The 142869-nt window shown below is 50.7% G+C and overlaps 2 protein-coding genes across 2 annotated transcripts in view; both read right to left on the bottom strand.

The window, feature by feature from the left end:
* The window catches only part of NCS1 (neuronal calcium sensor 1), a 49609-nt gene extending 2324 nt beyond the window's left edge, over positions 1 to 47285 (bottom strand). Inside the window, exons 1-7 of the mRNA XM_045883343.3 lie at positions 47131 to 47285; positions 23028 to 23052; positions 12643 to 12781; positions 11331 to 11409; positions 10034 to 10122; positions 9616 to 9693; positions 7127 to 7244 (exon numbers count right to left, since the gene is read on the bottom strand). Of these exons, the coding sequence (XP_045739299.1) occupies positions 7146 to 7244; positions 9616 to 9693; positions 10034 to 10122; positions 11331 to 11409; positions 12643 to 12781; positions 23028 to 23052; positions 47131 to 47194 (573 nt within the window). The 5' untranslated portion in view covers positions 47195 to 47285 and the 3' untranslated portion in view covers positions 7127 to 7145. The remainder of the gene's footprint in view (positions 1 to 7126; positions 7245 to 9615; positions 9694 to 10033; positions 10123 to 11330; positions 11410 to 12642; positions 12782 to 23027; positions 23053 to 47130) is intronic.
* An 18833-nt stretch (positions 47286 to 66118) lies between these two features.
* On the bottom strand, positions 66119 to 142627 carry GPR107 (G protein-coupled receptor 107). The gene is made up of 18 exons (XM_045883342.2): positions 142273 to 142627; positions 116978 to 117100; positions 116606 to 116656; positions 116277 to 116353; positions 115166 to 115305; positions 113489 to 113526; positions 111744 to 111800; positions 107213 to 107323; positions 106755 to 106888; positions 101772 to 101847; positions 100154 to 100227; positions 99645 to 99762; positions 96564 to 96694; positions 94108 to 94151; positions 79922 to 79971; positions 78423 to 78506; positions 77514 to 77632; positions 66119 to 71194 (listed from the first exon to the last, which is right to left on the bottom strand). The coding sequence occupies exons 1-18, from the start codon at positions 142411 to 142413 to the stop codon at positions 71098 to 71100; spliced, it is 1665 nt and encodes a 554-aa protein (XP_045739298.1). The 5' UTR covers positions 142414 to 142627; the 3' UTR covers positions 66119 to 71097.
* Positions 142628 to 142869: the final 242 nt, after the last annotated feature.

The raw sequence follows: 142869 nt of genomic DNA, 5'->3' as shown, positions 1-142869 counted from the left end.
AAATAAAATCTTAAAAAAAAAAAGAAAGAAAGAAAGAAGGGGTTTGCCTCAGTAAAATCATCTATAATAGCAAAATAAAAAGGGAGGGAGCAACTCAGTGTCCACTAACAGGGAGCTGGTTGGATACACAGGATGCAGCCAGAGCATCACGTGATGGGCAACCACTGAGTTGGCATGGCATGGCCAACAGGCTCAACGGGACGAGTCATCAGGGAAGAGCAAAGAAAAACCACACTAAGACACCACTTCACACCCACTAGGGTGGCTCTCCTCAGAACACAGGGAAACAAGTGTTGGTGGGCGTGTGGCGAGCCCGGGACCCCCAACTCTTGCTGGCGTAGGTAAAATGGTGCAGCTGCGTGGAAAACTGTCTGGTGGTTCCTCAAAAAGTTAAACACAGAGTTACCACAGGATCCAGCACTCCCACTCCTAGGGATACACCCCAAAGAACTGAAAATCGGGACTCGAAGCCACGGACACCCACGTTCATGGCAGCACTGTTCACAGTTGTCAAAAGGTGGAAACCCAGATGTCCACCAATGGATGAGTGGATGAACAAAATGTGCTCTGTCCATACAGCGGAGCACGACTCAGCCGTAAGAAGGAACGAAGTCCTGACAAGCGCTACAACGTGGATGGACCTGGGAAACACTGCGCTGAGTGAAAGGACCCAGACAAAAAAGGCCACAGATTTCACTTCTACGAAATGTCCCAGATAGGCAAATCCACAGAGGCAGAAGGCAGGCTGGGGCTGCTGGGGGCTTAGTTGCAGGGGGGATGGGGAGAAACTGTGTAGTGGATTTGGCATTTGATTTTGGAGGGATACAGATGTTTTGAAACTAGACAGAGGTGGTGGTTGCACATCGTTGCGAATGTACAAAATGCCACTGAATTGTTCACTTGAAAATGGTTCATTGGAACCCACCCTTCCCCTTTGGGACGGGGCGCCCTGCTGGCTCAGTCACTAGAAGCTTGCGACTCTTGATCTCAGGGTCATGAGTTCAAGCCCCATGATGGGTGTAGAGCCTCCTTAAAATAAATAAATACTTAAAAAAAATTTTTTAAAAACAAAGTGATTGATTTTATGTTAGGTGAATTTCGCCTTGATATATTTTGGAAAAAAGGCATGGAGGACCGTCCTGTCTGTTGGCGTCTGCGCCATCCACAGATCCTTCCCATAACCTGCTCCGCTTAAATCCCATGTCCCTGCTCCCCCAACTGCACAGGCGAAGGTGTCGGATCCAAAAGAGGCCATTTCCCAGATCTGTGTGAGATGACCTGAAAGCATCATCTGGGTCAGTCAGAAGCTACGTGGCGGTGGCCCTGGAGGAGTAGGAAGGCCCCACGGGACCAGAGTTTGGGTGGCCGCTGCAGTGCAGGTGGGGGGAAGAGTCACCCAGGGAGAGGACTGTGTCCTCTCAGCCTTCCGTCCCCATGCCAACCCTGGGGCGCTTGGCTGAGTTTCTCATCACATGCTTTGCCTTCTGTGGCAATCTGTGAACGCTTACGATCCGCAGTGTCGTGGTGAAAACCGCAAACATGATGAAACTCACCAAATGCATTTAAATCCATAAATTCATGATTATATGTTTAAAAAAAAAAGCTGTTGGTCACCTCAAAAGGATATTAGAATCCAACTCATTTTGAAAACTGAAACGGAGGAAGAATTGAGTATCTATCCTGCCTTTCCAATTAAAAACTAGGTTTTAGAGTAACAAAATAGTTGACGAGGGGAAAGTTCCCTGTGTAGAAGCAACCGAGCCACAAACAAAGAAGGACAGACAGCTTTAGAACGTCACCTACAGAATGAATGAATGAAGCAGTCATCACCACCCGACCTCATGAGCTACCTGGTGGACACAGGCAGCCCCACTTAGGAGGTGTTCTCGACGAGGTGGACCAAACCGAGTGCTGGGCAAGCCTGTAGATCTAACTGCCCATTTCCCGGAAGTACAGGGAACCAAAGAACATGTGAGAACTACCACAGGGGCGCAATCCACAAACCGCAGATGGAGGAGACTCTACAGAACGTGTTTCTCAACAAACAGCAAGCCAAAAAGGGAAGGGGAAACAGATTAAAATAAACTTGAGAGACCTATCAACCAATTGCAATAGGTGGAATTTATTCAGATTTTGATTCCAATAAACAAAAACCCCTGAGGTAATAGGAAATGGGAGTACCAGCTGCAGGGTGGGGGGTATTAAGGCATCAGTACTGATTTTTCTACTATTATGGATTTTGTAAAAGATTGTTATCTTTTAGGAATACATTTTGAAATATTTATGTATGAAATGATAGAATGTCTTGAATTTGCTTCAAATTAACCCACTCCGAAGGTGCATATGGAGGGTACAGACAGTACAAGATTGGCAGCGAATTGGTGATTCTGAAGGAGGATGGTCAGTAATGGGATTACACCATTCCTTCCACCACTGCTTGTGAATACGAAGTTTTTTTTAAAAACCCACTTCAAGATTTCCAACAGCCTAAGTGTCCCATAGCACAGGACTGGGTAAATTATGGCCCAACTATACAACAGAATACCATGCAGCTATTAAAAACGATGGTGTCGAACCACATTTTTACTGATGTAGAAAATAGGCAGGATCTCAGTTCCTGGGTGGCTCAGTGGATTATGTAACAGTAACTTATCGAACAATTAGGATACATCAGGAATCTGAGAAGGCAAATCAATCACAAAAATGATGGAACACAAGTTGGATCTAATTACTATCCAGTAGGTTCTAGGACAAGCCTGAGAACAGGAAGAGGGCAATTTTGGGGACGAGCTATAGAAAGGTTGTCTGAAAAGCTCGTCATGGAAATAAAGTAACATCTTCTTGGCCGCCATGTTGCTGGTGAGGCTCAGATGGGTGTCTCCATACATGGTGTTAAGGAAAGTCTGTGCAGCCACAGCATGATGTGAACTTTGTGCCAAGTTGGGTAAAACACGTTAAAAATCTTTTTTCTTGGGGTGCCTGGGTGGCTCAGTCAGTTAAGCAACTGACTCTTGATTTTGGTGTAGCTCCTGATCTCGGGGTCATGAAATCGAGCCCTGCATTGGGCTCCACACTGGGCGTGGAGCCTGCTTGAGATTCTCTCTCTCCCTCTCCCTCTGCCCCTCCCCACAGCTCGTGTGTGCTCTTTCTCTTTCTCTACAAACAAACAAACAAACAAAAAACCTCTTCTCCTAGTGTTGAGTCTCCAAAAGAAAACATAAATGTTTCCTATAAGTTGATCATAAAAAAAAAAACAAAACAACAGCCAACAACATATGGTTATGAACTCATTGTTGCTGAGGAAATACAAACACATGTGTGTTCACAGAAAACCGTAAGGCAGAAACAATTAGGGTGATTGAAAAATAATCACACACCATAAAGAAATTAGTGACACTGCGTGAGTTTTTCTGGGAGGCGGATATATCAAGAAGCTATGTTTGTACCACTTTTTCCACAGCCTGCGGGAGACAAAGCAGCATGTCACAAGAGGCCACTGGTGGTAATTCACAAAAGAAGCCTCTGGGAAATGAGACAATGGATCATAATACGCACCATGGGACCCAGAGCCACATGCCGAGTGCTTCTAAGATCAGAGAAATAACTATGATGGTTTCTTTAGAAACTGTTTTGATTATATACCCCCATGTGACCCAGTTATTTTTGTGAGTGTTCGATTCTTTTTGAATCACCCTGGACCCAAAATGCTCACAGTGGTTATATCTGGGTTATACATGAAGGTTTTTAAAAATAAACTTCTTGTGTTCTGTTTCAACATACTGTCTAAGGTCTCTTCAATGGAAAAGGATTTCTTGTGTAAAATCATCAACAGCAGCAGCCTCACAGAAACTTAAGAATAGCATAAGCCCCCAAAATAAAGTATCAGCAAATCAAATCTGATGATACATAAAAACACTAACACACAATGGTGAAAGTAGAGTTTATTCTAAGAGTGCAAGGGAGGCTTAGCATTCAAAAACCAATCAGCGTTATTCATCAGGTTAACACCCAAAAGGGAGAAAAGTCATATAAGCATCCTGGTAGACGCAGAAAATTTTTTTTATAAAACTCAACACTCTTCGTGATTTTCTAAAAAAACAACTCCTGGGGGCACCTGGGTGGCTCAGTCGTTAAGCATCTGCCTTTGGCTCAGGTCATGATCCCAGGGTCCTGGGATGGGATGGGCCCCGCACTGGGCTCTCTGCTGGGCGGGAGGTCTGCTTCTCCCTCTCCCACTCGCCCTGCTTGTGTTCCCTCTCTTGCTGTCTCTCTCTCTGTGTCAAATAAATAAATAAATCTTAAAAAAAAAAAAAACTCCTAGGAGGGGCCCCTGGATGGCTCAGTTGGAAGAGCTTGGGACTCTTGATCTCGGGGTTGTGAGTATGAGCCCCACGTTGGGTGTAGCAATTACTTAAAATAAATAAACATAAATAAAAAACAACTCCTGGTGAACTAGAAAAGGAAATTTCTTTTTTTTTTCTTTAAAGATTTTATTTATTTATTTGAGAGAGAAAGAATGAGAGACAGAGAGCATGAGAAGGAGGAAGGTCAGAGGGAGAAGCAGACTCCCTGCTGAGCAGGGAGCCCAATGCGGGACTCGATCCCGGGACTCCAGGATCATGACCTGAGCCGAAGGCAGTCGCTCAACCAACTGAGCCACCCAGGTGCCCTAGAAAAGGAAATTTCTAAATCTGATAAAACCTATCAACAGAAGACCTATACCAGACATTCTAATGATAATTATTGAGTTAATTATAACTTAACTAATCTAATAGTGAATTATTATTATTATTTTTTTAAAGATTTTATTTATTTGACAGAGAGAGACACAGTGAGAGAGGAAACACAAGCAGGGGGAGTGGGAGAGGGAGAAGCAGGCTTCCCTGCGGAGCAGGGAGCCCGATGTGGGGCTCGCTCCCAGGACCCTGGGATCATGACTTGAGCCAAAGGCAGACGCTTAACGACTGAGCCACCCAGGCGCCCCTGAATTATTCTTTTTTTTAAAAAGATTTTATTTATTTATCTATCAGAGAGAGAGAAAGAACACAAGCAGGGAGAGGGAGAAGCAGACTCCCTGCCAAGCAAGGAGCCTTATGCAGGACCCGATCCCAAGACACTGGGATCATGACCTTGGCCGAAAGCAGACGCTCAACGCGTTGAGCCACCCAGGCTTCCCACTAATAGTGAATTATTGAAAGCTGTCCCCCAAGACCAAGAGTGAGACAAAAATGCTCACCATCGCTACTCCTAAGTGACACTGCACTGGAGGGCCCAGCCAGTGCAAGGAAGCAGGACAAAGAAACAGATGGCTGAAGGACAGGAGAGGAAGAAATAAAGCATAGACAGTCCCAAAGAATTGAAGGTAGATTCTTAGATTTGATAAGTGACGTTAGTAGGACCATTAGATATATCATCAATAAACAAAAACCAACTGAATTTCTAGAAACCAGAAATAAACGGGAAATACAATTTAAAAAAAACAAACCTGAATATCCAGGAATAAATCTATCATAAGATGTAAAAGACTTTTTAGCTGAAATCAATAAAATGTCCTAGAGGAAAAATTTGAAAGACCTAAATGAATGGATATACCATTTTCATGGATTGGAACACTCCACACAACAAAGATGCCAATTCTCCCCCAAAATGAACTGTAGATTCAACTCAATCCCAATCAAAATCTCAATGTGTGCGTGTGTGTATAGAAATGGATACATTCATTCTAAAATCTATATATAAATGCACATAGCCTAACGTAGCCAAGGCACTCCTGAAAAAAAAGTGATGAGGTGTCACTTCCAAGATTAAGTTATGAGAAGATGGACGCCTGCATCTCGGGTTCTCACTCTCCCTCCCTCCTAGGAAGCTCCCCCTGACGGAAGCCAGCAGCCCTGTGCAAAAGTCCCCACAGTGAGAACCGAGGCTGCCGATTCAAATGAGCGAGCTTGGAAGTGGGTGCTCCCCCACCAAACCTTCAGATGACACCACGGCCCTGGCCAGCAGCTGAGGGTTATCCAGGTTACCTGAGGCTGAGGAGTTTCCTAGAACTTGAGACTTTCCATGCAAAATCTGGGACAGTCCTGGGCAAACAGGGATGGCTGGTCACCTTGCTGACAGCTTGACTACATCCTCATGAGAGACCTCAAGCCAAAGGCCCCCAGCTAAGCTGTGCCCAAATTCCTGATGTCTGTTCTTTTCAGCGGCAGTTTTGAGGTAACCTAGCATTCAGCAATAGATAACTATGACGGCACTTCCCAAAAGGATGACGTACATATGACCAGCTACCCGACGTCCGTGCTCACCGGAGAAAGGTAAATTAAAATTATACCCTGTCACGACACACCCACCAAAATGTGTAAAATGTAAAAGACAGAGAGCATCCAGTGTTGGCCGGGCTGTAGAGCAAATGGAACTCTGAGGCAGTGCTGGTGGGGTCTAAAATTGGGGGGGAGCCACATGGGAAGACTCGAGTAGCCTCTAGTGAACCCGAACACACACATATCCTGGGTCCCACAATCTTCCTCAGATACACACCAAGGGAACGCATCATCCGTCCACCAGAAGGCACGTTCAAGAATGACCTCGGCGGGGGCAACACCCCCATTCCTCGCACACAACACGGAGGACAGAACAGAGAGGAGGCAGAAAGAAGAGGTAGGGGAGAATCAGGAAGAAAAAGGGAGGCAGTCCTCTCCCGGCCACAGAGGCCTCTCCTGGCTCTATGGCTCAGCACTTCCAGCAAACCCGACTGGAGGAAATGAGAAACCATATCTGAGCTACTGAACAAGGGAGCCAGAGGGCTCACTCAGGGCTTCCACGGGCCACACCCAGAGGGCGTGCACAGCCCTTGCTCTCCCCGTCCCCCGACAACTATGCTTTTCAAAGCGTTTCCAATCCAGGGAAACTTCTATTTAAGCAAACTCTCGGGCCGAATCTGGGCATATAAAAATGACAAAAGGAGAAAGGCTGTAGCTGATTTGAAGCCTATCTCCAGGCCCTCCTACCAGCTCGGCTCCAGCTGGGCAGACCCCAAGGACTGCCAGGAGACCCAGCGAATCCTAGGTGCCCTGTGACTGGCTTTTCCCCCCCGCCCCCAACCCCAAGCCCCAGGTTCCCCTCCACTCACCCCGGCTCTGGGCCCTGGACTATACCAGCCCGTCATAGAGGGACAGCGCCTGCACAATGGAGGGGTCTGCCTTCGATCCTTCCTGGAACTCCTGCAGGGTCAGCTTCCCGTCGGCGTTCTGCAAGCAGAGAGAGGCGGCTGAAGGTGGGGGGACAATAAGCCTCCTAGGATAGGGGCCTCTGGCCTGGACCCTGGACACCTGCTCCCCAAGCCCATCCCAGGACTGGCCCGGAGAGAGCTTCCAAATTTAGGTCAGGAAGAAGGCAGCGCACCTTGCTAGGTAGGAGGAGTCAGGCGTCAAGAGAGACCCAGGCACTTCCTGGCAAGGTGACCTTGGGTACGTGACCCTGGACCCCTAACTCCATACTTATCATTATCACTGCAATGAATTCCCATAAATGGTGGTTAATCCCCAAGGGCTGAGAGCGCACTGCATTTCTCTGGGGTCACTCTTGCAAGGGCATTTAAACCACTCCAGGAGCAGCCTACACCAGACGCCAGGAGACCCAGTGGAGCTCAAGAAAAAGGGCTTGAGTGGGTCTCTCGGGGTAGTGGTGATGTGGGCCAGAATCCCTGCCTCTGGAGCATCTCTCAGGGAAACCCGTGAGAGCCAAAAAAAAAGGCCCAGAGAGATGGCTCACTGCGGGCCCTGAAGATGCTACACATCTCACACTTGCTCTCAGGGGCTCCTCACGGCCGCCCTAAGAAGAGGCACTGCTCTTATCCCCATTTTGCTGGTAAGGAAACTGAGGCTTGGTCACCTCCCTAGGGCCCCATGGCTAGTCACTGGGGAAGGTAGAATTTACACCAGTCTGGGTGGGTGGTGGGCTCTGTTTCCCTAAATAAGGGATGTATGAGTCGGGGAGATTGAAGGAGCGTGTGGCCTTGGCATTAAACAGCATCGAACCGCCCCGTGACAAAGTCAGTATCCCTCGCTCCACACGCTGTGGATGCATCTTTTGATCAACGCCAAGAGACCAGCGCAGTCTGAACCTAGAGGTCTTCCCTGCCTCTCTGACATGTGCTGATCTCAGGCTCTAAGCTTTCAGGGCAAGCACCTGGATCCAACAAGGACATACTAATAAGCCCACTGTCAGGAGCGCCTGGGTGGCTCAGCCAGTTAAGTGTCTGCCTTTGGCTCAGGTCATGATCCCAGGGTCCTGCTCAGCGGGGAGCCTGCTTCTCCCTCTCCCTCTCCCCCTGCTTGTGCTCTCACTCATTCTCTGTCAAATAAATAAAATCTTAAAAAAAAAAAAAATAAGGCCACTGTCACTGTAATTTGTGTTCTTTGATTTAAGGCAAGTGATACTGGGCTGCCCTACCATCACTATATCAAATTTCCAATAAATACAAACTTATTTCACTTTAAAAAAAAAGGTTGATATAAACAAGGATTTCTTAACCTGGGATCTGTGGCTAGAATGCAGCAGGTCTGTAAACTTAGATGGGAAAAAAACGAGGTCTTTCTATTTGCTAACTTCTAACTGAAATTTAGCTTTTCTATCTACAATGATGGTAGGTGACAATGCCCAAGAGAACCAGCTGCACCTGGGACCTGTGTCAACCGTGGGGGTCATAGGCAATGACGTGCGGGCATCACGTACGCTTGTCACTGCTTTGAAACTGCGGGGTGGTGACACCCACCACTACACCTCTTTATTTAATGCATTCATAAAGAAGCTCACAGAATGCTCTATCACGAATTCTTTTTAAAAAATATTTTGATGTCTGTATTCCAAAATCATTAGCTTCCTTTTTGATCCTATGGATTTGATTTGATGCACTGAAAACCGTTATTCTGAGAAGCCCAGAGACTTCTCCAGTACGTCAAAGGGGTCCAGGTCAAGAAGTAAAAACGGTTAAGAATTTAGCTGGGGAGGGGCGCCTGGGTCGCTCAGATGGTTAAGTGTCTGCCTTCAGCTCAGGTCATGATCCCAGGGTCCGGGGACTGAGCCCCACATTGGGCTCCTGGCTCGGCAGGGAGCCTGCTTCTCCCTCTCCCTCTGCCTCTCCCCCGGCTCATGCTGTTTTGTTTTTTTTTTTTAAAGATTTTATTTATTTATTTGACAGAGAGACACAGTGAGAGAGGGAACACAAGCAGGGAGAGTGGGAGAGGGAGAAGCAGGCCTCCTGCGGAGCAGGGAGTCCGATGCGGGGCTCGATCCCAGGACCCCGGGACCATGACCTGAGCCAAAGGCAGACGCTTAATGACTGAGCCACCCAGGCGCCCCTGCTCTCTCTCTCTCTGTATCTCTGTGTCTCAAATGAATGAATAAATAAAATCTTAAAAAAAAAAAAAAAAGAATTTAGCTGGGGAAAGAAGAAGTGTTGGCTAAACTTAAAGCTCTGGACATTTGATAGGGATGGCTGCTGACCTGCACTGAACATCTATGCATCTCGGAGGGTCTGCGCAGCCCACCCACTGGGGCCCAGGGCCTGGCCCCCACGCCTCACCTCCCTGGTCAAGTACCAGCCTCACCCGGGCTCACCTTGTCCATCATGGCGAAGATGCGGTCCACCCTCTTCTCCGGGGTGTTTTCCTCCTCAGGGAGCTCCACGGTGTTCCCCTGCCAGAGAAAGACAAGGTGGGCGCTAGGCTCCTGGCACTCCGGCTTTGGGGTCCTGGCCAAAAGCGTGCCCCCCAGATCTGGGCGGGTTCCAGATGCGGACTGCTCTTCCTCCCACTCCCCACCCCACCCCGGCCCTCTCTGCCTCCTGCTCTGGGACACTCTGTCCCCACAGCCGCTGCCCACCTCGCAGATGTGCAGTGACCACCCCTCCCCTGGCCAACTCTCAGCCCGGGCGGGAGAGCGGCTACGCGAGCGGGCTCCCTCGGGGCCGACCAGGCCCTGTCCCCAAACGTGACGCCCCCCCTGCCTCTCCTACCCCATAGGGCCCAGGCCTCACCACCATCTGGTAAATGGCGTCCACAATGTCCAGCATCTCGTTCCTGGTGATGTAGCCGTCGTTATCCAGATCGTAGAGCTTGAAGGCCCCTGTGATCAAGCAGTGGGGCGGAGTCAGCCCCAGCGCAGGGCAGGGTCCGGCAGGCTCTGCCATGCCCCTCCGACCCCCCCCCCAACATGCGGGGGAGCCCCATTACTCATCCACAGAGGATTCACATCAGGACAAACAGGGATGGACAGAGAGACAGACACACACACACAGAGTGCATTTCAAGTGGGGTTTAAAAAAAAGAAACTAAAAGCAAAAAGAAGGGGTCTCTGAGTCTGTAGAGCAGGGGCTGGGGTTGAGTCGGGGGGGGGGAGGGAGGGCAGGAGGAACCCCTAATGGCCTCCCTCCCCCCACCCCCGCCCTCCCCAGTCTCCGCCTCCTCTCCACCCACTCCTCTCCCACAATCACGGAGCTTCCTGCTATGGTCAACTAAGAAAATAAAATAATATGCCCGGGATGGGGGTGGGGGGGTAGCTTTTACATAAACAAAATCCTTCTTTATTACAAAAAAAAAAGAAAGAAAGAAAGAAAGAAAAAGAAAAAGAAAAAGAAACCGCACTGTTTTCTTGTTGCCAATGCAATGCAACGTAAAGGCCCAAGAGAGCAGTGAATTCTGGTTCAACTGCTTCCACCCTCTCTCCAGACGTCCTTTTGCCCCTGCCTACTCCGCCCTAGGGCCTCGCACATGCTGTTCCCGCCTCCCGCAGGGCCAGCTCCTGACCCTTCACAGAGCCAGTTGCCCTCCTGTCTGCTCACCCACCCTTCCCGCCTCGGCTGCAGTTTTATGGGATTTTTCAAAATCCTGTCCCCGTGCTAGACTGACAGCCATGACAGCGGGCACCTGCCTATCTGATTCTCCCGCGGCTTCCCAGCCTCCGGGCCAGGGCGCACTGTGGCCGTGTCCCTTGGATATCTGCTGAGTGAACGAGTAAGTGCATGGATGAGACCAGACATCAAAACAGCGGCCTCCCAAGAGGTGCAGGCAGCACTGGAACCGAGTCTTAGAATGCAAGGCTACAGTACCCAAGGCCCACGTCTACACCCGTTGACCGCCCCATCTGTCCACCCTGCCTCGGTAAGCCATGTTCCTCCTACACGGCCACCCCCAGGGAAGCTCCTGTGACCTGGAAAGGCCGGACATCTGGGTCATCTCTCAGCCCTGGACCCACAACCTGGCCCGGTTATCTGGGCTCCCTCCAGCCTGGGCCCAGCCAGAGGCTGCCTGACAGAACCCAGGGACAGGACTTACACCGAAGCTTCTCATCCAGGGTTCCCCTTGAGGTCACCGACAGCGCCTGGATGAACTCAGAGAACTCGATCCGCCCGTCCTGACAGGAGAGAGGGGCAGGGTGGCCTCAGTCAGTACCGGGTCTCTGGTCAGGCTGGGCCTTGGGTGCGTGATGGGTGGCGGCAGGCACCAGATGCCCATGGCTGATGCACGGACAGCCAAGTGGAGAGGGTGGGAGAGAGGGGACAAGGGACAGAGTGGGGGGTAGGATTACAGATGGGTCAGGCCAGGCAGGGGGGACAGAAGAAGGAGTGAGGCTAAAGGCAGAGCCCAACTCCACATCTGGTGGGAGAAAGAGCCAGAAGTTACCACCAACACACACACACCCTCTCTGGGCAAGGGCCTCCTGGAGATCCCCTTTCCCCTTGGCCTAGAACTACAGGCTTCCAGGCTTTTGAGGGCAGGGCTCTAGACTGTTTAATCCCACCTGTCCATTTTGTAAATAGGGAAACTGAGGCCTGGAGAGGGCAGAGCTCTTCCCAGGGCTAGGCAGTGTGACTGTCAGCCTGAGGACACTTGGGGAGAAAGCCAGAGCGTGACAGCACAGAAACATTCCAAGCGCCCAACAGTACAGAGCGTGAAAACAAGTTACAGTAAATCCACCGTGAACATGAGGAAGCCTGGAAAAATGCAGGCATGGGACAGAGTGCTAAGGACTGTGGGCCCCCTGACAGTGGATCTGCCAACTGTCAGCACGGCCATCCCCAGGAGGGGACACACGCAACAACACAGATGAGCCTTGAAAACATGATGCTCCGTGAAAGGAGCCAGGCATAAAAGATCCCATATTGTATGCTGCTCAGAGCCTCAGTTTCCCCATCTGCAAAATGGGAGTATTAAAAGGCCATACCCCACAGGTAGTTGGTTGTAAAGCCTCACTCAAAATAATCCACGTAAAAAGCTTAGCACACAGTAAATGTTCAGTAAGGTCAGTGATGATTCTAAATCCGGGTTATTGTGCCTGCAGGCATTTGCATTCTGTGCTTGTAAGAGAAAGGGCAAGGTATACAAACGTGCGCATGCCTGTATGTACAAACATACGTACGCATACACGTCTCTGTGCAGCACGTGTAAGTGCATGAATTGCATATGTGTACGCACGTTTGTGTGCGGACGCAGGCACGCATTTGTATGCATCAGTGTATGTGCATGTGTGTGTTCCTTCTCCAGAAGGGAAGGCCGGCAGGAGAGCGTGGGTGCGGAGATGCCGCGGGCGCCTGCGGGAGGGAGGGGACTCTGGGCCGGGCGCGGGCCCTGCCAACCCCCAGCTCACCTTGTTTTCGTCAAAGACGTTGAAAACAAACGTAGCGAACTTGGTAGGATCTCCAAATGGGAAGAACTGCTTATAGATTTTCTGGAAGCCTGCAGCATCCAGCTGCCCGCTGGGGCAGTCCTTGATGAAGCCTTTGTACCTGGAGGCGCAGACCCGGCGAGAGAGGGTAAAGGAGGCGCCGAAATCACCCACCTACCCGCAGCTCCTGCCCAGCGCCCCGGGAGGCTGTGAATCCTGGTTCAAAGAAACGGTGCCCCAGAGCGCCTGGGTGGCTCAGTTGGGTAAGCGACTGCCTTCGGCTCAGGTCATGATCCTGGAGTCCCGGGATCGAGTCCCGCATCGGGCTCCCTGCTCGGCAGGGAGTCTGCTTCTCCCTCTGACCCTCCTCCCTCTCATGCTGTCTCTCATTCTCTCTGTCTCAAATAAATAAATAAAATCTTTAAAAAAAAAAAAAAGATGGTGCCCCATGGGGGTGGTGGGCTGGACGTCCTAGCGGGGGCTCATCCCAGCTCTGTCTCTGGCTAGCTGGGTGGCCTGGGATAGGTGACTGGATCTCTCTGAGCCTCATCCATCCAAGGAGGAATAAGAGACGCCATGAGAATGAACACTGTGCATAGAACACTTGGCCCCCCAGCTCTGCCCCCCACACAGCAGGGCTACAACAAAACTCACACGAACCAGCTCCCCAAAGTGGCGCTCTTACACCAGGCACTCCCGCCTCCCCCACTTTCTCCACTGAGCCCTTCCTGGCACCACAGAGTGGGCAGAGCCACCATATGGGGCCGGCAGCTGGCTCCTCCCACATGCCTGCACCCTACAATATGCACACCCCCCTCCCCCACCTCTGTTCCCAGGGATCTGCACTGACGGACACGGGAGCCGGGCAGCGAGCTCAAAGGGCACCCTGGTTTGTTCCGATTGGACTTGTCCACCCGGTATTCCCAGTGCCCAGCACAGGATCCTGCAGATGCCCGCTGATGGCGACATGGCTTTATACTCCACATCCCAGCTTTGCCCCTTGCTGACTGTGCAACCTTGGGCAAGTGCCTTCCCCTCTCTGAGTCTCAATCCCCTCATTCATAAAAGGGGACAGCTCTCATAGCGATCTTGTCGGGATCAGATGAGATGATGAGGTAACACTTACCCCAGGCCTGGGCATAAAAAATCATCAACAGCATGATCTTTAGTATTATGAACTCAGATGAGCTGTTGTAAAGTAATTCATGAGTTGGCTCTTGTGTGTAGCTTAGCAACCCAGCTGGAGGAGGGGGATTCCCAGCATAGAGGGAAGCTAGCGAGGGATCAGCCATTGTCTGCTCCCAGCTCCTAGCTCTCGGGGCCCCTCGCTGCAAACCCATTCTCCTGGAGCGCCCACGGCAGCTGGTGAGCAAGTCTACAGTGAAGCCCATTTGAAGGATGAGGAAATTGAGGCTCAGGAGGGGTACTTGCTCGTCCTCGCAACCCAGACCAGAGCTGAGGCGGGGGTCGAAGGCAAACACTGAAGAGCCCAGGTGCTCAGAGACACGGGGTCGCCAAGACTCACCTGCCCCGTTGTTCTGTTCTAATGGAGACCCTCGTGTCCAGGGAGGGGATTCCGGGCACCCCATCTTGGCCCTAGGAGGTGGCACCATGGCCGGGACCCATTCAAAGAGGGGGCATGTGGAGAAGAGGTCCAGGGAGGCCAGCTCCCTGCTCAGTAACCAGATGGCTGCCCCATCTCACCCTCCGCCTGGACCTTCCCGGGCACAGAGCTCAGCCTTCATGGCTGCTCCTCGTGAGTCACCCCTACCCTGCGAGGTGGATTCAGTGATGCTGGGGTTCAGAGATGAGGCAAGAGGTCGGGTGCGCTTCCCAACACTGGTACCAGGAAGGGACCCAGCCCAGTGCAGGTCCCTCTAAATTCTCCTTCCCAGCGGAGCGCTCTGAGCTCCAAACTTCATACCTAGTCAGGACACACAGCCAGGGAGAAGGAGCGTTGCAGGGACAAGACCTGGTCCATGGCCCCAGGCTCCCTGGTCAAGACAGGTCCCTGGGCAGGAGGAGGGGACAAGCCTGGTGCCAGGACTTGATGGTCCACGTGGGGACAGGCTCTGCTGTCCCCAGATCACTCTGGATGCCAGGGTGGAGGCCTCCCCCAGAGCTTCTCATTTCCCCACAATGGATGTATGTTACCTAAGTGATCTGCAGAGACTGTTAAAAACAATAAAGAGAAGACAAAAGCCTCTTCGGAGGGTCCCTGCGGGTGGCTCTCAGGGGGCGGCTCTTGGAGGGGAAGGCAGCTCGCTCAGCAGCAGGAGTCCTCAGCTCGGAGAGCAGCTGCCTGGGCCCACGGTGGGGGCCCTGCGGTAACTGGGGGCTGGCAGGGCGCAGGGAGGCCAGCCTCAGTGGGGAGCCTTCGGTGGGGGGCCTTTCCGGTTACCCCTGCAGAGACTGTCCCGGTAGGGCTCGGGAAGCCCACCCCCAGGAGGCAATACCAATTAGAGGCTGCACCAGCCCCATGGCCCAGCCTCCTCTTGCCAGGCACTTCCATAATTCACACCCAACCACACCTTCTAGAACTTGCCATACGATCTCCAGCCTCCAGGTCTTGGTAGCTGCAGGTCCCTCTGCCTGCAAAACATACATCTTCCTTCTCTTCATTGGGCTAATTCACTCACCCACCACTACCAGTCCCAGCTTAGCTGTCACTTCTTCCACGAACGCTGGCCAGGCCCCCCAGAGCCTCACAGGCTCCTCTGCTCCCTCACCCCTCGGAAGACCCCAGCACGCCGTATCCCATTTGTCTCCAGGCTGTGTCCCCGTCCGACCGTAACCTCCCTGACACTGCAGTGCCCCATGCCCGGCACAGGCCCTGGTGTACAATGTGGGCTCAGTAAATGCCTGTCCAGGGAGGTGGATGGATGGATGGACGGATCAGCATACAAACTGCCAGATGGGGACAGACGGAGTGGGGGCCCAGGCATCCAGTGTCTTCTTCCTGAGCCCCGAGGACCCTGGCCAGAACCTGAGAGCTTCCTTCAGATGGCTAGAGACCCACTGATGGCCCCCCACTGCTCTGTGACAGGGAACTGAGGGCCCAGAGAGGGTGAGAGGCTGGCTCAAGGTCACACAGCAAGCTAGCAGCAGGATCAGGGCTCAGACCTGGGTCTCCTGCCTCCTGGGTTCCCACGTCACCCGCCTCTCCTTCAGCCAGGCAGAAACACGGCTGCATAAACACATGGTGAGGCCGTGCTCCCCAAACGCTGCGCCACCCCGCTGTTCATTATCAGAAGGTGGGGGCACCCTGCCTCGCCGGAGCAGAGATGGGGAGCTGTCCCAGACACCCCGGTTACCCCAGAGCCCTAACTCACCCTGTGAGTTGTCACAGCTCTGAGGCCGGGACTTGACGAAACAGCCCAGTCCTGAGGCTGGCTGAGCCGGGACACCCCGCGCCAGGTACACGCCCCCTCCCCGCTGCCGGCACCCGGTGGGGGGCTGCTGCCTCATAAGGAAGTTCACATCCAGGACTCCTGTCCGCAGGATGACGGAGTGACTCCATCCGCCACCCAGGGCCCGGGCCTCAGGTTCCAACAGGCCCGGGTCCGTCCCGCTCTCCTTCAGACGCACAGCCACCAGGAAAGCTGCTCCAGGAGCCCAGGCCCTGCGTGCCAAGCCTGGCCCCGTCCTGTCTCGCTGGGACAGAGACCCTGAGGGGCCCCTTCCCTGCAATGCCCCTCAGTTTCCCTGCTGGTAAAATAAGTGACTCAGACCAGCTCCGGGAGTCGGGTTTCCCCACCCCAGCACCTCTGACATTTGGGGTTGGATGATTCTCAGTGGGAGAGGGGCCTGTCTCGCGTCCCTGGCCTCCATCTGCTAGATGTTTGTGGCACCTGCCCTCACGTTAGGACAACAAAAAGGGTCTCCAGACAGGGCCAAATATCCCCTGGGAGCGGAACCACTCCAGCTGAGAACCGCTGAACTAGATGGCCTCTGGGAACCCCATGAGCTTGAGGGGGTCTACCACAAGTATTTTCTTCTGTGTAACAACTACCCCTGGGGGCTACTGAGGACCAGGCAAATGGCTATGTTCTCTCCAGGCACAATTTCACCCCATGGTCCCACTGAGCCCAGGAGACAAGGACGATTATGCCCGTTTTACAGGTGTGGAAACTGAGGCTGGGGAAGGTTACGTCTTGCCCTGGCTCAGGGCCTTCACTCAGCACGCCTTCTGTTCAGCCTGCTCTTCCCCTCCCTACCCTGCTGACTCCCACCCACGCTTTCATTCTCGGCTTTGGTGTCTCCCTTAGAGAAGTCCCCCTTGGCCCCTGCAGACCAAATCACTCTCTGGGACAAACACTTCCAGCAAGTCAGGCATCATGCGTAGTGGAAAGGAGGTGGAAGGATCTTTTTCTTTTATTTATTATTACTAGCTCCGTGCACTGAGCATGCACGAAGTCTGTAATATAAAAAAGTTTAATTTTTTTTTAGAGTTTAAAGGACTGAAAAGGAAGGGCTCAGCCTTCCCCGTCAGACCTGGCTCGATCCCAGCACCATCCTTGACCTGTGTGTGACCCTGGGCAGGTGACTCCCCCTTTCCGGGCCTCAGTTTCCTGATCCGTGAGGTGGAGACCAACACAGCACCTGCCTTCCAGGCCCTGGGTGAGCTTCAACAAATGGCAGCAATATGGCAGATCGCAAAAGATGTCCTGGACATCTGCCGGACGCCAAGCTCCTGCCCCCGACCTCTCCCAGACAGCAGAGCCCGAGATGCCACAGACCCCCTGCCCCGGGCACCCTGTCCTGCCACCTGCCCCACGGAGGAGGTTCCAGTACACCAAGGCCCCTGAAGCCCCCGCCCCGTCCAATCACTCAGCCTTTATGGAGGCCACCTCCATACGCAGCCTTAATGGTTAGGGTAGTATTTTATGTTATGTGTATTTTACCACATTAAAAAAAAAGGAATTAAAATCATTACAGAGGGACGCCTGGGTGGCTCAGTCGGTTAAGGGTCTGCCTTCAGCTCAGGTCATGATCCCAGGGTCCTGGGACGGAGCCCCGCATCAGGCTCCCTGCTCAGCGGGGAGTCTGCTTTTCCCTCTCTCTCTGCTGCTCCCCCTGCTTGTGCTCTCTCTCTCTCTCTCACTGACAAATAAACAAAATCTTTAAAAAAAAAATCATTACAGAATGTTCTAGATCAGGCATGAAAATATCAAACACAGATATAGTTTGGTGTAACGCAGCATGTGATATAGAATACAAATCCTAGATAATAAAAGTTGTTTATATCCACATAAATCAACAAACCATGAAGGCAACCAACCCTTACCCACTAAAAAATGAGCTACTTTTAAAAGATGGTTGCAGAAAACAAAACTTTTGAAAAAACAAACCAAACTACAATCACGACTCCACCTAGATTTGCCTTTTCTTTTATAAACCGTCCTTAGTTACTAGGACTCGTGGAAGCTATTTTTTGATTTTAAGTCATCTTTTTATTGAGGTGAGAAGACGACATTTTATCAAATCGATTATCTCTGTACCTGTCGCTAGTCTTGAAATCTTGTTCGAGAACAGGGGTCTTAGCTCTTGGGCAGCCAGAGGTGGCTCTGGGAATCGGACACAAAGCTATGGCACCGACTCTGGGAAATGGGCCCAGTGTCTACGCACACAGCAAGTACACTCCCTGGCCCCGTGAGCATGGGTGTTCGACAGCGTTTGCTGCGTTTGGGAGCCAGCTCTTCGAGACAGGGTGGGGATGAGAAGAGAAAGTCGCAGACCTGACAAGTGCATTCTTACACTTCTTTGAAAAGGAAAGGGGCGAAGAAACCTGTCATTTCATAAAGCAGGGAAGGCTGAATGCCACTTACAGAAGGGGCTTCCCCACTGGGCCAGCCTGGGCCATGCCTGTGTCCCCTCCCCCAGGGGACTCCAGGCACCTGTCTCCCTCAGAGTCGGCTGCCCCCAGCCCCCCGCACTGGCCTGGCCCATAGCAGGTGCTCAGGAAAGACTTACTGAGCAGACAAATGAATGATCAAGTGAATGAATGAACGAATCCTCGCTATGACACGGGGGGGTCCAACTCCAGCTCAGCTTCTCGTTCTCAGAGGACCCCGAGCAAGGCCCAAAGGCCCCAGCCTGCTAAGACTTGCTGGGGATTCAGTGCTCTCAGTTCCCAGGGATCTCTGCCCTGTGGGAGCCAGTCTGAGGCCAGGCTGCAGCTCCCTGCACGCCCCTCTCCCGCCAGGCCCAGGGTAAAGCGAGGTAGCGAGGCCTTCTGCAGCAGGAAGGGTACGGAATAGACGGATAAACGAGAGCGCTTCTCCCCGACCTGCCATCAGGCCCAGTGCGGCCCCAGCTGCCTCCGTGTACACCCGACGGATTCTTCTCCCATTATCTTTGCAAACAACCCCCTCCCGTAAACACAACCCATGAGGAGGATGCCTCTTCCTTCCTGCCCTCCCCGCCAGCCCCCATGGTCTTCAGCTTTGGGGGGCTGCCCAGGCAAGAGCCAGCAGGATGGAGCTCCCACAGCCTGGGCCACGGAGGTGGAGGGAGCTGGACCCCGACTCCAAACACACACACACACACACACACACACACACACACGCACACAGCACTGGGCCACCTGGGCAAGTGTCTCCATCCCTCTGAGCTTCAGTTTTTTCAGAAAATTTGGAAAATAGAGGGGAGCCTGGGTGGCTCAGTCAGTTAAGCGGCTGCCTTCGGCTCAGGTCATGATCCCGGGGTCCTGGGATCGAGCCCTGCATTGGGATCCCTGCTCAGCAGAGAGCCTGCTTCTCCCTCTCCCTCTGCCTGTCACTCCCCCTGTTTGTGTGCGCTCTCTCTCTCTCTCTCCGTGTCAGATAAATAAACAAAATCTTTAAAAAAAAAAGAAAAAGAAAATTTGGGAAATAGAAACTGTAAGAGAGAAAGGCACCAGGACCCATAATGCTGCTACCCAACACACGCCTCTGGCCATTCCTTCCCAGCTCCCAGGCCCTCTGCCTGTGTTCATTGGGACCCGGGGTGGGTGCGGGGGTGGGGGGGCATTATCTGTGCCCTGCTGTCTGCCCTCTGAGTGATGGCAATTTCACAATCATCTGCAAGGGCCTGGGACCTGCTGCAGTTTCTTAGCCCTCACTGCGGTTCCTGACCTTCCAAGAGTGACAAACCGGGCTCAGCATGGGAACGAAGATGGTCAAGAGCAAGGCGCAGGGACCCAGGCTGGCTGTGGACCCCGACACTGGCCTCACCTCTCAGCCTCCAGTCCCCTTCCTGCAAATACAGACAACAGCATGGCAGCGTGGGGCTGGGAGCCCCCAAGATGACCCCGAGGGGCACCCAGCGGGAGCCCGGTGCAGACTGAGCCCTGATGACGCTGGCCTGGGCACCCCATTGCAGCAGCCTGGCCTGGGCTCTCCCGAGGACCTGCGCCCGACCAGCACCGAGGCCCGAGTGCTGCTCCCGGCTCTGCCTCTGCTCCCTGGATGGCCCACGACCCATCACAGAATCATGTAAGAGCCCTGGGCCTTGGGTTCAGCCAGTGGAACGTAGGACTCTTAATCTCGAGGTTGTGAGTTCGAGCCCCACCTTGGGTGTAGAGATGACTTAAAAATAAAATCTTAAAAAAAAAAAAAAAAAGCCCTGGGCCTTGGTTCCCCTGCTGCATCGTGGCTACTGAAAGTCAGCACAAAACAAGGGGATCCTAGAGCATGCTGGAGAAACAGGGACTGGGTGGTGAGGACAGGCCTCTCGGAAGAGAGGACACTGGGTGCAGATGCCAAGATCTGGGTGCAGAGGGAACAGCAAGGACAGGGGTTCTGAGGTAGGAATGAGCTTGGTGTGGGTGAGGGACAGCAAGTAGGGGGATGCCCAGCAAGGCTGAGGGAGAAGGTGAGGGGAGAGATCCTGGGAAGCCCAAGTTTTCCCAGGGAGGCGTCGTTCCCAGCTGTTGGGTGCCCTGAGAGCTGTTGAGGACGTGAAGGGGCTGGCTGGGAGCTGTGGTGGCAAAGGGTCCTCTGAGAAGGGCCCAGGGCACTTGGGATGCAACTGCTCATCCTACCCGTTTCCTGTGCAAAAGACAGAGGGGACGGTGGGCTACCTACAGTCCCAGTGAACCAGTGAGGCTCGGGTCAATCGAGGGATAACAGATGGGCTCCTTTTGTGGGCCAGCAACAAGGGCACTGGGCGCCCTGAGCACTGGAGGAAACTGATCCAGAGTGCGATCATCTGTGATCCATTACCAGTGTCTGCTGTGGGCGCCGGCGGGGAAAGTGGTGGCATGAGTGGCCCTGTTTAACCATCCCCAGTCTAGCTTCACCCTACAGGATGTAGCCATTCTAGAACACCATAGTGAGGTTGGTCGTGGGCTGACCCAGGAGGGCCAGAGGAAGGCACTGAGTCAACCATCTCCTAGGCTTGAAGGCACCACCAAAATGAACCAGAGGACATGTACTTGAGGCTCACAGAACTTTCTGGCAAAGAAAGATCAGTTCTTGTCTTTATAAGCTCTTCAGAGACAGTCACCCTACAGCAAGCACTGGGTGTCACAAGGCCTAGGGCCCCAGCTCTGTCATGGGAGCCTCCACGAATGCTCTCCACAGGTCAGCCTCTTCGGCCTTCCTGCTGTTCCTCAAACCCTCAAACACGCCAAGTCTATTCTCACTGCACCTTCACGCTCACTCTTCCCTGTGCCTGGAACTCTCCTCCACGGCCGAGTCCTTGTCCAGGTCGTAGCTGAAATACCAGCTTGGCAAATGAACCAAAGGCACTCCACCTGTCTGGGCCTCGGCTTCCCCACTGTCATAACGAGAAGGGGACCGTGACTCTCAGGACTGCCACATGGGTTGTACTGATGACGATATCAGGATTATTGTTAAAACCACCAACGAAGAGAGGGCTACTAGGCTCTGCTCCAGATGCTTTATGTGAATACATCACTTGTTCTTTAAAATAGTCCTATAATATTTAACTATTATTACCCTCATTTTCCAGATGGGAAAACCAAGGCACTGACAAGTCCAGCAACTTGCTCAAGGTTGCTCACGCAGGACGTGGGGTGTGGGTACCCAAGCCCAGCGCCCTGGTTCCAGAGCCTGCCTGAACGCTCTGCCCTGCCCTGCCTTCTCTGGGGGAAGCACAGGTGTAAGCAGGGCAGGGCCCGGGGACTCAAGGGCCCGGTCTAGGAAATGCCAAGATGGGACACTCCTCTGGGTGACAGTGAGGAGGAACTGAATGAGGACACGTCTGAGAGCTCGCAGGGTACACAGCAGCGCTGGGGAAGCATCTGCCATCTCTCCAGGACAGACTGCACCTTCTGCCCTGCCCGGCAGGGCTCACCATGTGGGCAGCTCCCACCCTCTGCCGCCTGGACTCAGGGACCTGGAGTTGTACGGACTGGCCCCTAGGGGAGCCTGGCCTGGAGTCTCACGGTGTGGGTCCTTGCAGGCCCACCACGGCTGGCTGTGACGGGGGGCACATCTCCAGGCCTCAGTTTCTTCTGAACGGCGCACAGAAGACCACTGGACATGGCTGTCATCTCTTGGACACCGTGCTACGACCTTCACAGGGAATGTCTTCCCAGTGAGTCATCATTCCCACCATACACATGGGGAAACTGAGGCTCAGAGAATCACTTGAGGCCTCGTCAGGATTCTAGAGTCCATTTCTAAACCACCAAACTTTCCTGGAAGTTATCCAGGCTTGCCTCCTCCCCTCCCTAACCCCCCAACCTCAGGTCTACCTTAGCGTGAGCCTCCCCTGTCAGCACTACATTCTGCCACATTCCACAGGTGACCAGGTGACAGACAATATGCCACTCCCGTCTCCCCCAGCCCAGGCAGGCATCACTAATCCGTTACAGCCCTCGTTAATCCCTCACTGCTATACTTTCCCTTTGCTCCATGACATACAGCCTCAGAACCCTTCTTAACACGGCACTCTGGACAGCCTCTACAGACTGAACGGAACCGGCATCCGAGAGAAAACCTATTTGCCATCCTTGGTCCAGTCTCACCGATCACTTTATAGAAGAGGGCGCTGAACCCCAGAAATGGGAAGAGACTTCTCAAGGCCACCAGTGACTTAGTGACAAAGCCAGGCCTGGGACCCAGTCTCCTGACTCGTTCCTGGTCCAAACCCCTCTCTTTGGTGAGCAGGGCCCGGTGGTCCTTAGAGATGACACACAAGCCAAGGAGTCCCCAACACCCCCTCTCCACTCCAGTTCAACTGGCTCTACATCAGCCCCTTGTGGACAAAAAAATCTAAATGAAGGCTGCCTCGGACAGGTTGGTAGAGGAGCCAAGCTCAGAAGCCCCTCCCCGTGCCCCTGTCCTGGGCAGCTGGACTGCTGTCCCATCAGCCCAAAGCCTCCCCGCCAACAGTTTCGGGGAAAAACAGCTACTCACCACTGCTGAACTTCCTTCTCGGTAACTGCAAGAGAAAACAGAAGAAGACTTTTAGCTCTGGGAGGTGTCTTAGGGGATGGGCAGACCCCGGGGAGCCTCCTTCCTGCCCTCCCCAGCCCGCCCCCAAGGCCTGCCCGCCCCTGTCCCCCAAATGAACAATCGCGGTCAGGAGCTCCGTGTCCAGCCTACCCCGGCAGGGGACAGCACTGGCCTATCCCTCCTGAGGCCCATTGTGCTTCTAGAAGGACTGACAAGAACAGCCCCTTACACACGGGGTTGGCTCTCCCTGCTGTCCTGGGGGGCGGGGGGGCCGGAAGGAACATCACACCCAGGCCAGTGTTTGAGATATGCTGCGCCCCATCTCTCATTCCCGGGACAGCACCATCAGAGAAGGCACTCGGCTGCCCTGCCTGCGTGTGGCGGGCCAGGACAGAAAGGCTGAGCAGTACCCCGGGGCCCTGGCAGCCCCCAGCCCCCTCCGCTCCTCAGCCTGCCCCTCCAGCCCCCCACGGCAGTCATTTCCAGGTTTTTTACAGGCAAGAAGAGAACAGAGCCGAAAACCAAAACCTGGGACAAGCCACAGAACGTGGTCGAACATCCAGCCAAGCCAAAAGAGTCATTCTTTATTGAACCATGAAACAAACAAAAAAATCTTTTTTTTTTTTTTTCTGAAAAGTACTAAATTGGCTCAGATTGGAACCAAACCAGGGCTGTCTCTACCATCACCGAGTGAGAACATGTAACCACCTCCCGGGCCACACTTACTCTCTGTGGGGGTGACTTCGGGAGGTGCCTCCAGCAACCCATGCCTCAGTTTCCCCATTTGTAAAGCAGGAATAATAGGACCTGCCCCATGAGCTATGCTGGGAATTCTTTTTTTTTTTTTTTTAAAGATTTTTTTTTTTTTTTTTTTGAGAGAGAGGATGAGAGGAAAGAGAGAGCACATGAGGGGGGGGGGGTCAGAGGGAGAAGCAGACTCCCCGCCAAGCAGGGAGCCCGATGCGGGACTCGATCCCGGGACTCCAGGATCATGACCTGAGCCGAAGGCAGTCGCTTAACCAACTGAGCCACCCAGGCGCCCCTGTGCTGGGAATTCTATCCGAACAGGTGTGAAATGGGTGTGAAAGCTCCTGAGTCCCTGGCAGGGCCCCGGCCCGCCTACGTGCTCCATGCCCACTTGTGGAAGGAATGAATGAAGGTACAAATGAATGGACGGACAGGAAGGTCGGTGCCAGGTGGAGGTCAGCTGAGTAAAGGAACTGCAGCCTCCTCCCAGGGAAGTGGGAAGGGAGGCCCAAGGGGGTGTCCCTGAACTGCTGTGCCCAACTGGACTCGAGGAGGCCACTTTTCCAAAACCCGCTCAAAGGAAGCTTGTAACAGCTCCCGGACACCAAGTGCCCACCGGCTCCGTGCCAGGGTGGGCCTCTGTGTTTGACGCAGCCGCCCTGACAACAGCTCCGAGGGAACACAGTGTTACTCTGCCCTGGCTCCAAATGGGGAAACTGAGGCATGAAGGGGCCAGGACGTGAAGTGAGAGGGTGAGGCTCTAAACTTTGTGTGTGGCTCAGCCATCTGATCCACAGGCTGTAACCTGGTGGTCAGACCCCTGGGGCAGGCTGGAGGCCCACCGCCAGGTTCCTCCTCCCACAAGCCCAAATCCCAGGCAGAGGAAGAGGCCAGTCCCCCAATAGGCAGCTGATAAACAGAGGGCATGGCGACAGTGGGAGGTGCCGGCTACCTGGATCGGCCAGACCTAGAGTAAAGAATGCAATTTTCCAAGAGTTTTGGCAGATGATAGAAGGTGGGAAGGGGGTCAGGTGTGGGGGTGGAGAGGGAAAGTGACCTTGGTCTGACCCAGGCTGAGCTGCCCTGGACTCGCCACCCACGCCTGGCAGTGAAGGGCAGCAGGGGCAGGGGATGATGCTCAAAGCCCGAACCTGGAGAGACACAGGAGACCCATCACAGCATAGGCAGGAGCTTGCGGCGAACCTACTCCGGAGCCAGACTAGGCTGCCTGGATTCAAACCCAACTCCACAGCTTACTAGCTGTGTGTCCTCGGGTAAAGTACTTCCTCTCTCTGAGCCTCAGTTCCCTCATTTGTAAAACGGGTTCTTGTGAAAACTACAATGGCTTGATGCTCTTTCCTGCGTAAGAATCCCACAGGTAGGGGCGCCTGGGTGGCTCAGTCGTTAAGCGTCTGCCTCTGGCTCAGGTCATGATCCCAGGGTCCTGGGAGAGAACCCCACATCATCGGGGCTCCCTGCTCAGCAGGGAGCCTGCTTCTCCCTCTTCCTCTGCCCTTCCCCCCTACTCTAGCTCTCTCTCTCAAATGAATAAATAAAATCTTAAAAAAAAAAAAAAAAGAATCCCGCAGGTGGGTGGTAGTCCCGTTTTCCCAATTAGATTGAGGTTCAGACGAGTCCACTTGCTTATAGTCAGCCAAGGTCACCTTGCCAGGAAATGGCAGGGCCAGGACTGCCTGCAGAGCCCAGGATGGATGCCCAGTTGGGTGCCTCCCCCACCCTGAGAGTCAGAGGAAGATCTGCATGACCTTGTGTGACCTCGGCATCACATGACAGGAACGGCAGGAGCTGGGAGGTAAAGAGTTTGGGTGGCAGATCCACTGCTGTCCTCTGGCCTCACAGGGCCAGAGAAGGCTCCCCTGGAATCCCCTAGCTCAGAAATTCCCCCCAAGTCCCCAGGATGGAACAGCTAGCTACATGAGGGCAGGGGACATAGTTGGCTGCCCCTCCCCCATTGGAATGGTCCCTAGCATGAACACTGGTTGATCAGCAGGCAGCTAAGCCCCAGGGGCAGTGAGCTGGGGTGGGGGGCGATGGGCCCTTCTGATGCTTTAAGGAGCTAATTAACCTTTAGGAAACAGATGAAGCCATCAGGTGTCCCTGGTACCATGCCAGGGCCAGCAGGTCATCACTGCCTCACTGCCTGGAGCCATGGAGGGTCCTGAGTGGGGTGGGCATCAGGCAGCCCTCCGGGGACCCAGCCACCTACCCGAAGCCCCTCCACCAGCGTCAGGAACCTGAAGGTGACCAGTGTGAACCTGACTGTCCAGGTGAGGCAGCTGAGCCAGAGACCTGAGAAAGGGACCCAAGGCCACGGCCAGAAGGAGGCAGGCAGGAGGTCATTGCCAAGGTCTGCTCAATGCCGAGACCTGCGTTCTTACCATTCTGTCTGGGTTTCCAGGAGCTTAGCCATTCCCACGCTACCTTCTGGATTCTTCCCTAACCACCTGTCCGATGATTCACTCAGGATGTTTCTCTAAATCAGCTCGCTCATTTCACTGACTTGCCTGATCTAGATTTAGTCTAAGCATCAATATCCATAAAATTACCAATGACGTGTGCTGTTCGTATCTTTTCTAATACACAACAAAAATATAACCATGAAGATGACTGTCCTTGATCAAACCTGGCCTCTCCAATAGTGAACACCCCAACATCATGTGCCCCCCTGATTTCAAGCCGTGGGAGGACGTGGCATCCACGGAGTGCTCCTGCCAGAAATATTCAACCTGCGTCTAATCATGAGGACATAACCAGACAAATCCAGAAGGCGGGACATTCTACAAGGCAATTGGCCAGGACACTTGAGTCAGTCAGTGCCATGAGAGGTAAAACAAGGCAGGGGATCGTTCTGGAAAAAGAGACAAAGCCATCAAATGCAACTCGCAAAGCCTGGATTGGGTCCTGGATCTGGTGTTAAAGACCAGCCACAGAAAACATTATTCGGATCGCTGGGGAAGCTGCACCATGGGGCGCAAGTAGATGCCCCGATGGACCCGCTGCTGATTTTCTTAGGGGTGGGAACGGCACAGGGGTGGTGTGGGAGAATGTCCCTTTTCATCGGAGAGGTGCCCTGAATTATTTAGGGGTGAGGGTCAGGATGCTGGCAGCTTCTTGTGGGAGGTTCAGAAATGCATGCACATATATTTAGAAAGAGAAGCAGCAAGCCCCAGCAAAATGCTGGCCGCCGGCGAATCTAGATGAAGGACACACAGGTGCTCGCTGCACTGTTATTTCAACGTTGCTCTCGCTTTCAAAATAAAAGATTGCTGGGACATATTTGTCCTCATCAGCCCACAACCTGTGTGCACCCCCATCCCCCCCTCCCCAGCGCAGGAAGCACCGGGGGTCCTGCAGCTCTGACCACCACAGGCACCGGGAGGGAGGAGGGGGTGGGGGACATCACCGGGTCCCTCTGCTCCACACTCCACCCAGATGCCAGAGCGCCATTCCCAGGCTCAGGCTTCCCAGCTTCTCCCCGGGGCCTCCATCCAAGTGTGAAATTAAACAGGCGTCCACCCACACCGCGCTTGCACTAGGCGGGTCCACGCTCAAGGCTCAGGGCTCAGGACAACAGAAGGCTGTCCTCAGTGCTCCCTCAGCCCAGCACAGCCCCCTCCAAGCCCCTCGCTAGCCATCCCCCCCGCCCCCTGGCTCCTGTACATGCTGTTCCTCTGCCCAGGACATTCGTCCTCACCTCCTTCACCTGGGTAACCCTATGCACCTTCCCAATCCCCACTGGGATGTCCCTTCTCTGCAGAGGCCTCCTGCAGCCGCCTCTGAAGCCCCTGCTATGTGAGAATCACTGCTTCCTGCCTGATCTGTCTTCCCATCAGCTCCACAGCGGAGGGTCAGACCGGGCGCTGCCTGCCAGGGCCAGCTCAGTGAGGAGGGGGGCGGCAGTAAAACGGAGCGGTCCGCAGAAGGGGCTCTGGGGTCAGCCCAGCCAGCACTCCAGGCCAGGGCTCTGGTTGTGTGGCCCTGAGCAATGACTCCACACCTTGGAGCCTCGGTTTGCTCATCTGAAAATGGGACAAATAACAGCCTCGGCCTTAGAGGGGGAGGGTGTACGGAAAGCGCCTGGCATGATGTCTGGCATCCAGCAGGCGCTCAACAGTGCCACTTTTTCTCCTCTTCCCAGCTGGACGCCAAGTACCCAGAGGCCAGGGCGCTTCTCGTGGCATACCCCAGCATCACCTGGGCAACTGGCCCGGTGTCCTGCACACGGGAGGCAGAGAATAAACCCTCGTTGATTCCTCATCAAGCCACTTGGCTGCATTTGGGACACACCCTACTGTGTTTCTCAACACGTTTACTTTTACAACTGCCATCGGGCTTTGGGCACCTTTACGGATGAGCTGCTTTCTCCAGCCCCCTCCTGCCTACAGGCCAGGGGTCCCTAGGCTCATTAGGAAACCAGTATTTAAAACCACATGGCTGAAGCGACGAGAGGCTCTGGGTCAGTGTCCTGTCTTAGCCATGTATAGGCTGTGTTACTCTGAACAAGTTACTTAACCTCTCTGAGCCTTGGTCCTCATTGAAGGATGGGGTATAAACTCCTACCAGACAAGAGCCATGGGGAGGGCTTCTTGAGAGGTAGCTAGAAAACTCCCAGCTTAGAGCCGGCACAGAGCCAGGAGGAGAGGGGCTGGGCATCCCCTCCGCTCCCCTCCCACGGACCTCCCTGAGAAGCGGGGGAGACGGGGAGGAGGCTTGCTGGTGGCTGGGAGTGGGGAGGGGGCCCAGCCGTGGCCCGCTCCCCAGCTGTCCCCCAGCTGGCTCACTGCAACCAGGTCTTCACCCCCTTTGGCAGGAGTGCCTGCAGAGCCCCTCTCCTCGCCACCCCCCCCAGCCCCCCCCGGCAGGAAGAGCAGGAACAGCACTCCCGCTCCTGAGGCTGCTCCCTGGGCCTCCTCCCTCGAGCACAGCTCTCGTCTGCCAGGAATGAACGCGAGAGAGCTGGTCCCTGGAGCCCAGGATAAATGTTGAGTCTGATTTTGATTTCCCTAAAGCAAAATACCTCTCTCCTGATTGAAGCTCAGCTCAAACACGGTGGGAACAGAAAGCAGGGGGTGGTGGCCCCCACAGAAGGCCTGGCTGCAGCAGGAGGGATGGCAGGCCCAGCCTGCTCATTCTGGCCTCTCCAGCCACCGCCCCGAGGCCAATCCAGACCCCGTTTCTGTCTCCAGGGACAGAGGCTGGGTCGATTGCCTGTGTCACCCATGCCTCCCACCCCGGTTGCAGCAAGAAGGCCTCTGGTTTGATGAAGACAAAAAGCCAAAGTGGCGCCATTTGGGCCTGGCCCCCAGCAACCCCTTGTCACTAAATCTGACACTCCATTAGTCCTAACACATTTGACCACTCGGACAAAGAAGTGCTCAGAAGTGCAGAGAGACAGCTTCCAGAAGCACAGCGCCCCTCAGACAGCTCCTGCTCAGGCCCCAGGCCTCTCCTTTGCTCAACCTCCGAATACTGGAGTCCTCGGAGTCCCTTTCTCACACGGCTGTCGGGGGTGGGGGGCAGCACAGGCACCCCGCACACCTCACCCCAAGCTCCTCTCCAGCTGGCCCCCTCTAGCTCAGCCCCTGCCTACACTCCACGTGGCCCAAAGAGATCCCCACCCCAGACTGGACCTCCCCTTCCTGGGGACACCCCTTTCCTGCTCTACCGGGCAGAAAACACAGGAACACCCCCACATTCCACAGCCAGCCGGGTGTCCCCACCTGGCCCCCCTCCCCCGAGCACTTGCCAGCCTCCCCCCCCCCAATCTAGTCCCCACCAGCAGCTGCCAACATCCCTAATTTGGCGTGTCCCTCCCCTCGCAGCAAAGCTCAGAGAAGGGAGGGAAGCAGCTGCCATGTCCCACAGCAGCCTGTCCCTCCCTCCAGCCTGGGGACAGGCCCCCCCACCTGCAGGAGGGGCAGTTCCCTCTAGGGAAGGCAGCGTAGCGGGGTAGGCTCCTGGGACCGGGATTCCAGGGGGGCTGCTACTCCCCCGCCGTGTGACCTGTCCCTTTTCCTGTCTATGAAAGCGGACACAGCTCCTCCCACACACAGCAGACCTTACCTACAGTGCTAACTGCAGAGACGAGAGAGAGAGAGAGAGAGAGAGAGAGAGAGAGAGAGAGAGAGATGCTTGGGAGTTTCCTCCCAGGGCTCTGGCCACAGAGAGCAGACACCTGCACTCCCCCAGCCTCCAAGAGCCACATGCGCCCCAAGCCCCACGTCATCTCCCAACAGACCCATGTATGCTGCGTTGGAAATACACGGGTGTTCCCGTGGGGGCCGGGGACTAGGCAGCCCACCTTGGCCGTGCAGCTCTCCATAGACTCCAGAGAGCTCCAGTCCCCAGCTCCCGCACCCCATGAAGTGACCTGCAGGCAGCCAGCCAATGGCCATGGACTACCTGCTCCCCCCCCCACCCCCCCCCCCGCCAGGCGCTGTGCCCCAGGGCGCAGGCCGTGGACACCCACCAGGGGCGGTGTGGAAACAGGAGGGCGGGCACAGGCCCCGGGCCAGGTGCGGTGCTAAGGTGCTAGGAGCCCTTGGCCACCGGGGGGTGGCAGGCTCCTCTGCAAGAAGGAGCCCTTGGGGACAGCTGCCTTGAGTGACATACACAGCTACACCCAAGTGACATACACAGGAGCTGACTCTCATTCCATGCCTCCTCCAGAGCAGGGGGAGAGGCGGCCAGCCCTCTGCCCGCCCCACTCCTGCCTTCCATAAATGCCCAGCTGGAGGGAGCCGGCCTGAGCTCATTGGAAAGGCACCTGGCTTCCTGCCCAGAATTCCGGGGCGCTCCAGGCTGAGCGGGGTGCTGCGGAAGCCCCTCTAGCTGACCCAGAAGGAGCGAGTTCCCCAGGGCCCTGGCCCCAGCACCCTCCCCCACACCCCCAGCCCTCCCCTCCAGCCCCCCTCCCCACTGGTGGTTAGCACAGCCACGCCAGCTGGGGCCCACAGCAGTCCACAGGACATGGGGCAGGGCCTTGCCTGCCATGCTCTTCCCGCCCCCCGAACCTTCTGTGCAGGCTCACCTGCGGGGACTTGGGGGCATCAGCCATCTGCAGACCCACCTGGACCAGATCTGTGAGCTAGCCCTGCACCAAGCCCTCTGCACACAGGATTTTGTAAAGCCTCCCAAAGCTCCAGGGGTCACGGCTCTGGCCAGAGCGAAGCCAGCTGCCCACCCCTCACCCCTCCGCTCCTGGGACCGACTCTGGCTGACCCGCCTGTAACCGCCTAGAAGCTGGGCTCTCTCCCACCACAGGCCTTTGTGGGGCCAGGTCCGCCCACTATCGAGCTGCTGTGTGACCTCAGTCAATGTACGCCCCTCTCTGAACCTTGAGCTTCCCTCCCTCTCATGGAGCTGCTGTCGGAGCCAACAAGAGCATGCAGGCCCAGAGCACTGAGCCCAGCAGGTGACGAGTGACACGGAGACTCAGACTATCATGATGACAGCCACGGTGTTAGAATAAGACGTCAGGGGTTTCACTGCCACTGGGGCAGCAGCAGAAGATGTGGGCTGCGGGGCCGGGGGGGGGGGCGCTGATGGGAAATGTCCTCCGGCGCAGAGAGGAGCCAAGCCCTCAAGGGGACCGAGGTGTGAGAGCTGCTCAGGACTGCTCAGATCCCAAGGCAAACGCCCCTGCTCCCTGTTGGCCCCTCAGGATCCTCCTGAGCCCTGGACAGAGCCGGCTCCGTTGGCCAAGCTCTTGTATTGCTCCAAGCTCTGTGCTGACAGGTGGGGGGTCCCTGCCAGCCCACCCAGCTGGTGAAGAAACTGAGGCTTCACAGAGGCAAAGGCACCCGTCCGAGGTCACAGTCAGTGGTGGAGGAGTGGAGGTGGGCGCCCAGGTCCCTCCAACGCCGAAGCCCGTGCTCAAGAAGGCTTTAGCCTGGATGGTCGTTCCCAGGGAGGGGGCCACCCGCCAAGCCCCGCCCTGGGAACGAGGCCGTGGCAAGCCCTCGCTGAGCACCTGCAGTCAGCCGGGCCCTGGGCGCCTGGGGTGTGAGGTTCATGGCCCAGCAGGGAGCAGCGGCTCCTGCCCGTCAAAGTGCCCCTTGCTGGTCCGGCCCCTGAGAACCAGGCTGCAGGTTCCACCTTTCTCCTGGACGCTGAGACCTTCCCACATTCAGATTTGCCAGCTAAAGCCTGATGTGTGTCTTTCTGCTCACGTCTCAGTTTTCTCATCTGAAAAATGGGTTAAGAATGCTCACTCCCACCGGCTCACGAGGAGATGAAAGTGCTTGGTCCCTGGAGAAGGGCCACGTGGGGAGGAGTCCAGAGGCTCCCCAAAGGTGCCCTCCCCAGAGCCTCTGAGGCAGAGGGCTGGTACATTCCGGCTCAGATATTCCCACGAGTTTTGCATTCTGCTCCATCATTTATACACATTTATTTTACCCTAAAAATAAAGTTATAAAACACACCGATTTTAATTTCTATATGTTAAATAACTTTTCCCCCTAAAATTCTTAAAACGGCAGAAAGATGTACTTTGTCTTGTGGCTTCCAGGTGCAAAAATGTCTCCCTTTATTTACCATTCACTGCGTGCCCACCTGCGCTTAAGCATGTGGCAGGCATTCATCTCATTCACTGCCCGAACGAGGCTGTGGGACAAGGACTTTGCATCCCCCTTCTACAGATCGGAGACTGAGGCCTCTAGAGGTGAAGCCACTTGCCCAAGGACCAACCTCAGTCTGCAGTGAGGCTGGGACCAGAACCAGGGTCCGTGTGAGTCCAGAACTTGCTGGAGAAGTACAGCATTTCAAACATCACAAAAATGCATTCTGGGAGTTACCTTCCTGCCTGACTCCTGAACTGCATCATCTGGGGCCCTTGAAGAGGCACTGAATCTTTGGCTTCTCTGACTCCCCAGCAAAGGGCCACCGGGGCTGTGAAGCAAAGGTTCTCAGTATCTATTAACAACTTGCTTTGGCCGAGGGACCCACACCAAGGGACACTCACAGGTCCCAATCCCAGACCTCCCACGTTCCAGCTGTGTGACACTGGACAAGTCAGTTAATCTCTCTGAGGCTCGGTTTCCTCATCAGGAGATTGAGGATAAAACCTACCCCGGCTACATACACAGGGGAAAGCCTGGACAGTGGGGGGAATGGTTTTGTTCTTGTCTTTCCGCCTGCCTGCATTATCTGATTTTGTCTTTCCTCAGCGGCCGGGGGCTCCATGGGGCAGGATCTGTGTCTGCCTAAGTCACAGCCATAAAACAGCATCCGGTACATAGTAGGTGCTCAGTGTGTATCCGCTCTTGGAGAATGCATGTGTGTGTCATGCTTGTTTTAGGTGGGGAAGTAGACGCACCTGCTTTTACTTTCTAGAACTCAAGGTATTCCGTCTGGCTCATTAATGGGCTTGCTCTGATGGCTGCACTCTTGGGCACTCCTCTCTCTCTCTCTCTCTCTACTCCCTCTCCCTTCTACCTTCCCTCCCTCCCTCCCTCTTCTCTCAAAAAAAGGAAGGAAGGAAGGAAGAACAAATGGGATTTCCTTTACCCCTTCATTCACCCAATAATTAATTGCTGAGTAGCATATCGACCAGGCCCTGCGCTGGGCTCCGGAACACAGCACTGACCCAGACACAGGTCTCTGTCCTCCGAGTCTCTGATGAACAGGAGAGATGGACATAAGCACGCAACAGCTCGGCTGTCTCACCATGTATGCAAAGTGGGATCCTGGCCCACTCGGGGCGGGGGGGGGGGGGCAGGGTCAGGGCTTCTCCCTGGGGAAAGGGTGTGTAGGCTGACATCGAAAGGATGGGCAGCCCTCAGCAGGCAAAGAAGAAGGGAGAGGGCTTTCCGGAGATGACACAGAGTGTGGTGAGCTCAGGGGACCACAAGAAGCCACGGCTCACTGGAACAAGGAATTGGCCAGAAGAAGCACGATGTGGTCCAGGCAGATGGAGCACAGCAAGGGCCCCAAAATGTTAACAACTGCTACCATTATTAATGAAGGTGTCACAGCACCCACAGACAAGACAAGATGACCAGAGCCACTAAAAAGGGCGCCTGGGATTGGGGGGGGGGGTGCAAGAAGCCCTGTCCTAGGACCTGTGGGGTATGTGACGTCTGCCTACCCCAGCATCCCCCACTTCCCTGCCTCATCCCCAGACCTGGGAGGGGGTGGGGACATGCTGGGCTTGTCTCCGTCCCCGCTCAGGCAGAAGCCAGGTCAGTCAGAGCCCTTGATAAGGTCACAAGCCCCAGAGCAAGGAAACTTCAGAATGGCAGTGGGGGAGGGGCCCTGAGAGACCCAGGGAAGGTGCAAGCCCCCCCCAGACTGGGGAGCTAGAGAGGACACTGGCAGGGACCAAGCAGGGGCTGTACAGGAATGGAAACCGGGTGGTCATGGGGTCAGCAGGACCCCGCCCCACCTCCCCCGCCAGCACCCCTCCCTCCCCTTCCTGCCCAAGATGTGGCAAATCCCCCACTGAGAGCGACCAGCCAGCCGCACCTGAGCCCCACGAGGGTGGCCCAGCTCCCGCAGCGTCCCCGGGGCTGCTGAGTGGGGGCTGGAGCCCCAGGCACTCTGGGCAGCCAGCAGCACTGCGGGCTCCGGACTGGCCCTTTAAGAACCAAGAGCAGAAGGTGGCCCTGACCTGGCCTCCGCACAGAAGTGACTTGTCCTGTTCTGATCCTGGTCCTGGGCAGCAGGAGGACCCCAGCCCTGGGATGCCAAGCAGCAATGGGGCACAGACAGGTGCAGCCACACGTCTGTCAGCCTGGCCGGAACCCACCGGAGGCCAGACGGAGGCCATGACCACTTCACCTGCTGGTGCCTCCTTGGGCCAAGGTGGACACCCATCTCCCCTAGTGTCCCTGGGCCTTCACAAGCCTCACCTGGTTCCCAAGATTGGCCCCCAGCAGGGCTCCCTCCAGGTGGGGCCCCACGCTGCTGGTCGGCAGCCCCCCCAGGGGGCTAACTTACCATACCTCTGCCTTACCATGCATCTCCTCTCCACTCTGGCCACTGCACCCTCTCTAGGTCCTCAGAGTTGCCACACCTAGATGCCTCCAGACCTGGAACATGCTGTTCCTTCTGCCTGAAACACTCTCAGCATCTCCCATAAACTACCCCAAAAACCTCTTTGCTCCTTCTCAGCTTCAGGTAGGGCCAGCTAATTTAGCACATAAAAATACAGCATGCCCGGTTAAATCTGGATTTCAGATAAATAATGAATAACTGGTTATTATGGCTGGCAACCCTACCCTCAGGTTTCAACCAAAACATCACCTCTTCCAGGAAGCCCTCCCAGATGCACCCCCAACCCAGCAGCCTCCCACAGCATTGTGGAATGCCCTGTCTTGATGCTTATCCTAGTCTCCTACCCGTTTCCCCACCCAACTGCAAATGCCAGGAAGGCCAGAAATCCATCCATCCGTCTGCCCTGCATCCTGGCACCCACAGGACCTGGCATGAGGCATTCATCCCACAAAGGCTTTCTGCATCTGGAAGTAAAGAGCGGCAAGGTGGCCCGGGGATACCCTTGGCTGAATTCACCCCACACGGGCACCCAGGGCCTCCAGCCCTTCTCCCCCCGCCGGCTGGGCCTCCTTCTCACAAGCACCCCCAGCTCCACAGAGCCCGAGTCGAGGAAACCCAAATCAAGGTAAGAGCAGCTAGCGGGCTCCTCTCCTTTATTTTGAGGGCTGCTGTTAGTTTTAATTAAGATCATGTACCGCTCAGGCCCAGCAAGGGCCTCATCATGGGCAGTCTGGAAATAATAATTACCCACCGCAGCCGTGTGGGCTGCTGAGGTCTGGACAGGAAGCAGGACCCTGGGGGCCGGGGGGCAGAAGCCCAGGCAGCAAGGGCTTTGAGCCCCATCGAGCGCCTCGTCTGCCCAGCACACACACCATATACTTTTGAACAGAAGGGAAGCATTCGCTTTTTCCCCCACAGTGCCAAAAATAGCCCCATCTCCTGCCTTTGAACAGGAATCTCTTGGTTCCTACAAAAAGACAGGAGCGGCGGGGAGGGGGGGGGGGGCCTGGAAGGAGGGGCCGTGCTGGCTGGCTGGACCCCTCCTCATGTCCCCAGCCCCAGGGAGGTCCTCGCCAGGCCTGACTTGCCGGGGCCCAGCCTCCCTGCGCCTGACTTCTCAGGACGCCCCCAGACAGGGCAGGCCCCCCAGCCCCAGCCCAGGAGGTCGGAGGGGGCCAGACAGGAGCAGAGAGCACAGACCCAAGATGGATGAGCCGCTCCGCTCACTCGTTAGCTTCTTCCTTTCCATATTTGCTTGTTCGTTCCAACAGATATGCGCCAGGCTCTGTTCTAGGAGCCAGGGGGACAGCGGTGACCCCCGCAATGAGACGAGTCTGTCCTCAGGGTGCTCACAGCTGAATGAGAGAGGATGAGCTGAAGGTATCCTCGCCACCTGGTCTTGGGAGGCCACAGGCCAGTCCCTGGGCACCTCCCTCAGAGAGGCTGCCAGGGAGCTGGCACACGTGGAGGGCCAGGTGAAGAGCGCCCCCGAGCTGCCCCTCGCCCAGGGCACGGACCCTCATTCAACCTGGCAGCAGGCCTGTGTGAGGCCACCCAGGCTCAGAGGAGGGGTGCAGGAGCTTGGGGACCCACCAGGCCCTTATGCCAATATTTTCACACGCATTCCAGCCACAGTCCTGGGAGGTGGGATTATCATCATCTGCCCATTTTACAGGTGAAGTAAGGAGGCTTGAGGGAAGGAGCTTGGCCAAGGTCCCAGAGCTCAGGAGAGGGGCCGGGCTTCTCACCCAGGCCTTGCTGCTCCCCGAGCAGGAGTGCCTGACATAACACTGCAGACAAGCTATCTCCACTCACGTCACCGTCCCCTGACCCTCCAGTTCCACAGAAGACAAAGCAGAGGGTCAGGGTAGGAAGTGGCCACAGGGCTGGGAGGTGGAGAACGAGGGATCTGAACCCAGCTCCATCTGCTGCCAAATCCAGGACCTTTCTGGTTCCCACAGCAGCTTCTTAGTTGTTGTTGTTTTTTTTTTTTTTTAAAGAGGCCACATTCTGTCCCCAAAAGGCCAGAGTGGTGGGGGCACTGGGGAGGCTGGGGAGAGAGAGAGAGAGGGAGAGAGAGAGAATGGTACTCTGAGCCCATTTCCTAGCTGAAAACCCAAGCCTAAAATAAAAAAAGGAGAGTGCTATTTCTGCTTTGGGTTAAACATTCCTCAAAGCCACATTCCTCCCGCCCTCCTCCTTCTCCCCTGCCAGGGAATCCGGAGCACGGTGGCCTGGACGCCCCATCAGCTTCCTGGTGCCACCGCATGAGACCAGGAGTGCCAGAGCCAGCAGCTGCCCAGCACCCCTTCCTGGGCAACCCCCAGCATGGACTCAGTAGGTGGGGAGCACTGCCCCCTGGGTGGCCCCATCAGGATACCATCAGGCTAAGAAAAGGTGACTCCCCATCACATAGACACGGGACACTGGAGAAATGGAGACGCTGAGGGGGCAGCTAAAAGCCACAGCAAGTCGGGCTAGAATGAGGACCCCAGACTCCAACCTGGAGATCCATCCCCTCCTACCCCACCCCATCTGATTGCAGGTCAGGAGGACAAGCAGGTCCCACCCTGGTCAGCGGAGGACCAAAACAAAGCGACACATAGACAAACACTTTGGAAAGCCCAGACTCTTATACAGAGGTGTTCACATCACAGGCCTGCCCTGTGCATGGCTCCAGGTCGGGCACTGCACAAAAAACAAATCCACCACGAATGTCCCAACCCTCAAGAAGCTTACAGTCACCCGGGGTGCTGCTACCAGGCCTCCAGCCCCTGAGGTCCCCTCTGTTGTGTCCCTGAGGGACTCCAGCCCCTGAGGTCCAGCCAGCCACACTGCACCTGTGGTCTCCCACTTTGTCCAACAGATGTTTCTTGAGGCATCCTGGCCATGCCAGGCATGGGCAGGGCAGGACGGCTGGGGGCACTCCAGGTGTATCCTGTTGATCTCCATGGCCTTATCCTCGGGCTGCCTCCTGCTTCACAGCCCCAGCCTACAGGCTCCCCAAGAGCAGGGATGGTGCCAACACTGGACAGTGGGACACACCACTCCTGAGCCCACAGGCTGGGAGGATCCCATGAGGTGAGCACAGCACTGGGCACCTAGTGAGCACTGGAGCCTCCCCTGGGACAGGCAGAGGCTGAGAAAGCCTCAGAGGCCTGGGGTGGGGCAGCCCCCTGATGCCCAATCCTACCGATGTCCCCTGGACTTCTCACAACTGCTCGCCTGCTGCCTTCCGAGCCAAGCTGAGGCTGCCCCAAATCCCTTGCAGGAGGCGAAACATCTGGAACCAGTAGGGCCACGTACTGGTTCCAAACTATGAAGCTGGAAGGATCCTACCCACCATCTAACCTCACCTCCAGCCCAGGAATCTGGGATGTCCAGCCAGTATCTGATAAACAGCTGCCTGAATGCCTCCAATGATGGGGTGCTCACTACCCTACTCAACAGCTCTAAGGTTATAAGGCTCACAGATTGTAGGAGCCAGGCACACAGAGGGAGGGGCATTGCTTTGCCAGACAAAGATTTGAGCCTGGGCCCCAATGTGGCCACTGACTGTCTGGGAAGCCACGGGCATGTCTCTGAATCTGCTTGGGCCTCTTTTTCTTCACCTGTAAAATGGGCACCATAGTCCCTACTCCCAGGGTTGTGGTGAGACCACAGGGCGGTAGATCTGTACTCAGTACTCACCGCTCAGCATGCTCACTTGGTAAATGGGGGCTGTCACTTCTGCTATCCCTCCCCAATGCCCCCAGCGCCCCAGGACAGATGGGCTCCCACAAAGCACCGTGGTGAGGGCAGGAGGGTGAGAAGCGGCAGCCAGGTTGCCTGGTCCCAGAGCTCAGGAACTGCGCCACCGACTTCTGACTCAGGTCTCTGGGCCGTCTATGCCTCCCGCCCAAGCTCCCCCCGCACTCCCACCCCCCCCACCCCCACCCCACGCCCCGCCAGGCGCACCTGCATTTACACCCTGCGCAGAGCTGCCCTCACCCACTCCCGACACACGCCGCGACCCCGTCACTCACGCCCGGAGCACGCCCACGCGAACCGGGGCTCGCACACGTGACCCAAGCCCTCGCCCCACCACACGCCCACACCGGGCACCCACGCTGGCTCACGATCGCCCGCACACTTCCAAGGCAGCTTCTCGGCACCCCCACCCACAAGGGCCCGCCCCACCCCTCGGCCCGGGATCAAACACCAGCTGCATCACTCACCCGATGGGTGGCCTTGGGCCCACCCTGCTCCGCTGCGAGCCTCAGTTTCTCATCTGTAAGCGAGCACCACCCAGGATTCCTGGGAGGAGTTGGCGATGGGCGCGTGTGAACCCTGAGCTGGGTCCGGCAGAGACGGCCTCTGATCCTTCCGCGATGCTGATTACAGATTCGCCCTCATCACTCATGAGCCGTCAGATTCCTGTCTCCACGATCCCTAACCTCACCCACAACAGCCCCAATTCGCAGATGAGAAAACCGAGGCACGAGAAATTAAGAACTGTGTCTGCGGCCGAGACAGCCCATGATCCCAGGTCGGCAGACACCAAGGCCCGACACGCTCTGTCCCTGGGGCCCTGGTGTAGCTGCCCCACAGAAGTCTCACCAGCTGGAAATCTGAACATCGTACAGAAAGGGAAATTGAGTCCCAGGGGCACTGGGGACTCCACGGTGACTGTCCAGGCTGAGGGTTCTGGGACTAAAGCCCAGGCAGGTGTCTCTCTGGCCCTCCAAGGCTACGTCCACGCAGGGACCTAAAGTCCAGCATTCCAGAGCCTGTCCTCCCTCCCCAGATCACTGAGCCAGGAGCCCAATGCAGAATGATCCTGCTGCCAACCAGCTGGGCCAAATACAGAGGCCATCACATTTGCCACTCACTCCCAGTTTATCCAAGGGCTTGTGACTGCTCACCCTGTGACCACCCAGGGGGTGGCCAAGGACTGCTGTCCCCTGACACGAAGAGCTTAGCAGCTTCTTTCCTGTGAGAGTATTTACTGAGCACTTACTACACACCAGTCCCTGTGTCCGCCTGTTGGGAAAAGCACTGTGGTCCATCCCCACGTCACACACAAGACACCCAGAACTCAGAGGGGCAAGGGGCTGGGCAGAGTCACAGCCAGAAGACAGCAAGCTGCCCCACAAACGCTCAACGCTCTGCTGTCCTGCCCTCAGCTGGGAATCTGACCCCAATTTCAAGTTACCTGGAAACTTGGCACATAAATTTATGACGTTCTCTGCCCTGGTAAATAGACCACACCCAGGACGTGAAAAGTGTTACATCTCAAAATGCCAGTAAGAAGGATGCTCTTTTTAACTGATACTGGTTTTTTTCCTTGCCTGAGAGGAAGAGATATTTAGGACAAGATGAACCAAATCAGAAAACAGCAAGACACCCCTGTCTCAACCCCAAGAGCCAACCCATCATGGCACAGTGGGGAGCACCCCAACATTTAGAGCCAGCAGTCCTGGGTTTCTGCCTGGTATTTGCCTTGTAACCTTGGGAGGAACACTTCATCTCTCCAGTACTTGATTTTTCCATTTGTAAAATAAAATAAAATAAAATTTGTAAAATAAAATCTGGACTATATGATCCCCAAATCTCCTCTAGGTCAAAGATCCCAGGGTCCTATTTAATAGTAATCAAAAGAATGAACATTGAAAGAGTGAGCTACTCTTTTCTTTCCCACAAAATCAGCAGTAATCAAGAAAAGCAGTAAGACTCAGTGCTGGCAAGAATGCAGGGAAACAGGCACTCTCTCATCCATGTTTGCTGAGAATGGAAACTGGAACATACTTTTTGAAGGGTGATTTAACAATTTTTCTATCAAAAGCCTTTTAAGACATCCCCAGGCTTTAACCCCACAGCTTCATTTTGGGGAATGTATCTTCAAGAAGAGCTACATGCAAACATTTATTGCAAAGATGTTCATACAAAGATTGAGTAGAAAAACGTTTGTCACGGCACTACTGAGATTTGGCAAAAAGAAGAAGGAGGAGGAGGAGGAGGAGGAGGAGGAAGGAAGGAAGGAAGGAAGGAAGGAAAGAAGGAAGCAACCAACCTAACTATCCAATGGCAGGGGATCAAATAAAACGTTGCATTCATATGATACACCATTAAAAAAATTCATGCTTTTTATTTTTTTAATCATGTTTTAAACTTTTTTTTTTAAGATTTTTATTTATTTGACAGAGAGAGAGAGACAGTGAGAGCAGGAACACAAGCAGGGGGAGAAGCAGGCTTCCCGCCGAGCAGGGAGCCTGATGCGGGGCTCCATCCCAGGACCCTGGTATCCTGACCTGAGCCGAAGGCAGACGCTTAACGACTGAGCCACCCAGGCGCCCCTAAACTTTTTTTTTTAAGTAGACTCCATGCCCAGCGTGGAGCCCAATGCAGAGCTCCAACCCACGACCATGAGATCAAGACCTGAGCTGAGATCAAGAGTCAGATGCTTAACCAACTGAGCCACCCAGGCGCCCCTTAAAAATCATGTTTTAAAAGAATAGTTAATGATATGAGCAAACATTCACAACTGTCAGGTTTAAAAAAGTTAGAAAATAAAAAGTATAGAATCCCAAATGTATAAGGTAATGAAACCTACACACCAAGTCCAATGGAATCTTCCTCCTAAATACACCCAGAATCTGTCTCATCCCCACTGACACGCAGTTCATCACCGTGACCACCCCCTCCACCAATCCATTCTTGGACTATAGATAAGAACACTCTCCAAACCCACATCTAACTTTCTCCACCACCTCCTTCCATGGCCCCCCCCCCCATCTCAGAAAATGTGCCAATCCCTTCCCAGGGTCTTCGGGGCCCTTGGTGAGGAGTGACATGAGCCTGGCCCAGCCCCAGCCGCACTGCCCGCTGCCCATGATCTGCCCAGAGGGGCCGAGGTCTGGCCTTGGGAGGAGAGGAAGTTGGGCGGCCAAGAGAAAGGGCTTTCACCTCACACTGCCAGAATCTCTGGGGTGGGGTGGGGCTGGGGCTGGAGACAGAAGGAGCCAGAGGAGGCAGAAAGAGCCAGAACAGGTGTGAGGAGGAGGCCTGGGCTCTGTGACTCCCCACAAGTCCCTGCCCCTCTCTGGCCTCCTCTGCTTCTCTCTGCACAAAGGGGCAGGTGGCAGACCCACTCGGCCCACCCTGCTCTAGGAGACAGAGGATCCTAGGACTGAAGCTACCAAAGGTTTAAAGGGTCCCCTCAGAACCAGGCACCATGCTAAACCCTTCACATGCCTGTGAATCCAACTCTGGGGCCTCTGGGCTGCTCATCTTCCACAGGAGGAAAGTGAAGCTCTGTGAGAAGGCGTGTGCACAAGGAAAGAGCCAGAACCCCAGCACATCTGGCCCTGGAGGCCCACTATCCTCCCTGAGACTCTGCTGCCAAACAGCCCCCCTTCCCTTTCTGGCCCACACTCTGGACCTCAAAGCATCCTCCCATTTGGATCCAGAGTCACATGGGCAGGTGTTACAGATGAATGGGCCGGCGCTCAGAGAGGGTAAGTGACCTGCCCAAGGTCACAGAGCCTGACTGAGGACCCAGCCCCCTTCTCCAGGATACTGAGTTCTTTCCTAACAGCAAATGTGGATGTTTCTTGCCCAGAGCCCACCCTAGTGTAACGCCCCCAACCTCAACTCCTCTTGCTCCTGTTCAGTCTCCCCTCCAGTGGAGAGAGGGAGCGGGCCTCCCTGGTCCCACCCTCTTGTGCCCAGGATACGTCGGATTACAGAAGCCGCCTTCCTCCCTCTGGGCCTTCCCTCTCCTGGGTGGCTTATTCCTTGCCTGGCTGTGGGGCCCTTCACAGCCCGACCCATTTGTCCCCAGATGGGTACCAGGTACTGCCTCCCCCCACGGCAACGTCTTGCCCCCCTCTGGCTGAGCAGCACTGGGTGGGGGGAGCGATCATCGGAGAATATTCCTTCTCTTACAGGAAGGGACCCTCGTGTGACCTTCCCAAAGCCAGGGAGTTACAAGAGCCCAACTGGTGACACCCGGTATCTCTTCACCCCAGACGCCTGACTGTGAACGAGGGTCCCCTTCTCGGCTCTGGGTGGCAGAGGGGTTAGCTGCTGGCTACCCAGACCTCCCCCCGCCCACGGTTGTTCCTCCCTTCCACAAGGTGCCACGTGCCGGGCACCATTCTGGGCATCAGGAAAAAGGCTGCAGAGACTCAAGGTTGGCAAGCAAGGTCAAGGCAGAGCCTGGGCTGACCAAGAGCGACAAGGAGCAGGCGACCTCCTCCAGGTCCTGGACAGAGGGTCCCTGGGGAGTGCCGGGAGCACCACAGGGAGAGGCTAAGGAAGGGAGGCGGGCACGATCCTGGAGTCCCAGGATCGAGTCCCGCATCGGGCTCCCTGCTCAGCAGGGAGTCTGCTTCTCCCTCTGACCCTCCCCCCTCTCATGCTCTCTCTATCTCATTCTCTCTCTCAAATAAATAAATAAAATCTTAAAAAAAAAAAAAAAGGGCGCCTGGGTGGCTCAGTTGGTTAAGGAAGGGAGGCGGGGTGGTGTGTGTCTGTTGGGGCCGCCTGGCTGGAGCCCAGAAACCTTTAAACCAATGCAGCTCAGACCGCAACAAATGGCTCGAGCCCCATAAGCTTGGTTTTTTGGACCATCTGGCTGGTTTCCATCTGAAGGCAAGAGTTACATCCTTCTCCTTCCCGTTTCCATGTCTGCGCCCAACCCCGAGTGAGCACTCGATGAATGGCAGGTGAGGGCAGAGCAGAAATTACCCAGTGGGGGTGTGGGGAGACCACTGCAGGTAAAACAAGAAGGTGCTAGGATTCGGGCTCACCGAGGATCCCACCTTTCTCTGCGTCCTATGGGCCAGGCACAAAGTCCAGGGCCGTGGAAAGATGCCCCGTGTGGAGAGATGAACTTTGCCCACAAAATGTATTTACGATCAACTCAAGATGAAGCTGAATCGTGTAGTCAAAGCGACATTTGGAACGACTGCTCCCATGCATCCTTACATCCTTGACAAGTGTTTGTCGCGCCTTAAAGAGGACCCTTTACAAAAGGCCACGTATTAGGCTATAAGGGAATTACCCTGTTGGTGCCTTACATCCCCTGGGAGCCAAGTACCATGAGCATACCCACTTTGCTGATGAGGAAACTGAGGGTCACTTAGGGGAGGGGCTGGCCTGTCCCACAGCCTGGGCACGCAGGGTTGACAACAGCCTCACCAACAAGCTGGAAGACAGTGGGCCAGGCCTCCAAGAAACCGGGCTGCTGGCCACACTGACTCCTGCTCTCCCAGTCCCGGCTGGGCAGGGGCCCCCATCAGGCTTGAACCTCCTGCTGCTCCTGGATATGAGCTGTGCCAGGAAGGGGGAGGATTGCACGACGGGGCATGATGATTTACAAAATCTCATCTGCAGAGGAGGAAAAAATCTCCTCTGCAGTGTTCAGCCTGAAAGCCGGAAGGTTTTAGTTAGGCTGCATCCAGATGTGTCTTAGACCTCCTCCTGCCCAAACACCCCCGCCACACACACACCAGGACAGTCTCTCCCACGGAGGAGGAGAGTCACCACCAAGGGTGGCAGCCAGTGATGACTCAGGTGTGAACATCTGGGCTCCCCTCTGGGCACCGCAGCCAGCTGTGCTCTCCCGAGGTGGCCTCGGACCCCCCAGCACCAGTGTGGGTCTTCAGACGGGGCTCTTGGGAACCAAGATCTGCGTGACAAACACCTGTCAAGGACGCAAGGCCCTGGACCCAGCCCAGACCTCAGGACTGAGAAATCGGAGCGCAAAGCAAGCGGTGCACTTGGAATTTAACAAGCTCTTCCACAGACTCTGACGGCCCTTGCTCAGTGCTCCTCTCTTGACCCCACACACAGAGCCCCTGGAGCACAGAGCAGATGGCCCCAGCGTCCATCAGAAGGAAGCCCATCTGGGGGCCTTAGGACAAGCTGGAGGCTTTCTCTGCTTTTCCCGCCGGGAGACTTTTCATCAACAAATACCTGTGGACCTACTAAGTGCCAAGCAGCAGCAAGGGAGACAGATGGGAAGCCAGTGACCCCCCGCCCCCTCCCCCAGCCCACACCTAATATAGGCTCTACAGAGGAAGGTACTCGGCTAACGCTCTCTGATCAAAACTGTTCCATGTCTCCAAAGGCCTTTAAAAATAGCCCAGGCCGGCTCAGCACCACCAGACCCGTTCCTAACAAAGCCCTGTTGACTCAACTTCTCCTAAAGTTGACAGATGTGCCCAGGGGTGGGACGGGGGGGGGGGGGGGCAGCAAAATGACCTTCCCCCCCACCCCCTTCCCTTTTAGAATCCACCATTAACGGGCTGATAGCAGCAAACAGACAGGGACCCCCAGAAGAAAAGCCCCTCCTGACTTCTCGGCCTGAGTTCTGAGGTCTTTCAAGGGGCATAACTTTGGAGACAGACGGAGTTTGAGCCCTGACACCATGTGGTGACTGGCCGTGGATCTTGGGCACAGGACTTCACCTTTCTGAGTCTTCGTTTCCTTGTCTGTCGATGAGGTTGGGAACAGTGCCCACAGCGTGGAAGATGATTCTATGAACTCATGGTGCCAAGAGCTCGGCATGTGACATGCTCAGGAAGCAGGCAACCTGGCTTCATTCAGCTCACGGCGGGCCCCCCTGCTCCACCAGCCTGGGGACGCCCTGGTTCAACCCAAGCCCACCACTCCTGTCAAAGCCCGTGGTGCCCTCTGCCTCCCTGGGCCCAGGAACCTGGGAAGTCCCACCTGCAGCCAGCCTGAGGCCCCCTATGGCCCACATCTGGACAGAGCCTGAGGAAAGGCCCAGCAAGTCTCACCGAAGAGCAGCCAAACTGGGCCACATCCCCGCTCCCCCCATCCCCCCAGGAGGGTAAGAGCAGTAAGGACCGAGTCCCGGTCCTTGGAGGCCTCCATGCTTCAAGGAGCAGCTCCTGGGATGTGAGTTCCTTGCTGGAGAATTCCGCTGGAGAAGGACCAGTACCTCCCAGCAGACTAGCGCCCACTCAGGAAAGCCCCCTTTGTTCTAAGCATGCGGGGGCGAGGGGCAGGTTGCTGAAGCGTGGGCTGGGCCAGACCTGCAAACGTGCCCAGAAGACCGATGGAGGGGGGGAGGGGGGCAGAAGTTGTGCAATGCACCACCAGAAGCTGCCTCCCAGGCCTCCATCAACGCAGGAGGCTGGCAGTCAATCTCCTGCCCCTGGGAAGAGGGCAGAGGGGCCGGCCCCCCACAGCTGCCCAGGTGTGGGGTCTGAACTCCAACCCACACCCAAGGCCAGTGCCCCCTTCCAAGTCACACACCCAGGCAGGAGCCCTTCCAGGTCATGCAGCCGTCCTTCTCCCGGTGCCCCCCCCCAAAAAAGAGCATGTGGTCATGACCCGGTGCCATGAACCCCTGACAAGTTGGGGTGTCCCCCCAAGAGGCTGCAGGGAGGGGAGAAGTCCGTGATGGAGAAACCGAAGATGCGAAGGTACAGGACAGTTGTGAAGTTGAGCCAAGTGGAGAGACACACTGGACCAGCTCTGGAGAAGTCCGAAATGGGCAGACCCTCCTCTTAGGGGGGCCCCGGACGGTGACCTGTTGAGATGGCCCAGGCCACCCCCCGCCCCCAACCCCCCCCCCTCGCTGTATCAACCCATTTCCCAATGTGGTAGATAGAGATAGAAAAGGGGAGGTGAGATCGGGGCCAGGGGAGAATTCACCCTGTAAATCCTGCAGCCCACAGGGCGCCCAGGACCCCGCGCCGCCGCCGCCTCGAGCTCTCTGGCAAGTCTCGCCCTCCCCACCCCCCCCAACGCACACGATCCGGGCCAGGGAGGGGGCGAGAGGCCCACCTCGAAGCAGCCGCAGCAACAGCAGCGGCATCGTGATGCATGAATCACCCACCCCGCTGTGCTCGTGCCAGTCGGCTCCGCACAGCCCCAGCCACCGCGCCCCCGGGAGCCCCCTCCCCGACCACCGCCCCTCGCCCTGGCACAGCCCGGCTCTTTCGGACGGCTCTGCAGAGAGGGGGCTGCGGGCGGAGGGGGCGGGGGAGGGCTGGAGCCGGCCCTCCCGGCCCGGGGGTGCCCCGCGCGCGCCGACAGGCGGCCCCCGTCCCGGGCGTGGGGGGGAGGGGTGCCCTAGAACAATAGGGCCAGGTGTGGGGCCGGGGGCGCGGCCGGGGGCTGCGCAGGGGTCCGCGCGGAGGCAGGGCGGGGAACGGCCGAGGGAGGGGTGCGGCGGGCGCGCCCGGAGGAGGGCCGCGGGGTCCGGGGGTGGGGGGGGAGGGGCGCGAGGGGGCGGAGGCAGCGCCGCGGAGCGCGGGGCGGGGGTCCCGGCGCGCGCACTCACAGTAGGTCTTCCTGGTCAGCTCCTCCACAACTTCGGGCTTCAACTTGCTGTTGGATTTCCCCATCCTCGGCGGCCGCGGCCCCCGCCCCCGGCCGGACCCCGTCGGGGCGCCCAGCGGGAGCGGCTCGGCCGGCGCGGGCCGCGGCGGGCGGCGGGCGGCGGGCGGGGCGCGCGGAGGGCCGGGCCGGGCCGGGGCCGCGCCTTTGTCTGCGCCGGGCCCGCGCGGCCCGGGCGCGGGGCTCCGGCGCGCGGCGCTGCGCGGCTGGCGGCGCCTCGGCCCCCTGGGCGCGGCGCGGGGCCGGGGCGGGGGGCGCGCGGGGCGGCCGGCTCGCAGGCCCGGGGCCGTCCGGCCGCCGCCCTCTCCCGGGCGCCGCGGCGCGGAGCTGCGCTGGGCTGGGCGCCGACGCGGCGGCGGGGTGGCCGCGGTCGTCCCTGGTTACTGGGCTCCGCGGCACATGCTCGCTGCTGCGCTCCCTCTCGCCGCCGCCCCTGCGCTCCCCGCCTCCCGCCTCCCGCTCGCACCGGCGCGCCAGGGGTGGACCCGGAGCCGCCACTCAGCGCCCGGCGCCACCTCCCGCCCCGCACCCGCCCGGCTCGGGCCTGCGCCCGCCGCACGTCGGCCCCGCGGGGCACCGAGCCGGCCGGCGGAGGGGCGGCCCCGGCCTCGCCCGGGCCCGCGGCGGGAGGGGGCGGTCACCCCCGGGCCGCCGCGCCCCGCGCTCCGAGCCCCCGCGGCGCCGCCGGGCGGGGGGGGGTGGGGGGGCGGGGGGGGCCCGGAAGATCTGACGTGAATGAGGCCAAGCCTCTGCGCCGCGAAACTCATTCATTCGACGCGGATTTGTTGGGCGCTGGGGACCCGCGGGTGAATGGGACGGGCGCGGTCCCAGCCCTCACGGGGCCGGGGTCGGGGCGGGGGTGGGGGTTGGGCACTGCGCAGCGGGATATCACATGTCTGCTGGGGGATACCTTCCGCGGCCTGGGGGGGGAAGGTGACCTCCAAGCCCAGGCGAGGGTGGGGGGTGGTTGGGACCGTGTTCCAGGCGGTGAAAACCTGGAGGAGGGGAGGCCCGAACCCGAGGGAGAACTCAGAGTACAGGGCGGCCGCAGGCGGGGTAAGATCTGAAACCCGAGAGAAGGGCCAGGGCCAGTGGGGACCGGCCTGCCCCTCTCCCCAAGGGGCTGGGCCTCTGGGCTTTAAGCAGAGGGGTGACAGGGGCAGATCTGCTTTCTCTGTTTCTCTGGCCTCCGCGCGGGGGGTGGCTTTCCTGTGGAGGGGTCCTCCTGGGGGGAGTCGAGGCTGAGGCCAGTGGCGAGGGCTCCACCTGGATGGAGAGCAGCAAGAGGGAGAGTCCACATGGCCTTCCCAGGCCGTGCCCATCTGCAATGTCAGTATGTTGGGACCCCCTGTCTCCTAAGCAGCTGTATCCTTTTCTCCTTTGCAATCACCACAGACTAACCGTCTGCTTTATTGGTTGTGTTTATTTCCTGTGTGTCCCCTCCCCTGTAGTGTGAGCTCCCTGAGGGCGGGGTTCTTGTCTTACGTGTAGTTGTATCTCCAACACCTAGAAGGCACCTGACTTGCAGTGGCCACTCCAGCCAACCTCCCTGGTGAGAAAGAAGGGGCTGGGGGCCTGGGGGTGGACAGAGCATGGGAGGAAGAGGCAAGGATGAGGTGGGGGGGCAGGGTTTCTTTTTCTCACCACTTTGGCAGAGCATGCAGACCTCAAGGGGCCTGGGGTACACAGAGGAACTGAGGAGTGCCTCTCAGCCCCCAGATGCCCCCTCCTGCCTCCAAACATGGCCCATTCCCGACTCCCCTCCCTACACTGCCTTGCCCCAGGAAGCCTTCAGATGGGCATATACCTGCCAGCCAGGTTCGTCAAGGAATGTGGTGGGGACAGACCTGGAGAAGGGGGAGCAGTGCCCATGCCCTGCCCTGGAGCCCAGTGGCCCGTGTGTGGCCTTGCAGGGGCGCAGCAAGGTGGGGCTTAGAGAATGAGGGAGAGGTGGGGGTGAGTCAGACTCAGCATCCGTTGGTATTTAACTGGATCACTTGGCTGGAGTTCCCAGCCCTGATTCGCAGCAGGCATGGGCAGAATCAGGCCCCACGGGAGGGCGCTGCATGGTCAGCCAGGGTGGTGGTGGCCGGGTCCAGCGAGGCAGGCGAGGACATGGAGAGAACTGCTTAGACTCAGGTTATAGTTTGAAAGTAGAGACCGCGGGATAGCCTAATGGACTGCATGGGGGTGTGGGACAAAGAAGGGAGTCAAGGTCAATGCCAAGGATTTTGACCCGAGCCACTGTTAGAATGGCATGTCCATCATGTGCCCAGGAAGCAGGTGATGCCGGCGCCTGGAGTTCAGGGACACGGAGGCTGCGGGGATCAGCTGGGGAGTCATCCTGATAGAGATGGAATGTAAAGCCATATGGCAGGATAAGGTCACTAAGGAGGGAGGGTAGACAAGGAGAGCATGGAGGACTGAGCCCTCAGAGACAGGGATGGGTCAAGAGCGGCTCCCTGAAGGTTATAAACCAGCGTGTATAAAGTAATCGAATTAACTGCATACACCTGTGAAAAGCAGCCTGAAGCCTCCACCTCCAGGGTGTTCCATCATTTGTTACCAGTGTCGGTGGGATTGCAAGTCATTTTATTTTCTGCCCTCATCTGTATTTTTCCTTGCATTAAAAAAAAGTGGGATGTAATTCACATAACATGAAATCCACCGTCTAAAGCGTGCAGTTCAGTGGTTTCAGGATATTCGCTGGGTTTGTGCACCCGTCACTACTACTAACTCCAGAAATTCATCTGTATTTTGTACAGACTGTTTTCTACAACTAAGCACATTGCTTTTGAATAAAACAAACATTTGATCAAGTCATTTCGCTCATCTGCGGGTAGCCCAGGAAAGGTGCCTTCCTGAATCACTTGCCAGAACGTCCTGATAACCCAGATACCCGGGCCCCATCCAGAAGGGGTGGATCTGAACGAGGTGGGGGCGTGGCCTGGGAATCGGCCTCTTAACCCAGCCTCTGGTCAGCGGAGAGTCCCTTGTCTTGTTTTATAAGCTCGCCTGGGAGAGTGACCCCAGAAGCTTGCTCAGAAGCTTTCTTCCAGAAAGCCCTTGGGGAACAAAAATGACATACATGTGGTTAGGCAGAGTCTGGATTAAATATTCCCTACGCCACTGCGTCCTGGGCATCAGTACCTTCCCCGTCCGATCAACAGCTCCAGCCCGGTCTCTTCCAAGTCTTCACCTGTGTGCGTATCCAGTACGCTGCGGGGTGTGTCCATTTGGGTGTCCCTCAAATTCATCAGGCCAGAAACATAACTTATCATGCCCCATCCCCCCAAAAAGAATCTTCTCTCCTTGGACAAATGGCTTCTCCTATACTCTGGCTCTAGCCAGAAATCTGAAACATCTTAGCCGCCCCTCCTCTCCCCAGGGACCCTGCTCTCTAGATCCATCCTCTGCACCTAGTCCATTGGATTTTGCTCCCTGAATAGACCTCAAGGCTGAACACTTTCCTCTGTCCCCCCACTCCCAGCCAGGTGAATCCAGCTATGGCCCTCTCTCAAAGCCATTTTCTCTCCTGACTCACCTCTTGCTCCCTCTCATGGGGCTTGCTCCTCCAGAGCTGGTCTCCCTTCCCCTCCCACGATAGTGACCTCCTACACCTGCAGCGTCCAGCACAAGGACCCCTCCCACACAAAGGCCACTGAGCACATGAAATGTGGCCAGGCCAAAGGAGATTCTGAAGGTTTGCACAAAATAAAAAGAATGAAAAATACCTCATTAATATTTTTTAAAATGTAATGACCTATTGAACTGGTAATGTTTTGGATAGAAAGTTTCAATATCTTAACTTTTAAGTGTCTACTAGAAACTTTAAATTGCGCATGTGGCTCACATGATATTTCTGTTGGGCAGCACTGTTGGATGTCCCTTCAAGTCTCCACATAAACATCAGATCCTCCACGGAGCCTTCTTGGCTCCTCCAGGTGAGCTCAGATCCCCCTGGGGTGCAGTTACCCACAGGCACCTGGTCCTTGGGTTTGCGGCACTTTATATGATAAGGAGGTGTGTCCGGGGAAGTCCTTTCCTTTCCATAGGCCTGGGGGGAATCAGGGGTATAAACGGAGGATGCCCAGGGCAGAGTCAGCTGCTGGGGGTGGGGGTGTTGAAATCTGGCCCAGTGGAGGGGGGCGGGGGAAGAGGAAGGGTCCCACTGAGCCCCCAGCATGGAGTGTGACACCCCCCAGTCCTGGTCGGTCCTGCCCCTCATGCACTGGGTGGCTTTTGGCAGATCACTTCCCATCTCATAAGCTAATCTGATCGTCTCATGTGGGGGGGGCGGGCAGGGTTATAAGGATCAAAAATGCTTTGCACAAGCACAGGACAAAGAGTTAATATCTTTAACCTATTAAGAACTTTCTAAGCCAATCTTTTTTTTAAAAGATTTTATTTGTTTCTTTGAGAGAAAGAGTGAGCGAGCATGAGTGGGGAAGGAGGAGAGGGAGAAGCAGACTCCCCGCTGAGCAGGGAGCCCAATGCATGACCTGAGCCGAAGGCAGATGCTTCACCAACTGAGCCACCCAGGTGCCCCAAAGATGAGCTCTCACTACAAAGTTGGGGAAAGAACCCGATCAGGCAACACAAGAGTAAATGCAAGTGGCCAGTCCACAGGAAAGCTGTCCGTTATAAGCCATCAAAGAAGACTAACTGGAAAAAGAAAAAAAGTTAATAATCATACCCAGTGTTGGCAAAGGAGCAAGAAAACCGGCATCCAGACATTGCCAAGCAGGGTGCAAGTTGGTACATCCTTTCTAAAGAACAGTTTGGCAGTAAATATCTGTATTCTCTGACTCAGCACTTCCACTTCTAGGAAATTATCCTAAGCCAACAATTAGAGATCTATACAAATGTTAAGCCTCAAAGATGTTACTGCAGCAACATTTATAAGAATGACAATAAAAAATGGAAGTAGTCTATATATCCCAAATGAGGGATTCGCCTGTTGTACCAGGGAATCCTGTACAATATTAAATTATAGCTCAGCTGGAAACCTATTCACATGATATAGATCTGTTTACAGCACAAAAAACACAGAGAAGTTTCAAAAACCTATAAGATGATCCCAACTGTAGGGGAAAAGAATCTATGCACATCATTGGGTATTTTATTTTATCTTATTTTTTAAGATTTTATTTATTTATTTGACAGAGAGAGACACAGCGAGAGAGGGAACACAAGCAGGGGGAGTGGGAGAGGGAGAAGCAGGCCTCCTGCGGAGCAGGGAGCCCGATGAGGGGCTCGATCCCAGGACCTTGGGATCATGACCCGAGCCGAAGGCAGACGCTTAACGACTGAGCCACCCAGGCGCCCCTCATTGGGTATTTTAATTAAGTAGTTTTTATCATATTTTTCTCCAAATTAAAAAGATTGTCAGATGTTTGTAACTCAGTGCCTCCTGGTGAAAAACCAGTCTCTGGTATATACGTCCCATGGGAAGGAGGGCTCCCCTGTATGATGCTTGTGGGGAATAGGCTATACTATGAACCACTCTGTCCACAAAGTCAAGACGTATGTGAGCATCATAAAGGTTCTGGGAAGTCCTGCAGGGAAGGAATCTATTTTATTGAAGCATTTTCCACGCTTATTTGGCCGGTGCAATTTTTTTTCCCTTAACTCCCATTAGCATTTAAAGAACTGGTATCCTATGGAATAAACAACCATGAGGAACCCCCTGTTTTATGAGTCCAACCCCCCTGGGAGAAATGATGGGGAGAGCATTCCCTCAAGGTAAGTGGGGCAACACTGAACCCTGATGAGGGTTAAGGGGATGGAGGGGAAGCAGGCGGCCTTCCATCAGTGTGTTCACAGGGTGGGCGTTGCTGGAGAGAGCCCACCCAGCGGCCACCTCCAGCATCACCTCAGATGACCCTCAGGTGCGTGGCCCACCGTGGGAGCTCCATAACCACGCGCTGGGCCCCCAAGCTGATCCGCCCGGTCCCCACAACCTGCTTCATGTGCACGTGGTGGCTGCTGGAGCCCTGGGTCGGGAGGAATGGAGGCAAGCAAGCGTGGCTGGAGAGAGTGCTGTGAACCTTTGTGCTGTGGGTCCCAGTCACGGGGCAGGGGAAGGACCAGCCTGGGCAGCATGCCTGCCCGTGTTCTCCCAGGGAGAATTCTCCAGTCTTTCCCACCCATCTTGCCCACCTGAGTAAATGACTACCCACTCAGGGCAAATGGTGCGTGGAGAGGACCAGATGCTGGCCGTCCGCCCATGTCAGAGCTGCCCACCACGGCCCACCCTCACTGGGCCCTCTGGCCAGCCTTGTGATTTAGGGACCTGTGGAAGTGGCCAGTCACTTCCCCCCTGTTGAGGGAAGCAGGCGGGACAGTGGTTAACACAGCCCTGAAGCCGAGACTGCACTTACTGGTTGTGTGGCCTTAGGTGACTTACTTAAACTCCTGAAGTCTCAGTTTTCATATCTGGAAAATGGGCACAATAAAGATGGCACCTCCCCACACTGGTCGTTATAAGAATCAAGTGAGGTGATGTGTGTAAAATACTTCGGACCACTCAGTATAGATTGGCTACTATTATTGGTGAATAATAATATTGTATTTTAACAATATTAACATTGTTATTGACAAAGGAAAATGCAATCACTTAATGAAGCCATCTGTGGGAAGGACCCTAAACCAACAGTCTGAGTGCCGGTCCTGTCTGTGGGATCTGGGGCCAGGCACGTGGTCTTTCTGAGCCTCAGCTTCCTCATTTGTAAGTGGAGACTGCGGTGCCTTGCGGGGAGCCTGCTGCCTCCCGGGGCTGTCTGTGGAGTTGAAGCAGGTTCCTCGGGTCACAGGAGCATGGAAGAGCTGAGCGAGCACATTTGTGAATGAGGAACAGGTGCAAAGCCCAGCTGGCCTGGGGATAAAGCCCTCCCTCCTCGGGCCTTTATCTCCGGTTCCCTGGAACTGAGAGGGGAGTCCCTTCCCTCCTGGGGTGCATGGCCATCCTGCTGCAGGGCAACCATTGACGGGCAGACTGCTGGGGTCCTCGAAGGCTCTGCCGGCGAGCTTGGGGACAGGTACCTTCTCTGAACCTCACCTTCCAAGCACTGAAGCCTTCAGGGAGGGTCTCGAGTGAGGCCCTTCCCACACGCCTCCTGCTGTCCCAGCGTGGAGCAATTTATGAGGACAGGAGACAAGCCAGGGCACCCGCGGATAGAGACACCCCTGGGAGGGAGCCTCCCGGCTCCAGGGTTGCCCGCAATAGAGACCAAAGCTGCTCGTGAGGGCACAGCCAGCAACGCGTGTACGTACAGGAGCGCTCGGGGCACCGGGGGGCAGCTGGAGAGTAAGCTGAGGAGGAGCGGGACCCACGAGTCTCCAGGATGCGGGAAGTAGAGGCAAAACCAAGGAAACGGGGGTCTCCAGGCGACCAGCAGCTCCTGCCGCTTCCACTCTGCAGCCCTGCGTTCAAAATTCGGTCCTGGGAGAGAGAGTCTGTGGGCCGTGCCGGGGTCTTGGGACCACACTGGTCATGGGGTGGGAAACTCCTCCAGTGGGGGAAGGGGAGTCTCCCCCCAAGGTAAACTGAGCACTTTTCCCAGAAGAATGGGGACTGAATGTTGGGGTTGGGGGCGGATCCAGTAAATGCCCAGGCAGTTTGTCTGCAGACGGCTTCCCCAGGGCCTCCTGCCCCTGCCTGGGTCCTCCCTGCCTTCCAGCACCTGCCCACCAGACTGACTTGATGAGTCACAAAGCCCAGTTCTGGGAGAGGATCTGATTGGCCCACATGAGTCAGGTGTTTGCCCCGGTCCAGTCAGCCCCAGCCAACCAGGGTCAGGGCCCATAGTTATGGCTCCAGAGGCCTGCCCTCAGGAAAGGGGAGCCGGACTGACCCCCTAAATACCACTAGCCACAGAATTTGAGAATCCTCAAAGCTGGGAGCCACGACTTTGAAGACCAGCAGGCCCAGTGTGCCCATCTTACAGATGGGAGAGCGGAGGATGCTGTGTCCTGTGGCTTCTGCCAGATGCGTGGTAGAGCCTCTGGGAGCCAGCAGGTCCCCCAGGATCAAGCTCAGAGCAGGAGTGGGGAGGAGGAGCAGCTTTTCTGGAGGCCCCAGGCCAGGAGCCCATGAATACCCTCGGTGCCAGGGAGCTGCCCACCACCTGGCCTGTCCCCAGCTCATCAGCGAGATGCCTGTTGGTTTCTGAGCCCCCAGTGGCTTCTGGGATCCGGCCCAGCTCTCCCAGGGCCCTGGCGCCCTCACATCCCTGATCTCTGAGCCAACGCATGGGCCCCATGAAGGCCAGACCACATCCATCTCGTCGCTGCTGCCTGCCCAGGGCCCAGCCCGGAGAGGAAGCTCAGACCACACTGATGAGTGGCTGGGCGGTGACTCCTCAGCCCTTCTCCTCCTCTTTGGCCATGACATTAAGTCCATCCATCTCCTTGAGGTCAGCCACATAGAGAATCCAATAATGCCCAGGCCCCTGTTCTGGGTTCCGGGCCCAATAACTTCTGGCGCAGACCTAGACAATTGTTGCCACTCTCTGGACCTCAGTTTCCCTGTCTGTACAGTGAGGCGCTTCAAGGTGACTTCCAGCTGGGACGCTGTGTGCTTTGACAGTTCTGAATTGGGCTCCAGTCTCGAAGGGGCAGAACTGACTGGCATAGAAGCAGGACATGTTCCTTCCCTTGCAGTCCTTCTTGCTTTCAGACTTGAACTTGGTAAAGAGCAAGGTCCTGGGGTAGCAACTGTAGCCCCTTCCCCGCACCCTAGGCGATGCACCAAGTGCTTTCCATGCATCTGCCCCCGAGCCTTCACAGGATCCTGTGAATTAGGCAGCGAGGCCCAGAGAGGTTGAGCAGCTGAGCCTGGGTCACACAGCTGCAGACTGGCCGTAGGGATTCAAGTCAGGCCTGTCTGACTCCCCAGCCTGGGAGCTCACTCCGTGGCACAAAAACATCCTGGAACCTGCGTACAAAGAGATGTGTGCTCTGCTGAGACCTGCTGGGTTGCACAGCTCACCGAGGCTGGCAGAAGGCAGGGGATCTGCGTAATTCGGGGCTACCAAGGACTCACTGCTGCATGGATGAGTGAGCTCCCCATAGTCCCCTCCTCCAAATGGCTCTGGGGGAGCTCGGGGTGGGCACTGCTCCTGCTCATCTCCCGATGTTTTGCCGATGGAGCCCGACACCCCCCCTTCCTGGGGTCTGGCAAACAGTAGGCAGCAATCATTTACAGTGGATCTTTAGAGCCTTCATTCTCAGTGGTCTCGGGGCATCATTAACATTCAGACATGCTGACAGTGGGCACCCCACTCCCCCCAGCCCAGGGAAGTCCAGGCCCAGTGCAGGATTCCTGCCTCCCAAGACCAGCCCACTGTAGGGGCTCAGACCCAAGTCTTCATGTGGTTTCTGGGAATGTTGTAAATGAGGACGTAGGGCAAGTTCCACTGGTAGGTGGGGGCACAGGGCTGAGTTGGGAGGGGAAGTTCCAGAAGCATCTTTCCTGGACTCAGCCCCCATCTCCCTGGGGCTTCCCACCCCAGCCACTTCTGCTCCTTGCAGTTCTCGGCCCGGCTTCCTGGCTTGAAAGAAACCTGCCAATGCCAAGCTGACTGCAGGGCCCTACAGGCCCCCGGGGGAGCCTCAGTGGCCCTCGGTGGGGCCGGGGAGAGACTGAGAAGAACACACTGAGGGAAGAGCAGGTGCAACTTTGGCTCCTTCTCCATGGGCTGATGGCTTGGGGGTAGCCAAGCCGCACCCCCCCCCCACTTTCTTGTTTGTCTCCACCTTGGCTCTGAGGACAGGGTTTGACCCTGAGCCTGGAAGGCTCTGGGAGCCAGCACGAGCCATGGGTGGGGAAACCCTACATTAAGGAGACCCTTTACCGCCCGAGTGGCCCTGGATTCTCCCATTTTGCTGCACGGCCTCGTTACTCAGCAAGCCCCTCCGGAGAAGTAAATACAGCCTTGTAAATAATTCTGTCTGAATGACCCTGGCACCGGAGGCTCTGGATGATCCGTGTTAAGAGTAGTAGTTCATAGGGGCCTGGAGAGACTCATTACATGGGGGTAAAACATGGTTGAAGATCCATGAGGCCACCCACTGACGGATTTTATGAAGGCCTTGACTGTGAAAAGGCCAGAGTCGCAGCCAGGGGCCCACAGGTAAGCGGGGCAGGGAGGGCAAAAAGAGTCTGCCTGAATTCCAAATGGGGTAAACGAACTTTTTCTCAAGAACAGCAAAATCAGCTTTTCCCAGGCTCAGCCCTGGAAGGTTTGTTGCTTCCAGTCAAACCCCAGAGCGGTAGTGGAAAGGACTCAGCCCACGAGACAGCACACCTGCTCCAGGTCCAGCACGTCTGTTGCCCCCTGGGGCCCCACCTTGGATGGATCGTCTGCGGAGCAAGGCGGGAGGATGAGCTAATTCAGTGGCAGTGCGGGTTCAGGGCCCTTCTTGTGCTCAGTGTGGGTCTGGGGTCAGGGCCTGCCTCTGACAGGCTACTGAAATCCCACCTGGATGCCTGCCTCCGGGGACTGATGATGAATGAATGTCATCAGCAGATTCTCAGGAAAGACACCATATAAATCATCCCTTCCTCTTGACGACAGCCCTTCCACTTACTTTGCTAATTACCTCTTTCTCATCTTTCAGAATTCTGCCCCTGCATTTTGCGGGCAGTCCTCTGGGACCTTCCTGGGAGACTGCAAAGGCCCCTCAGGGCCCCCTGTGCTTTGTGCATCCCTTCTGTTCAAGTGCTTTGTCATAACAAAAAACATGACCTAAACTGGCTAAAGTGACAGAGAACTTTATTGACTCATGTAACTCAGAGTCCAGCAGTATCTGCTTTCAGGCAAGGCTTGATCCAGGCTTCAGGATTTCCTCTCTCCATTTCTGGCTCTGCTTCCTCAGTGTTGGGGGCCATTCTGAGCCAGGCTCTCCAACTTGGCTACAGGCAGCAGCTTAGGGCTTCCCAGTTGTTCACATCTTGCTGAAAGTGAGCCAATTCCTCCCCACCCTGCCAACCAAAACTCCAAGATGGTGTCTCATTGGCCCAGATGATCTGAAGGGGGTCATGTATCTGTTCTTGAGCCAATCAATGCAGGGGTGCAGGGAGATAAGGGATGTGCTCATCAGTTCAAACCAACCAGGGCTATGGGCACCCTGGGTGGGTCAGTCGGTTGAGCATCTGACTCTTGATTTCAGCTCAGGTCATGATCTCAGGGTCGTGAGATCAGCCCCACGTTGGGCTTTGTGCTCAGCATGGAGTCTGCTTGTGATTCTCTCCCTCTCCCTCTGCCCCTCCTCCCTACACCCCCACCCCCGCTCATGCGTTTTCTCTCTCTCTCTCAAAAAAAATAATAAAAATAAATCAATCAGGGCTCAAATCCAGAACCAGGAATGTGAGGTTAGCCTTACCCAAACCAGAATCCTGAGAAATCAGAGGCTGGATCTGGTATAGAGAAGAAGAGATGAAAGCCAGAAAGGCAGCCAAAACATGTCCCCCATGTCTCTCCTTTGTGTTATAGTTACCAGTGTGCCGATCACAGTGCCATCTGACCATATTACTTCCCTGTTAAAGCTTCCAGGGCCTTCCTACTGTCTTCAGGGGCAAGTCCAAGCTCTAGCAGAGGGCCTCCTGACACAGCCATGCCTGCTTCTCTAGTCTCATCTCTTTGCTCCCCACTTCCCACTCATGGTTCCACCTCTGCTGGATTTGTCCAAATTTGCCAAGCTCTCTCTCATCACTGGCCTTAGCACATGCTGTTCCCCCTGCCTGAACACCTGTCCACCACCCGCTTCATCGAGCTAATTCATCCTACACAGGATGATACTTCCTCCCTGAAGCTCTCCTTGACCTAGCCAGGGTTGAGGGCCCAGGCTCTGTGTTGCCAGACACCTCTCAGCTTGGATCTCTGTATTTTTTTAATAGCTTTTGTGAAATAGAATTCACATACAATTCACCCATTTAAAGTGTACATTTAATGGTTTTTAGTATATTTGTAGAGTTGTACATACAACTGTCACCACAAATTTAGGGCATTTTCACCACTTCCAGAAAGACACCTTGTGCTCATGACCCCCCACCCCCTGGCAACCACTAAACTACTTTCTGTCTCTATAGACTTGCCTATTATAGACATACTACATAAATGGAATCATACAGCAGGTGGCCTTTTGCATCTGGCTTATTTTTGCTTATATATGCCACAAAATGCCATCAAGGTCCATCCATTTTGTAGCAGGTGTCAGTCCTTCATTCCTTTTTATGTCCTTTGTTTGAGTAGACCACTTTTATTTATGCACTCATCAATGATGGACATTTGGGTGATTTCCACTATTTGGCTCTTAGGGATGATGCTGCTATGGACATCTATATACAAGTGTTTGTGTGGACATCTGTTTTCATTTCTTGACTTCGTACCTAGGAGTGGAATTGCTGGGTCACATGGTGACTATGCTTAATCTTTTGAGAAACTGCCCGATTTTTCCAAAGCATCATTTTACATGTCTGTCAGTGGTGTGTGAGGAGGGTTCAACTGCTCCACATCCTCACCAACCAGTTGTTATTAAGTCTTTTTTTTTTTAGCCACACCAGTGGGGGTGAATCAGTATCCCACTAATTTTGACTTACATTTCCCTGATGAGTAATGATGTTGAGTATCTTTTCTTGTGCTTGCTGGCTGCCTATTCAGATGCCAAGACCATCTGGTAGGGAAAGGACAGTCCTTTCCTTCCTTCCAAGGAAGATGGAAAAGTGGATCTCCACATGCAAAAGAATGAAGTTGGACCCTTGTCTCATACTAAATACAAAAATTAACTGAAAATAAATCAAAAACCTAACCTAGGAGCTGAAATTATAAAACTCTTAGAGGAAAACATAGAGGAAAAGCTTCATGACAGTGGATTTGGCAGTGCTTTCTTCTTCATGATGTCAAAAACACAGGCAATGCGAGAAAAAAAAAAAATTGGACTTCATCACAATTTAAAACTTCTGTGCATCAAAGAAACTATCAAGAATGAGTGGCAACCCACAGAGTGGGGGAAAATATTTGCAAATCATATATCTAATAAGGGATTAATATCCACTATATATAAAGAACTTCTACAACTCAACAACAACAATAACAGTTCAAAAATGGGCAAAGGGAACCTTGAGGACATCATGCTGAGTGAAATATGCCAGTCACAAAAAGACAAATACTATAGCATTCTATTTATACAATGTACCTAGAGATGTCAAATTCATGGAGCCAGGAAGTAGAATGGTGGTTTCCAGGGGTTGGGGAAAATGGGGAGTTGTTGATTAATGGGTGTAGAGTATCAGTTTTGCAAGATGAAAAGTTCTAGAGATTGGCTGTACAACAATGCAAATGTACTGAATTCTACACTTAAAAATGGTTAAGATTGTAAATTTTATGTTATGTATATTTTGCCATAATTAAAACCAGATTAAACTAAAAATGGGCCAAGTCTTTGAATATTTATTTCTCTGAAGAAGACATACAGATGGCCAATAAGCATGCAAAAAGATGTTCAACATTACTGGTCATTAGGGAAATGCAAGTCAAGACCACAGTAAGATACCAAATCACAGCCTAGGGGCAATGGCTCTGATAGGGGCGCCTGGGTGGCTCGGTCACTGACCGTCTGCCTTTGGCTCGGGTCATGATCCCCGGGTCCTGGATCAAGCCCCTCTTCGGGCTCCCTGCTCAGCGGGAGGCCTGCTTCTCCCTCTCCTACTCCCCCTGATTGTGTTCCCTGTCAAATCAATCAATCAATCAATCTTAAAAAAAAAAAAAAAAGATGGCTATGATAAAAAAAAAAAACAGTAACAAGCACCCTTGTGGAGAAATTGGAACCCTGTGCACTCACTGCTGGTGGGGATGTAAAATGGTACAGCTGTTGTAGAAAATGGTACGGCAGTTCCTCAAAAAAATTAAACACAAAACTGTCACATGATCCAGCAATTCCACTTCTGAGAGCAGAGATGTGGACAGATGTTCACAGCAGCATTCTTCACACCAAAAAGTGGGAGCAATCTAAGCGTCCATCAGGGGATGGGTGAACAAACAAAATGTGGTCTATGCATACAATGCGATATTATTCAGCCTTAAAAAGGAATGAAATTCTCATCCATGTTACAACATGGATGAACCCTGAAAATATGATGCTAAGTGAAATCCCTATTCAGATCTGTTGCCATTTTTAAAATGGGTTATCTTTTTATTGAGTTGTAAGAGATCTTCACATATTCTAGAGTTGAGACCCTTATCAGATACATGATTTGCAAGCGATTGGGCTGTCTTTTCACTTTACTGATGTGTCCTTGAAGCATATAAGCTTTAATTGTGATCAAGTCCAGTTTATTTATTTTCTTCTTTTGTTGCTTAGGCTTTGGTCTCATATCTAAGAAACCTTGCCGAAATACAAGGTAATGAAAACTTACCCATTTCCTTCTAAGAATTTTATGGTTTTAGGTGGGTGACCCATTTTGAGGTAATTTTAGTATATGGTGTGAGGTAGGGCTACACATTTACTTTTTGCATGTGGATGTCCAGTTGCCCCTGAACCACTGGTCGAATAAAAAGATGGTTCTTTCCCCATTGAATTGTTTTGGCACCCTTGTCCTCTATCAATTGACCGTGAATGTGTGGGTCTCTTCTTGGACTTCACTTCTATTTCGTTGATTTATATACATCTATACTTAACGTCAGTACCACACACTCTCTTGATGACTACAGCTTTGTAGTAAGTTTTGAAATTGAGGGGCAGGCACCTGGGTGGCTCAGTCGGTTAAGGGTCCAACGCTTGATTTCAGCTCAGGTCATGATCTCAGGATCATGAGATCAAGCCCCACGTTGGGCTCCACACTCAGCACGGAGTCTGCAGAAGACTCTCCCTCTCCCTCTACCCCTTGCCCCTTCTCTCTCTAAAAAAAAAAAAAAAAAAGATGGTTTTGGCTATTCTGGAGCCTTTGTATTTGCAAATGAATTTCAGGATCAGCTTGTGAATTTTTTGCAAAGAAGCCAGGCTTGATTTTGGTAGGAATTGCACCCAATTTGTAGATTAATTTGGGAGTGTTATGGTTTTAACAATATTGTCTTCTGATCCATGAATATGGGATGGTTTTCCACGTATTTGGATCTCCTTTAATTTCTTTCAATGTTTCAGTTTTCGGAGTATAACTTTTGCACTTCTTTTTACTTTATTTTTATTTAAAGGTTTTATTTATTTGAGAGAGAGCACGAACGGGGGTGGGAGGGGCGGGGTGATGGGTAGAGGGAGAGAAAGAAGCAGATTCCCCACTGAGCAGGGAGTCCAATGTGGTGTTCAATCCCAGGACCCTGAGATCATACCCTAAGCTGAAGGCAGATGCTTAACCAACTGAGCCACTCAGGCACCCCCCCTTTTTTTTTATGATTTATTTATATATAGAGAGAGAGCACAATTAGGGGGAGGGGCACAGGGAGAGAATCTCACAACCCTGAGATCTTGGGGCTTAATCTCACAACCCTGAGATCATGACCTGAGTCAAAATCAAGAGTCAGATGCTTAACCAACTGAGCCACCCAGGCGCCCCAAGTTTTGCACTTCTGTTAAATGTATTCCTAAGTATTTTACTCTTTTTGGTGCTACTGTAAACGGAACTGTTCTAATTTTATTTTTGGATTGTTCACTACAAGTGTGTAGAAATGTGGCTAATTTTTCTATATCGATCTTCTATCCTCCTTGTTCGCTTCTGTGTCTCTATGCTAACACGGTAGGCGGGCACTTTTAAAAGGGCAAAAGGCTGGGAAGTGGGGCAAAACTGGAGGCCAGGCCGCCCACTGGAAGGTGTAGTCCGGGTGAGGGTAAGGGTGGCCTGGGCGGTGGCAGTGGGGAGAAAGGTGGGTGCACTGGGATGGGGTGGGGGATAGGGAAGGGTCAAGGGTAAAGCCCAGGTGTTTGGCCTGGATCACACTTACCACACTTACCAGGACTGGGGAGGAAGCGTGGCAATTTCATTTTGAAAATGTGGCTTTGAAGCGCCTTTAAGACAGCCAGGGAGGCAGCTGGCTAAGCCACCAGGGGTTCAGAGAACAGCTCCAGGCTGGAAATAACACTCTGGGACCAGTGGGGGGCGGGGAACGGAGGAGGCTGCCAGGGCGAGAGCTGGGACCCTGCTGGGGAACCCAACACCACAAGAGGCTTGACTGAGGGCCACACAGCTGGAGAGAGGAGGGAGCCCGCAGGAGGTCTAACCTGGCCAGGAGGTGATGCTGGGCGGCGCAGTGGGAGCCCAGGGGGCGTCTCAAGAGGGAAAGAGTCCCTCAAGTCCCCGCAGATAGTAACAGAGCCCCAGGAGGTTGCAGGCGACTCTGGCCAGTGGAAACCAGGCTGCAGTGAGTTGGGGGAACTGGGAGGTGAAGTACACCTGAGTGGGTTGGCCTAGGAGTGGGAGTGGGGGGCTGCTGCTGGCCTAGGGAGATTTGGGTGGTTTGATTTTGAATGGGAAAGTCGAAGGAGCTATTAAACTGGAAAGGGGGGGCGGGGCTCCCAGCAGGGCCCACACTTCTCCCCACATGCATCCCCGACACCAGGCTCCCCTCGGATTTCCCACAAACACTAGTGTGTGGAGAACTACTTTCACTCCTAAGTGACTGAGGCGCCTCGGGCTCAGTCCCTGCAGATCTGCTCTAATGAGCAGGTTCCTCATTTTATGAAGGTCAGCAGTCCCTGCAAACTGGAAGGAGTTGTGGAAGCTCCTGAGCCGTGCCTGTCACCCCAGCCCCCAAACTCTGGTCCCCAGACTGCTGAGCCAGCTTCCCTCCAGGTGGGGACCGGGCTGGCGCCCAGGGGCTCTGCGAATTCTCCCGAACGTGGCCTGACAGAAGAACCAGGTCTGCAGGAAGAAGGAAGCACTTTTCTTTTTTTTTAAAGATTTTATTTATTTATTTGAGAGAGAGAGAATGAGAGACAAAGAGCAGGAGAGAGAGGAGGGTCAGAGGGAGAAGCAGACTCTCTGCTGAGCAGGAAGCCCGATGTGGGACTCGATCCTGGGACTCCAGGATCATGACCTGAGCCGAAGGCCGTCACTTAACCAACTGAGCCACCCAGGCGCCCGAAGGAAGCACTTTTCTTACACGTCTCACCTGCCTCATTGTTCTGTAGCCGGAGGGCATGTGTCTGCCGGCCTGCCAGATTCCTGGGGAAGGAGAGGACATCCGCAGGCAGCCACAGCAGGCAGCCACAGCAGGGAGGGGGCCCCCGTGGGCACTGGGAGGGCTTCACCAGGCTCCTGGGCCCAGGAGGCAGGGAGCAGCTCTCAGCTAGGCTCCCGACTTTGCCTGCTCTGCGCCTCATCAGAACAGGGAAAGCAGGTGAGTGATCAGACGCTCCGGCACTGGCCTTCCTGACCCGAGCCCAGGTCCTGAGCTGCCGGCCCCACGGCTTCAGGCCCAGAGGGCTGCCTTTCCGACTGGGCAGGACGAAGCCAGTGTTGATCAGAGGGAGCAGTTCACCCCCCCAGCCCCTGCTAGCACCCCTCAGTGCTCGCCACCGCCGCCCCCCACCGGCACCGGCGGGCCCGGAGCTCTGTGCGAGGGCTGCTCAGACACGGGCAGCTGCGCGACTGAGGCAAGTCTCCAGAAGGGGGCTGGCTGGCTCACATGGGTGGTTCCCAAAGTGTGATCTGGGACCGGCGGAGGCCACATCACCCGGGAACTTGCTAGCAGTGCTACTTCTCGGGTCCCATGGGAGACTCTGGGCCCTCCAGGGGGCTGATGCTCGCTCAAGTTTGAGAAGCACCGGATCAGGGGGTCCCTAAGGCCTTTTCCACGCCTTCTCTTGGCTGCCCCTTCCTGGGATGCCGCAGCATCTCTCACCCTAAGAGTCCCTCCTGACTCCTGGGATCCCCCCATTACAAGGCCCATCCTACTCCTCACGCTTCATTCCACAGGCACCGTTGGCAATCCGAGGCCCCCAGAGAGTCAGGAACGGGAGCTGGGGGTGAACTATGGCCACCCACTGAGAAACCTAGGCCAAATAACATGGCTTCTAAGCGCCCCCTGCCTGTGAACATCTAGGCCATAATGAATGAGAACTGAATCCTCACAAACCCAACAAGGCTGGAACCAGCAAACCTGGGGAGGGGGCACAACCTCTAGCCCCAATTTTTGTAGCTTTAAAGCCAGAGCACTGGATGCATAAACCACAAAACAGTACACCTTGTGGAAGAAGCCAGACACGAGGGACGTACGGCACGGCTGCTTCATGCGGCGCTCCAGAACAGGCAGGGCTGTGGTGTGGGAATCGGAGCAGGGGAGTGGCAGTTCCAGGGAGGGGGTGGTTCTGGCTGAGAAGGGGCACGAGACAACCTCATGGGGGTTGGAAAGGCTCCATCCCGATCATGGTGGAGGCTACAGAACTATATACGCATCTGTCCAAACTCATCCAACAGTGAATTTGACTGTATGGAGGTTACACCTCAGTTCAAAACATTCGTAGTAAAATAAGGGGCTCGGGATTGCACGACTTCTAAAAAGGCTCTGAGTCTAAAGTCTTGGACTGCTGGGATTCTGATGTGAGCTGTATGGGCGGCCTGCTTGGAAGCAGTGTCAGAGGGCAGGCAGGAGGGCGTTGCCCCGAGGCTGCACTGTCACCTCCCCTCCAGCCACAGCAGCTCGAGGTCCTGCGGAAGGCAGCCCCCCCCCCCCCCCCCCCCGGGCCATGGAGGCAGGGCATCAGGAAACGACAGGGGATTTCCAGTCTGTTCCAGAGCCAAGCCCCTGGGGCTGCAGACGGCATGACTTGCAAGGTTCACAGAGCTTCTCTGGTAGGAGTCACTGTTGTCGGTTAGAGCAGGTGGGAGGCAGTTAACTAATTTAACGAACAAGAATCACAAAGGCAAAAATGAGGAGAGGGAGGAGGAGAGAGAGCAACCAGGAGTCAGTGCCTCCCTAAAGGATTACAAACATACATTTCCGTCAGAGAATCTTTATTTTACATGTTTGCATCACAGCAAGAGAATCCATCCCATACGTCACCCTGATCGGAACCCCCACCCATGACACGTTTACATAAATACTCTTCAGTGATCATTGGTGTTAAAAAAAAAATACTGAAACTCCTGCATTCCAATCTAACCTAGAAAGCAAATGATATTTACAGACATTTTCTCCCGCAAACGAAACTTATTTTTTTGGATTAGATGTGTCTGACTTCTTTTGAGGTCACATGACCAGGCAAATCCAATTTATGGTCGGGAAAAGCTGCTTAAGGCGCCAAGAACTGCCCCCTTGTGTGGCCAGGATTTGGGGATCCTTTTGTAATAAGGATCTTAAATGCTAGAAGGCTGCCCTGCTGGCCGCCCTGTGTGATTTGGCTGTCAACTACAAAACCTGCCCTAGAATAAGCTGTCTTGGAAGTGAGTGAGCTTTTCTGTCTCACTTCAACCCTTATTGACTTTGTCCAGAACTCCTCCTTCCCAAACGGCCTGCCTGCAGACTTCCTGCCCCCAGAATTCCAACAGTCCCTGGGCAACACGACCAGATCCTTGCTCCCACACCGCCTAGTCCCTCTCTCGGTCGGGCTGCCTCCCTCACACAGTAGCTCGGGCGATGTGCATGTCGCATGTCCTCACAGAGAGCCACCGAGAAACATCTGTCAAGCGTAAACCATCCAGAGGGGTCACAGGCTACAGAGCAGCCCCCGGGGAAACCTGGAACGTTCCGTCCACCGATCGATAACCATACTCCAGGTGGGACAAGTATTAGCATCAACTCAGGTGGGTCTCTTTTAAAGACTTCCTGCCCCAAACACCCTGGAGAAACCTGGAGTCAAGAGCAATCCTTTGGAACACACGGTATGCTCCAGATGAATACCTTCTTGACATACCAAGAAGTACCAAGTCAAAGCCTAAATTCTTTAGTGGGGAAGCTACTCATTTACTGAATCCTGAACGGGAGAAACAGGTAGCAGGCCATGGGCATCGGGGACTCAGCACATTCTTAATCTGTTAAAAGGCCGTGGGTAAGTCCGAGGAAAGCAAAGGGGTGAGTATGGTGTGGAAATGGGCTGGGATCTGCGTCCCTTGAAATCCAGCAGCTTATCAGCACGAATGGTCCCACTGTTCCACGGGCTGTACGGAGCAGTGCCAACCACTTCATCAGACCATCTAACGTTCTAAGAGCCTTCCTCGGAGAAGATGCTTCAGGATGTGGGAGATGGCCACAACGCCACTCACAATTCAAACAGGCATCTTCTAACACTCTTCTTAGTTCCTAAGGACTGGCTCCTGGTAATAGACTCTTAAGTACTAAACAAGAATACATTTTACTGCAAAGGTCCAAAGCATAATGTGCAGCATTAACATGTACGCTCTTGATAAAATTCTCCTTGGCTTAGAAAGTGCATGTGTCACACGGCTACAATGCTGCAATGCACCAAAGCCTCCAGCCCATGCTCCCAGACTGAGCCTTTGTGCGATCAATAGCTGTGGGCTGAGGAGGAGCGGGGGAGGAGGAAGAGGAGGGAGGAGGAGGACGGGGCGGCGGGGGGGGGGGGAAGGAGGGGGAGAAGAAGGGGGGCAGGTCGTGGAACAAGAGAGAGCAGATATCCCGATGAGATCATAATGCAGGAGCAGAAAGCTCACCACGACAGGCACGCAGAGCACGATGAGACAGCGCTGTGTGGCTGCGTGGATATGTCCAGGGGAGACCAAACCTGGAAACTGTACTCCAAAGTGGTTTCTTGGAAGAAAACTGAACTGACTCAGGCAATGATCTGGGAAACCAACTTTCACACTCGAGTAAGCACCTCCTGACGGGAGAGTGGGCCACCAATCCACCAGAGTTATAGTCAGCAGGTTCAAATGCACTGCTACTGAAATTTTAAAGCATCAGGGAACCAAGAAATAGGCTGATGGAGTCTTTGGCTACAGTTTTAATTAAAAGCCAGGATTAAGAGATCGATGATTGTTCCTGTTGTCTTAGTAATTTTCTAGCAAAATACACAAACTTTATTACAGGAATAGTACAGATCCTTTATTTCCTAAAGTCCCGCAGCCGGCTGCCCTTGCAGTCCAGAGCAGATTTCCCAAAGGAAGCACGGGGGACTATGCGGGGGCAGAAACAGGGAGCAGGAACACAAAGCAAAGCTATAAATCCTGCCATCTCTCTAGGATACGCAGCCGATCCCCGAAATACTGACGGGCTCAGCAGCGGAAACACTGCCTCACGACGCCCCCACGTGGTGGTGAAGACCGGGCTGCTGGAAGGACTGGTGGGACTATCTGGCTTCGGACCCCAGTGGTCATCTTTATCGGGAGGAGAGCTGAGTGCTAGTCCCAGCTCCCAGATGATGGACAAAGGGAAGGCATTTTTACAGAACAGGATGGAGAGCTCTAACAATTTGTACAAACGTGGGAAAACCAGTTTTCCCAATCTGGGGCTGGGGTTTTGATTTTTCTTGATCACTGGGCCTCACTTCAAACCTTCTGCCACTTACAATACAGGACTTGGGCAGACGACCTGCTTGTTAGTCTTTATTCCTAAATCACGACCTTATCTGGCCTGCACCTTCCCGTTCAGAAGGGTCGGGACTGTCTCACCCACCATGTGCCTGAGTCCTGAGGCACATGTGTGGCACCGGGAGCAGAGCCCGGCGCTCTGGCTCACGGCCTCACCAGGCTGCTGAGGCTCGGGGCTCTGCCAGAGGAAGGCAGAGGCTCGGGGAGGGCAGTCAGGTTAGAGCTGCCCCCACACGTTCTCTTCCTCCCCAGCTCCTTCACTCCCTGGCTTCCGGCAAGTGAATCAAGGACACCTCCGCAGGGACCCTTTCGGGGGGGGGGGGGCGGAGAGGTTTCATCACACCCTGGGTCTTGCCAAGAAGTCTTATGGCCTAGTCAAGAACATCTGCTCGCAGGACAAACAGCAAATGCGTCCCTCTGAGGGAAGCACCTAGGGGGGTTTGACCACAGCAAGAGACACATTTCAGAAGTACTTGGGACTGTGTTTACGCCAGGAAAACAAAAGTCTTAATATTCTCGTCCTCCCTGCAACTTCCTTCTCCTATTGTGTAGCCCCCATTTAAGAAAAAAGAAAGACAAGAAAGGAAGAATGACAGAAAAAGAAAAGGTCCCTTAAAGAAATACTCAGGGCGAATTTCCTTGCTCCTGAAAGTGGGGAGACACACGGCCTCTTCCCCCAACTCTGTGGCGAGGCGAGCAGCAGCCTCAGAAGTCAGAAGACGCCGGCTCACACCTCACGTCTAGCCAGGACCGAGCCTCTGTGCAGGAAGGGCCGCAGACAGCACCGAGGACTCAAGAAAGTGCGTGAAGAGAAGGCTTTTCCGCTCCCTTCGTCCGGGAGAGAGAACAGCACAGGAGAGGGACAACTGAGGACAGACTCTTCAGGTGCCCAAACCTGGGGTGCTGAGCACCGCCCCCGAATCCTGCAGTTCCTGAAGGACGCTTCTAAGCCGAGGGGAGTGGGGGGGGGGAGGGGGAGAAAACCACCTCCGGAGACAGCTGCCCGCCCCCCTCCCCAGACCCAGGCAGGTGTGGGCTCCCGGCACCGCCAGCAAGCGTTCCCGAAGAGGCCACAGTTCAGCCTCTGGTCTCAGGCCCGGGCTGCCATAAGCCTGGTGGGGAGATTTCTGCCCACCTCCTCGCCTGGGCCACAGTGGACCTTCTGAGCGTCCCATCATCCAAATGACTGAGCTACCAGCTGCACCACTTGAGGCGACTACCCGTGCCCATCTCCAGGCTCCAGAAGTTTGGAAGGGCCCTCTGCTGAGTCTCTGAGAAAGAGCTCGCCATCCCCAGTCCCTGAGAGTAAAGCTCTGTTCAACCACACCTGTTCTAATCTTAGCATGCATGCCCCTGGGAGACAGGGACGAGGTGTTTCATTCCTGCCAGAAAGCCTACCTGGTTTATACAAAAAACTTTCTAATGATGACAATCTGCTTGTACTTAAATATCTGCTTAAACGCTACCTTTTCTGCCCCCAGCTGCTCCTTTAAGAGACATTCCTTCCCGTTTCTCCCTGTTACTGTGATTACACAAAACAAACACAGCCACAACGAGAGAAGGAAAAGAGGTGGTCCTGCTCTGGGCAGTCAGAGGAGCCAGATGTTCAAGGAAATCCTACTGGACAACACTTTCTGAGCTTAACCATACATTTCTATCCATCCATCAGACAACACCAAATATGCTTCAATCAAAAAAAGCACTTTCCACCACGGTTCCAGAGCCGTTGACTCTGACAGGGCCATTCAGCCTCCAGATGACAGAGCCCTTTTGGGAAGAAGATGGCTGGGCCTCTAGAGCTGCTGGTTCCTGGTCACTTTCAGAATCCGGGGTCAAGGTCTGGGGCAACATTCAGGGCCAGGAACCCTGCGGCAGGCTCCATATACTAAACTGGATTTTGACACTGCTTTCTAAAATAACCTAATTTCATCCATTTTTGTCCCCCAAAGACACCACGATAAGTTTCCTTTCCTGTCTAAGTCCCTGTATCCTCCCTCAGCCCTGCTCATTTCCTGCGGCCTCATTCCTGAGCCGTGACTGGCCCCAGCCTCGCGCCGCCGCCCTCCCTCCCTGTCCACCGACACTCCCCCCCCTGCTGCCACACACTTGGGGGCACAACTGCTTATGTCTTGAGAGTTCCCAATTAAAAAAAAGAAAGAAATATAACTTACAAACAATGTCTTCCTTTTATCCTCCTGTCTACACTCCCTCCCCACCATTCCCACCTGAAGGAGAATTCTAGCTGCCCATAACCAGCCACAGATCCAGTTTCCATAAAAGAGAGTAAAAAATTAGGTTTCCGTGGCACTTTGTTCCCAGCCGCGCGCTCTGCGGTGTCACTGTTGGGAGGCGCTAATTGCCCCTGCTCACCACTAGGACGATTAATAAGTTAGAGGTTCTCTTCGACAGTCCCAGCTCAAGGCTGCTCCATCACGCGGTGCCTTCCCAATCGCCCTGGGGCTCCACCGAGCCGTTGGTCACCTTCTTGACTTTCTTCATGTTCTCCATCACCCCTGATGTCGTCACTCTGAATGAGGGGGGAAAACAAATAAACCAGTGGGAAAATCTCAGTCTTTAAGTAAAAGGCCATCTCACCACGGGCACAGCAGAGTGGCTACGCATGTGGGCTCTGGAATCAGACAGACCTGGGTTCCAGTCGCAAACCCGCTCCTTGCTAGCTGTGTCACCTCCGCCGAGTCACCCGACCTCCCTGTCCTAAGTGTAATAAATGGTTCCCGCTTCCCAGAACTGTCATCAGGGGAAGATGAGATTCTCCAAAGCACCTAATCAATACATACCAGCTGTTATTATTACAATCAACACTGATCTGTTCCCCTCTTTCTGTCGTGGTCTCCACAGATTCTTATGTTGCGTGTCTACGTGATTATGATTACAAGACCACCATCTGTGTCCTAACTAACCTTCTGAAAAGAAAGCTCATCAGGTGTAGTCGTTCTTCATAACCAGCCACAATGGATCATTTCTGAGTCATGGGACAGAACCACAGGTTCTGAGGAAGCTTCTGGCCCAAAGATTCCTTGACCATCAGAAACAGAGAACGGCTGCCCTTGACGAGCCCGGGGCCTGGTCTCTGCATGGCTGTCAAGGAGCCCGTGGTCCCGCCTCTGCGCTGCAGCCTGGGACAGGGGCCTTGTCCCTGTTGGTGCCCGGTCCTGAGGGGTGCCACGGAGCCCTACATTGAAAGCGTAGATCAAAAGGGAAGGACCCCGGCTTCAGAGAACGTGTGGAGCTGAGCAGAGCGGCCCTTTCCAGACAGTGAGTCACAACATCTCTCGAGAAGGTGGGGTCTATGAGAACACAACCTCTTGCCCCACTAAATGTGAGCTGGACAAGATCTACAAAGGATCCGGGTTGCTTCGCAGCGGAAGACACCAGGCAGAGAGACTGAGCTCCACCTGGCAGGCAGGGCTCAGAGGAGTCGCAGGGCAGTGAAACGACTGTGGGTGGGTCTGTACTGTAGACACATGTCATGACACATTCGTCCAAACCCACAGAATGCACACCACCAAGAGCGAACCCGGAGGTAAATTACAGACTCGGGTGATAATGACGTGTCAGTGTAGGTTGAGCGACTGTAACAAATGTACCTACCGCTCTGGAGAGGGATGCTGATAACGCAGGAGGCTACATAGGTGGGGGCAAGGGGCACATGGGAAATCTCTGTTCTTTCTGTTCAATTTGCTGTGAACCTAAAACTGTTCTAAAAAATAGAATTAAAAACAAGTAAACAAACACACCTACCAGCATCTCCCTAAGTACTCTAGAAAAAGAGGCACCTATGTGCCCCATCATGGACCTACAGGCATCTCCTGAGCAGTAAAATAAATTCAGTCAACTCCGTAGATCTCTCCGAGGACCCTCCCTATCCCCTCATCAGCTACCAAGTCCTTTCACCTACAAATGGTAATTCAGTGGCCCTATACGGGACACACCTAGAGTCTGTCCAGCTGGACCTAAAGGCAAATAAATGATTTTATGGGGTAAGGAAAGAATTTCCCCCTTTATTTCTCCTTTCATTCCTGCCACCATGTTGCTGCTGCGACCAGGCCTCAAAGCCAGCCAGTCCTCCCCAGAGTTGGGACTTTTCTCAGACAAGAGTCCTTCAGACTCTTGGGCTGGCTGTACTTCTGGCAAAGTCAGGACAAGGTGGGCTGACAAGATGTGGCTCTTAGGGGAACTGGGGGGTTCCCGCAGATGCTGTGAGTATAAACATGGTCCCTGGACAAAGGAAACCGCTTCACTTTGCCATGGGACCCAGCATCACTTCCTGTCCACTGGGGCGGCCAGGGCCTGAGCCCTCCAGGAAGGGTGCACCTCTCCCAGGCGACAGGCACGCCCACAGGTCTTGTCCTCGCGGGACTATCTCCGGACTGGGATATGCAGGTGGAGCAGCCGTAGGCCCAAGAGAACCGGAAGCCTTTCTTGCTCCAGCACAGCTTCTCCAAATGCATGAGATCAGAGAAGAAATGCACCCTCAAGTCTCACAGAGTCGCTCACAGCAACAGCAGCTGCTGTGTGGAAGCCCTTGCTGGAAAGGACAAGGGCTTCCACACAGCTGGGCTGTGAGCACAGCCGGTTCATCGGACCCGAGCGGGGCTCGGGCTGTGGCTTGGGAGACACACCTGCCGTGTGTCTCTCCCCAGCCAAACACTGCTCTCCAGCTGGCAGACCAACTGAGAAAACGAGGCTCGCTCTGTCATGCCAGCCTGGGGCTGGGACAGAGAGGGACAGGAATCAGGGCTCTTTGGACGCCCCAGCCCAGCAGAAAATGGTCTTCCAGAACAACACACGACAGACAGGAGAGCTCTGAGCAGGGGGGACCAGGGCTCGGGGTGGGGAGAAACACCTCTTCCTGGAATGGGGGGCAGCTTCGAAGCCTGTACCAAAAGAGGAGGAGCAGAGTCAAGATGGAGGGGCGGGAGGAGGGCAAGGGAGTTTCTGAACAAAAGAAATATAACGGGCAAAGGGCATGGAAGAAACAAAAGAAAGCTCCCCGCACGGTCAGAGTGAGAAGCAGCTGTTGGCTAAGGTAAGTGGCAGGAAGGTCAAGGGCGGGCAGGGCAGGCCGTGGAGGGCCTTGTCTGCCTTGGCACAGCAGCTGGACTTGATTCTTACATCAGGGTTCTCAGTCCTGGCTCAAGCAGGATGCCCTGGGGAGTTAAAAAAGGACAGAGGTACCTGAGCCTCGACGTTCAGAATCAAGTGTCCAGGGGAGGGGCCAGGGACTCTCCTTGGAAAACACTCTACAAGTGATTCTGGTAGCCAGGAGAATGGACAGGGAGGGAGGAAGACCGGGGGCGAGGACATCAGCCGTAGGAAGGCAGGGCACTGGGGTAAAGGGGGAGAGGGAGAGGAGACACGCCATTAGGTTCCCAAGAAGTGGCTGCTCACTCCACGTGGGCTGAGAAGAGGGAGGTGTTTAGGCCAACCACCACATGCTGCTGATGGCGAGCGGGCGGACAGCGGTGCCATCAAGGCCCGTAGGGAATGCAGGGGATGCAAGCTTGGGTACCGGTGGGCAGGTGGCTAGAGGGACCCGAAGCTCAGAAGAAGCAAGTGGCTGGAGCAGGGGGCTGGGGGGAGAGGGGGTCTGTCAATGAGGAGACGGCAGCCTGTTCAGGGCAGACGCTGTCCCACCTCCAGTGCCTGCTCAGGGGAGCACTTGAGGGCCAGCGGCCCCTGAGCAGCTCTCAGGTGACAGCAGCAGTCCCCAGCCAAGTGGCTGTGCTCCCTGGGGGCTCAGGAGAGAGTGTGCAGGACAGAGACAGAAGGAGCAGGGAAGTGTAACAGAGCTGGAGGGAGCAGATGGACCCAGCGCTGCCTCCCACTTCCCTTCTCCATCTAAAAGGTGACCCCTCCTTTCCTTGCAGAACCCCGACGAGCTGTGCTTGCAACCAAACGGGCCTACTGAACACAGGCACGATAAGAAGGGGAGCTTCGGGCACCCACCGCTCTTCCTGCTGCACCACGCTGTGATCTTGGGCCTAAGCGGCCCCTGGACACCTCTGTTTCTGTAACCAAACCAAACCGTAAAGTACAATCCAATTGTAAAGTGTTTTCTGGACTTGAGATCTGGAGAGGCCTGGCTGAGAAATAATTCTATTAGTCTCTAATCCCCGTCTCCACTTCTGTTGCCCATCCACTTGAGCGAAGGCAGTTTAGTAGAAAAAGGTTCCCGGCATCCCTGAGGCCAGCATTCTGGATTGGGAACCCCCAGAGAGGCAACTTCCCGGCCCTGGAACCCACACCAAATATTTCTTCCCTTTCTGACATCTCAAAACAACAGAAAAGAATTCAGGTCGTCAAGGATATGCATGGCACAGGAGGCGGCCACCAAGTCTGACCACTGACACTGCATCCAATACTTTTTAACTTGCTGAATTTTTTGATAAATTCTCTTAACCAAATTGGTAAGCCTTTGCAAGCTTTAGCCCAAAGAGAGTTGTGTACAGAAATAAAAGAAAAAAAAGACAGTCAGGTACTTCTGACTGCACCCTCACTCTATAGACTCCGCGGGAGAACCCAGGTGGGGCCTGCAGGGGGGGGTGGCCGGCGTGCAGGCCTGGGCCGGAGGAAGAGTGGGAGCACTCTACCCCCAGGAGGAGCCCGGCCTGTCCTGGGCTCAACTGGCAAGACTCGCCTCCCAAATGCACTGCACTTCAGAGAAAGGAAGTGAAAATAGGTAGAATCTCAGAATCTCTACCCAGAATCTCAGTCAATAAGGTGAATGGCCCAGTTCAGTGTTCGTGGGCCACTGATGGGTAAGACTCATTAGGAAGAGGATTTGTTTTGGGGTGTGTGAAGCCTAAGGAATATTCCTTCCCACAAAGAGGAAGTAATATTTGTTCTGTGGTGAGGATCAGATCAAGCTCCTTTCTACAGGAAACACCCTTCAATGTGGATGTCAGAGAGCTCATGACCTTCTAGAAAACACAAACAATGGCTCTGCTTGCGTCGGGCTTGAGTTATTTCTAGAAGATTTAAGAGGTGCCATCCAGGAACAACACCTCCATGCAGAGAAGGAGGGGCCAGCCTTGGGCGCAGTGGCATCCCCGAGAAGCTGCCATCAGCCCTCACGCTCACCTGCAGGTGAACACGGATGGCAGGCTGAGGGCTGGAGCTTCCACCTTGGCCTGTTCTGCTCGGACATATCTTATTAATCCATAGGACTTCCTCAACAGCAGAACTTTCTCTCAGCCAGAGAGAAGCCCCAAACAATTTCCCTGCTGACTTAAAGGCACTTGGCCTCAGTCGGCAACCCAACTTCCTTTTCACAGGCTAAGCGGGACCAGCGCTCCTTGGAAACAGCACCACCCTAAACAAAGCCTTCACCTGCGATTCGACTCTCTCGCTGGGACATACTCCGCTTTTCTGCCACTGAGGAGCAGCTCCCTCACTATCGCAGGATGGCGCACACTGGGTCACAGAAAACACGGTGTCATCACAGCTCCTCCCTTATAACAGGAGCGTAAGCGGAGACAACCAATGGCTAACCCTCACCCCTCCGATCTCTCCCCCAGGCTGCCAGAATGAAGGACACACTCCCTCCAGTCTCCACGTGACTTGTGGTCTGTCCGTCCACTTCCCCCACTTCCCTGCCCTGAGCTGAGCACACGCAGACCCTCCTGCTAAAATACTTACCACATATTACCAGCGAGAAACGAAAAACCAAAGCAAAAATTTTTTAAAATTTTGCCATGAGACAAAAATACCTTCACAGCGCCTCCGTGCTTCTGATAAACGGCTGATGGAAAGGATGTGGGGACTCCTATATTGCTGGTGAGAACTTCGAATGACCCAGGCAGCCAGCTTCCAGCTGCGCACCCCAGAGAAGCCCTGCTGTGGGGGGATGGGTAAGCACACCTCTCCCCAATGACTCTCATTTCAGACCCTTCAACCAAGTTACTGGCTCAGATTCTGCTCCTTCTAGAAAAGGCACACCTGACGGCCCTACTCCTTCCCCTCTGCTATCTGTAAAAAGGTATTTCTTTTGCACAGAGAGCTGTTGTTTGGGGGCCGTCGGTGGGAGCTGCCTTCCATTTATTGTTCCAAAGAGCTGTCCTCTGCTGTCCAACAGCCCAGCAGGGCCCAGCAGGGCCCAGGAGGCTCAGCCTTTGAATCAGGACAAGTCAAAAAGCCACCGGCCTCGCTGGAGGCGGCACACCTCAAACTGAGCCCTGGGCTAATCATCAAACACAACCACCGACCTGGCCCATCACAGTTCATCAGTAAACAAGCCAATACTCTCAGTCACTATCCCTTTTCTAGATAACGAGTGCCCTTTCCCAGAAAACAGGACCCGAAAGTCACCTGCCCTGTGACTCAGAAAAGCCCGCTTGAATGCTCGCATAGAGGTCAAGTCACTGCGCTAGCCGTGAAAAGCCATTTCGTTATCTGGTGACAGAGGAGTCTGCGGACAATTAGCAGACCCACAGACGACTCAGACGATCACATTTTCAGACACCAGCTCCTGGTGGCAGGGGCCGAACAGGAAGTGGGGCTGCCCATCCCTAGTAGTGCTGAACGGGCCAAGCCAATGCCCAAGTTCCCACCACTGGCTTATTGGAAGCAGGCTCCAACGATGCTCAGTGATGCTTAATCGGATGGCCAGTTCCATTCCCCTGCAAAGACTGAGCGGTGCCTGGCAGACACTGTCGTTCAAACTGAGTAAGACAGCCTGAAGCTTCAGTGTCCATTTCCTTCTACTAAATAGATGTACTACCTCTGGAACAACAAAATGCAGAGAGAAGCTGCTCCGATTCACACCGTGCTGCTCAGTTGGGGCCAGGGGCAAAGGAAGAGGGGCAAGAAAGGAGATTTCTTACACTGATTCCATTTCCAGGTCATCCTCCTGAGAAAGTTGTAGGTAGGGGTTATCTGAAGCTGGACGGAATTTACAGCCCGTTAGAACAAAGAATACCAGCGTGGCCATTTCATCCAGGAGCTGCAAATTAAAACCCACCCCAAATAAAGGGATTAGCAATGCTGTTCTTCAGAAAGCAGTGAACTAAACAAACTGGCACAGCTCCCCCCATCACTGACCACTCTCTCAGGCCAGGGCGGGGCTAGGGCAGGGTCTCCTCACGAGGTGTGCCAGAGCCTCAGCCAGGAGCATTCTGCCCGCAGATGACAGCTAAGACCCCGTGCTTTAACCAGTCTTCACTGGAATCTTTTAAGAGCTCCTTTTACCCCCAAGTTTCCCACAGTGCCCTTAGCACCAAGCAGGTGCCTCAAGGAAGCCTCCTCTCGCCGTCCCCTACACGCAGAACTGATACAAGCGCTGGGTGCCAACTACACATTCGGGTGAGAACGAGAAAGAGAAAAGGCTCTAAATCATCTGGTGGCTTCCCCGAGGAGTTAACTAGCCCTAGTATATGGCACAGACACCATATTGTTGAAATACTCATGTGCTCTGGATTCTGAGCTTTTCTAAGCCCTGTAACTGAAGGAGAGACCACGTCTCATTGCATTTTAATTATCCAGGGCGAAGCTCACACTCCATGCCTGAGGCTTTGCTCTTCAAAGTCTTGTAAAATTGAAAACTAAAATCAATAATGCAATTACTTCCAGATTTTTCATGTAATCCAGCAGCTTTCCTGGACAAACAGATCATCTTAACTGTGGACCAGAAGCGACAGAAGTGGCCGCTTGCCTGACCCCTCTGGAGCAACCTTACGTTATAGCCCGAGACTTGTCCTCAGCCAGAGACTCCCCCCACCCCCCCAGCAGCGCACCTGGTAGAGCCACTTCCACTGGAACGGAACGGCGAGTTTGAGGAGAAATGCAATGATCCTGGTGAAGTATATGTAACACACGATCTACCGGGGTGCGGGGGAGAAAGAAGAAATAAAATCAACATGGAAACGACAGCACCGTTTTCTTCCAACATCTTGCCGTCACAAAAGAACAACAAATCAGAAGACAGCATTACCCGAAGAAAATCATTTGACACTCAGGGTGTTAATTAATAAACATGGCAGAGATGGCTTCTCTGCCAGTCCCACTTAAAAGGACTCGTTCCTTGGGCGCCTGGGTGGCTCAGTTGGTTGAGCGACTGCCTTCAGCTCGGGTCATGATCCTGGAGTCCCGGGATCGAGTACCGCATCGGGCTCCCTGCTCGGCGGGGAGTCTGCTTCTCCCTCTGACCCTCCTCCCTCTCATGCTCTCTGTCTCTCATTCTCTCTCTCGCAAATAAATAAAATCTTAAAAAAAAAAAAAAAAAAGGACTCGTTCCTCATCTCTAGGTGACCACCCAACGTGGGGAGGACAAAACATTGGGCGTGGCTGCTCTGAACTCTCGAGTCACCCCTTCCTCACCTTTTCCACATACATAACCCCACTGGCTTCAATCCCCAAAGGACGGTGTATTTTATTCCCAGGTTTTGAGGAATGTTTTCGAGTAGTAATAGCAAAACGAAGCCCACAGGGTCCACACTGCTTTAGCCTCTTCGACAGAGGCACTGAGCCTCTGAGGCCCACACCCAGAGGACGTACCAGTAACACTGAGTACTCTAGCGAGGGAGGATGTGGCAAGGATTCCCAGTGCCGGCCACTGGAGCATGGACTGCTCACTGGGACCACGCCCAGGGTGGCTGGGCTTGCAGGGAAGGAATTGTCCAGCCCACAGATAGAAGACTCAGAAACTTTCTTTTAGGAACCAGGAGGCAAACTCTTGAAGAGCTTACACCTTATATATTCCAAGAAATCATTACCCTAATAATTCAGAGCAGGTCCTGCCTTTGGTGTATGCTCAAAAGGACTTTTCACGGCCAGCAGTCCTGATTTTAGGTGTGATCCCGTTTTTGCAAATGAATAAAACAAGAAAGCCAAGGGGCGGCTCCATCTGGCATATGCCTGGAAGAGCACCCAGAGAAATAACCACCAAACTGTTAACAGGAATTACCTGGGGGAGGGGGAGGAAGGAAGGGGGAGAACATGAGGGTCATAAAGGGCTTTTGCTTTGTCTCTATAATCCTTGCATTATAAGAAAACATCAAGCATGTATTACTTTTCCAAGTATTTAAAGCCACATTTAAAACTAACATTTAAGGTGTGACTCAGCTGTTTAATTCCCCCTATCAAAAGACATAATTTGGTTTGATAAAATGAAATCTGCACAGCTCCAGATACCACATCTTGTACTTTCACCAATTCTTCGGAAGTTTATTTGCTCTACTCCTTGAACTGATCTTATTTACAGATTTAGGGTTTTGGGGTTTTTTTTTTAACTCACCAAGACGTAATAGTGTCTGAAAAGTTTCAGCTTTGCTAAGTTAATAGCAGCTAGGGAGAAGAAAGAACAAAATGAGAGGCACATTAACTTCTTTTCTCATTTTTAAAAGCAAGTGACATTCAAGCGCCCTCTGTCTAGAGGCCAAGTCTAATGCAGATGAGTACTGCCCAGGGGCACATCTATATTTCTGGAACCGCATCAGCTTGGCAGGATTTCCCCCAGTCATCAGGAAGAATCAGGGAGTTATGGGAGCTGGGGTTCCCAGCTCCAGTGGTATGCTTGTGTGCATCTCCCCATTCTGGGCTCAGGAGCTTTAAACTTGCCATACCGACACCACAGAAATCCGCAGGCACTACAGATCAAGATGCCCCAGCCCCCCAAAGCCACTGGTAAACATTCCAGCTCTGCCACTGTGGCTGACAGAGGCTGCACTCCCCACTAGGACCAGTCTCAGGTGGGGCCCTGAGCCTCCCACTAGCTGAGGGTCTAAGTTCAATTAACCCGCGAGTGCATCTTGCCCGTTTCACTTATAACAAGCCCTCTGAATACAACGCTGCTGGCTGTGTCCTACCTTTGGATCGCTCAAGGTCAGGGAGCCAGGACAGCTAACTTCCTGCCACCGCCTATGGCCATGAAATATTGATGACCACAGAGGGTAGCCTGGCTCCCTCCCCGATTAGCAAGCCTTTCATTCATCATAAACCTTCCTGCAGGAGGCAAATTAATTTGGCTTAATAGCATTCAATTACTGGTTCCATTTAAGAATGGTGCCGTGGGTGGAGAAGATTTCTCTTCCTCTCCCCTCTCCTCTGGCTCATGATTAGCGGGGGGCAGTGAGGCTTAGGGTTCCAAAAGAAATCCCTGGAATCCTAAATTAATCTTCAGCGTGATGATCAACTAACAAGTATCTGCAAGAACCTCCTCGGAGAAACCGAACGCCTGCCTCCATGAGGAGAGGAGCAGAAAATCTTTACAGCAAATCTAACCCTCAAAATTGAGAGGCTATAACACCCAGGTGTCGAGCTGGAATGGACTCACGCATGCAATGTTCAAAGAAGCTAAATGAAAGCAGGCAGATCAGCAAAAGCTTTCTTATCTGGCAACCTCTCTGGTAGTCTTGTTATTTTTCAAATTAAATCTCTCTGTTCTCTTCCAGCTTGCCATTCACTCTGTCTCTGGGCCCGGCTCCAGGATGCAGGCGAGCCGAGATGGGGCAGCTGTGGCCTTTGCTCCAGGCGCTGCTGTCCCTCAGGGGCAGAGAAGCGCTACACGCCCAGTAAGGGGGGCACAGAGTACCCAGGGAGCAATGCGAGCAGATGCTCCTGCCCGTCTGGGGAACTGAAGCAGCTCCACTGAGGACCAAGCGTTACACCTGAGAATTCTGTGTCGAACAGCTAAGCCACCACGGGTTTAAGGCTTCACACATCTGTATGAACCAGGGTTCCTTTCGTGTGTCTTTCTGCATGGGCATTTGCTGCTCACGTGGTCAAGGAAATGCACACCCCGCCCCCAACAAGCAAAAGAGTTCTTGCACACACTCAGTTCTCTTCTTTGTGAACAACCAAGGGAGAACATTAACACTCAGACCCTTTAGATAATAAAAATGCTTGAAAAGTCTCTTCTGAATCTCGTTTGCTGAAATAAATCCTACACATGCAACTCCTGCCCTTGCTTCACCAAGCACCATCGGCCGGCCAGAGAGAAGTATGACAGGTTTAATCCTGGAGGTCAAGGCGCCAGACGGGTTATAGTTGCTGTGGCCCTGTCCAGAGAAGGGCTCCCAACTTAGAGTGGGGGCACAGGGGTGAGAGGGAGGGTTCCCGAAGGAGCTGGTGTCTCAGCAGAGGCCTGACCAGGGCTCGGGAAGGAGCAAGAGCGGAGAGGCCAGGGGATGGTGCTCGGGAAGAACAGATGCGAGGGCTCGGGGGTGAGAGGCCCCTGCGTGGGGAAGAGGAAGCTGGCTGCTGGACTGGCCTGGCCAGGGAACCGGCTGGGCTGCGGGGGAAGCCGAAAACAGAGCTGATGCAGAAGACCACCAACTGTCCTCCTTGTTGGTGCTGAGGGCGCCAGGGAGCCTCTGCAGGGTCTGAAGCAGGGAGTGCCTTGATCACATCTACATTTGAGAACAATCTCTCTGGAGAAAGGATGGAAAGAACCAAGAATAAGAGCCCAACTGAAGTCAAAAGGCTCAAGTTTGCAGAGGTCCCTCGGAAAGGTGAGGCACGTCTTTTTTTTTTTTTTTAAGATTTTATTTATTTATTTGACAGAGAGAGACACAGCGAGAGAGGGAACACAAGCAGGGGGAGTGGGAGAGGGAGAAGCAGGCTTCCCGCCGAGCAGGGAGCCCGATGTAGGGCTCGATCCCAGGACCCTGGGATCATGACCCGAGCCGAAGGCAGACGCTTAACGACTGAGCCACCCAGGCGCCCCGAGGCACATTTTGCTCAGTGCAGATCCCGCCTCAGAGGCTGGCTGAGGGAGATGGACAGACAAGGTAAGTCTGATGGCCCCCTCCCTCCCCGCCAGAGCAAAGAATTTGGGGCTGATGGGGAGGGAAGCACAGGGGTGAAGGCGTTGCAGGGCAAAGACCGAGTGTGAGGGGAAGAGTGGGGAAGGCGCCACATCTAACGTCTCCCAGGAGTCAGGTGCCACCCCATGACACCCTCCAGGCCGCTGTAAGACACCCTGAGCTGAGGCAGGCCACGGAGTGCCTCAAAGGCGAGCCCGTGCGCCCAGGCCCCGGCACTGAGGCCGCGCCATCTCAGGACGCGGGCCAGGCCGGACAAACAGACCTGGGGACAGGCAGCGTGGCCTCTAAGAGATGCAGTCACAGTATGTGAAGCTCAGGGTTGTTGGCAAAACCCACCAGTCATGACAGACGTCACTTCTAGTCACACTCGAGACATTTGCTTACGAGAGCGCTGCTCCCGGGGCCAGCCCCACCCCTGGGCGCTCCAGTCACAGCCGAGGCAGCGAAGGCAGGGAGGAAGCTGACTTACTGAACTGAGAAACACAAGTAGGTAGCAGTGCAGGCCCTGCACATTTGAGCATCTTGGGTTCAAATTCCAACTCTGCTGCTTCCTGGCTGTGTGAGCTCAGATAAGCTGCCTAACCTCTCTGAGCCTCAGTTTCTTCATCTGTGAAACAAGGGTTGTTGGCAGAGGTAATGAGACAGTACGTGGAAAGCAAGCAGCACCCAGTAAGCACTGGACGAGTGTCTCCTGTTACAGTATTAGGATTATATGGTATCGACCAAACACCAACTGGGCCATAGACTGTTGCAGCAGCTGCCACATGTGGCCGGAATCCAGGCTCCAGTGAGTTCGACTGGCCCAAGTGGGTCCGTGGGGGCTGCCAGCACGCCCCGGGCTGCCATCTGCACACGATGCGTCAGCCTGCTGAGCAGGCAGGACCCAGCCCCAGAGGGGGAACCTCACCAGCATTATGCAAGGAGCAGAGAGCAAGGCAGCAAGTCGCAGCCTGGAATCCCAAGCCTCCTTCTGCTTTTTTCCAAAAAAGCTGTCCCTGGAGTTGAGAATGTGGCTGAGCTTGCTGCTCACTGGCTCACGGCAGGCCGGGCTCCCACGGGAGCAGAGGCTCCTCGAGTCTGGGCTGGCTATTTCTGACCCCACCACCACAAACAGCAAATATGGTAAAAGAGTGAGTCTGGTGGGAGGAAAATGCCTCGGACAGGAGCCCAGAGCCCCACGTTCCAGTCCCTGCACTGTCATGGCTCCATGTACCTGGGCCTGGGCTGTACCTCCCTTCTCAGGCATGGGTCTGCCTGTGGTCAGGATGTTTTTATGGCAATGGTTCTCCCCGGGGCGAGCACCAGAATCACCCCGAGAGCTTCTCCTAGTACACATGCCCAGAAGCCCCTATTATAGAATTGGACTTGGCCAGAAGGACTTTGAAGAACCTCCCAGGGAAGGAGGAAGGAGAGAAGCAGGGGACAGGGAGGTTGTGCACCTGCTCTAGGAGCTCCTGCAAGGCCCGCCTCCTGCTATGGGCTCCCCCACCCCCAGATATGGCCAGGACTCTGGATTTTGGCAACTACTTTTTACTGATGAGAACAGAACGAGTGCCCACAGAGGCAGGAAGTGCCCAGCTGTTTCAAATAATTACCAAGGCAGGGACGCCTGGGTGGCTCCGTCGGTTAAATGTCTGCCTTCGGCTCAGGTCATGATCCTAGGGTGGGTCCTGGGATCAAGACCCACATCGGGGCTCCCTGCTTGGCTGGGAGCCTGCTTTCCCCTCTGCCTGCTCTGTCTGCCACTCCCCCTACTGTGCTCTCTCTAACAAATAAATAAAACCTTTAAAACAAATAAACAATTACCAAGGCAGCAATCTCGGTGGCCAGTAGCAAGAGCAAAGGTGCCCCACCTAGGGGAGGTGCTGCCCCTTCCCTAGACTTTCACCTTTCCTCCGTACCCCCAAGAGGAACGAAGAGGCTGGAAAGAAGACAGATGGTCCCCTTCCTCCCCAGCGGACTTGCCTAGATGGGCTTGAACCACGACATTGGTCGTCAGCCGAGTGAGGAACCATGTGCCAGGCACCTTCTCATGCTTCATCTGGGGTAAAACCTCACAACAGCCTCCGTGAAGGAACAACCACTGTGACCACTGCCTCACAGAGGAAGGACTCAGGCCTGGAGAAGTTTTAGCAAATTACCAACGTCACACAGCTTGTAAGTAGAGAAAGCAGTACTTAACACCCAAGTCCACCTCTCTCTAAAGACCACGCTCTCAATGCCCACACTTTGCACTCAGAGAAAGGCAATTCATAGCTTTGTAATCCCCTGGCAGCCCAGGGCTCAAAATGCCGGGCAGTGCCCAGGAGCTGCCAGCAATCCATCTTGAAGAGTTAATACTGGGTGATTTATGACACACACAGAAGCAAAGGCCCATGACAGTCTCTTAAAGGGTGAAAAATTTCCAAAACAATCCTTCTCTGGGTATAAAGAAAGCCTTGAGGCTTAAAACCGTCCCCATCTACCCCAAATCCTTTTCTCCTGCTTCTTCCCTGCCATGCTTCAAAGGGAATTTTGAGTCGAACACCACAATTACAGAAATAAGGATGCTAACAAGGCCTGGCTGGCGTCAGTGTTGCTTGGACTCACTCTGAAGCTCAGCGGTTCCACAGTCTGCTTAAGCTCTGAGTTCAGTCTCCCTCTGCTGAGGCGGGGGTGGGGGGGGGTGCACAGCAGCTGCCCCCACTTTCGTGGTCGAGCACAGGCCTGAAAGCCAGGCCACACGTTGACCTGGGACCACACTGGCCTGGAAGTGTCCGTTTTGGGGAGAGACCAGCTCACCAGGTGGCCTCTGGCCTCCACTAAGAGGAGATGTCACTAACCCATCTCACGAGGACAGTATCAGGAGCAAGTATGGGAACGGCTGTGATAAGACAAGAACTCTGTACAGAAGGAAACTCGGATTTTCAAACTGTCGAAGGTCATGTGAAAAGTGGTTCAAAATACATTTCCAGGGGCACCTGGGTGGCTCAGTCAGTTAAGTATCTGCCTTCGGCTCAGATCACGATCCCAGGGTCCTGGGATGGAGCCCCGCATCGGGCTCCCTGCTCAACGCGGAGTTTGTCTCTCTGCCCCTTCCCCTGGTCGTGAACTTGCGTTCTCTCAAATAAATAAAATCTTAGAAAAAAATACATTTCCAATACACATTTAGAACAATGATCCAGGAGTGGTCAAAATTCACCAAACTGAACAGGTAAGGGCTAATGCATCTCATTGCAAGCAAATGTGACTGTAAAGGAACAATAAAAAGAAAGAAGCACAAATGGTCCAAGAGACTGGCCGATGACCAGAGCACACACTAGGGAAACTAACTGTAAGATTTCTGCTGTCACATCTGCTGAGTTTCTGTTCTTGCCTCCCTTCTGCTCTAGAAACACCAAAGGCCCTTTGGGGGTGGGAGGTAGGGTCCTAAGGACCCACGCTGATCTGAGTCTGCTCCTGTGTCCGCCAGCCTGCAGCATGCACGACGCTGGGAGCCCCACTAGTCTGACATCATGGCTGAGGTTGGGCTGAGCCAAGGAGCACGCCGCTCCCCGGCTGTCCGTGGCACAACTCGCAGTTGGCAATGAGCTGGGTGAGGAAGAAGGTCAGATGTCCCATTGCTTGATGACACAGCCTGGTCAACAGCAGACAACACCTTCTCCATAAGAGAACCGGATCTCCCTATATACTGCGGTAATCAACTGAGAAGAGTTGGTTTCAACTGTGACTCAGGACTCGTAGAAACCAAACGCAAGCCAAGGCCACTAGGCAGAAGAACCCTGTCCAGGACCAGGAAGGGCATACCAACTCAGATCGCAAACCAGGCCTGCTGGGTGGCCAAGGGCCCCCCAAGACAGCAACGTGCCCAATGTTTCTTAGGCCCAATAAAAAAAATGGCAATGTGTCCATGATGTGGCTGCTTCTCAGGCTGGGGATATGCAGAGGCCTCTTTGCTTTTGGTTATAGATTATATTAATTCAGGATGGTAACAGTGGTTGATTATTTTGAAATGCTGAGCAGAAGCTATGGTTATGTTAACGACATTAAAAGAAGTTTGGGTGATCTGCTGGGGAAAGTAATGAAAACAGGGTTTGGTGATTAAAAGAAATGAAAGGTCATTGTATTAAGCCAGTCTAATCAAATACTCTTTCTCATTACTTCTTCAAAATAGTCTATTTAGCTGTGGTTTTACCCTTTCTAGGGTCCTGGACTCCTCTGAGATTTGCTGAAAGCCACAAACCCTCTGCCCAGGTAAATGCACGCGTGCACAAAACCTCACCCAGTTTCTGGCGCCTACACAGCCCCCTCCCATAACGCACTCACAGATGCCACGTGGAAAACATGGGAACTAGAGAGCTGGCCTCACTCTGACACGAGGTGGCCCTGAGTACAGGACAGATTGCCACACCGCCCCCGCCCTCATGGCAGAGGAGCCTTCTAAGCCCCTGCATCACACTGGCCGGAGGGAAAGCGTTCCTGGTGTGCCAGCACGCCACCTGTCTGGCGCAGAGGCTGTTTATGGCGCTCTCGTGGCACAGCTTTAGACTTCAGGGTCAGGAGAGGATCATAGGCATATGCTCTAACTACATACCCGGTGCTAAGAAGAAGGATGAAAATTTTCTGAGTGACCAGATAAAGGGCATCTCATTTTTTCTGCCTCTTCTCTCCTGTTACCTTGAAACAGTGCTCCAGAGGGGGTAATCCGAATGCTATCTCCAAGGGCAGGGCAGAAAACAGCAAAGAACAATTCCAGAGGAATTCTTTCCTACCCAGGTGGCACCCGGTCCTAGAGTCCTCCCCACGTGCTGGGGAAGGGAAATCACAGCCAAATGTGTGGTTGGGAGGCTCCCCCTTCTCCTGACCTCCTTCTTCACCTTAGGGTTTTTGACTTAGGGCCTCCAGGGCTAACCTAATCATAATAATCCTCACTGCCTACAGCATCAGTGGGCACGGGGCACTTGGTTTCTACTTGGAAAATGTAAATAAAGATTGGACAAACCTGAAATTATAACCAAAAACTGAGTCAAAGGAGTCAGGGAAGACAGTGCTTATAAACATCAGCCCAGGTGGAAATGTATAACCCAAAGCTCTGCTGGTAAACTGAGGGCAATTCATGTTAAAAGTCATCTTGTTAGTGAAAGAAAAGCACAGATACCCATTAGAATAATAAGTCAGGTAAAATACCAGAGCAAATAATGATGCAAAAGCTATTGCCCCAATCAAATGACAACACAGTCCTGGACACAAAGATGAAGTTCAACAAATGGTTAAAAGCAGTAATTTCTTAAATCTATGTAAAGCTTTATAGTTTTCAAAGCACTCAGTAAAGGGTGAAAAGTCAGTGGTCAACATCACTGTTACAGATATGATTTTTAAAATGGTATCTCTTTAATGTCTACAACAGCCAGGAGTTGGCAAACTTTTTCTGTAGAGGGTTGGAGAGCACCCTTGTGGGCCCGATGATCTCTGCGAAGGACTCAACTTGGCCGCTGAAGCACAAAATCACCCACAGACAATGCATACACAAATGGGCATGGTGCACTCCAGTAAAACTTTATTTACAGGGGCGCCTGGGTGGCTCAGTCGGCTGAGCGTCTGCCTTCAGGGGTCCTGGGATCAAGCCCCATTTCGGGTTCGCTGCTCAGCCGGGAGTCTGCTTCTCCCTCTCCCTCTGCTGCCTGCCCCCCTCTCCCGCTCATGAACGCTCTAATAAATAAATAAAATCTTAAAAAAAAAAGATTTACAGAAACAGGCAGGAGTAATTTTCTTCCTTTCTCATCAATGGGTTTTTCATTAGGTCTGTTTACATGAACACACCCAAATTAAACATTTTTTTGGCATGAGATGCCCAGAACTAATGGACTCTAAATAGTCACAAGAATCTGGCCAAGTAAGTCTGAAATAAACTCTCCAGGCACAGGAAAAAAGAACTGGGCAGGCTTTTTGGTCATGGCTGTCATGACCACAAGAGATTTAAGAAGCCTCATCTCTATCACATGGTTCTCAAACTTTTGGTCTCAGGATTCCTTCATACTTTTAAAAATTATTGGGGACCTTGGGGAGCCTGGGTGGCTCAGTCATTAAGCATCTGCCTTCGGCTCAGGTCATAATCCCAGGGTCCTGCTCCGCGGGAAGCCTGCTTCTCCCTCTCCTGCTTCCCCTGCTTGTATTCCCTCCCTCGCTGTGTCTCTCTGTGTCAAATAAATAAACAAAATCTTAAAAAAAAAATTATTGAGGACCTCAAAGAACTTCTGTTTATGTGGGTAAAATCTACCAATATTTACCATATTAGAAAATTAAATTTCAAAAGTATTTAATAATCAAATTAAAAAGGACAAAATAAATCCATTATGTTAGTGTAAATATTTTTTTAATAAAAAAATTACTCATTCGGGCGCCTGGGTGGCTCAGTTGGTTAAGCGACTGCCTTCGGCTCAGGTCATGATCCCAGGGTCCTGGGATCGAGTCCCACATCGGGCTCCCGGCTCAGTGGGGAGCCTGCTTCTCCCTCTGACCCTCTCCTCTCTCATGCTGTTTCTCTCTCGCTCGCTCTCTAATAAATAAATAAATAAAATCTAAAAAACAAACAAACAAACAAACAAAAAAATTACTCATTCAAAAAAATTTGAGAAGAGTAGAATTGTTTTCTGTTTTTGTAAATCTCTTTAATGTCTGGCTTAATAGAATGCAGCTGGATTCTCGTATCTGCTTCTGTAGTCAATGTGCCGTGAAAGTGTGTTTGGTTGAAGTATGTGAAGAAAATATGGCTTTATGCAGATATAGGCCCTTTTCAGAGAGCTATGAACAGTCTTCTCTGACATTAAAACTTGACAAGTGGTAGCTTCTTAAAAGATTAGTGAGGTGGGGAATCTGAAACTGTGTCAATGAATTTCCATAATCTGTCATTAAAATCCACTGGTCCAGGGGTGCCTGGCTAGTTGTGAGTTCGAGCCCCATGTTGGGTGTAGAGATTACTTAAAAATAAAATCTTGAGGCGTCTGGGTGGCTAAGTCGGTTGAGCATCCGACTGTATTTCGGGTCAGGTCATGATCTCAGGGTCATGAGATGGAGCCTCGCAGAGGGCTCTCCGCTCAGCGGGGAGTCTGCTTCTCCCTCTCCCTCTGTCCCCCCCTTCATGTGAGCCTGCACTCTCTCTCAAATAAAAAAATACATCTTAAAAAAAAAATCCACTGGTCCATCTTGCACTTTGAATGGATCTTTTATTCATGCATGACTGTGTAACACACATTGGCCAGGTGGAAGATACTGTTCAACCAAGTCATGCAGGTCTCTGAAATATTGACACTTTTTATCATAAAATATTTTTTTAAGTCACATTTGTTAATATCACCCCTTCTCACGTAGGTCTTTTAAGAACTGGGAAGCTATCAGGCCTTCAGTGGTGGATGTGTTTTCCTAAATTAACATTTGTGCTTTCAAGTGAAAATGAGATCGCCAGCAACAAATACTTCTCGTCATTTCCCTGAATTGACAAGTTTACTTCGTTCATTTTCAAGAAAATGTCTGACAAAACCTCATGTCTGAGTAACCATACTAAAGTTTTATTCTTTCAAACAAAAATGATGTCCCAAGAGAAAAGCAGCTGGTTCAGCTTGCAACTCCAACAACTGCACATGTGCTTTCCCCTGAGACAACTATCATACTTCGGCGCACAGCAGAAGTACTTCACACATACTTCCCATTTCATGACACTTGGGACGTTAAAAGACATGTTTAAAGGCTGAAACTGAATAACATCAGTAGTTTTTACTATTTCATCAAGGCCACTCTTCAGTGAAACGAGCCTCTTTCACCCCTGGCAAGCAGGCAGCGATGGCCGCTAATACAGCTTGGTGCGACGGCCTCGAATCCTGCTCTGGCACCAGCTGTTTGACCCCCTTGCTGCTCCTGTACCAGCAGAGCAGATAACGACCACCGTGGCCGGTGATGAAAACAGTGTGACCCCGAGGGCCCTCGTGGGAACTGCTACCCTGACGAGTACTTCCCACGGCCGCAGCTACTTGCAGAACGTGGGCGCCGCTCCCAGTGAAGCCAGGCCTCCACAAACCCTGCAACTGGCCAGTCACAGTTTGTTTAAGTGCCTGTGAACTCACATAAAAGCCCAGAGTCCTCAGAACACTTCCTCTCAATCTTCGTCTGAACCACAAGGGGGGAAAAAAAGACGAGCAGCAGCAGAGATTGTTAATTAAATGTAGGCCATCTGCCCCCCGCCAGTCCACGACGGTGGAGAAAGGAGGAAACGGGTCTACGCTCACGGGCAGTGACAGTCAATGTCGGCAGGCAAAACACGGTGCAACCTGAGCCCGGGTGTCTGTGCGAGACTCAATAAGCTGCCGCTCAGAGGATGCAGCGCAGCAGTGACTCCAAATGACAGAGGAGCTGAGAGAAGCAACAGCATGTGACAGAGGAGACAAAAATGCAGCTGAAGGACAGTGGGCAGATTCATCCTTAACGTTTCCCTCAGGTGCAAGGACTCCAGAGACGAAGAAGTAAACAACATCCAAGCAAACACTCTAAGAGCCAACCACCATCCCAAATGCAGGGGCAGCCACTGCAAACTGCACTTCCCCCACTGGCAGTTAGTCAGGCCGGATGGCACTTACGCTGAGAGTCTCAAGCCCAAGTCACTGTCAAGGTCATGCATTGAGTCAATGGCACCAGGAGCCTAAGATCAGGTAGCAGAACATCAGCTGCCGTCCAACAAAAGCTTCCAAATCTAGTAGCAGGCTTTACTGCCCATGGCCTTCACTTTGCCAGCTGCCTCTGGGGTGGCCTAGATCTCAGAAGGGTGGCCCGAGGAGCACAGGGGGCCAAGCACCACAGCCGGGAGCCTGCGGCCGGGCAGTCGGCAGTGTGCTCACTCCAGCTTCTGCCTCACTTCTGTCCCGATCCGCTCTGCAGTCAAGCCCCAGGGCAGCTTGCCACTGAGGGGTAGGGGATGCTGTTCCTGAGACTTCTCTGCAGGGGGACTTGACCGTGGGAACACGGCTGCCCTGACTCCGGAAGAGTTACAGGCATAACCATTTTTCCAAGTACTGAATGAAATATGCATTTGCATATCAGCTAAAAAGCAGTCACGGCCTAAATCAATTCAGGGAAAGAACATGGATCAAGACACCCCAATTCTAACTATTCTGTCTCCTTTTCAAAGGGTTTGTGATATTTGCTGATGAGAAATGGGTGCCCTTTTTTTTTTTTAAAGATTTTATTTATTTATTTGACAGAGAGAGACACAGCGAGAGAAGTAACACAAGCAGGGGGAGGGGGAGAGGGAGAAGCAGGCTTCCCTCGGAGCAGGGAGCCCGATGCGGGGCTCGATCCCAGGACCCTGGGACCATGACCCGAGCCGAAGGCAGACGCTTAATGACTGAGCCACCCAGGCGCCGCAAATGGGTGCCTTCTTAACAGTATGTCAACCAGAGAACTGGTGAGAGCAAGCCCTGGTGTGCTGGTGACTTCCTATTTTTAATATTTGCTCTCCACGGAGGAGGTCGCATACTGCCACCTGCTGGAAAAAATGGGAAACTGCCGCGTGTGCCCCAGGCAATGACAAGAGCACTCAGGTTCTAGTTTCTTTTCACTACAGATGCACAGGGACAATTCGGATCCCATCTTGGGCTTCAGCCGGCTAACCATCAACTGCTAACCATCAACCACTCATGGAATGAATGGTCACAGAGACAATTCATTACCGTGGTCACCCCCCAAGCCCTCTCAAAGCTGGGTGCAGAAAGCGAAGAGGCAGTCAGAGGGACCAGGATGATGGGAGGAGAGGGGAAAGGAGCTGGTGAAGAAGGGTCAGAGGAATCCACAAAAGGGGAAGGGCGAGGCCAAGAAGAAAAGTACCCATAAAATTCACCAACTGGAGGACATCCTCCTTGGAATTTTTAAACATTTTCAGCCAAGCAGTAAGAAGAATGAATCCAGAAACACTGAAGTGTATGAAGACAAAAAAGTAAAATGTCTCAGCTCAATATATTAAAAAATTTTTTAAACTTTAAATTTTTTTTGAGTAATGTCTATACCCGACATGGGGTTCGAACCCACAACCGTGAGATCAAGAGCCACACACTCCACCAACCAAGCCAGCAAACCGAGCCAGCTGGGTGCCCCTCAATGTGTTAAAATTAAGAGAACGACCTATTCACTGTTATAAAAATAATAATAAAGGCACCTTTTTATATGACAAGCACAGAAAAAGAAGAAAGAAGACAAGAATATCTCCCAAACAATAGTTATTCTCAGAAGGTGAGTTTTTATTTTTTACTTTGGATTTTTCTGTTTGTGGTGGGGTGCTTTATTAGGATTCTAATTTGTGTTTTATTTTTTGTAATTTCCCCTTACCCCATTCCAAGAAGGCAGGAGGGCGCTCCGAGCTCTGAGCCAGGCTAAAAGCAAACCATTTATGCGAAGTTCAAGCTGAAACTCACTGACAAGAATCTGTCCCAGAGGGAGAAGAGAATCCAGTGCTTTTGAATGCTTTTGAAGAATAGGAGAAGAAAACCAAAAAGAGCTATTTCCCAGGACAAGAAAGAAAACATGGGCTGGCACATTCTGAGTGGGGCCTGCAGCCACTCGGGCTGGGTGGGCCCAGGGAGGCAGGACCCCCTGGCGCCCGGCCGCCCAGAGCCAGAGCGCTACGAGGGCCGGATGGCGGGAGTCCATCCAGCAACGACTGTGGGCCAAAACCACAGGAGTCGCAGACACCCCGAGTGCGGTGCTCTACGTAAAAACCCCAGGATCCCACCGGACCCTGGCATGAAGCCTTGAAGTCGGGTTTAGTTCAACTTAAAGAAAATAATGTGGTATTAATTATATGGCAAGTGCAAAATAAGATTGGTACCTATTACCTGATTTCCAATTTTTCTAAAATGAATCCACGTTACTTTTATCATCATCATCATCATAAAACAGGTCAGCAACCAAACTTCATCAACAACAACAAATGAATCATCTGCCTTAAAGAATACTGCTGTCAGCACCCGGACCCACAGGCAGCACCGAGCACCGAGAAAGCACTGCTTCTCAGTCCCTGATGGTCCGAAGCCCTCCTTTATGCCACGGCCTGCGGTCGTGCACTATTCAAATCAGCTCAGAAACGCACAAAACATTTTCTTTGTGGCTTCTTTTCTTAGGAGGGAGGGATGGTTAGAAAACCAAGGAGATGCAGAAGGGTTATCACGGCACAAGCATTAAAAACCAGAGCGTTTCAAAGGTTCTCTCTGGCATCAGTCTCATCTTAAAATTAATACCGACACATCTATTTTGAAAGCGTGTTAAATCAGCAGGAAGGGATGCTTTACACATATCCATCCCCACTCCATCATACCTCCTGTTCTCACAGTGAAGTGCTATTTGATCCTTCCCAGACAAGATTTTCTCCTCCTGACTCAGTTTGGAGAAGGTGAAAATCACGCTCACGAGTGGAAAAGGAATGAATCACCTCAATAAGCAGCCATCACCCCCAAGCCTCCTTCCACGGCTGACCTCTGCAAAGTTCACCCCCTACCTCTCCAGCAAAAGCCCCTGGGGCTCCCCGGCCTGCCTCCCAGGAGATAGCCACCCTTCTGCCTCCACCTCCATCTCCCGGCGGGGCCCAGGCATGCAGCTTTGGGAAAGGACCAGCAGCACCAAAGAGCACAAGGGGACTTGCCTTTTCCATCTGTTGCTGATGCTTCCTGTAAATGCCTGATTGACCTAAAAATAAACATTTGGAGAACAAAGGTTAGCTGACAGATCTGCATTCTTCTCTGTTTCCAGCACTAGTAACTCAAGGCCTTGAATTCCCCAGTTTTTAACTGGAAGGGCCGGACCAGACGGCTCTAGAGTGCTCTCCCTAAACAACGAGATCTCCGCTAACCGACACCTTGCCCCATCCGGGGCTCGAGCCTGAGAGTTAAGGATGCCCTCTAAAGGCTGAAAAAGGTCTGACAGGGGCCTGGGTGTGATGGGAAGACAAAGCAAAACACAATCATTTCAACCCTCTTCATCTGCCTCTCTCCACCTAAAATCTCTCATTCCCACAACTATGCCACCCCGCGATACTGCCGTGGAGCGCACCTGCTACCTGAAGAACATGCCCCCCCACACACACACAACCCCCGCCCCGCAGAGGCCGGAGGCGGATTTCTAAAGTCTAGGTCTAGGAGCTTGTGAGCACATGGTTTCCCGAAAACTCCCTATTTCACTGACTGGAGATGCAGAACTCTGCTGAAAGGTGTCGGCCTCCAGGGAGTCGGTCTCCCTGCTGTGATGGGCCAGGTAGCTAATTACATCACTGCAGTGAGGCACGGGAACATTAACATGATTAACACGGCGATGGAGCAGAGTTCTAGGTAGAGTGCGGAGGCTGGCAAGGAAAGACTGTCTCAAAAGGATGAGAACAGCCCAAGCAGATCCAGCCCAGGGGGAGGGTGGGTCTTACATGGGGGCTGAAGTCCTCACGGGCCACCCACTCTCTACCCGACCATGAAGAAGTCCTTTCTCCTGAGGGAACCCCCCCACCCCCGCCGCCATCTTCCCACCTGGGAGAACCGAATGACGCAGTACAAGAAAGTGAGCTAGCACAAAGTTGGCACCAAACCCACGGCGGCCGAGTCTGAGTGCCTCAAAGAACCATCGATACTATTCCTTACGTCCCCTCTAGTACTTGATGTTTTTCATCTTACAGCAACTTTCAGAACATTCACCTTCAAGAACCTTGCCGTGCGGCACCTGCTCGTTGGTGCTAAAATGAACGAGGGGCAGGAAATGGCCACTCGCAGCCCTATGGCCCGCCTGCGTCTTCCCCAAACCCACAAGGCCCTTCTTTCTGTTAAGAGGAGCAGATGAAGAGAAGGGACTGCACTCTGTTCGAGAAACTCAGACGCTCTTTCTATCTGAGGACAACACTGGTCATCCTGTTCCAGGTGCCTGAGCTGCCTGCTCCTGGGTAGGACGAGGGGCGGTGGGAGAGATCAGAAAGACTCACCTGCACTCTGTCATGTCTGCTGGAGGCTGCCTGCCTCACAGACGTGTGTGCACGTGTGATGTTCGACAGAATAAGGGTCAAGAGGGAGTCTAATTGGCTGGAAGGATTACACTCCACTGGCACCATGTTCTAAATAAGCAGAATAACTGAAGGAACTGATAAACCCCAGGATCCTGAAAAATAAGAATTTACTTCACGAGGCCACTGCACTGTGGACTACCTCATTTCTAATAGAAAGCAGGTAAATATATTTTTAAAAACTTTATTCCAGGGGCGCCTGGGTGGCTCAGTCTGCTAAGCGTCTGTCTTCAGCTTGGGTCATGGTCCCGGGGTCCTGGGATCGAGCCCCACATCGGGCTCCCTGCTCAGCGGGCAGCCTGCTTCTCCCTCTCCCTCTGCCTGCCGCTCCCCCTGCTTCTGCTCACCCTCTGTCAAGTAAGTAACACCTTAAAAAAAATTTAAATACAAAGAACAACTTTATTCCAAAAGAAGTAACTGCTTTCAGTCATGGAACTGGATCACTGTAAGAATGAGTGTTTTATTTCTGCGAGCCCTTTTTCCTCTACTTGCTTCCTACCAAACCAGTAATTCCCTTCACTTGGCATAAGATTTAACAAGGATATCTTCTCTCATCAACCACTGACGTGGTACTGATGTTTCTTTACAGAACTGGAGCACAATGGATGCATCTACAGCCTGCCGTTCTGAAGATACCTATGTGTTCATGTGCTGGGACTCTCACGAGTTCATGTTCATGCACTCCCGCACCTTCCGTCTAACCTGGCAAGAAAAGGCTATTTATGGGATTTCAACTCCCTTCCCTCCAAATCATGCTGCTAGGTTACGCTGCTGCTGAGCTCTCATTTCCAGATCCTTCTCTATTGTCTAATCTGGGCTAAAAGCCACGGTGCCAGATCAGCTCTATCGGAACGCACTGAGGAACCGCGTAAAGACACGAACTCCAGGCTCCTCCTCCTGGGGACTGACCAGGTCAGCCTGGGGACCCAGGAAGCTGTATCTGTCACACAGATGCCCCGTGTGACTCGAACCGGTTTGCGAAAGGCTGGTTCAGCGGCCTGGTCTTGTTTGGCACACGAGCCCCGGGGTGCACCGTGGCCCCCCTCCCTGCGGGTACTCACCACACCACGGGGAAGAGGATGGCTCCACAGCACAGCAGGTCTACCAGAAACAGAGAATCCTTCCATAAGCCGTACTCCGTAGTCCCCTCCTCGGTGGACTCTATGATGATGTAGGCCACGTTTGCCAGAACCTACAGGACACAAGAAGTGGCTGAGGCTCTAAAGCAAGGGCAGATCTCTACAACAGCAGTCCCAGGAGGGGGTGGCCACTTGGGCCTGCAGGCCCCCAACCACGGCCACGGCCCTCTCTCCAGTGCCGCATGCTTTTCAGAATACTCTGCTCTCCCGTCAAGCGGTGGTCTCTGTGCCCTCCTCCTGAGCTTGTGACTGCCCTGAGCAACAGTTAGGTGGCAGTGAGGCCACGTGATTTCCAAGGTAGGTCATACAAAGGACACCACCTCTGGCTGGCCCGATCTCTCAGGACACATGCCCTGGGAGCCCTGAGCCCTCTTGTAGGGTGTCTGGCTACCCCGAGGCTGCCAAGGTGGAGAGACCAGGCAGAGAAAAAGAAGCTGAGGAGCCCCAGCTATTCCTGCCCCGCCTCATCGAGTCTTCCCGGCCCAGGAGACAGAGGCAAGTGGAGACGTCGAGGTAGCCCCAGCCACTGTCTGACCGCTGGAGGCCCCACATGAGACCTGCCCAGCGCAGCCACTCAATTCCTGACCCACACAGAATGCGAGAGAATACGTGCTTATTGTTGCTTTCTGTCACTGCATTTGGGGTGATGTGTGACGTAGCACAGATCATCAGGACACTCTGCTTTGCTTTTTAGGCCCCAAGGCCTCAGCAGAACCGCTCGGGTGCTGAATGGGAGACACCGCACACCCCATTCAGCCACGAGGCCCAGATTCCTCAGGCCCAGGTTCTCCCTGTGTGGCCGCCGTTGCTCCTCAGACAGTCTGAGGTACCTGAGAGTGTTATCAGGGACCAGAGCAACGAGAACGGCGGATTTTGGCCCAGTGCTTCAGCGGTCACACTGCTCCTCCTAGGAGCAACCCCACCCGGGTCACCTCCACACAGGACATGGCTTAGTTCTTCCCACTGAGGCTCATCTGTGTCCACATTCTGCTCCAACTGGCCTTGGGGATTCAGTCCTGGCACCAGTGTGCTGTGAAAGGCCCCTGAGCTGGCAGAACTGGGATAGCAGTATTTCAAACCCGGGCTACTACTCAGTATAATCAAGGGGATGCTCTTTGGGAGATTTCCAGTAGGTGTGGATGCAGAGATTACAAGTCCACCTCTGCACTCCACGAAAAGTCCAAGGTCCCAACTACTCTGCTTGCTTTCTGGAAAGGTCAGTCTGTACACTTTGACAAAGAACGTAAAATCTGTTGTGCTGCTATTCAGGACGTCTCTAAGGATAGTTTCTTTTTCTATCTAGGACCTTTTAGTGAAACTATCACGGAAGCCATACTTCACTTGATACAAATGCAAAAACTATTCGGAAATTTCAGTCGTCCTCTGCCACACACACCCTAAACACCTGCATCTGGGACTATCTAGGAAGACAAAGTGGAAACAAAAGCGTTCCCAGCTTAAATTCCTAATTCCACTTGGTCCTTACTTCACACTCTCGACAAAAGACAAAATGTGCCCTGGTGTGGAACAAAGTGCCAAAAATGTTCTTGAAAGTCTGTGCGTACATTTTGGACATCTCTCACTTCTCACTCAGAAATGTGCACTGGTTCCCCATGGCCACAAAAGAAGTAGTTTTAGCGTCCGGGCTGATATTCAAGGCCTTCCCACATGAGTCCCTACGTTATCGATGCAAAACTTCCTTATGTTCAATTGTTTCAATGTCCCGTTTCCTCAGAGGTGCCTGCCACGTAACCTTGCACTCAGCTCCATCAGGGACAAAGGAGGGAAGCCAGGAGGGCTGTGCCCCATCGCATCCCCGTTCGGGTGGGGGCAGGAAGGTTTGCCTGGAGGGACAGTGGCAGCTCTGGGAGGGGGGGGGGGGGGACAGGGCGACAGGGAGCAGTGCCACATGGTAGGAAGAGGACCCAGGCCCTCCCTTCGGAGCCGGGAGGCATGGGCAGGCTGCAGAAGTCCGCCTGGCCGGCGCAGCGGCCGTGGGAGCTCGACAGCCAGGACCCGTACCGCTCCGCAGCATCTTTGCTCGCTCGACGGCAGCACCACCTGTTCCTGCTACTGCTCTTTTGCCTGCCACATTTCTCTCCTTAAACAGCCAGGCAAGGCTGTTCTCTACCTTGAAGGCTTCTAGATCATTCGAATTTGGGAAATTAGTCTCTCTCCCAGGAACCTACAGCCACTGGTCTGTACCACTCATCTGCTGCTGACACGAGTCCCTCTGTCATTAATGTGAAGGTGGCTTTGCTGCGAACACTGCCAGACTGCCAATCACCGGAGCGAGCGGGCTGATCTGGGCGTGCAGGGAGCTGTCCCCCGCCTTCCTTCCCCTACCACACCCGCACTGTGCTCCTGAACGAGATCACACTATGAGAACAACTTTATCAAACACATGCTCTTTGAGCAGAACAGAGCAGTCAGGCATCCCTGCTAGGCCCTCTGTGTTTACTGTGAGTTCTTTATGCCCAATCTCTGCCTCCAGTAAGACTCTTACACACAAGATAAGGTTCCTCTCCCAAGGGGCTCACAACCAGGCAAGGCTGGCCTTGGCCTAGGGTCCCAAACCAGGAAGGGTTTAATAAATAGTTGCCCTGGTGTCTACTTAATATTCTACCTTGTGAGAACTCACTGGTGTCATTCACAGTTTTACAATAGTTTGTTAACTGAAACACTATGTACCTGAGCTTGGCTAAGGGGACCATTTTGCTAGAGGGCAGCCAGGGGCACGAAGGCAGGCTGTATGTTCCCTGACTTTCCAGCAGCTCTCTACTCAAGTGCAGGCATCCGTAAGCCGCTCGCCAGGTGAGCGATGGCAGAAGCTCTCAGGGCAATGACCCAAGGCCTAGGTCTGCCAGAATTCAGAAAGAGAACCCCAGTGGTATGAGCTGGAGTTTTTGGATGAGCCGACTCCCTCTGCCTGGACAGGCCCACAGCTGAGCCTTGCAAAGTGCCAAGACACAACCAGGACACGCAGGAGTAGGGTCCCTTTACCTGGAGTGGGATGACAATCATGAAGATCTTTTTGTCTTTATCGGAAAGGATGTGCTTAATGAAAGCCCAGCCGGTGCCAATGAGCGCGATGGTGATGAACAGGAGTGCCCCTTTCAAGCTGGAAAAGAAAAAGTTTCAGACACCAACAGTCTCTTCAGACTCTCTGCAAGTTCCCCTGCATAGCTCATTCACGATTTCACGGGCTTCTTGGAAAAGAGAGGGGGCCAAATTCAGGAAACTCCTCTTAAGTGAAGCACCACACAAGTGGTTCGCCACGCACCCCACTCCATGGGCAGCAAATCCCCCCCCCCATGGAGGCAACCCCCTCCCGGAAGCACACCAGCAGCCTCGAGTTCTCAGGTCTGGACAGCACCCTGTGCGCCATACACCTCTGGCATGGCAAGAACCCGGACGGGCCGCCACAGGAGGGCAGGGACTGTTCTTGCGAGGCAGGTCTCTTCCTACCATGGCCTCTCCAACTTCTCCTGCGTGTCACTCTGCGTACTTACAGATGAGTGATGTAATACACGACAGCCCAACCCTCGATCGGAAAGCCCTGGGAGGAGATGTAGTGGTAGTCAATCTGCAACGAAACGACTGCATTTCAGAAAGGTCCATCTACCACACGCCTTCCGCACAACGAAACAGAAAAGGCTGCCACAGGACCTCACAGTGGCGGGGGGCGGCGGGGGTTGTCCTCTCCACCCCACACACTAATACCTCACTCGTCAATTCACAACTCAGCATGTGAGGGCACTAACAAGGTCAGGTAGCACGAGAAACCTGCCACAAGCTTTCGACGCCACCAGCACGCAGATCAAGTCCCTCTCTTGGGGCAGGAGAGTCATGCTGGCAAATGGCTGCCTGTTATTTTCTTTAAAATCCCCAAGGGCCGGGACGCCTGGGTGGCTCAGTTGGTTAGGTGTCTGCCTTCTGCTCAGGTCATGATCCCGGGGTCCTGGGATCGAGCCTCGCATCAGGCTCCTTGCTCAGCGGGGAGCCTGCTTCTCCCTCTGCCTGCCACTCCCCCTGCTTGTGCACGCTCTCTCTCCCTCTGACACATGGATAAATAAAATCTTTAAAAAAAAAAAAAATCCCCAAGGGCCAAATGCCACAGGTCTCTTCAGTATTCCAGCCAGGAACTTCACCTTGCACACCCCAACTGCTTATTACAGAAGTCAGTCAGTCAGTCAGCCAGCAAAAAAATCCATGTGGAGTCACGCACCCTCCACTGTTTTGTTTTGTCCTTTAGAAAAAAATCTGTACATTTCGAGCTACTTAAAGCCACCAACGCATTTTAATTAAAGAGGCAAGTCTCAGTAGTGCGCCCACAATGCTTCCTGGCACAACTCACAAACGCTGGTATCGATTTCTTCGTAGACCTTCCATTCTGTCACGAATGGCTATCTAGACACTGAAGTGACTCTAGGGCCTCGTCATTCATTATCTACAAAGTTCCAGAAAGAATCTTTTAACTTAGATCCAAATGGGAAATTATCCAAATAACTGTCATTTCCGAAGACTGCAACTGGACACATTACTACTCCTCTGATGCCAACACTTTTAAGTGCAGGAGAGCGCATGTCTGGAGACTGTCGCCCTCACAAGTGCGGCCGGCGGGTGCCACGGGGCAGTTGTGACCTTCCTCCCATGGGCAGGTGCACGTCACTTTGCAGCTGGACTAAATATTCAAAGTGCAAGCTCAAGTCACACGCCTCCATCTTTAGAGCATCATTTTTCTCTCAATAAGTATGCAAACACCAAGCTTCAAATCAAATGGGAACACGGGAAAGTATTTAGAAAAATCAAGTGGTGGAAACAATTCAGCAGGTGGCACTCTAATCTTGAGAAAAGACAAACAAAAAGGAATAAAAATAAGTAAGGTTCTAGGAAAACTCTGGATATGTAGGTAGTGTCAGAAGATGCCTCCGGGCTCGGGTTACAGACGGAGGGTGTAATGATTTATCCCTGTGATGGCCCCTCCCACACCAAAGGCTTCATGAGAAAAGGTCTTCTTTCATCTTATTTCCCACTGACCTAGCTCCTCTTTCTTCCAATTCGTAAATTTTCCTGACTGTACAGACACTGTACGTCATTTCATAAATGACCCAAAATACTAATACATACTGCGTGGAACACCAAGGAAAGAGACTTCGTGAAAGGAAGGGCTGCCATCAACCAGTGAATTTTAAATACGTCATTCCTATAAAAATAGAGAGAAAAGAATTAAAGGAATATTCCAGGGGCTCCTGGGTGGCTCAGTCAATTAAGCGTCTGCCTTTGGCTCAGGTCATAATCTCAGAGTCCTGGGATCAAACCCCACATTGGGCTCTCCACTCAGCAGGAAGTCTGCTTCTCCCTCACTCTCCCTTTGTGTTCCTCCCCTCTCTCTCTCAAATAAATAAATAAAATCTTAAAAAAAAAAAAGAAAAGAAAAAAGGGAATATTCCATTCCTCCAAAGGATGGCCAAAGCTCCAGGCATCAGATACATTTATAAGTAAGCAGTAAATACAATCTAAGCAAATCACACACACGAAGCCCTTTGGAGACCTAGTTTCCACCAGGAGAAATGGCCCCGATGGAGCCCCAGGGTCACCTCTCGTGCACAAGTCTGTGTTGTGACTGGAGCAGCGTCAGGCACTGAAGCCAGACAGGACGACTTCCAGCTCCTGATAAGATGGAAATCTGCACAACTTGCCAGCTTCGTGCCCAGAAACCACCCTGGAAAGGCCACAGAGGCAAGAATGAGGCGGCGGGATCTACGAAACTGGCAAGAGGCATCCTGGGAGAGCAGAAGGTGCCCAAGCACGGCTGTGGGGGTGAGCTGCGGCCCAGAGGGTGCGGGCCTAGAGCCAGGCGGCATGCAGGGCTGCGACCCGCCGGACACACCAGGCCAGCAGGGGGAAGCGCCAGCTCCTGCTGCATGCCGACAGACACCCATCCGCCTTCGGGCTGCCACCTCCCCCTGGGAACTAAGGACACAAAACCATTTGGGAGACAAATGTAAAACTCTTAAAGTACATAAAACCTGAATAAGAGCAACAGAGGAAACTCACACTCTCAGATATCAAGATGTTCTGTGAAGCCACAGCAGTAAAACATGTGGAATGGGTACAGCATCACAGAAATAAACCAACAGAACAGAATGCTCAGAAATGGATTCTTGTGTGTACGGAGCCTTCACATAGGATAGATAAGGGGGCAGCAAATTGGTAGGAACAGGATGGACTGTTTAAAAACCGGCATGGGGAGGAGCGCCCAGGTGGCTCAGTCGTTAAGCGTCTGCCTTTGGCTCAGGTCATGATCCCGGGGTCCTGGGATCAAGCCCCGCATCGGGCTCCCTGCTCCATGGGAAGCCTGGCATCTAAGCAAACCACACACACGCTTGTGTTCCCTCCCACTCCCCCTGCTTGTGTTCCCTCTCTCGCTGTGTCTCTCTCTAATAAATAAAATCTTAAAAAACAAAACAAAACAAAAAAACGGCATGGGGAAAATCAGCTCAGAACTGTGTGTATATATATACACACACACTGCTGTGTCCCTACTTCACATTTACATAAAGGGGGACTCCGGGGGCGCCTGGGTGGCTCAGTTGTTGGGCGTCTGCCTTCAGCTCGGGTCATGGTCCCAGGGTCCTGGGATCGAGCCCCACGTCAGGCTCCCTGCTCCGCAGGAAGCCTGCTTCTCCCTCTCCCACTCCCCCTGCTTGTGTTCCTGCTCTTGCTCTCTCTAATAAATAAATAAAATCTTAAAAAAAAAGGGGGGGGGGACTCAGATGGATTCCAGTGCTAAATATAACATACATCTTTTGTGACCTTGTAGTAGGGAAAGGCTTCTTCCAAGAAGCACTGCCCAAAAGACTAAAATTAGAGAGCTCTGATTCTTGTTAATATGAAAGACTTTCATTCAACAATGAATACCACAGACAAGTTTAACAGTCTGGGAGAAAAAATTTGCAATGTTTAAGACAGACAAAGGACTGATATAAAAAACATGCAAGAAACTCCTGTAAAGCGACAAGAAAATGACAGAAAACCCAACAGAAAAATGTGCAAAGCCTAAAGGTACTCACAAGAGGGGGAACCCAAATGGTTAACAAGTCCCTAGAAAGATATTTCACATCATTAGTATTTAGGAAAATGCAAAATAAAATGAAGTACCAGTTCACACCCAACAGACTGGCAAAAACCAAGACGTCAGTGTTGGTGGACGGGGAAACAGGAACCCTTCTGCACCACTGGTAGAAGTATAATCTAGCACAGGCAATCTGGCAGCACTTAATGATATTAAATACAAATTTACCCCATACCCAGTGCACCTGTTTCTGGGAGTGTACCCGCCCCCCCGACGCTGCCCAGAGACATAAAGGGACAAGGCTAGGGTGGAGGGGGGCATCATGGCAACCCTGTTTGGGGGAGCCAGGGGATGAGGTCCCTCACTAAAGGGATGGATAAGTAGAATGTGGGGATGTGCACTATTGAGTAGCTAAAAATTAATGAACTAGACAGACACACAGCAATGTGACTAGGTCTTAAGAAAGATACTATTGTGTGAAAAATGAGAACAGCATCTGTAGATAGTAGAGTTTATAGAAGTTAAAAATACATGCAATATCAATAAACATTAGCTATTTATAAGAATACACGTATGCCCAATAACACCTATTACCTGCATCTGAGTAACTGGGAAAAGCATGAGCGAGGGGTAGGAAATGAAGGGGAAATGAAGAAGAGGGGCCTGGCACGAATGATAAGGCGGGCGTGTCACAAACTGACGCACACTCCCTTTCCGGGCTGATTTCCTCCCTGGTACTTTCCTGTCTGGGGCCTACCTACTTGAAGGTCAAAAAGGAAGTCAAGGCCAGAGGAGTCTGTCACTCTTGAACAGCAATGAGATGCACCCAGAGTGCAGAACCGGTGCTCACTCACACACTCCGGCACACTCAGCTTGCAGTCCCAGCTAAAAGATCAGCCACGGGGCAGTGATGTTTGGGATGAACACATGCTCCAAAGCCACAGCAACTTGGCTCGAATACTGGTTCTACACTGGCAACCTTAACCCCTCTAAGCCGTAGTAACCTCTTCTAAAATGGGGCAATGCCTGCCTCAAGGAGCAGCTGGATGATTAGCAGAAAAAACCAGCATCAAGTGCTTGACGGGACAAGGAGCAGGCACCAAAAACGGTCGGCTGCCTTCCCCTCCCCACACTCAGGGGCCCGGAACAGAACTCAGAGTTGAGAGGAGCGAGGAGCCGCATATGCACGGCAAGTAGATGTGGATTCCACTCCCAGCTGTGGCAGGTGCTACTAACCATGTCTCTCATTTCTCCTCTCAAGACCTCCATAAGACGAGGCAAAGATCTCCAGTTCCTTCCAGCTCTAAGGGACTGTAAGCCTCTGAAATGCACGAAGCTTTGGAGTCACATCCTTTGTGTGGCTCAAATTTCCAACCCAACAGAACTGTCTGTAAGTCTCCTGGAAAAACATGGGGATGGGGCGGAAGGCTTACATTACACATCCCTGTGTGTACATTGCACTTCAGAGAAGCTAAACACGTGCTGCACAAAGCAGGTGGGCCTCATTGAACCACAGATTTAAAACTTCCCACAGTTTTAGGTAGGTAAACCAGTGATAATGACTACTGCATCACTAAATACACGGAAACTAAAATACCATTGAACACCTGCCTGGTCAACTATTTTGTATGTACCTCCGATTTGCATAGCACCCTGATTTGCAAAGCCCTTTAGACCACATTATCTCAGGGGCAATCACATAACACACCTAAGGTTCTAAGACTCTTAGAGGAAAGCAAGGCAATGACCCTGTCCCAGTTTTGTGGCTCAGGGAGTGAAGCGAGACACACAGGTGGGAATAGTCCATGTTTATACTTGGAATTGGGCCTCTGACTCCCACTTCTTACTTTTCTACTAAAGGCAGAAGCAAAACTTTATTTAAAAACCTTTTTATAGCCTGAATTGGTAAGTCTTCTTTTCTTACTAAAGGCTGCCTGATCGCCTACTCCAAACATGACCATGCAGGGTCCTTCACAAGTAAACAAGTGGCTCTTTCCATCTGGTGAGCAGAGTGAATCTTATGACAAATAGCAACCAGCGCTGTTCCCACCAGAGCTCACTACTCCAGCTGAGCGTGTCTACCAGAAGAGAGTCAGGCCACCGGGGACTAGAGAGAGGTCTCAATTTCTGCCCAATGCTCCACAGAAAGAGGTATTTGGGGTGCTTAATTATTTTATGAATTTAAATTAATCCACATTACAATCCCATATTCATATCCATCATTTCACTTATGGGCTTAAAACAAATACTTCACACTATTCTCTAACTGAAAGTTAGTATTTTATTCTGTTTTTTGGTTGGAAGGAGACAGATTTTTTTTTTTTAAAGATTTAATTAATTTATTTATTTGAGAAAGCAGGAATGAGAGAGAGAGAGAGAGAGAGACAGCACATGAGAGGGGAGAGGGTCAGAGAGAGAAGCAGACTCCCCCCTGAGCAGGGAGCCCGACGCGGGACTCGATCCAGGGACTCCAGGATCATGACCTGAGCCAAAGGCAGTCGCTTAACCAACTGAGCCACCCAGGCACCCCGGAAGGAGACAGATTTAAACACTCGCCCCGTCCACATGTAGGTGCTCTCTTCAAGAACTGAGTACAGGCAGGTAAAGCCTTCGGGTTTCAGAAGAGAGGCCAAGAGCCAGGTAGGTGGGCTCTGAGTAAGTTCTCTCCAGTGACAAGCCTCTGGAAGCCAATAGCTCTCCCCGTCAGGCCCTGAGCAGACACCTTCAGTACTGAGCAGTAATGCCTCCTCTCAGCAGGTAGTGGGTCACTGTCACTAACCTCCTCTCACAAACAGCCCCTGAATGGGATCAACGGGCTCACTCTGAGTCCTGGACTGTACTGTCTTCACTAGGGAAACACTTGCTTATACATTTTGTTTTGCCTGCCTATTATTAACATATTTGGATTTGCTTTTTAAATAAAGCAATAAATAAATAAAAAAAAATCCCTCTGGGGCTAAGAAAGCAGCAAAAGGTGAAATTATGCACCTCTCAACACACTCTAAGCTGGATGGCTCAGGGAAGTAACAACTCACTGTCGTTTTCGAAGGATGTGAATCCAGATGGTCCCAGAAAGGAAAAAGAAAAAGGCCATAGAAATGTATAATTTAGGGAGAGGGATCTCTCCTGCGGACAGGTAGCTGTCAGGGTTCTTCTCTGTGATCTCAATCTAAAACAAACATAAAATTAATGTTTACTTTTCAGGAACAGATCATCCCATAGTCAGCAATCTGTCACCTTAGCTGCTTCACTTGGCTAAGGAAGTATCAGCAGATAAACACATTCATTCTAATGCACAGTTCAAAGTGTAAAAACATCCCAAACTGCTTTGTATTTTTTTGTTTGTGAATCCTCTGCAGAAATGGGATTCTGGCCACATTTTTCTCCTACTCTGTTGAAGTGTTGTTAAAACCTACTCTTATAATGAAATAAATGTCTCACATTTTATAAGGCTGACAAAATCTGCGTGGAACACCTTCCATACGGTACTCACATCAAGGCTGAAGGAAAACTTGTCGCCAGACGGCACATCGTTCCCAGAGCATTTATGGAAATAAAGACTGTAGAGGCCTTCTTGGTCATCGGTGCTGATGTTAAAGAAAAACTGAAAGTGAAGAAGACAAAAACTGAAGAATACCCAAATCCTCAGCTAAATGTTTAAATCTTAGAAACAGATCATGAATGCTATGGACAGAAAAAAATACAGATTTCTTAATTTCTTCAGCGGATTCTCCCAGAGCAGAAACAGACGTTTTCAGGGCTTCTAGCTGGCTCAGTCAGTTACGCGTCTGGCTTCAGCTCAGGTCAGGATCCCAGAGTCCTGGGATCGAGCCCTGAATTGGGTTCCCTGCTCAGTGGGGAGCCTGCTTCTCCCTCTCCCATGCCTCTCCCCTCCACCTGCTCATACTTGCTCTCTCTCGATTAAATAAGTAAAATCTTAAAAATAATAATAATAAAATAAAATAAACAGATGTTTTCTTATTCTGTGATTCTGCCTCAATATTTTGTTGTAACAATTTTCAAGGTAGCAGGAAAGGGGACAGAACCACTCAGGGAACACCTTTGTGCCCACCACCGAGGTTCTATGACCTCGTTTTGACACAGACACCCCTACCTGCGGTGGCTTCTGCTGAGGGCTGCAGGGATAACCTACGAAGCAGGTACCTCGTTTCCAAGTGAATATATTATTTTGCTCTTTAGGTAAAAAATACTCCTGAAAAGAAAGGAGGCTCCTCTCTGCTCCTTGAAAAGGTAAAGGACCAATATTCCCTCATTAAAATTTACTCCTGTGATTTCAGGAGACAGGCTACATTTTCTACGTGGACACATTTTTCTGTTTCTCACGTTTCATGGGTTCAAATGAAGTTTAAAGTACATCCAGACATTTTATATATAAGATCACAGAATACGACTCCTTAGTCAATTCTAGAGAGCATTTTGCTAGAAGCCTAAAATATACCGCTTAGGGCTACATAGATAGATGATAAACTATAAAGAGAAGTGAGGAATTGATGGGAATAACGTTTTTCATAACAGTTGGGTAGGGATGTGAGGGTCACACGGGGTCTCTGGGGTGCTGGCACTGTTCTATTTCTGCTCTCCACTGATGTTTATAGAGGTTCTTATTTATAATTATTTGTACTTGACATAAATACTATGCACTCTTCTGCAAGCATACTACACCACGCAGTTAAAAAAGGTAAAAAACAGACATCTGACAAGAAGACGGAAATAAAGGACCAAGAATATTCAAGCTGAAATTATTACTTTGTTAAATCATGTCCTGAACTCAGCAATGTAAACGTAAGAGCATGTGTTTTAGTCCACACAAGGAGAGCCAGAAAACGCTTCTAAACATAGTAATAGGGGCGCCTGGGTGCCTCAGTCGTTAAGCGTCTGCCTTCGGCTCAGGTCATGATCCCAGGTCCTGGGATCGAGCCCCGCATCGGGCTCCCTGCTCCGCGGGAAGCCTGCTTCTCCCTCTCCCACTCCCCCTGCTTGTGTTCCCTCTCTCACTGTGTCTCTCTCTGTCAAATAAATAAAATCTTTAAAAACAAACAAAACAAAACAAATAAACATAGTAATAACTTCTAGTTCCAGAAGTAAGAATCATATGAAATTGGGCACCTGGGTGGCTCAGTTGGTTAGGCGACTGCCTTCGGCTCAGGTCATGATCCTGGAGTCCCGGGATCGAGTCCCGCATCAGGCTCCTTGCTCAGTGAGGAGTCTGCTCCTCCCTCTGACCCTCTCCCCCTCATGCTCTCTCTCTCTCAAATAAATAAATAAAATCTTAAAAAAAAAAAAAAAAGAATCATATGAAATTTCTAAGAAATATAAATTTTTTTAAAAAGTCAGTACATTCGTCATGGTTGACCAGAGCAGGCACCTGACCCTTAAAAAAAAAAAAAATCAAACAAAAGTGTATGTTTTAGAGTAGGAATAAGGGCTAAGAGTCCCTTTCCTGTTTTAGGCAGAGAAAACACCATCCCTGCTCTGTGGATGGAGCAGACAAGCTCACAATGACTGCCCTGTCCAAAATTAGGGTACTGAGTGGCAGCACAGCAAGGGGTCACCCACTGACTTCTATCCGAGGAGAAGGGAAGCCAGAGAAGAGGCAGACTGTCCATCCACTGCCTGTTTCCTGAGTCCCGAGAAGCCTATGAACTGGTTATCTCAACCACTGTCCTTAATCACGACACTCGCCCTAACACAAAGCTTTAGTAACTGACAAATAAGTATATCCTATCATGCTTTCCTTGGTGTTTTTTTTAATTTATTTATTTATTTTATTTTTTTATTTTTTTTAAAGATTTATTTATTTATTTGAGAGAGTGAGAATGAGAGAGAGCACATGAGAAGGGGGAGGGTCAGAGGGAGAAGCAGGCTCCTTGCTGAGCAGGGAGCCCGATGCGGGACTCGATCCCAGGACTCTGGGATCATGACCTGAGCCGAAGGCAGTCGCTCAACCAACTGAGCCACCCAGGCGCCCGTTGTTTTTTTTTTTAAAAAGGCTTAAAGAAATTTCAAAAAACTTACTGTACTAATAAGCACTTTATTTTTTTTATTTTTTTATTTTTTTTTAAAGATTTTATTTATTTATTTGAGAGAGAGAATGAGAGACAGAGAGCAGGAGAGGGAGGAGGGTCAGAGGGAGAAGCAGACTCCCTGCTGAGCAGGGAGCCCGATGCGGGACTCGATCCCAGGACTCCGGGATCATGACCTGAGCCGAAGGCAGTCGCTTAACCAACTGAGCCACCCAGGCGCCCACTAATAAGCACTTTAAAGTGAGAGAAGGAAAAGAGAAAAAAGCACCTTTTGTATTTTCTTAAGGAGGCAGTAAAGAAAGTGATTAAACACATGAATGGCCTTAGAGGCAGACAAACCTGGGTCTGAATCCTTCCCTTGTGCAAGTTACTTAACCTCTCTGAGCCTCAGATTCCTCAACTGTAAAAGGGGAATAATAACAGTGCCTCCTTCACAGAGTTGCCGGAAGGATGAACTGAGGTAATGACAACGTGCAAGCACTCCACACCCATCACTCGGCTCCATCATTACTAATAGACAGCCTATTACAGGCCAGGTGCAAGATTAGGGATTTCAAATACATCAGAAAAAAAACAAATTAAAAAAACCCCTCTCCCTTATGGTTACCCTCTACAGGGAGCCACAGAAAATAAGCATAATAAATAAGCAGAGGACACAGCATGTTGGAAAGGAGAAGTGTTAAGGGAAAACCAGCAGGAGGAGGGGAGGGAAGGAAGCGGCATTTAAAATAGGGCGAATGGAGGAAAGTTTGCTGAGAATATGACATTTGAGCAAAGGCTTGAAAGAGGAAGAAATGAATCACTGGCTTCTGAGGGACAACCATTCCTGCCAGTGGGTACAGCCAGAGCAGAGCCTAAGGCCTGACTGTTTCTAGGAACAGCAAGGTGGCCTCTGTGGCTGGAAGGGAAACAGGAGCCAACGTCAGTGAGGAGACAGCGGCCAGACTACATGGCTTTGCAGACCAGGAAGGGCTGGAGCTTTTGCTCTGAGGCAGATGGGAAGCATCCACAGGCTCTCAATTAGCTATTAATACCTATGGTCACTAAATTTAAAGACAATATAAACATTGCTAGATAGGCAAAATAATTTATGCTAAAAGAAATCAGAACAGTGGATGCAGGGATGGGGGACGCTGAGGTGGTAAAAATATAGAGAATCTTGGTAGTGAGTGGGTTACACGGGTGCATGCATTTGTCAGAACTGATCGAACTGCACATTTAAGACCTGTGCATTTCACTCTGAGCAAATTATACCTCAATTAATGAAAACTGGTTTGAAAAGGGGCAGTGATTCTTACAAATTAATGATAAAAGATGATTTGTGCACTGCTTCCAGAGCACTTTTATATTTAAAAAATGATACTTATAACAACCCTATGAGAAAGGTGCCATCATTATTCACTCTTAGATGATTAAAGAGCAAGATCCAGGAGTTAAGTGAGCTAAGGCCACCAGCTAGTAAGTGGGTGCTGAGACCCCATCCAACGTCCTAGCCCATCCACAGGCTGGGATGCTGCCATAAACTCATGGGCAGTGAAGAATGGGGCCAGACGGGTAGGTCACTCAACGCTGCTGAGCCTCGGTGAACTCATCTCTAAAATTCTACCAGCATCCTAAATGATCACTAACGGTCCTTCTAGGTACAGAATTCTGTGCTTCTAGCACACTCCAAATGGGAGGCAGCACGGGATTAAAGAGGCAGAGGTGTGAGGACAGCCAGGCAGACGTGGGTTGTTGGAATGTGGGCCTTGTCACTCACACTGGACATTCACAAAGTCACTCATTCTCAGAGACATGATCAGCTAAGTGGTGGGTAACAATATCCACCTTGTGGGTTTGCTATGGAGAGAGCTACTGCATTCGAGTGACTGATACGTAGCATGCCTAAATTATTATTCCTAAATTCAAAACTCCTTTGCAAATTCACCCTTTTACACTGTAGAGATAAATCCTATGAAGATTACTCAAGAGAATACATACCTGAAAAGAAACTGCCCCATCACTATTGTGAACAGAAAAGGATTTTTCTCCCGTTGCCTAAAAAAACACAACAACCTGTTTTAGGATACTGGCAGAAAATGTATACAATAAAAATAAAAATTAAACAATGAATCATGGAACACTACATCAAAAACTAATGATGTAATGTATGGTGATTAACATAACAATAAATTTTTTTTAATTTAAAATTTAAATTAAAATTAAAACAGAACAAAACAAAAGCACATCCTTCTTAAATCTTTTGCTGACCTTCAGAAGCTCTCTGGAAATAAAATTCACCATCCTTTCAAGATGTCTGCGATCCCCTTTCACAGAGAAAGAAACTCTTCCTCACCCACTTCCTTTTCTCAGCGGTCTCTTCTACCTCCCACTAACCCCCTATTCCCTGCCCCTGCCCCCCGACCCGCCTGGAGCGTGTCTCCATTCTTACAGTTTCAGCAAGACTACAGGTGCCCACCCAGGTCACATCCTGGCACTTCACCTGGACGCCATTCCCAATTTCACATGATCAGTGTATTATTGCCATTGGTGCAGTGGACTAACTCTCAGCAAAGAGAAGGAGTGAACTACTGATACACCCAACAACATGGATGAACTCAAAAGAATTATGCTGAGTCAAAGAAAACAAAAAGAGCATGTACTGCATAATGCACCTCTATAAAGTTCTACATTACTCATCTACAGAGGCAGATCAGCGTTGCTTGAGGACGGGAGGAAGACGAAGGGGCAGGAAAAACTCGAGGGGTGATGAGTGCGTTCACTCTTCTGTTGTGGGGGTGGCTTCACAGGTGTACACTTAAGTCAAAACTTAGCAAACTGTCACTTTGAATATGTGTAGTTTCTTGTATGTCAATTATACTTCAACACAGCTGTTAAAATAAAATGCTGCCATTTGGATGTCCCCTCACTGAAAAATCAAGGTATCCCAACCCAAAATGTTCCCAATTTTTCCTTCTGCTATTTCTACCATCTACTCTTCTACATAAATAAATAAATAAATAAATACGTATCTACTTCCTTCCTCCCCTGCCCCCACACCGCCCCATCCCTTACTCCACATTCCAAGACTCTGCTCCAGCGCAGGTCCTCATGGCCCTGAACCAGTATTGCTACAACCGCGTTCTTCCTGGTCATCCTAATTTCACTGTCTCCCTCTCTGAGGCTGCTCTGCACATTACTTTCAGAACATCTGCCCCAAACACCATCTGTATCACAGTCCTTCCTGATCAAGAACTCCTGACGACTTCCTATTTTCTGTGCATCAATTAATACCCTCTACTGTCTGGACTTTTATTATCTAAGATCCTTGTCTCTGCTCCCAAAGACACACGTTTTACTTCCCATAGGCCAGCACCCAGCATTTGTCACGCTCATTCCCACTTCCGGTCTTTGCTTATGACATTCCTTCCTCTTCCCCAAACAAACCCACCAAACTCCAAGCCCTGATGACATCTCCTTCCTGAGGGCAGCCCCCCTCACTGTCTGATCCTCTACCATGTAAGTGCCGTACAACTCAGAACTGTTACTTTGAAATTCTTCCAATGTGGTAACATTACCTCCCCATGGATCAGGCGTGTGTATGTGTGTACCTGTATATATGCATGTATATAAATACATCCCCTCATATCCCCACATATATACACTTACATCTATATCCACACACATACACACATATGTACATATATATCCTGGAAAGCTGAGCACAGTGGGTGGTCAGTTCTTACCTTTGAATCTACTGTACTTCTTTTAGATTTTCCACTGTCTAGAAGCAGAAACATTTAAAAGATATTATTGCATGATTCAGCTTGTATATGTATGACAGGGTCATTTTATGAGGCTCTAGCTTGTCTAATATCAGATAATTCAAGCTACTTATTAGTTTGAGGTGAGGCCACATGCTATCTTGTAGACTGACAACTCCTCAGATTCCAAAACAATTCCTGAGCCACAGAAGCAGCAAACTGGAGCTTGCTACATGATCAATGCTCTCCAATAAAGGATAATACTTAGTACCAACAGGGAAATCATCTCTGAATAGCATAGTGATGTTATTGCCAGAGGTGCCACATGGAGTGACCTTCCTCATTTTCTAAGTTATCACGCTTGAAAACAGATCATTTTAAAATACATATATGACATTTATTTATACACAGGGAAGAATTAATAGCAAATCCTATTAGCACAATTCATACTTTTTTTCCCCCACACACAGCAAGGTGTGTTAAGACTGCTAATGGCTTCTTTCAGGGAACAGGGAGGGTATCTGTGCCTTATTTTCACTTAAGATGCCCTTCATGGGGAAGACAGGATGTCAAACTCCCTGCAGGGAGAGAGTTTCAGAATAAAAGAAGGAAAAGAATACTTTCTGTGCAGGGCATGCATATGTGAACAAGAAATGAATGGCGCACAGGGACTAAGCTCTACCATCAAACACATGTAACATTTCTGCATGTCTTTTAATTTGGGTTAGGGTTTTGACAAACTGAGAAAAAAAAATGTGTAAATAATACAATAAAGAGTAAGTTCTCTTGAAAGAACTAAACTATTAGACAAGGCTCACAGTTAATAAAAGAGGCAATAAATATAAACCGGTTAATCAACGTGTGGAGATAAAGTGCAGCCTCAGTAGTGAGAATGAATACAAAACCAAGAATATCCTTTTTGCCTTTTACTTTGGGATTAACACAAACAAATAAACACCCAAAACCCAGTCCTGGCTAAGACATGGTGATGTGGTCAGTATTCCTACAGATTTCCCAAAAGGAGCATCAATTCATACAACGCATTTAGAAAGGAACTGAACATATGTACCAATATTCTCCAAAGTATTCACAGCCTTTGAACCAAATATTCCAATTCCGGGAACCCATCCTAAAAAAAGTTCTAGATATGACCAAAGTTCTACAAATAAAGAACTCCCAATGCAGCAATATTTGTAATAGCAGACGGTGGAAATACATCTCCTTAAGAGGAAAACTTGAGCAAATTATAGGATCCACATAACGGGAGGGCTGGTAAGAATGAACTGTCTGCAAGCTGAGTGAACAGGGATGCTTAAGAAATTACAAACATGATGACTATGAGTTTCTCTTGCTCGCTCTGCTCTCTCTCTCTCAAATAAATAAATTTTAAAAATCTAAAAACAAACAAACATTCCAGACCCATGAAAGAGCCCAGAAAGAACATAGATTACTCAAGTTCTAGTGCTGCAAGGACGGAGGAACGACTGTTCTTTTCCCCACCTTCCCCATAGTTTCCACCTTTTCCTTTAACGGTTATATATTTTTGTATAACCCCCAAAATAACATAATGCTACGATGTATGTGCTTTTACTTGGGGACAAAAAAGAATCTACAGAGCAGGGCAGTGAAGAAAATGCTGGTCTGAGCCTGACAGCTGACCTTGTTTTGGCTGAGTCTGGTTTCCCGCTGAAACAGGGTTAGCCCCAGGCTCCTGGCTCTGGCCTAGGCCCTTCTCATCCTTGCTGAAGACGATCTTTGGTAACTGCGTACCAGCATCTGGTGGAGATCTTACTCTCACCCTACATTCAAAATAAGAGAAAAGAAAAGAAGTTTAAGGTAATGCAATGGCCATCTGAGTACCATGAGTTACACACTGTCTCGGTATCTAAATCCATTATCTCGGATAGTCCGAGTCCCTGATGTAGATTCTACTAGCTCCTTCGTGCACCTGCTGAAATGGGGACTCAGGAAGGTTAAGAACTTGCTCAAGAGTGGTGAGGCCAGAAGCAGCCAGGCGAGGACCCAGCATTCTCACTCTGAAGCTTACGTTCCTAGCAACCACACAGTTCTGAAGGACATATTTTCCCCCTAAGTGTCTATAATGTGCTCAACAAGGGGAACAGAACAAGGGGCAAAAAACCAGTAAGATGTTAAAGTGAACTCTAGGGGGACATGTGAGAAGCAGCGGGCACAAGTATTTCCTCTCTCTCGCTTCTTAGCGGATTTAGATCCTGCCAAGGAGGGGCAGGTGAGGCCCCATGCCTGAATGGACACGTGAGCTAAGCTAGCACGGTCGAGATGGAGGGGAGCACTTCTAGTCCTGCCTCATGGGGGAGAGGCTTCCCTCTGTCCCTGGATGAGAGCTGGCTGGGATAATGAACTCACTCTGTTGAACACGCCACACTATTTCGAGCTGCTCTACCTTTGCCTCCAATGCTCTTCCCTTATTCACCTGATGAAGTCCACTCACTCGAAGGCTGGTTGGGCCAAGAGTTGCCTGAAGCCTTCCCTTCTCTTCTACAATTCACCAGTTTCTCTGCCCCACTACCTCTCTATACTGCCATGATCATCTGTATTGGTGTTTGGCCTCCCTCATTCATCTCCAAGCTCCTTGAGGGTGGCACCTCTGTCTCCCTCATCGTGTTCTTAACCTCCAGCACTCAGCACAGTATTTGGCACATGGCAGACACTCAGTAAATGTTACCTTAACTACCAAATTCCCCGTAACTTTACTTGAGGATAGAACTGAAGGAACATAAGAATTACTTACTCACTTCTGGAGATGTCTAGGATTAGAAGGGTGACAGAGACAGACTGCTTTTTTAAAATACAGTAATTATCTTCATCCTGAGAAAGGAAGACCCAATTGTACATCATCTTAGTCATTCACACTAGAACAAGAACAAAAGGTTTTCAGGAACAAGGCAAATAAGTGATCCAACCTCCATCCCGAAGAACACAACTGTAGGTGCTCAGAGATGCTAGGGAGTCAAAGCAGCCACCCCAGCAAGAAAAGAGCACTGACAGAAGCAGGGTGTTCTCACCCAGTGTCTTGGGCTTACATGAAGGGAGTGATCAGGTCATGTGTGTAATGCTCACCAGATAAGAAGAAAATCCGTCATTCTTTGTGCGGTCCAGGCTGAATCCAATCTAAGAGGGGGTAAAAAGAGTAGAGGTAAATATCCACATGATACTCTGGCACCCATACCTTTCTTACTCGAAGAGCAGAAAAGGTGATTCTTTGGCCTAGCCTTCTCTTGGTTTTCTTAGCATTCATTTTGTAAGAGGGATCACTAATTACTAAAATTATTCAAAAATTACACCTTAAGTGTTAAAAGTAAAACTATTTGATGCCTGTTCACAAGTTTAATTTTCTCCATAATCTGAGACTTCGTATTTAAGTGTGGGGTGAAGCTCTCATCTGAGCAACAGAGAAGGGTAATGCCCTTGACCTCCTGGGAAGGCACTTACACTTGTGTCCTTGTCTGTGGCTCTTGCAGGGTCATTCACGGAAAGGCTACTGACATTAACCACCATGTACCCATCCTTGAAGAATCCAAAGGTGTTCAGATGAACCTTACGCCTTACATCGTCCTAAAAAGATTTGGAGTGGTGGAATTAGTAATATGGAGAAGTTAACTTGATTATTTAACCTATTTACTTGCTTGAAAACTGTGGTATCTAGCTAACCAGTCACTGTTTCCATATACTTGGAAATATATATAATATATATACTCATCTTGCTCCAAAAGCTGAAGAAGACTCATCAGAAATTCGTAAGATATCAACAGTTTTGCAGAAGGAAGCACGTAACAGATTTAATTCATTCCCATGCATGCGTAAGGGTCCCAGGGCAGACTTGGTGATCAAGTGGAATGTGAATTTCAGGGAAGGAGGAACAATGTTTTTGTCATCCTCACAAGCTTCCTGCTAGCACAAGGCCTGGAATCCAGGAGGCACTCAAAACATGTTGGGGGTGAGGGGAGAAGTGCCAAAGCTGCCCCAAGAATACACTCATTTTTATAAACCTTCTTATGAGTTTTATGTACCTGGCTCCTCCCACTGCAGGATAAGGGATACCTGACATTACTTTTCTAACCTATAATACAATTTTTTTTACATTTGCACCTAAAAATGATGTTTCATATGACAGGTTTTCAGGAAACAAAGCCTTATGCAAAAGGAATCCAGGAACTAGCCAGGTGGAGACAGATCTCTCGGACAAAGGATAATCCTGAGATTTGCTGAAACTGACCACGTGGGCAAATGCCTACCACAGCTGCTTGCAACTGCCTCAAAGTTGTGATTCCAATCCCAACTAAGTCAATAAATTTTAAGGCCAACAGAACAACAGTACTAGTGAATACTTCTCAAGTTGAGGCTCCACCAAGACACGTCCTACTGTGTAAAGTCATGAGTTTCATTTTTTTTTTAAAGATTTTATTTATTCATTTGAGAGAGAGAGAGAGAGAATGAGCAGGGAAGGAGGGAGAGGCAGAGGAAGAGGGAGAAGCAGGAACCCCACTGAGCAGGGCACTTGACGCGGGGCTTGATCCCAGGACCTCGGCTGGGATCATGACCCGAGCTGAAGGTAGGCGCTTAACCAACTGAGCCACCCAGGTGCCCCAAGTCATGAGTTTTCTACAGAGAATCATTTGCCTAAATGAGAGCACCTTCTGTAAGTCCGCAATAAGCTAACAGTTGTTAAGTAGCTCCTAAATGCCAGGTGCCAAGCTAAGCACTTTCCTAAAACCTGCATTTGGTTCTTCCTCAAATCTGCATAGTCATTTTTGCTACTGTTTGCATCCTGCTCATATTTTTAAAATTCTACCCTTTAAGGGTGCCTGGGTGGCTCAGTCGGTTAAACATCTGCCTTCGGCTCAGGTCATGATCCCAGGGTTCTGGGATCAGGCCCGGCATCGGGTTCCCTGCTCGGTGGGGAGCCTGCTTCTCTCTCTCCCTCTGCAGCTAACCCTGCTTATGTTCTCTCTCTGTCAAATAAATAAAATCTTAAAAAAAAAAATTCTACCCTTTGTTTCTTTTGATTTTAAACATAGCTACTTGACAACATATCGAGATGCTCTGGGGACTCTAGCTCTGCTCTTTGGCTGTCTCTGCCGGCTTTCCCGGGAGGTGTGTCTTGGTGTGAGTGGTAATTTTCTCTTTCTAGACTTGGGTCTCCTGGACATCAGGGGGAGTCTAATCGCAAACCCCAAAGACCTCTGAGGAGAAGCTCTGGATCAGATCTTTGGCAGACAAATCATAAACCGAAACCCCCTACATAGCTAAAACAGACATTTTATAGCCATTAGGAGGGTTATATTTCCCAGCCCACTCTTCTATTCAAGGAATATAGCTCTGAGAGTCCTATAATATTAGGAGCTATGGAGAGGGACACAGTTCCAGCATTCTCCACCTCCCATCCCATCCAAGTCTTTGGCTCCCGCTTCTAGCCAGCCGTTCATACTCCAAGGCTCTAGGGGCCAAGTTTCCACAGTGTCTCAGGGCCCTGGCTTGTGTTCATTTACCTGCTGGGATTGCAGCTCCCCACCCGCCCACCCTCGACGACATCTTTTTTTTGGGGGGGTGGGTCCTGAGCATTTCCCTTATTTTCCTAGGATCCAGCTATGCATTTAAAGCATGTTTGCTGGGCTTCCACTTCCTGGTGGAGCGGTGTGCGGTACACCAGAACTCCCAGGGAGAACAAGAAAAGCAGATAAAATAATAGAAGTCATCCACTGGAAGGCATGAGAGGGCTGCTAGACTACAAAACCCAGAAAAGCTAAAGCTCATGGATTCTAACAGAAATGATTTGAGTGACTATTTTCTCAACTCTCCCAAAGCTGCTACAAGGCTCTAACATCCTAGATGCAAGGAGAGAAATCAATTCAACTACATATGATGGATGCCTTAGGACACTGCGGCTTCATGCCCTGGCAGAATCCCCAGATGAGAAGGGCGGGAGAGACCGAATTAATAAGCAAATTCTTGCTACATGCAACACACAGATGAACCTCACAACATGATACTAAGCGAAATGAGCCATATCACCATAGGTATAATCAAGTCGAATACAGGGGGAAATAATCTATGGTGACAGAGGTCAGGATGAGGATGATTCTTAGGAGGGAGACACTTGCAGTCGCTTGCAGGAGGGGGTCTTAAGGAGCTTCTGGAAGTGCCTGGTAACATTCTGTTTGTTGCTGGTTGTATAAGTGTGTTTACATTGTGAAAATTCACTGTGTCATAGGCTAATAATGCGTATTTTTTTTAGCATGTACATTATAAAATAAGGTTTAAATTTTACAAGTATGCTTGTTCTAATTTAACCAGCATTTAGATGCTGGGCAGCAAAATGGAAGCCTGTTAAAAATTGCTTAACTCATTTAGTCTACCACCATATGTACTCTCTAGGTATGTGGGGGGGAAATGCTTCAATTGCAAGTGTATAGAAGTTGTTTTTCCCATATAAACATTATATTCCTTTATTGTTCGTTCTCACTTTTATATTATCATTTCACTTGATAAAACAATGCCACTAAAAACACATGTTTGAAGAATATTTTGAACATTAATAACCGCAACACAATTCCACAACCCACACCTGAGAAACGGGCTTTCCTGTGATAGCTCATCCTCATCCAGCCCAGGGTAATTCAGAGTAGTAGCCCCAGACAGGGAGGCAAACACGAGTTCAGGGGTAAAATGACTACCCAAAACAACGCAGACCCTAAGTGGCGAAGCTGGGATGTCAACACTGATCTGTTGTGAAAGCCACTTTCACACTACGCCCTCCCACCATGTGAAAGTAATCATGATGGAGTATTAAATGCAAGTTGGACAACCTGGAAGAAAGAGACAAATTCCTAAAAACATACAACCTCCCAAGACCGACTCATGAAGAAGGAGAAAATCTGAACAAACTAATAGTGAGTAAGGAGACTGAATAGGCAATCAAACAGGAAAGACAGCTAAGGCAAAATTAACAAGAGCCCCGCTCAAACTCTTCCAAAAAAACTGAAGAGGAGGGAACACATCCAAACCCATCTTACAAGGCCAGCATTATCCTGATACCAAAGCCATATAAGGACACTACAAGAAAAGAACATTACAGGCCAATATCCCTAATTAGCACAGATGAAACACTCCTCAACAAAATACCACCAAACTGAATTCAACAGCACATGAAAGGGTCATATACCACGATCAAGGGTCATACACCCCTGGGATGCAAAGATGGTTGAATATCTGCAAATCAATAAATGTGAAACACCACATTAACAAATTGAAAGGAAAAAAAATCCTATGATCATCTCAATAAATGAAGAAAAAACATTCAACAAAATACAACATCCTTTCATGATAAAGACTCTCAACAAATTAGGTAATGTACCTCAGTATAATACAGGCCACACAGGACAAGCCCACAGTTAATGTCATCCTCAATAGTGAAACACTGAGAGCTTTTTAAAATCAGGAACAAGATAAGGTTCCCCACTCTCACCACACCTGCTTCAACCCAGTACTGGAAGTCCGAGCCAGAGCCATCAGGCAAGAAAAAGAAATAAGAGGCATCCACATTGCAAAGGAAGAAGCAAAACTGTCACTATTTACAGATGGCATAAGGAACTCAAACAACTCAACTGCAAAACAAAAAACAACCCCTCCAAAAAACCACCAAATAACCTGATTAAAAAGGGGGCAAAGGATCAATGAATCAATCAATAAATAAATAATGGGCAAAGGATCTCAATAGACATTTCTCAAAAGAAGACATACAAAAGGCCAACAGGTATATGAAAATGTGCCCAACATCACCCATCATCAGGGAAATGGAAATTAAAACCAGAATGGCTAGTATCAAAAAGTCAAAAGAAAACAAGTGTTGAGGAGGTGTAGAGAAAAGAGGATCCTTGCACACTGTTGGAAATGGAAACTGAAACAGTCATTATGGAAAACAGTATAGAAGATCATTAAAAAATTAAAAATAGGACTATCATATGATCCAACAATCCCACTTCTGGGTATACATCCGAAGGAAATAAAATTAAAATCCTGAAGAGATACAGCTGCACTCCCCAATCCATTGCAGCATTATTTACAATTGCAAAGTATGGAAACAACCTAAGTGGCTGTCAAGGATAAATGTACACACACGCACGTGCATGCACACACAAACACACACACACACACATACACCATGGACTGATTATTCAGCTTTAAAAAAGAATGAAATCTTGTTATTTGCAACAATGTAGATGAACCTGGAGGACATCATGCTAAGTAGAATAAGCCAGACATAGAAAGACAAATGCTGCATGATGTCACTTATATGTGAAATCTAAAAACAGTGAATTCATAGAAGCAGATAGCAAAACAGTGGTTATGAAGGGCTGGGGGTGGAGGGAAATGGAGAAATGTTAGTCAAAGCATACAAAGTGTCAGATATGCAGGATGAGTAAGTTCAGAGATCTAATGTACAGCATGGGGACTCGAGTTAACAATATTGTACTGTACACTTAAAATCCACTGAGTAAATCTTACTTGTTCTCACACACAAAGGTAGCTAAGCGAGGTGACGGATATGTTAATTGGCTTGACTGTGGTAATAAATTTACAATGTATATCAAAACGCCACATCTTAAATACATACAATTTTTGTGAATTACGCCTCAAAAAACCAGGAAAACATTAAATGCAAAGAACAAAATCCAAACTAAAGTAAGAGCTAAATTTGTTAAAAAAAAAAAAAAGCATATGTATTTACACTTATTTATTTATAAAAGATTTGAGAGAAATTCACCAAACTATGAAAAGATTAGTACCAGGGGGATGGTAGGCAATATATTTTTTTTTTCTTTTAAAGATTTTTTATTTATTTATTTGACAGAGTGAGACACAGCGAGAGAGGGAACACAAGCAGGGGGAGTGGGAGAGGGAGAAGCAGGCCTCCCACGGAGCAGGGAGCCCGATGCGGGGCTCGATCCCAGGACCCTGGGATCATGACCTGAGCCGAAGGCAGATGCTTAACGACTGAGCCACCCAGGCGCCCCGGCAATAATTTTTTCTTTATACTTTTCTCTATTTTTAAAATTCCTAACAATGGTCATGTATTAATTTATAATTTTAAAAAATTCAAAAAATTTTTTCAGTATTACCATTTGCCAGTATTATCTGTGGGACCCTCACCTAATCTAACCCCCATCTCCATTTTAAGCTATCATATCACCATGTCAAATAAGACACGTATGCAAACTCTATTTCGCTACAGAAATCACAGAAACACAGAAATTTTTAAACTAGAAGGAACCAGGAAGGTCATACATAATCGCTCACTCAACTGTATTTGACTCAATTCAGTGTAAATAAACCAGTACTTACAAAACACCACTAACGGCCGAGGCCCCAAAAGTGAAAAATACTCAGTTCCAGAAAAAATTGCCGCTAGTCAGTCCTCACTGAACAAGAGTACAGAAACCTCTCCTTCCAGCGTGGGAAAGCCAGAGATCTGGGCACTCTGGGACAAGTGCCCCATCCATTCTGTACCTCCTGTGCCAGAGTGCTCCAGCCAGCATCTGGGGATGTGGTAGTAGGAGTGCAAGAGACAGAGCCCTCAGCACTCACATTTCTCCCTCCACTCTCCTAGGAGCAGCGAGGCCAGTTTCTTGAAGACAGGGTGACAAAGCAAGGAGGGGTGCCAAAGTAGAGTTAGGATGTCAATATCAGACACAAGCAATGAAAATTTAATTACATTTTCAACAACCACCCTATTTCTTTTTTTTTTAAGATTTTATTTTTTAAAGTAATCTCTACACCCTACATGGGGCTTGAACTCACAACCCCGAGATCAAGAGTTGCGTGCTCCACCGACTAAGCCTGCCAGGCGCCCCCTATCATTTCTAATAGAACTGACACAGCAGTAATGTTGGTCTGTTTCTCCAAGGATTTCAGATTGCGAACACCTGACCGTGTAGCCAACTGTGCTAAGAGCTTTATCTCCCACCACTCATTCTTACTACAACACTATGAGGCAGGTGTTATTATGCCCATTTTATAGATGAGGAAACAGAGGCTCAAAATGTGCTTAAAATCATATTGTTAGTAGGTGACAAAGCCAGTATTCTAACTCAGGTTTGTTTAAACCCCAAACATGTGGTTTTGGCCACCTCATACTTTTTTACAACCAAATAGATAGGGTCTCTTTTGTTTGTTTTCAAATTTTTTATTGTAGAAAATTTCAAACCATCAATTCATGGTCCATTTTGATCCTCCAAACTCCTCCCCACCCCCAATCTCTTCTAAATGGGATCTCATTCTGAATAGACTCAAATCTCAGATATTCTATCTTTCATTAATATTGTAGTGTATATCTGATAAGAGCTTCTTAAAAAAACGTAACCATACTCACATGGTATGCTCTTAACCACAATAAACTGCTTATCAAGTTAATTAAACAAGATTGTTCATCCATGAGAAGTCAAGTTTACAGGAACATAAAATACAGGACTGTTCCCAGGTACATATTTATATGGTTGGTCATAAAAACTCGGTAGTTTTCCCCAGCTCTCCTAGTAGACTTTTATTATCTGAAATCAGTGGAAACACAATTACAATCTCAAAAGTACTAATCCAAACAAGGAAATAAGTATCAGTTTGGTGATGATGATGAAACAATCCGAATTAATATATAATTAACTTATTACAGAGGATCCAATTAGAGAAAATGTGGCACCAGCATATTCTGAATTATTTCAGATTATTCTGAAAAGCTTGTCTTTATTTTCAATAAACTATTTGTAAAATTAAAACTTCATTTTAAGATTATCAAAATTCTAAACCAAAAAGTTTATCCAAAAAGCATATTTAAAATGTGCAGTTTCACGTCATAATTACGGATGCGTGTTTTTTTCTCTTCTTCCTGTTTTCTGTTTGCATGCAACTTTATTTTTACCACCACAAATGTGTTATTAGCATTTAAGAGTATATACACACTCAGAAGTAAATTCTTACTGAAATAAGTTTTCCTAAAATTTCTGACTTATAGAGAAAATCTGAAATTAATAGACAAGAAACATGCTGAGATCTTGAACCTCAGCAATAGTCAACTTAAAATGAGATGTCCTCTTTCTCCTATCAGGTGAGAAGTTATTAAAACTTACAATGCGGTGTGTTGTGAAGTATATGGGTAAATGAACACTGAACATTCTTATACACTACAAATGGAAGTGTGAACTGACAGAACCTTGTAGTTACAGGCTATTTTTTTTCTCAAGATTTTATTTATTTATTTGACAGAGAAAGAGACACAGAGAGGGAACACAAGCAGGGGGAGTGGGAAAGGGAGAAGTAGGCTTCCCGCTGAGGAGAGAGCCCGACGCAGGGCTCGATCCCAGGATCTTGGGATCATGACCTGAGCCGAAAGCAGACGCCTAATGACTGAGCCACCCAGGTGCCCCAGTTACAGGCTATTTGGCACCTTCTATTTAAAGTAATCCCATGCCTAGGAATCTACAACACAGAAATACTAGAGCTGATACACAAAGATAATATCTAAAACAATATTCACAGCAGCTCTGTTTAGAATAACTAAAATCAAGCAATAAAAATGCAACACAAACTTCTATAAACAAAAAAATGATTTTTATAAATTATAAGTCCTCCTTACAATGAAGTATTATTGTAGTGGTTTAAAAAAAGGATGTAGGCCCATGTATACCAACATTTAAAAAATGTCTGCAAGAGAGGCATGCCTGTGAGACCTGGGTGGCTCGGTCATTTAAGCATCTGCCTTTAGCTCAGGTCATGATCCCAGGGTCCTGGGATTGAGCTCTGTGAGCCCCATGAGCACCGTGAGCCCCTGGAGTCCCGCCCCTGGAGTCCTGCTCAGTGGAGAGCCTGCTTCTCCCTCTCCCTCTATCCCTCTCCTCACCAGCTCATGCTCACTCTCTCCCACTCCCACACTCTCTTTCAAATAAATAAATAAAATCCTTAAAATAAATAAATAAAAAGAGAGGGGTGCCTGGCTGGCTCAGTTGGTAGAGCAGACAACACTTAATCTTCGGGTCATGAATTTAAGCCGCATATTGTGTAGGGAGCCTACATTAAAAAAAAGGCTGTAGATAATAAATAAAGACAAGTATATTCATTCAACAAGTATTTACTGAGTACCCACAGGCACTGCTCTAGGTTTTGAGAATGGAGCACTGAGTAAATTGAAAAAAAAAGTCCTCCACTTGTTATATTCTAGTGGAGAGAGCAGATAAGAATAAACACATAGTAAAGGCCATGGTCTATTAGCCTGTGAGGAGTGTCAGCGGACAAACAGTGCAGGGGAGGAAGAGGAGGAGAGAGGGAGGCAGTGCTGGGGAGGGAGAAGAGGAGAGGGGGAGGGCGGGCCATTAGGCCACTTAGACGAGGGTGGTCCCGGAGAACTTCACTGAGGAGGCCCCTCTGGGCAGAGACAAGGAGGGTAGTGTGGGCATGGGCCCAGAAGATGGGCCACGGCACTGACATAGAGGTTGGCAGACTGAGGATGACAAGAGGACAGAATGGCTGGACTTTGGCTCAGAAGTCCCTGAAGAGCTCTGCACAAATCCTATCTTAGATTTTATAAAGTGTGATTACTCCAAAAAAAAGAAAGAAACCTCTAAGTGGGGAACGTGCCTATGAAGATCATTAAAGTTCTGCAGAAAAATGACATGCCAACCCAAAGGAGGGGACGGGGAGCGGAAAGGACTCTTCAACATGCCTGTGGCCCTCTTGTATTAGGCAAGCTTTTGGATCAGCAAAGCAAAAAGTCACCTGTCACATACTAAATACTATTTCATTCTTTCAGATGCTTTATGAAAGGTAATTGTAACTCATGTTGTTCTAGTTTGTACCTACCCAACCAAAACATTTTTTGGTTTTCTATAATCTATGCCTCTGAAAATGAAGTATTATATTCACAGAATCATTTTTATTTGACTTCTGAGAGTGAGATTTAGGACAGTTTTTACAATCAAACGTAACTTTAGAAATTGTAAATGACAGGGGCGCCTGGCTGGCTCAGTCCATAGAGCACACAACTCTTAATCTCGGGGTCCTGAGTTTGAGCCTCACGTTGGATGTAGGGATTACTAAAAAAAAAAAAAAAAGTTGGTTAGAAAGGTATAAGCAGAGCCACAACATATAGTCTTGCTATTTGGCTGCATCCATAACAAGACTGGTTGTCGGGGTGCCTGGGTGGTTCAGTCAGTTAAGCCCCTGCCTTCGGCTCAGGTTGTGATCTCAGGGTCCTGGGATCGAGCCCCGCATCCAGCTCCCTGCTCAGCAGGGAGTCTGCTTCTCTTTCTCCCTTTTCCTCTGCCTGTCCCCCCATTTGTGTTCTCTCTGAAATAAATAAAATCTTAAAAAAAAAACAGAGCCCCACATCAGGCTTCCTCCTCAGCAGTGAGTCTGCTTCTCTCTCTCTTCCTCTGCTCATTCTCTCAAATAAATAAATAAAATCTTGGGGCACCTGGGTGGCTCAGTCATTAAGCGTCTGCCTTCGGCTCAGGTCATGATCCCAGGGTCCTGGGATAGAGTCCCGCATCGGGCTCCCTGCTCCGCGGGAAGCCTGCTTCTCCCTCTCCCACTCCCCCTGCTTGTGTTCCCTCTCTCACTGTGTCTCTCTCTGTCAAATAAATAAATAAAATCTTTTAAAAAATTTTTAAAATAAATAAATAAAATTAAAAAAAAAAACAAAAACAAGATTGATTGTGGCTTACTGAGCACTCACAAGTCCACTAGGAGTTCAGAGAATTCCCATTTTTACAAACATGGCAATGATACCTTTTCCACTAGTAAGTGCTCACTGGAGAAACACTGGGGCACAGAAATACATTCATCCCCTCATTTAACATACACCTGCTGAACCCCCACCATGTGTCGGGCACTGTGCATCATCAATGGACAGTCAGACAAACCAGCTCCTGGCCTCAGGAGGCTCACCATCCTCCCAGCTGTACAAAAGTAAAAGGAGTAACAACAAATATCCATTTACCCACTCTCCAGACTTATTAAATGTCTAATTGTAGTGCTCAGACCCACAGGAAGGGAGGGTGGGAAGTAGGGAAGGAATGAAACACTGGTGACAAAGAGAAGTGCCTTTGTACCTCTCTGTCGAACCCTAATCTCCTCCCATACCCCCCATGCTCATGAACTGGTTAGGTGCTTTCCTATTTTTCCTTTTAAAACTACTTTTACTAGATATATCCATATCCATAAATATCACATAGTATCACTCTGTGTTTTAAAAATTTGGATAAACTGTGTCATAATGTATAAGTACTTCTGCAACTTGCATTTTCGGACATTGTTTTCTTTTGAGGACATTTCTGTATTGATATATTTAACATGCTCTAGTTCCTCATTTTACCTGCTTGTGTTCCACCACATGTACATCACAATACAGACAGTTCCAATCTATGATGTTTCAACTTATCATTTTGGGGCCTTACAATGGTGCAAAAGCGATATGCACTTAGTAGAAACCACACTTCGAATTTTGAATTTGGCTCCCTTTCCAGGCTAGAGGTGTGCGCGATCCTCTCTCGTGATGCTGGGCAGTGGCAGCAAGCTGCTGCTCTAGGGCAACCCTGCGATCACAGTGGTGACCAACCCCCACGCTGACAACCACTGTTTGTCACTTTCAGTACAGTATTCAATACACTACATGAGATACGCGGCACTTTATTATAAAACAGGCTATGTGTAAGGTGATTTTGCCCAGATGTAGGTGAATGTTAAGTGTTCTAAGAGTTTAAAGTAGGCCAGGCTAAGCTATGATGTTCGGTAGGTTAGGTGTATTAAATGCATTTTCAATTTACGACATTTTCAACTTATGATGGGTTTATCAGTACTCAACTGTAAGTCAAGGAAGATCTTTATATCCACTTCCCCATCCATGTACATTCAGGTAATTTCCAATCTTTTGTTGTCACAATGCTGTTATAAACATCCCTGTACATACCTTCTTATGGATATTTGTGTGGGGATCGAAGAGTATATACATCTAGATGTGAAAATCCTGGGACACGGAGTGTGCACGCTTTTAGCTTACTAGAAATTGCCAAATGGATCTCCAAAGTATATGAGAGTTTCCTTACATCCTCACTGAACCTTGCTGTCAGACATTCTGTTTTGCACAGTCTTGGGAGAAATCCATGCCGACACTGGTTCAGCTGCATTTCCTGATACTTCATGCATTTGAGCACCTTATCTGTTTATTAGGCACTGGGTTTTTCTTTTGCAAAATGCCTTTTTTTATAGCCTATGCCCATTTTCCTTTTGGATTTCTTTTTATGTTCTTTATATATTCTGTCTCCTAATCTTTGACTTTTGTGCTGCAGGTACCTTCCCCTAGTCTTTTCCCTTTTGTTTTAATTGTGTAGTATCTTTTGCCATAGAAGTTTTTTTTTTTCTTTTCAATTTTGAAGGACAGTACCTATCAATCTTTATTCCTGATAGTATTTTTAAACTCTTTTTTTTTTAAAGTCCTTCTCTATTCAAGGTCATAAAATATTAACTAATATATCATTCTAAAAGTTTTAGGATTGTTATAACGTTTTGGTCTTTAACCAGGAATATATTTTTGTGTAAGGTAGTTCTCTATTCCACTGCTCTGTGGTGCCACCTCTATTATGTATCAAGATCTCATTAAGATGTAAGTCTCTATCTGCGCTTCCTACTCTGTCCTATTGATCTGTTTGATTCCTGCTACAGTATCATATGGCTTTATGATCTGAAACCAAGTAAGGCAAGACCACTCTTCTGTTTAGATGCGTGTTGGCTATTTCAGGACTTTTGGAGGCCAAAAGGAGAAACAGGGGACTTCTGGGGTGCTATTAACACCCTGTTTCTTGACCTGGGTGCTGGTTACATGGGTGTTCAGTCATAAGAAAATTCACCAAGCTGCACACTTACAAACTGAGAAACTAAAGAAACGACAGGCAATGAGATGAGAGAGGATGCCAGCTCAGAGAGAGACTGACTGCCTCGCTGAGAACGTGAGCTCCCTCCTAAGGGGAACAGGGTGCCCCTGATGGGCATAAAAGGGCAGTGACGTGACCATATTTGGTGTTTAGACAGGTCACTCCAGCTACAGAACAAATATGAAGTGGACTAATCCTGGGACACCAGCTAGGAGGAGACCACACTGGCCCAGGAAGTAGAAGGATGGCCTGGACCTCACATCTACAGAACTCAGTGTGGAGAAGTCATGGAGAGATTTCGGGCTTGAGAAAATGAGTAGCTGGTGGTCCCAGCTACCAAGGAAAGACCTGGAGCAAGAATAGACAGGTTGGGGGTGAAGGAGTGGAAGGACAAGTGGGTTTCCAACATGCAGAGATGCTTGCAAGACAACTGGACAGAAGTGGGGAGATGGATTTAGTTATCCAGAGCTCCAGAAGAAAGATCTGATCTGGACATGAAATAGGAAAAAAACACGCACAATCCCTAAAGACAAGTACTGTTTTGGTGTATTTTCTTTTTTTCTCCTCATCTTAATAATAGTTGTTTTGCACGGACAATCCTGTTCCTCCAAAAAGGAGAATATCAGAAATGCTTTTGCCTTAACTTCCTCAATAATTTCACATTAAATTGCTTTCAAATATAAAGCAAGTGGAGTAAAGATACTTCAATTTAGTTGTTCTCATAAACTGAACTTTAGAGAATAAATACAGCAACACTTAACTGAGCTAGCTGAAGGTCACCTACCTGGCCACTTCATTTTAAACAGCTCACCAACCAGCAGTCCATAGATGGTACGGCCCATGAATGTGTTAGCTTTGGCCTACATGTTTGGTTTTTTTTTTTTAAAGATTTTATTTATTTATTTGACAGAGAGGGACACAGCGAGAGAGGGAACACAAGCAGGGGGAGTGGGAGAGGGAGAAGCAGGCTCCCCGCAGAGCAGGGAGCCCGATGCGGGACTTGATCCCAGGACCCTGGGATCATGACCTGAGCTGAAGGCAGTCGCTTAACCAACTGAGCCACCCAGGCGCCCACATGTTTGTTTTTTTTTAATTTCAATTAGTTGCTAACTAATATCACGTAAAAGTCGGAATTTCTAACTTTTCTTGAGGGAACGAAAAAAGAACCACAAGACCTAGCCTGTCTAGGCCACATTCCAATGCAGCAAAAGCAGAGAAGAAGTACCCCCTCCCCCCCAGCAGAGGAGACATGCGCTCCTCAGCCAGCCACGCTCTGAGGTCTCCCACAGCCGGCTCACACAGCAGCTACCTAGCTTCCGCCAGCATCTAAGCCCGTGACCTCTGATGAACACAAACAGCAGATCTCAAAGGCAAGCAAAGATGCCTTTCAACAAAAGGCACCCACAATCAGTCTCTCTACAACAGAAGAAAACAAGAATACTACCATCTACCACCATTCACTGCCCGCCTACTATTAATGATAGGAGACACTCCCCCTCCATGAAGCTTAATATTCAAATTCTTGGCTCCTTGTATTTAGACAGCAACTCACAAAAGGAATGAGGTAAAATTTACTGAATAAAGCAAAATTCCAACAGCTAAGCATATGAGAGAGAAAAACTACAAAAAGCTGAAAGAAAATGCAAAACACAGAAGTCTGGGGTCCTGGCAATCAGGGGTCTCCTCAGTGACAGTCACTGAGGGCTGGTTGCCTGGTGCAAGTGGTAAGATGGAAAAAGCCCTGATCCCGGGCTCAAATTCTGTTACCTCCACTTATGTAACCCAAGTTCTGATACCCTAATTCATAAAGCAGGGACGATAACATTTATCTCAAAGGGCCGATACAAGGAGTCAATGAATAAAAAACATCCAATATTTAGCAGTCTCTAGTTTATACTGGATACTTTCATACCAAGTAGCTATTACCACCACTTAAAACATTCTATAGGACACCTCATTTCCAAGTGAGCCTCGAACATCTCTCACTGGACCAGTGGTCTCAACCTTCCCGTGCACACAGCAGTCTCATATACTACAGTTCTGGCAGCACACTTAAGAGAGACAAAAGATTTAAAACAACACTGAATGTACCAACAGCATCTACCTCAGCATCACATTCGCCCAGCTCTCTGCCTGTCTCACTCTGCGTTGCCTTGGATGAGCTGCTGTCTGCCTTGACCAATCTCTCTTCCACACTCCCAAGGCCCAGGTATTGAGTCTGACCTCACGCTGCTGCAAGAGCACCCTATATCCTGTCCTTTTCTTTTCTTAGAGAGGGAGAAAGACAGAATCTTAAGCAAGCTCCATTGCCCAGCACTGAGCCCGACACAGGGCTTGATCTCACAATCCTGAGATCATGACCTGAGCCGAAATCAAAGAGCCGGACGCTTAACCGACTGAGCCACCCAGATGCCCCTGTATCGTTTTCTACACCACCCTGATCAATACTCTGGACAGGCAAGGCTAACCACATTCATTTTACATAATGACCACCGTTTTGGAGGCTGCCTAGGAAGGGTTTGAGGTTTACCAGGATGGACCAGCTAACAGTCCATGGCCCTGAGATGAGGCATAGCACAGATAAGGAAGATCCTCTCTCAATTTCCCAAAACTTTTCAGATACTTTTGGGGGTGAGGGGGGCCTCACAGAGCATTCTGTGCAATGGGGCTGCAGCCACTGGTTTAAGGAAGATCTGCCATATAAGGCTGGTGTGACCAGGTGGCTCCTGATCAGGGGGCAGTGGTTTTCGAGTACTCATGCAGAGAGGGATTTGATCTATTCACTTAGGATCATCACTACATCAAATTGCTAAAGATGTTCTCTAAAGGCTCTAAGGAAAAACCCTCCTTGTGTCTTCTGGGCTTCTGGTGGCTGCTGGCAATCCTTGGATCTGCTTGGTGTGCAGATGCCTCACCTCAATCTCTGCTTCTTTCTTCACATGGCCTTCTTCCTTCTTGTGTGTCTTCTTGTAAGGACACCAGTCATATTGCAAATAGGGCCCATCCTAATCCAGTATGACCTAATCTTCACTACTTAATTCTGCAAACACCCTATTTCCAAATAAGGCCACATTCTGAGGTTCCAGGTAGATACTAATTTTGGAGGGACACTAGTCAATGCACTATATATATATCTATATACAGATAGATAGATATAGATATATCCATCTTCCTAATCATTCACACTGAAGCATTTTAGGTCTTAATTACCCAGCCCATATATATGTTATCCTTCAACTAAAGAGGTGAAGGAAAAGAAAACCTACTAACTAGTCCAGATAATACTTTTTGACTCCAACTGTTTTTCTACTAGTTAAAAAAGTAGTAAACTACATATGAGGGTGCGCTGGGGGAGACGGAAAAAGAAGAAATAAAAATGTTTAACAGCAGCAGTGGAAGGGGCAGGGGCAATAAAAGTGGGGAAAAAAACCCAAAACAATTACTAGAATTTTCCAGGACTGTTTTATTAAAAACTCTAGCGATCAAATATCTGATTCTTCTGCACTAGTATTCTCAGAAGAAAGCAAACTGGCACGCATGCCACCAAACAGGAGTCACTTTTAAAAGGGCCTGTTACGTGCTTATACACACACATGCTGAAGACCAGATGCTTGATACACAGTTGTACTTAAAAGAGAAGAAACAGGGTGTCTGGGTGGCTCACTCAGTTAAGCGTTTGCCTTCAGCTCAGGTCATGATCCCAGAACCCTGGGATTGAGCCCTGAGTCGGGCTCCCTGCTCAGTTGGGAGTCTGCTTGTCCCTCTGCCCCTCCCCCTGCTCGTGCTCTCTCTCTCTGTGTCCCGCTCATTCACTTTCTCTCTCTCTCAAATAAATAAATAAAATCTTTTTTAAAAAAGAGAGAGAGAGAGATAAAACCCTGAAAGATCTGTGTAAGGAATAATTTAAAGCAAACACTGAGGTTAGGCGTCTTTCCAGCTCAAATGGCCAGGTACTGGTGTTAAAATAACCTTCAAAGTGCTATAGACTACTCCACTTTGGTGCATAAAAGAAGGCAGGAAAAGGTATGAAAAATGAAGAAGACTCAGATCAACCCATATGTTCACAGTACCCAAGCCCAAACAAAATGGAAACCTGCTGTCTTTTGGCCACACCAATTAACCAAAGAGCAGCAAGTGCTCAAGCCAAACAACAATGCTTCACTCCATTGGTTTAATAAGAGGAAAAGGAGTTAATTCAGCTATGCTAATGGGTGATTACACAGGAACTGCCCTTCACGTCCTGCAAAATATGCCAGTTCGATAATCATATCCCCAAACTTAATCCTTCTACCATAAATGTGAGTAGGAGGGTGGGAACATATGTTTACAATCTGAGGATAAATACACATCTTGCTCCTATGATCCCTTCCCAACTATGAAATCACATTAACAGTATTATCTGATCTTCCTCCCATAGCCTGTTAGGTGGTGGAAGCAGCATCCACCTTCATAACCTCTGCCAGCAACCTAGATGCCACCCCTCCTTCACCTCTACATCTGTCCATCATTTACCTTCTAAATAGCTAGTGGTCAGGGCACCCAGCTGGCTCAGTCGGTAGAGCATTTGACTCCTAATCTCGGGGTTGTGAGTTTGAGCCTCGTGTTGGGGGTAGAAATTACTTAAAAATCAAGTCTTAAAAAAAAAAAAAATAGCCAGTGGTCTGTACCCTCTTCTCCCTCCTCTCCACAATGCCCTACTTTAGGCCCTAATCTTGTACCTAGACCCTGTCTATAACTGGCTCATCCCATGCTTCCAGTTCTGCCCTCCTGATCAAGTGTCCACAGAAACCTATCTAAAATGTAAGCTCAGGGGTGCCTGGGTGGCTCAGTTGGTTAAACATCAGACTCTTGATTTCAGCTCAGGTGATGATCTCAGGGTCATGAGACTGAGCCCCACGCTGGGCTCTGCACTGAGTGTGGAGCCTGCTTGGGATTGTCTCTCTCCCTCTTCCTCTCCCTCTGCCCTGCCCCCGCCCCCTGCTCACACACTCTCTCTCTCAAAACAATAAAATAAAGAAAAGAAAATGTAAACTCAATCACCCTCAACCTAAAAAAACGTCAGTGGCTCCCTGAATGCTATAGAGAGGGATTCAAATGCCTTCCCATGCCACAATGACCTACCTCTATGCATTTCTTCTCCTCTGCCCTTCACTCTCTATACACCAACACCATGACAGTGGACTATTTCTTGCCACCCTGCTCATGAAGCTGTCCACTCTGACTGGACTATCTCTTTCCATATGCTTCTCATAGGTAATTCCTTTTCCCAACATGTAAACTCCTGAGGTTCAACTCAGATGCTACCTCTTACAGGAAATCTTCTCTGTCTTATGCTCTTAGAAAAGGTTCAGGATTCTGTGCTCCCACAGGCCCGGGGCATGACTGTTAAAGACACCATGCTGTATCAAAACTATTTGTTCCTGGGGCACAAAGCACGTATCTGACAAAGAATTAGTATCTAGAATATATAAAGAACTGTCAAGACTCAATAATAAAAAAATCCAATTAGAAAACAGGCAAAAGAGGGGCATCTGGTTGGCTTAGTCGGTAGAGCATGTGACCCTTGATCTTGGGGTTGTGAGTTCGAGCCCCATGTTGGGGAGAGAGTTTACTTAGAAAACAAACAACAACAACAAAAAACCCAAAAACACAACTGTTTCTGTGCCTGTCGCATTTTTGCATTTCTAGTGCCTGGCACATAGTAGGCATTTAATAAATGTTGAATGAATGAACTACTATTTAGTTTGTTCTACTAGTCAGTGCTATGTTTTATATAAATTATACCTAAGCCTTATAACTATCCCATGAGAGAACTACAGATGAGGGAACTGAGGGTCAGAGTGGCACGTGAACACCGATCTCTTGTGCTTTCTCTTCCACACACGCTCTAACCACACACACACACCCCACCCTGGCATGTTCTTATTCCCTTTCCAGGTCTCAGCTTTAATATGCCTTCTTCACAGAACTGTTCCCTTATGCCAAAAACCAAAGCAGGTTCTTCCTCACACAAAATAAAATCCACACATCTCACCACAGCCTCCAGGCTCATGTGTACCTCCTTATCTTCCCCTCCTGTCTTCCACTCTACCCCTGACCACTCTGCTCCAGTCACACAGGCCTCCCCCTAGTTCCCAAGACAAATGAAAATGAAGACTGTCCTACTCAGGGCCTCTGTACCTCTTGTTTCCTTTGCCTGCAATTCTTCCCCTAGATCCTCAAATGCTTGGCTCATTCTTTAAGTTTCTGCTCAAATACCACGTCTTCAGAGACACCCTCCCAGGACCCCATAAAGAGTAGCTTCCAACTCCATTACTCTTTACCCTGATACTGCTTTATTTTCTTCTCGATTCATCCCAATCTTAGACTACTTGTGCGTTCATGTGCTTCAGAACTTATGTCCATTACCACTAGAATGAAAGTTCCATGTGCATAAGGGCTCGGCCCTGTTCACTGACACAGCCTGTATTTAGAGCAGTGCCTGCCCAGCATATAATAGACACCTGATGAGTATCTGTTAAATGAGTAAGAGTAGAAGATGTATGTTGCAAAGTCATCTAGTAAGCTTAAAATCACTCATTTTAGTCAATGAATACACACACACACACACACACACATAGATTTTAAGTCAAAACAAAACATTTCAAGTATACACTTTTTTGGCACAACTTTCTGCTTTAATCTATCTTTTCGCTTAACACCTTCTGATCTAGATCCCACTGGTATAGAGGATGTCTTATGTGACTAGCCCAAAAGTTATACAGTGTATCATGGAAGTCAGGATTCCAACCAAGATCTGTCTATTCCAAAGTCATGCTGTTTCCTAAACTATATTCAACAGCTAGTATAGTTCTGATTTATGATTATGGTTTATAATTTGTGGATAATTACCATAAAAGTAAGTACTCAACCCAAGAATGTCCAAATTAAACCAAAGCACTCAAAGCTTTAGCAAGACACTCTCTTGCCATTGTCTTATATGCAGCAGCTACCTGAAAGCTACAATTATCAGTCATCAAAATACTTTGTATTTAAAAATACAAAAGTCTTATGCAGCCATCAAAAGGAATGAGATCTTGCCATTTGCAACGTGGATGGAACTGGAGGGTATTATGTTGAGTGAAATAAGTCAAACAGAGAAAGACATGTATCATATGACCTCACTGATATGAGGAATTCTTAATCGCAGGAAACAAACTGAGGGTTGCTGGAGTGGGGGGTGGGGTGGGAGGGAGGGGGTGACTGGGTAATAGACACTGGGGAGGGTATGTGCTCTGGTAAGCGCTGTGAATTGTGCAAGACTGTTGAATCTCAGATCTGTACCTCTGAAACAAATAATGCAATATATGTTAAGAAAAAAAAAAAGAAGAAGAAGGAGGTAGCAGGAGGGGAAGAATGAAGGGGGGGAAATCGGAGGGGTAGACGAACCATGAGAGACCATGGACTCTGAAAAACAGACTGAGGGTTCTAGAGGGGAGGGGGGTGGGAGGATGGGTTAGCCTGGTGATGGGTATTGAGGAGGGCACATTCTGCATGGAGCACTAGGTGTTATGCACACAATGAATCATGGAACACTACATCTAAAACTGATATGTAATGTATGGGGATTAACATAAGAATAAAAAAAAATTAAAAATACAAAAGTCTACAATGTAAAAACTACACTCAGACAACCTCTAACATAAAACTCAGATTATCCTTTTTTATCCCATTAGTAAGAATTTAAAAATGACTTTTTTTTTTTAAGATTTTATTTATTTATTTGACAGGGAGAGACAGCCAGAGAGAGAACACAAGCAGGGTAAGTGGGAGAGAGAGAAGCAGGCTTCCCGCCGAGCAGGGAGCCCGATGCAGGGCTCGATCCCAGGACCCTGGGATCATGACCTGAGCCGAAGGCAGATGCTTAACGACTGAGCCACCCAGGCGCCCCTAAAAATGACTATTAAAATAACATCAGTGGGGTGCCTAGTTGGCTCAGTCGGTTGAGCATCCGACTCTTCATTTCAGTTCAAGTCATAATCTCAGAGTTGTGAGACTGAGCCCTGCATGGGGCTCCATGCTGGGCACAGAGCCTACTTAAGATTCTCTCCTTCCCTCTCCCTTTACCCCTTCCCACCCACTCATGCACACTCTCCCTCTCTCTCTCTCTTAAAAAAAAAAAAAAAGGGGGGGGGGGCGCCTGGGTGGCTCAGACGGTTAAGCGTCTGCCTTCGGCTCAGGTCATGATCTCAGGGTCCTGGGATCGAGCCCCGCATCGGGGTCCTTGCTCAGCAGGAAGTCTGCTTCTCCCTCTTTCTCTGCTGTTCCCCCTGCTTGTGCTCTGTCAAAAATAAATAAAATCTTAAAAAAAAAAAAAAAAGAATAACATCAGTGATCATTTAAATACACCATTTATTCAAAGTTAGGAGTCAGAAAATAAATGCTTAATAAATAAATGAATGGAAACCACCCATCATCCAGAAAAAGCTAAATTATATTCCATATTTTAAGTTTACAAAGTGGAGAAGTATTAAAATACTTGAGAAAAATTCCCATCAACAGAGGGAAGTCTAGGGACGCTCAGTCAGTTAAGCATCTGCCTTTGGCTCAGGTCATGATCCCACTGTCCTGGGATCGAGTCCCACATCGGGCTCCCTTCTCAGCGGGGAGCCTGCTTCTCCCTCTCCCTCTGCTGCTCCCCCTGCTTGTGTGCGCTCTCTCTCTCTCTGACAAATAAATAAATAAAATCTTAAAAAAAAAAAAAAAAAAAGAGGGAAGTCTATACTACACTCAGAATATGGAGGACCGTTATCTGTTTCCTTGATGGTCTGAAGCCTCCATGCCCGGATGGCATGTGGGTAGGGATCATGACTAATATAAGCAATCTATGTTTCCTGAGCATATGAATGCCTAAGGAATAATACTTGTTTACATTTTATACACTTTTCCTTTGTTTCATGTGCCATATTTGAGAGATATAACAAGATCCACTATATGACGACACATAATTTAATCAAGACAGTCCTATATTTTGACACCAAACAGCACAATTAAAGATCAAATACCTAACTGCTGTGTTCTGAATGTTTGTGTTGCCCCAAAATCCATATGTTGAAATCCTAGTCCCCAAAGATGATGGTATGGGGTCTTTGGGAGGTACTTATGTCATGAGGCTGAGCCTTCATGAATGGGATTAGTGTTCTTGTAAGAGAGACCCCACAGAGATCCCTCACCCCTTCCACCATAAAGGTACAGCAAGAAGACACCAGCTATGAACCAGGAAGAGGGCCCTCAACAAAGCAAGCACCTTGATCTTGGAATTCTCAGCCTCTAGAAGTGTGAGAAATAAATTTATGTTGTTTATAAGCTACCCAATCTATGGTATTCTGTTATAGCAACCTGGAAAGACTAAAGACACTAATGAACACAGAAATGTAAGCACTGGACGTCAACAGGGCAAACATGACAAAAAGAAAGACAATCAGACACTACATCTCCCAGTGGAAGAACACAGCACTAATTGAAGTGGTCTTGCCAAAAGAATCAATCCTGAACATGATCAAGCCTCTAGATCCAATTAACTCAAAGAATAGATGAACATATTAAACTAGAAAACACGTGTCCACACAAAGACATGCATGTGAATGTTTGTAGCAGCATTATTCACAATGGCCAAAAACACAGAAAAAAAACCCAAATGTTATCAATTGGCGAATCAAGAAGAAAAAAACGTGGTCTATCCATACAATGGAATAGTATTCAGCCATTAAAAAAGGAATGAAGGGTGCCTGGGTGGCTCAGTCGTTAAGCGTCTGCCTTCGGCTCAGGTCATGATCCCAGGGTCCTGGGATCGAGCCCGGCATCGGGCTCCCTGCTCAGCGGGAAGCCTGCTTCTCCCTCTCCCACTCCCCCTGCTGTGTTCCCTCTCTCACTGTCTCTCTCTGTCAAATAAATAAAATCTTTAAAAAAAAAAAAAAAGGAATGAATTACTAATACACAGTACACATGGATGAACCTCAAAAATTTAAGTAAAAGCTACAAACACAAAGGACCACATATCGTGTGATTCCATTTATATGAAATGTCCAGAAAGGGCAAATCTATAGAGTCAGAAAGGAGATTAGAGGTTGCCTGGGGCTAGGGGTGAGAATGGGAGTGAACTGCAACGAGCACAAGGGATCTTTTGGTGGTGATGAAAATGTTCTATGGCTGGACTGTGGTGATAGTTGCACAACTCAACAAATTTACTAACAGTCACTGAACTGTAAATTTAAAATGGGCGAATTTTATGAAATGTAAACTGTAGGGGCGCCTGGGTGGCTCAGATGGTTAAGCGTCCACCTCCGGCTCAGGTCATGATCCCAGGGTCCTGGGATTGAGTGCCGCATTGGGCTCGCTGCTAGGCGGGGAGCCTGCTTCTCCCTCTGCCTCTCTCTCTCTCTCTCTGACTCTCATGAATAAATAAAACATAAAAAAAAAAAAAAGAAATGTAAACTGTACCTCAATAAGGTAATTTTATAAAAGTATGGCGCCTAGAGAAAGAGAAGGAATCTGGGGCACCTCGGTGGCTCAGTCAGTTAAGTGTCTGACTCTTGATCTCAAGGGTTGAGTTCAAGCCCTGTGCTGGGCTTTATGCTGGGCATGGGGCCTCCTCAAAAGAAGAAAAGAAAAGGAAAGGAAAGAAGGAATTTGAGAAGATTAGGAAAACCAGATGGATGATGAAAAGTGTAGTATGGGGGACTGGCTCAGTCGGTGGAACATGTGACTCTCGATCTTCGGGTCATGAGTTCAAAGTCCACGTCACACGTAGAGATTACTTAAAAGAAAGAAAGAAAAGTGTAGTATGGGACAAGAAATGTGAATAAAAAAATGAAAAGACTCATTTCTCATTAAAAAAAATAATGTGAAGAGAGAAGTAATATATGTGGGAATGGGGCAGAATTAGCCACTGGTTAATAATGGTTATTCAGGCTTGGTGACAGGTACACAGGAGCTCCATCTGTCTACTATTGGTATCTGTTTGAAATTCTCCATGATAAAAATTTTTTAAACAGATCAATGCATATTTATGGTACCCACTAACTTCTTCATGTTATTTCTGCCAGTCTAGGTCTATAACCTGATCAAGTCTCCTATTTCTCCCAGTCCCAAGCAAAACAAGACAATCTAATGTTGTTGCTCTGATAGGCTCCCTTCAGGTGACTTCTGTTTCCTTGGGGAAGAAGTCAGAATATTTACTTAAAGAGAAAAGAAACCACCAGTATTATTATGGAATGACCACTACAATACTTATGAAACATGTACAGGGATGAAAAACATTAAGTAATTTAGCACAACAGGAAGAAATCAATTACCAGAATTATACCAATTCAATTTGCTTCTACCACTGAGGTCAGTATATGTTTTCATCTCTACCAACACTGTATTTACCACCCAGTGATGCTGACCACCTGCCATTTTAATTCTAGAAATATACAAATCCAGGGCACTGGATTGGTAGCCAAGAGACATGGTCCAGTGTGTCCTATTACTAGCTTTGTCTCTAATTAATAACCTACATGAATTCAGTTACACTACTTAATCTAAGGATCCTAACCTGTAAAATGAAAGCATTCTGAAGATCCAGAGTTCTTGAGTTGGAGTCATAAGCCTGGCCTATGGATAAACTTCAGCAAGATTAAAAAGTCCCAGAAATTCCCCAAAAATGTTTTGTCTACATTCCTACCTGCACTTCTCTGGGGAGAGGTTCTATAGATTTCAACAGATTCTCAAAAGGAGTCAAGACTCACCTATCTCCCTGCACTTAAGAACCATTTTAATCAGGATAAATTTTACTTTCAAACAACAAAAGCTGAGAACCAAAAGTTGGTGCATGGGTCTGGCCAGGCTCTTTAACCAACTGAGCCACCCAGGCGCCCTGGCCGGGCTTTTTAATCTGCATTCTATATTCTTTAAACTCTACCTTCACAAAACACAACGCTTCATGGTTTGTTAAAGCAATGTGTTTTAATAAGACAAACTACCTATAATCCTACAATTTCTGAGAAAACTGTACATTATGAAAAACACGTACAAGGCTTTGGGTCGTACCGACTTATTTTTCCACTCCCCAAATATATTAACCTGCTGAACCGCCTGGAGGCACGTTTTAGCCTTAGACGACTGTTAGCTGTGAGTTATAAAGTAAGATCCAAGGGATCATTCTAGGCCTATCGTAAATCTCTTCCCTAGACAGGCAGGCTCTCTAATTAGAAACACATTTTTAATGCTGGTTTTAAATTCTCAGTCGTGTATTTCAAGCAAGATTCGAAATTCCTTAAAAAAAAAAAAAAGTGAAATTCCTCCTGGAGATTCCCGCTTTCATCAGTCCAGACAGCGCCCTAAGCCGAACCGGGAAACTGAGGCTAAGGTTTCGCGTACCTCCAAGGGGCACAGGAGGATGAAGAGTGGACACGGCGGACAAGCTACGCCGGGGATAAAAGTCAGAGGTGCGAAGGGAGGGGGAAGGGCTGGTCGCTCTCTGCTAGGAACCTAGGGAAGCCAGCAGGATGCCTCCAGCATCCCTGAAGTTAACGCCTCAGTCCAGCCCCTTCCCCTCTGAGGCTCAGTTCGAATCTTCCTGCCCCTTCCAGACGGCCTGAAGACCCCCGGCATTTCCACAGTTCCCAAGAGACCCCTCTAAGAGAGAGGCCGCGCCGGGGGAAAGGAGCGGTGGGGGCAATCGCTCAGAGACCCCCACCGTGGGCCAAAGTTGCCCCCAGCCCAAGACAGAGGCCTCGGCCTCCGCCCCCCGCCCGGCCCTGCCGGGTCCTGCCCGGCCCCGGCCGGCCTTACCTTGAGCGCCAGGTGGTGGACACGGCCCAGGCCGGGCTGGGCCAGCAGCTGCAGCAGCCCCAGCAGTGGGAGCAGCCGGAGGCCCGCGGCCAGCGGAGCACAGCGGGAGCCCGAGGGGGCGACTGGCGCCGGGGCGGCCATGTTTGTTCCAGCATCACCAGCTGCTTCCTCTCCCGCCCACTTCCGGGGGCAAAGGGCGGCGGCTCCCGGAAGGTCCTGGAAGAGGCGGTCGGCGGCAGGCAGCCCGGTACCTGCGGGCCGTTTCCTGGGGCGTGCGGCCGGGGAAGTGGCCGAGGGACCGAAAGTGGCCACCTTGGGGCCGTTCAGTTTGGTCTCCCCTGTGCAGACTTTCGGCTTAGCCGGAAGAGGTGGAGCCCGCCGGGGGGGGGGGCGGGGGTTGAGAAATTGGTGGCGGTTGCCGTGGCAACAGTCCCGGGGCAGGACACTCCTCCCCCTCCACCCGCGCGGGGCCTCACGTCCGCCCCGTGGAGTTTTGCAAGCGACCGCAGGGGGATCCGGGTTCTCTGCGGGTGGGAAGTCTTACGCTGTGGCTACAGCACCGTGCCCCGCTGATGAGTGGACCGGTTTCAGGAGCGG

The sequence above is a fragment of the Mirounga angustirostris genome, unplaced genomic scaffold, assembly GCF_029215605.1.
Source record: "Mirounga angustirostris isolate CCGP_5_RB_7025 unplaced genomic scaffold, mMirAng1.0.hap1 SCAF_15, whole genome shotgun sequence".
NCBI classification, from domain to species: domain Eukaryota; kingdom Metazoa; phylum Chordata; class Mammalia; order Carnivora; family Phocidae; genus Mirounga; species Mirounga angustirostris.
Note: the sequence above shows the minus strand (reverse complement) of the source record. Positions and strands in the feature narration are given on the sequence as shown.

What these genes read in the sequence shown, in the direction of transcription:
- GPR107 (XM_045883342.2), bottom strand. Translation starts at nt 142,413, where the DNA reads ATGGCCGCCCCGGCGCCAGTCGCCCCCTCGGGCTCCCGCTGTGCTCCG. An exon ending in TGATTGTCATCCCACTCCAG is followed by an intron (nt 96,695 to 99,644) that starts GTAAAGGGACCC and finishes TGTGTCCTGTAG; the next exon opens with GTTCTGGCAAACGTGGCCTA. An exon ending in GACCTGGAAATGGAATCAGT is followed by an intron (nt 71,195 to 77,513) that starts GTAAGAAATCTC and finishes CCCCTCATTCAG; the next exon opens with AGTGACGACATCAGGGGTGA.